We start from the raw sequence: 144,179 nt of genomic DNA, 5'->3' as shown, positions 1-144,179 counted from the left end.
CTGGTCTCAGAGACAGAGAAGGATAGTATAAGCGCCAGCATGGAACTGGTCTCAGAGACAGAGAAGGATAGTATAAGCGCCAGCATGGAACTGGTCTCAGAGACAGAGAAGGATAGTATAAGCGCCAGCATGGAACTGGTCTCAGAGACAGAGAAGGATAGTATAAGCGCCAGCATGGAACTGGTCTCAGAGACAGAGAAGGATAGTATAAGCGCCAGCATGGAACTGGTCTCAGAGACAGAGAAGGATAGTATAAGCGCCAGCATGGAACTGGTCTCAGAGACAGAGAAGGATAGTATAAGCGCCAGCATGGAACTGGTCTCAGAGACAGAGAAGGATAGTATAAGTGCCAGCATGGAACTGGTCTCAGAGACAGAGAAGGATAGTATAAGCGCCAGCATGGAACTGGTCTCAGAGACAGAGAAGGATAGTATAAGCGCTGGCATGGAACTGGTCTCAGAGACAGAGAAGGATAGTATAAGCGCCAGCATGGAACTGGCCTCAGAGACAGAGAAGGATAGTATAAGCGCTAGCATGGAACTGGTCTCAGAGACAGAGAAGGATAGTATAAACGCCAGCATGGAACTGGCCTCAGAGACAGAGAAGGATAGTATAAGCGCTAGCATGGAACTGGCCTCAGAGACAGAGAAGGATAGTATAAGCGCTGGCATGGAACTGGTCTCAGAGACAGAGAAGGATAGTATAAGCGCCAGCATGGAACTGGTCTCAGAGACAGAGAAGGATAGTATAAGCGCCAGCATGGAACTGGTCTCAGAGACAGAGAAGGATAGTATAAGCGCCAGCATGGAACTGGTCTCAGAGACAGAGAAGGATAGTATAAGCGCCAGCATGGAACTGGTCTCAGAGACAGAGAAGGATAGTATAAGCGCCAGCATGGAACTGGTCTCAGAGACAGAGAAGGATAGTATAAGCGCCAGCATGGAACTGGTCTCAGAGACAGAGAAGGATAGTATAAGCGCTGGCATGGAACTGGTCTCAGAGACAGAGAAGGATAGTATAAGCGCCGGCATGGAACTGGTCTCAGAGACAGAGAAGGATAGTATAAGCGCCAGCATGGAACTGGTCTCAGAGACAGAGAAGGATAGTATAAGCGCCAGCATGGAACTGGTCTCAGAGACAGAGAAGGATAGTATAAGCGCCAGCATGGAACTGGTCTCAGAGACAGAGAAGGATAGTATAAGCGCTGGCATGGAACTGGTCTCAGAGACAGAGAAGGATAGTATAAGCGCCAGCATGGAACTGGTCTCAGAGACAGAGAAGGATAGTATAAGCGCTGGCATGGAAATTGAAAATGTGGGTGAGCTATAAAACAGTACGGTGGCTAATTCAGATCTGTATGCTAACTGATATCTTATTTTTAAAGGCTTCTCTATTAGAAGGGACTGCTTGTTTACCATGCAGCGTGAACGAGTATGAAAATAAATCATAAATTGTATATGCAACTGGAAGACTATTAAATTGATTAATTAAGTGTGAGAGAGCGAGAGAAAGAGAAAGAGAGAGAAAGAGTGAAAGAAAGAGCGAGAGAGAGAGAGAGAGAAAGAGCGAGAGAGAGAGCGAGAGAAAGAGAGAAAGAGCGAGAGAAAGAAGTGAGAGAGAGAAAGAGCGCGAGAGAGAGAGCGAGAGAAAGAGAGAGAGAGAGAGAGAGAGAGAGAGAGAGAGAGAGAGAGAGAGAGAGAGAGAGAGAGAGAGAGAGAGAGAGAGAGAGAGAGAGAGTGAGAGTGAGAGAGAGAAAGATTGAGAGAAAGAGCGAGAAAGCGAGAGAGAAAGAGAGAAAGAGGGAGAGAGAGAAAGAGCGCGAGAGAGAGCTAGAGAAAGAGCGAGAGAGAAAGAGCGAGAGCGAGAGAGAAAGAGCGAGAGAGAAAGATCGAGAGAGAAAGAGAGATAGAGAGCGAGAGAAAGAACGAGAGAGAAAGAGCAAGAGAGAGAGAGAGCGAGAGAAAGAGCGAGAGAAAGAGCGACAGAGAGAGAGAGAGAGAGAGAGAGAGAGAGAGAGAGAGAGAGAGAGAGAGCGCAAGGGAGTATGACTCAAACACATACATAAACACACACACAAACATGAGGAATGAGCTTCTGGTTTCTGTCCAGTCTCACAGAGTAGAGCAGAGGAGAGGAGAGGAGAGGCAGCTGAAACAAAGCAAGACCGCTGACACAGGTAAGTTTGACCCTCTTTCGTATTATAATGATTTGCGTCAACTTGTGTATAGCTGACCTCAGATCTTTACTCCTGCTGGTAACAAAAACTAACTATTAAACAGTCCAAATATCACACAGCACTCCCTCGGGAGATGAATATATTAATGCCTTTGCTATCAAGACCTGTCTTGCCAGATTTCACAAGCCATTAATAGGTGATGTGCTCTGAAGCTCATTAATAATGACTCGGTCCCAGACTGACCTCTGACCTCTGTGCCAGACTGAGCCCTGTGAATGTCTTTTCAACTGACTCAGCCACTCGTAGCCTGCAATTTACTGGGAACACAATGACACAGGGGTCACCAAATCTCCTGGTGAAAACTGGGAATGAGGAAGTGAGTATACGATTGTTTACACAGTGATACCTGACAGATCTGTTTGTGTTTCTACTTCAACAACTGTTGGTTAAATGCAGAATTAGATAGGATGAGGCTAAAACAGAAACCAACACATCCGGTTACCAGGCAAACTGATCCCTATAATGTGTTCATGATATGTTATATAATATAGATGATAGAGCAGGAAATAGAGAAAAGCTGAACAGTCTCTGTATACACATTTGTGACCACATGCACATTCACTCTCTTGGGTGTTGTTGTGTAAACGCTAGAGTGTCCTGCTCCTGTGTGGCAGCTGTGTGTTGTGTTAGCATTAGCGTTAGCATTAGCCATTAGCACAATGTTCAGAAGGTTTCCTCCATTAGAGCTAAGGTGTGTCGGGCCAACAGAGACGTGACGAGGGCACGCTGTATTGAGCCTGCTCTGGGAGTGTGTGTGTGTGTGTGTATTTGAGATTCTTCAAAGTAGCCTCCCCTTGCCTTGATGGTGCATTCCAGGTGACTACCTAGTAAAAACAAAGAAAAACCCTTGAATGAGTAGGTGTGTCCAAACTTTTGACTGGTACTGTAAATATACACTGCTCAAAAAAGTAAAGGGAACACTTAAACAACACAATGTAACTCCAAGTCAATCACACTTCTGTGAAATCAAACTGTCCACTTAGGAAGCAACACTTGATTGACAATAAATTTCACATGCTGTTGTGCAAATGGAATAGACAACAGGTGGAAATTATAGGCAATTAGCAAGACACCCCCAATAAAGGAGTGGTTCTGCAGGTGGTGACCACAGACCACTTCTCAGTTAATATATATGCCATTTAGCAGACGCTTTTATCCAAAGCGACTTACAGTCATGTGTGCATACATTCTACGTATGGGTGGTCCCGGGGATCGAACCCACTACCCTGGCGTTACAAGCGCCATGCTCTACCAACTGAGCTACAGAAGGACCACAGTTCATATGCTTCCTGGCTGATGTTTTGGTCACTTTTGAATGCTGACGGTGCTTTCACTCTAGTGGTAGCATGAGACGGAGCCTACAACCCACACAAGTGGCTCAGGTAGTGCAGCTCATCCAGGATGGAAAAATCAATGCGAGCTGTGGCAAGAAGGTTTGCTGTGTCTGTCAGCGTAGTGTCCAGAGCATGGAGGCACTACCAGGAGACAGGCCAGTACATCAGGAGATGTGGAGTAGGCCGTATGAGGGCAACAACCCAGCAGCAGGACCGCTACCTCCGCCTTTGTGCAAGGAGGAGCAGGAGGAGCACTGCCAGAGCCCTGCAAAATGACCTCCAGCAGGCCACAAATGTGCATGTGTCTGCTCAAACGGTCAGAAACAGACTCCATGAGGGTGGTATGACCGGTTTGGCGGTGGGTGAGTCATGGTGTAGGGTGATATTTCTTTGGGGGGCCGCACAGCCCTCCATGTGCTCGCCAGAGGTAGCCTGACTGCCATTAGGTACTGAGATGAGATCCTCAGAACCCTTGTGAGACCATATGCTGGTGCGGTTGGCCCTGGGTTCCTCCTAATGCAAGACAATGCTAAACTTCATGTGGCTGGAGTGTGTCAGCAGTTCCTGCAAGAGGAAGGCATTGATGCTATGGACTGGTCCGCCCGTTTCCCAGACCTGAATCCAATTGAGCACATCTGGGACATCATGTCTCTCTCCATCCACCAACGCCACGTTGCACCACAGACTGTCCAGGAGTTGACGGATGCTTTAGTCCAGGTCTGGGAGGAGATCCCTCAGGAGACCATCCGCCACCTCATCAGGAGCAGGCACAGGCGTTGTAGGGAGGTCATACAGGCACACGGAGGCCACACACACTACTGAGCCTCATTTTGACTTGTTTTAAGGACATCACATCAAAGTTACATCAGACTGTAGTGTGGTTTTCCACTTTCATTTTGAGTGTGACTCCAAATCCAGACCTCCATGGGTTGATACATTTGATTTCCATTGATCATTTTTGTGTGATTTTGTTGTCAGCACATTCAACTATGTAAAGAAAGAAGTATTTAATAAGAATATTTCATTCATTCAGATCTAGGATTTGTTATTTTAGTGTTCCCTTAATTTTTTTGGGCAGTGTACATACAGTCGGGCAAAAAAGTATTTAGTCAGCCACCAATTGTGCATGTTCTCCCACTTAAAAAGGATGAGAGAGGCCTGTAATTGTCATCATAGGTACACTTCAACCATGACAGACAAAATGAGAAAAAAAATCCAGAATATCATGGGCCAAAATACCAGCAACAGCGTGTGAAAACCTTGTAAAGACTTGTGACCAAAGGGTATATAACAACGTATTGAGATAAACTTTTGTTAATGACCAAATACTTATTTTCCACCATAATTTGCAAATAAATTCATAAAAAATCCTACAATGTGATTTTCTGGATTTTTATTTCTCATTTTGTTTGTCATGGTTGATGTGTACCTATGACCTATGAAAATTACAGGCCTCTCTGATCTGTTTAAGTGGGAGAACCTGCACAATTGGTGGCTGACTAAATACTTTGCCCCACTGTGTATATATATATAGATATACATGTTTGTTCTTTTGATGTGTAGATGGGCATTCAAGTTACTCCTGAAGTGTTTGGTTGTCCATATTTGCAGAATTTGGAAGGAAAACAATCTCTCTAATTTGTCTATCAATATAAGAATGTGACCGTATGTCTCAGTTTGGAAACCTTTTAAGCCCAAACACATAGAAAACTACCTCTGGCTCTGGATCAGAATGTTTATTTATCCATTTCTTTACTTCTACATCTACAAATTGGAGTATGATGTAGTATTCTAAACCGAACGCTGTTACATTGAACTGGTTGAATATTAACAGCAGTCATCCAATATGCTGTGATAGAAATAAGGTCATGCTCATGAAAACAAATTGCCAACCTCATCTTAAATGGCACCGATCCCTGGTTAAGACACAGCTGTTTGATGAGACTAACAAAAATGTGTAATTGGTATTCAAGCATCTCCCCAATCATACTGTCTAGGCACTGCATGAAATAGTCTCAAACTGCTTGGCTGGACTCCAAATTGTTATGCTACAACCTTTTGTGATTAATTGTTCACTTTCCTTTGCTACTGATGAAAATTCATCCAGTTCTTTCACCTCTGACTTCTCAAAACCCATCCAGTCCATTCACCTCTGACCTCTCAAAAAACCCACCCAGTCCATTCACCTCTGACCTCTCAAAACCCATCCAGTCCTTTAATCTCTCAAAACCCACCCAGTCCTTTCATCTCTCAAAACCCACCCAGTCCTTTCACCTCTGACCTCTCAAAACCCATCCAGTCCTTTCATCTCTGACCTCTCAAAACCCATCCAGTCCTTTCACCTCTGACCTCTCAAAACCCATCCAGTCTTTTCATCTCTCAAAACCCATCCAGTCCTTTCACCTCTGACCTCTCAAAACCCATCCAGTCCTTTCACCTCTGACCTCTCAAAACCCAACCAGTCCTTTCACCTCTGACCTCTCAAAACCCCTTCAGTCCTTTCATCTCTCAAAACCCACCCAGTCCTTTTACCTCTGACTTCACAAAACCCATCTGGTCATTTCATCTCTCAAAACCCATCCAGTCCTTTCACCTCTGACCCCTCAAAACCCATCCAGTCCTTTCACCTCTGACCCCTCAAAACCCATTCAGTCCTTTCACCTCTGACCTCTCAAAACCCATCCAGTCCTTTCATCTCTCAAAACCCATCCAGTCCTTTCACCCCTGAACTCTCAAAACCCATCCAGTCCTTTCATCTCTCAAAACCCATCCAGTCCTTTCACCCCTGAACTCTCAAAACCCATCCAGTCTTTTCATCTCTGACCTCTCAAAAACCCATCCAGTCTTTTCATCTCTGGTCTCTCAAAAGCCTATCCAGTCCTTTCATCTCTCAAACCCCATCCAGTCCTTTCACCTCTCAAAACCCATCCAGTCGTTTCACCCCTGAACTCTCAAAACCCATCCAGTCCTTTCATCTCTCAAAACCCATCCAGTCCTTTCACCCCTGAACTCTCAAAACCCATCCAGTCTTTTCATCTCTGACCTCTCAAAAACCCATCCAGTCTTTTCATCTCTGGTCTCTCAAAAGCCTATCCAGTCCTTTCATCTCTCAAACCCCATCAGTCCTTTCACCCCTGAACTCTCAAAACCCATCCAGTCCTTTCATCTCTCAAAACCCATCCAGTCCTTTCACCCCTGAACTCTCAAAACCCATCCAGTCCTTTCATCTCTCAAAACCCATCCAGTCCTTTCACCCCTGAACTCTCAAAACCCATCCAGTCTTTTCATCTCTGACCTCTCAAAAACCCATCCAGTCTTTTCATCTCTGGTCTCTCAAAAGCCTATCCAGTCCTTTCATCTCTCAAAACCCATCCAGTCCTTTCATCTTTCAAAACCCATCCAGTCCTTTCATCTCTGAAACACAAAGAGAAACGTGAACACCCATAGTTCCTCAAATACACAAACAGACACACAAACAGAACAAAAATACACAAACAGACACACACACCCCTCTGTGTGTGTGTGTGTGTGTGTGTGTGTGTGTGTGTGTGTGTGTGTGTGTGTGTGTGTGTGTGTGTGTGTGTGTGTGTGTGTGTGTGTGTGTGTGTGTGTGTGTGTGTGTGTGTGTGTGTGTGTGTGTGTGTGTGTTCGGTAGAGAGATATGTGTTCACGATGACACGGTCTACAGGGAGGAGGTCAGTGACCTGCCAGGACAACAACCTCTCCTTCAATGTCAGTAAGACCAGGGAGCTGATCGGGGACTACAGGAAACGGCACCATCCGTGGCTGCAGTGGAGCAGGTCTATAGCTTCAAGTTCCTGTGTCCAAATCACTAAGGACTTAAAATGGTCCACACACATACAAACAGTTGCATGGGCATGGGCCCTCACATCTTCAGAAAGTTCTACATCTGCACCATTGAGAGCATCCTGCCTGACTGGTTGCATCTCTGCCTGGTATGGCAACTGCTCTGCCTTCGATCGCATGCGCTACAGAGGGTAGGGCGTACGGCCCAGTACATCACTGGGGCTGAGCTCACAGCCATCCAGGATCTCTACAGCAGGCGGTGTCAGAGGAAGCCCCTAAAAAATTAGAAAGACTCCAGCCAACCAAGTTACAGACTGCTATCTCTGCTACTGCACAGCAAGCGGTACCAGAGCAACAAGGCTGCTTATGTCATGTCTGCTCCTGCTCCTGCCCTCCGGCGTAAGACATGGCCAGAGTATTAACCACCTGTCCTGGGACACATCATTACGGACACACGTAGACATAGACAAGAACCCACACCAGAAAGTTGGAAAAAGCGCTGCCTAAATATGATCCCCAATCAGAGACAACGATAAACAGCTGTCTCTAATTGGGAACCACATTAGGCCAACATAGACATACAAAAACCCCTAGATATACAAAAACCCATGACATACAAAAACTAGAGTACCCACCCTAGTCACACCCTGACCCAACCAAAACATATAGAAAAACAGAGATATCTAAGGTCAGGGTGTGACACACATACTACACTGACACTCCAACACACACACACATGGACACATTCCTTCATACTCTTCACATACACTGTTGCTCTTTGTATTATCTATCATAGTCACTTTACCCCTACCTACATGTACATATTACCTGAACTAACCCGTAACCCTGCACATTGACTCAGTACCAGTACCCATTGTACATAGCCTCGTTATTGTTATTTTATTGTGTTACTATTTTTCCTTTCGTTTATTTAGCACATTTTTCTTACTTACTTTTTAAAAACTCTGCACTGTTGGTTAATTAAGGGCTCGTAAGTACGCATTTCACAGTAAGACCTGTATTTGGTAAATGTGAGAAATGAAATGTGATTTTGATTTGAACACGTTGAATTGACGTCTGTGCCCAGTAGGCAACATTTCCTTTGATTTGCTTTATATTTTCTGATAGTGGAAGTAACTGCACTTGTAAGTATCGTGGTAAAGTTTCTCCTTGCAGTATACAGGTCATGGTACATGGCGCTGTCTAACTTTCTGTTTCTCTGTGTGTTCAGATTCATTTTTGAGTGATATGGAAGATTAGTGTGGACCAGCCACCAACAGAGGGAGCTGTTCTACAGCCCATCATCAAACTGACTGGACCAGCCACCAACAGAGGGAGCTGTTCTACAGCCCATCATCAAACTGACTGGACCAGTCACCAACAGAGGGAGCTGTTCTACAGCCCATCATCAAACTGACTGGACCAGTCACCAACAGAGGGAGCTGTTCTACAGCCCATCATCAAACTGACTGGACCAGTCACCAACAGAGGGAGCTGTTCTACAGCCCATCATCAAACTGACTGGACCAGTCACCAATCTCCTCATCGCTCCTTCAATCAGAGGATCTGTAATTATGAACTGACCCCTCCATCCTGACAACATATACACTCCAATAGATGTGAAATATGCCCAAACATACTCAGGAAAATAGCTCAAACACAAAGATCAATGTCCATCACGCACATTGGTATGGATATAGACACACCCAGATAAGTATTATCCGAAGGAGACTGGACTGAGTTGTTGTTGTAGGGCAGTGGTTGGGGTTGAGACTGGGTGTAAGTGAGGGGTTAGGGTTGAGACTGGGTGTAAGTGAGGGGTTGAGACTGGGTGTAAGTGAGGGGTTGAGACTGGGTGTAAGTGAGGGGTTGGGACTGGGTGTAAGTGAGGGGTTGGGGTTGAGACTGGGTGTAAGTGAGGGGTTGGGACTGGGTGTAAGTGAGGGGTTGGGGTTGAGACTGGGTGTAAGTGAGGGGTTGGGACTGGATGTAAATGAGGGGTTGAGACTGGGTGTAAGTGAGGGGTTGAGACTGGGTGTAAGTGAGGGGTTGGGACCAGGTGTAAGTGAGGGGTTGGGGTTGGGACTGGGTGTAAGTGAGGGGTTGGGACTGGGTGTAAATGAGGGGTTGAGACTGGGTGTAAGTGAGGGGTTGGGACTGGCTGTAAGTGTGGGGTTGAGACTGGGTGTAAGTGAGGGGTTGGGTCTGGGTGTAATTGAGGGGTTGGGGTTGAGACTGGGTGTAGGGCAGGGGTTAGGGTTGAGACCGGGTGTAGGGCAGGGGTTAGGGTTGAGACTGGGTGTAGGGCAGGGGTTAGGGTTGAGACTGGGTGTAGGCAGGGGTTAGGGTAGGGACTGGGTGTAGGGCAGGGGTTAGGGTTGAGACCGGGTGTAGGGGTTAGGGTTGAGACTGGGTGTAGGGCAGGGGTTAGGGTTGAGACTGGGTGTAGGGGTTAGGGTAGGGACTGGGACTTCATTAAGGATGCTGTCAGTGGTGATATTAGGTGTGACCCTGTCCCTGCTCATTCTGCTGACGGTGTTTGGTAATGTCCTGGTATGTCTGGCCGTCTGCGCCACACGACGTCTCCGCTGCCTCACCAACTGCTTCATCATTTCCCTCGCCATCACTGACCTGCTGCTTGGCATGCTGGTCCTGCCCTTCTCCGCCCTCCTCCAGCTCAGCGATTGGCCGCTGGGGCCAACCCTCTGCAACATCTACATCTCATTGGATGTTATGTTATGCACTGCCTCTATCCTCACCCTATTGGCCATCAGCGTGGACCGATACCTGGCCGTGACCGCACCCCTTAGATACTCGTCGCTGGTGTTGCCGAGGGGGGTAGCCATAACAATGGCTTCGGTGTGGGCGGTGTCGCTGGGGGTGTCGTTCCTACCGATCCACCTGGGCTGGAACACTGTGGACGGCAGTGTGCAGAACCGCGGCCCGGGGGAGGAGAGGGAGTGTAAGTTTGAGCTGAACCCTTGGTACGTTGCGGTGGACGCCTCCTTAACCTTTTACCTTCCCCTGCTGATCATGTGCTGGAACTACCTCCGCATACTCCGCATCGCCCGGGCCCAGGCCAGACGCATCATCCATGCACGACCCAACCTCAACAACAACAACGCCTCGTCACCCCCTCGTCAACTCACCTCAGTAACAGTGATGGCTCTACGGGAACACAAAGCCACAGTGACCCTAGCAGCAGTTATCGGAGCGTTCATAGTGTGCTGGTTCCCCTACTTCACCCTGTTTACTATCATGGGTCTGAGGATGCAGGACTACCCAGCAGCCTACCCTGTGGTGCTGTGGCTGGGGTACATCAACTCAGCTCTGAACCCATTGCTCTACGCTGCCTTCAACAGAGACTTTAGGTCCGCCTACGCCCGCCTGCTGCACTGTGGTAACTATGGATATGGCAGGGGGAGGGGCGGGCCAGCGTCGCCCCACAACAGGACCACGACGGGTAGAAGGAACAAGGAGAAAGACAACACACACGGTGACGGAACATACACAATCACTGATAACAACTTCAAAATATTGTGTTTTCTTGTGTCTAGCGAGTTAGGTCAATGGTGAGCCTGTGTGCACAGAATAGCCAACTCTGGTCTTCTGGTCTTGTGTCCCTCTCAGGTGCGGGGGAGGTAGGTGAGGGGGGGGTGTCACTCTGCTGCGTGAACACACCTCTTCCTGTAGGGCGGGGCCAGGTGAGACCGGTGTGATGATGATGATGGTACAGGAAGTCAGAACAACCATACCTTCCACTCAGCACAGCACAGGGGTGTCTGCCGCCAACGAGTGAGCAAAAACAAGTACAGATAAAAATAAATCACATGTCTAATTATCTGTAGCCTATTATAAAACTGTTGATAGCCTGTGTCATTCTATATCCTGTGTGTCAGATGGCGCTGACCCTGTGTCTATCTGTGATGAGGATTCAGTGTCCTACCTGTCCTGAAAGCTGAGCCCAGGACCAGCCAACTTAACTCTGACTCCCAGCCCAGGGGATCAATCACAGACAGGTAAGACATCTAAAAACGATGAATGAGTTCATAAACGTTTCATAACATTGATAACATTCTCTATGTTCTCCCCCAGGACACTGGGAGTCGTCTGAAATATCACGGACAATCTGCAACAAGGAATCCCGGGGACCTTTAACCGCAGAACTAGAATGAGACTATTTCTATCCCATCAACCAATAAGCAGTGACTGGGGAAGCCCACAAGTCACTTTGTTCTGGAACACTGATACCTGGAAAGTAATGTCATTGACAGACAGACAGACGGACGGACGGACGGACGGACGGACGGACGGACGGACGGACGGACGGACGGACGGACGGACGGACGGACGGACGGACGGACGGACGGACGGACGGACGGACGGACGGACGGACGGACGGACGGACGGACGGACGGACAGACGGACGGACGGACAGACAGACAGACAGACAGACAGACAGACAGACAGACAGACAGACAGACAGACAGACAGACAGACAGACAGACAGACAGACAGACAGACAGACAGACAGACAGACAGACAGACAGACAGACAGACAGACAGACAGACAGACAGACAGACAGACAGACAGACAGACAGACAGACAGACAGACAGACAGACAGACAGAGAGACTAAAACACTTGTGTCAGACTGGTGGTGAAATCTAAGCTCTGGTGTTATTCACCTGAGCCTGACTGTGATCTTCCAATGAAGCAGATAGTTATGCCCTCTAGTGATGGAATATAGTAATACAACCTGACAAGAAGACTAGACTCAGCAATTATCTCATAAAACAATCAGTGTTCTGAGAGAAAATGATTTCAAATATGTGAAAGTGTTTAATCTGTATGAGGAACTGTTTAACTGTGCAGCTATATGTGTCATATACTAGGTATTTTGAATTTGAGTACACAGTATGTACATGCAGCCTACTGGACTAAAACATGCATGGGATCTGATATTTGTCACATCTAACCACAGTGCCATCTAAGTTGTTGTAAGGTTTTGAAGGAAGGCCACCTACGACCAGGGATGGTACTGAAAGCTGCTGGTGGAGTGGTAGAATAAATAGCATTTACCAGTAGTCATGGATTACAACAATATCATGCCATTTATTTTCTCCAGGAGCTCTCTCATGGTAGCCGTGGGAACGTTGCCCAGGGACACTTCAACTGCCAATAAATAAGCAGCAAAGAGCTGGCACTTCTTCTCCTCTGGTATAATTGCAGTCACACAAATGTAATGTGCCTTCCGCCACCTACTGGAGAAAAAGTGTTGACTTCACACAAAATACAAAAATAGACACTGTACATCAATACTATTCCGCTGTATCCGTCACAGTCCAAATCACATACACAGAATCAGAGGCCTGACAGGGCGGTACTTTCATCCACAGGATTCCATGTATTTCCTCTGCCGTCAAATCCCTCACATAACAAAAAAATCCCCATAGAAATCTGTCAGTTTGGACGCATCTCAATCTACCACATCAGCCGATGTCACACTTCTGTATCTGCGGTGAAAGGCGACAGAGCTCGAGAGCGCCGTTTGTCAGACCATGAGACATCCCAAACATCGGTCTTCTCACCAAATTGTCTGCAGCATCCAAACGGTTCGTCCTCACAAGACTTGTCTGAAGGTCCCGGTACCAGTTGAAAAAATGTAAGGAAGTATATATGGAGACTGTTTAGTGGCAAATATAAATGGTTGAAGTACATTTACGGATCTTTCTTGTATCTCTCAGAAAAAGGACAGACACTTCAGAACAAACTTCCTTTTCATTTTTGGTGGGGGTCTATCTGTTGTTGGATGAAGTTTGTTATTCAATGTGTTTGTAATAGCAGAAAGGCTCAATATTTTTTTCATGAATAATATATGTATTTTTAATACTTCAAGTGGTTTTAAAATCCTAAATCAAATAGCTAAATGATCCTTGGTATGACCTTAAAACAATTCCATATAGCTTAGTAGAACCACTCCATCCACTATATAGGTCAGTCGGTATAAACCGACCACTCCATCCACTATATAGGTCAGTCGGTATAAACCGACCACTCCATCTACTATATAGGTCAGTCGGTATACACCGACCACTCCATCTACTATATAGGTCAGTCGGTATAAACCGACCACTCCATCTACTATATAGGTCAGTCGGTATAAACCGACCACTCCATCTACTATATAGGTCAGTCGGTATAAACCGACCACTCCATCTACTATATAGGTCAGTCGGTATAAACCGACCACTCCATCTACTATATAGGTCAGTCGGTATAAACCGACCACTCCATCCACTATATAGGTCAGTCGGTATACACCGACGACTCCATCTACATCTAGAGTTGTATCCTTTTCACTCACTTCTAGCGCCACCCCAGAGACAACCCCGTTGACAGACGCCCTGCTTCGAAGATCCACACAGCACACATTCCAATCCGATATCGTTTTGAGGAGCAAAGCACCCTCCCTCTGCTCCACAGAATATGTGCACCTCTCGTTTTTATCACTGATGCAACCTCTTCCAACACATCTAGGATGTTCACAGAGACATCAAACGGATCCCCCAGGTATCTCCTTCCTATGGAACGCCGTTTGGGTCTTTGCGTGTCAAATAAGCTTGTTGACCAATCAGGACCTGAATATGACTGCACGTCACGTAATCATTTAACACGTTCATGATTTTTTTTACGTAGTTATTACACATTGATTACACTATCACTCGTATTTGGTATGTCACAACGATTCCCCGATACGTATGCTATGATGCTGGTAAAGTTTTGTCTCGCGTTCCTGTCGCTGCCGCACGAGCGCAGACACATGTCCCCAAGCGCTGGAAAAATGCTGGTCTTAAAGAAAGCGAGCTAGCTGATGGATGCAAACAATGTTCTTCCCCAAAAACGTAGCAAAATGACATCATCTGTTTCAGTCCTTATCGTTAGCTAGCTAACTATAGAGCTAGGTGTCATCTATAATGACCCTAATTTATAAGACAGTTCTTATTTGATTAATGGTGGTAGGACCCATCTATGTGAAGGTAGCCACAATAAGGATTAGCTACAATAGTGTAATTTGCTGGTTTGCCTTCAAAATAAAAGTCTCAAATTGAAAGTGATGTAAATGAATATATATGGCGGAATTATGTTACAATGGAATATATCATGCTAAACGAGGCTGGCGTGTTGGAATGTGGAGACATGAAATGGGGTATGATGCTATAATATAATTATGTTATTTGACGCATCAAATAGTGTTATTTGACGTGTATATTTTTTGACACGCAAAGACCCAAATGGCGTTCCATACCTTCGGTCCAAAACCCTCACTCTTAAAATAAGAGTCAGAACTTTTATTTACTGGACTTCTTGTTTCCCTTCCTGTTCTCTATCCATTCCTTCCCACTCTCCTCTCCACACGACGCACCATCAGTTTCGAACAGAACATCCGCCTCCGCCGTCTATCCTCCCCCCGACCCTCTCACCAACCCAAGGAGACCTTAAGGAATGTAGGCCTAAAATGAACAGGTAGCTAGTAGGCTAGCAAATATAATTTACCCAAAACAAAATAAACAATTCTTGATTAGAATTAACTAAGTTATATTCAAAATGCAACTGAAATAAATTACACCAACACCCCCGTAATCAAAGATGGTGTGATCAACCGTGGCGAGAACAGCCACTCACTTGCGCATATGAGAATTTACACCGTGTGCTCAAAGAGTGCCACACCTCAACCAGGAAGTATGGCATTGATGGGAAAGAAGGTTAGTGAAAAGCAAACAATTTATATAAAGAAACAAATGCATTTTTTAAAAACATGAATGAATTTAAGTGTTGAATGTATAAATTAATTAGACTGGGCCCTTAGAAATATACAATAACTGAATGTAAGACGAATGTTACAAAACTCATGGAAAGAAAGAGAGCTTGCTTAACCGTTGCCTGTCGGGACAGAAGACTTGTGTGTGTTGTTCCGATAATTTGTCATCTCATTTCTAAACACAGCACAATCTATGGTCTCCATTTCCACAATCCATCCATTGAGTCAACAAAGCACATGACTCATATCTAAAGAACACCCAATGATTATAGAGGAGAGGAGAATGGGTTCTCACCTACAATATGAAGGTCCGTTTGGGAGGGAAAAGGAGAAACCGGGAGAAGAGATTGGAGAAGTTGGAGAAGCGAGGGAGTAGAAGGGTGTTGGAGGGGAGGGGAGGGGAGGGGAGGGAGAAGAGAAGAGATTGGAGAAGTTGGAGAGGCGAGGGAGTAGAAGGGTGTTGGAGGGGAGGGGAGGGGAGAAGAGAGGAGAGGAGAGGAGAGGAGAGGAGAGGAGAGGAGAGGAGAGGAAGAGTAGGAGAGGAGAGGAGAGGAGAGGAGAGGAGAGAGAGGAGAGGAGAGGAGAGGAGAGAAGATAAGGAGTAGGGGAGAGAGATAGGAGAGAGGGGAGGAGAGGAGAGGAGAGGAGAGGAGAGGAGAGGAGAGGAGAGGAGAGGAGAGGAGAGGGTGTTGGAGGGGAGAAGAGAGGAGAGGAGAGGATAGGAGAGGAGAGGAGAGGAGAGGAGAGGAGAGGAGAGAGGAGAGGAGAGGAGAGGAGAGGAGAGGAGAGGAGAGGGTGTTGGAGGGGAGAAGATAAGGAGTAGGGGGGAGGGAGAGGAGAGGAGAGGAGAGGAGAGGAGAGGAGAGGAGAGGAGAGGAGAGGAGAGGAGAGGAGAGAGAAAGGGTGTTGGAGGGGAGAAGATAAGGAGTAGGGGGAGGAGAGGAGAGAGGAGAGGAGGGGGGAAGAAAGGGTGTTGGAGAGGAGAAGAGAGGGTGTAGGAGTGGAGGGAAGAAGAGAGGGAGTAGGAGGGGAGGGGAGAAGAGAGGGTGTAGGAGTGGAGGGAAGAAGAGAGGGAGTAGGAGGGGAGGGGAGAAGAGAGGGTGTTGGAGAGGAGGGGAGAAGAGAGGGTGTTGGAGAGGAGTGGAGAAGAAAGGGATTAGGAGAGGAGGGGAGAAGAGAGGGTGTAGGAGAGGAGGGGAGAAGAGAGTGAGTAGGAGAGGAGGGGAGAAGAGAGGGAGTAGGAGAGGAGGGAGAAGAGAGGGTGTTAGAGAGGAGGGGAGAAGAGAGGGTGTTGGAGAGGAGGGGAGAAGAGAGGGTGTTGGAGAGGAGGGGAGAAGAGAGGGTGTTGGAGAGGAGGGGAGAAGAGAGGGTGTTGGAGGAGGGGAGAAGAAAGGGAGTAGGAGAGGAGGGAGAAGAGAGGGTTTTGGAGAGGAGGGGAGAAGAGAGTGTGTTGGAGGGGAGAAGAGAAGGAGTAGGAGAGGAGAGGAGAGGAGAGGGTGTTGGAGAGGAGGGAGAGAGAGGGTGTTGGGAGAAGAGAGGGTGTTGGAGGGGAGAAGAGAAGGAGTAGGAGAGAGGGGAGAAAGGGTAGGGTGTTGAGGAGGGGAGAAGAGGAAGGGAGAGAGGACAGGAGAGGAGGGGAGAGGAGAGAGGGAGGAGAGGAGAGGAGAGGAGAGGAGAGGAGAGGAGAGGAGAGGAGGAGAGGAGAGGAGAGGAGGAGGAGAGGAGAGGAGAGGAGAGGAGAGGAGAGGAGAGGAGAGGGTGTTGGAGGAGAAGATAAGGAGTAGGAGAGGAGAGGAGAGGAGAGGGAGGAGAGGAGAGGAGAGGAGAGGAGAGGAGAGGAGAGGAGGAGAGGAGAGGAGAGGAGATGAGAGGGTGTTGGAGGGGAGAAGATAAGGAGTAGGGGAGGAGAGGAGAGGAGAGGAGGGGAGAAGAAAGGGTGTTGGAGAGGAGAAGAGAGGGTGTAGGAGTGGAGGGAAGAAGAGAGGGAGTAGGAGGGGAGGGGAGAAGAGAGGGTGTAGGAGTGGAGGGAAGAAGAGAGGGAGTAGGAGGGGAGGGGAGAAGAGAGGGTGTTGGAGAGGAGGGGAGAAGAAAGGGATTAGGAGAGGAGGGGAGAAGAGAGGGTGTAGGAGAGGAGAAGAGAGTGAGTAGGAGAGGAGGGGAGAAGAGAGGGAGTAGGAGAGGAGGGAGAAGAGAGGGTGTTGGAGAGGAGGGGAGAAGAGAGGGTGTTGGAGAGGAGGGGAGAAGAGAGGGTGTTGGAGAGGAGGGGAGAAGAGAGGGTGTTGGAGAGGAGGGGAGAAGAAAGGGAGTAGGAGAGGAGGGAGAAGAGAGGGTGTTGGAGAGGAAGGGAGAAGAGAGGGTGTTGGAGGGGAGAATAGAAGGAGTAGGAGAGGAGAGGAGAGGGTGTTGGAGAGGAGGGGAGAAGAGAGTGTGTTGGAGGGGAGAAGAGAAGGAGTAGGAGAGGAGGGGAGAAGAGAGTGAGTAGGAGAGGAGGGGAGAAGAGAGGGTGTTGGAGAGGAGGGGAGAAGAAAGGGTGTTGGAGGGGAGACGAGAAGGAGTAGGAGAGGAGGGGAGAAGAGAGTGAGTAGGAGAGGAGGGGAGAAGAGAGGGTGTTGGAGAGGAGGGGAGAAGAAAGGGTGTTGGAGGGGAGAAGAGAAGGAGTAGGAGAGGAGAGGAGAGGAGAGGAGAGGAGAGGAGAGGAGAGGAGAGGAGAGGAGAGGAGAGGAGAGGAGAGGAGAGGAGAGGAGAGGGTGTTGGAGGGGAGAAGATAAGGAGTAGGGGAGGAGAGGAGGGGAGAAGAAAGGGTGTTGGAGGGGAGAAGAGAGGGTGTAGGAGTGGAGGGAAGAAGAGAGGGAGTAGGAGGGGAGGGGAGAAGAGAGAGAGAGAGAGAGAAAGAGTGGATGGGGAGGGATGTTACACCCCAGAGGGGCTGGAGTCATAACTCATCTTTTATTAAAAATAATGAAAAAAGTTAATGAGTTAATAAGATCTGGAGAGAGGAGGGGTGGAGAGCATTGGACGAGAGGAGGAGGGGGAAGGGGGAGCAAGAGAATGGAGAGCAGACAAGAGAGAGACACCCATATCAGATCAAAGCAAAATCCCAGTCTACTTGAACAGAGCTATGCTCAATCATGAGGTATCAAAGTCAAAGGAACTGTATAATATTAATAAATGCTATAGATGGAAGGAAAATAGCGTGGAAATCTACAACAACAACAAAAAACAATTGGGCAACAACATATTCAAGAGAAGGTGTAAACTTGGCAGTAGAAAACCTAAACAGTATATTTGACCTCTCAGCAGACAACCTAAGAAAAAAAATGAACAATGACAAGTGGTTTGATGAAGAATGCAACAACCTAAGAAAGAAATTGAGAAACCTATCCAACTAAAATCTTTAAAACAATACACAAATGCACTACCAGTCAAAAGTTTTGGAACACCTACTCATTCAAGGGTTTTTCTTTATTTTTTTACTATTTTCTACATTGTAGAATAGTGAAGACATTAAAACTAGGAAATAACACATGGAATCATGTAGAAACCAAAAAAGTGTGTCTTGACGACAGCTTTGCACACTCATGGCATTCTCTCAACCAGCTTCACGAGGTAGTCACCTGGAATGCATTTCAATTAACAGATGTGCCTTCTTAAAAGTTCATTCATGGAATTTCTTTCCTTCTTAATGCATTTGAGCCAATCAGTTGTGTTGTGACAAGGTAGGGGGTGATATATCTTTGAGTGTCTTCAATGCCATCAAAAGAACATAACATTCGACATATCAATTAGGATCTGGCTTAAAAGACTTGAATCAGTTGTAGAACCCATTTCCCTTTATGGTTGTGAGGTGTGGAGTCCGCTCACCAACCAAGAATTCACAAAATCGGACAAACACTAAATTAAGACTCTGCATGCAGAATTCAGCAAAAATATCCTCAGTGAACACCGTAAAACACCAAATAATGCATGCAGAGCAGAATTAGGGCGATACCCGCTAATTATCAAAATCCAGATAAGAGACGTTAAATTCAACAACCACCTAAAAGGAAGCGATTCCCAAACCTTCCATAACATGGCCATGACCTACAGAGAGATGAACCTGGAGAAGAGCCCCCTAAGCAAGCTGGTCCTGGGGCTCTGTTCACAAACGCAGGAAGGCAACACAATTAGACCCAACCAAATCATGAGAAAACAAAAAGATAATTACTTGACACATTGGAAAGAATTAACAAAAACACGGAGCAAACTAGAATGCTGTTTGGTCCTAAACAGAAGGTACACAGTGGCAGAATACCTGACCACTGACTGACCCAAAATGTAGGAAATCTTTGACTATGTACAGACTCAGCGAGCATAGCCTGGCTATTGAGAAAGGCCACCGAAAGCAGCAGCAAAATGTGTGACCTGTTGACACAAGAAAAGGACAACCAGTGAAGAACAAACACCATTGTAAATACAACACATATTTATGTTAATTTACCCTTTTTACTTTAACTATTTGTACATTGTTACAACACTGTATGTAGACATCATATATTTGTAATGCCTTTATTATTTTTGAACTTTTGTGAGCATAATGTTTACTGTTCATTTTTTATCTATTTCACTTGCTTTGGCAATGTAAACGTATGTTTAACATGCCAATAAAGCCCCTTAAATTGAAATTGAGAGAGAAATATTGAGGGAGAGAGAAAGAGAGAGAGAGAGAGAGAGAGAGAGAGAGAGAGAGAGAGAGAGAGAGAGAGAGAGAGAGAGAGAGAGAGAGAGAGAGAGAGAGAGAGAGAGAGAGAGAGAGGGAGTGAGTGAGTATGTATGTGTAATGTTTACTGTTAATTTTTGTTGCTTTTCACTTTATATATTCACTTTGTATATTATCTACCTCACTTGCTTTGGCAATGTTAACACGTTTCCCATGCCAATAAAGCCCCTTGAATTGAATTGAGAGAGAGAGACAGAGAGAGAGAGAGAGAGAGAGAGAGAGAGAGAGAGAGAGAGAGAGAGAGAGAGAGAGAGAGAGAGAGAGAGAGAGAGAGAGAGAGAGAGAGAGAGAGAGAGAGAGAGAGAGAGAGGGGGGGGGGGGTGGAGTTATGTCGGACAATTCAACGTTGGTGGAACATATACATATGCCAAGCAAACTTCTAAAACATTTATCATTTAGAAAGAGGGAGAGTTTAACTCCCATCAACATCAAGAAGCTCTTTTCTGACAAGCCAAATCCCACAGCTATAGCCTTGTAATTAATGGTAGTTAATAAGCAATTAACAGTGATGAGAGGAAGTACCTTCACAGTGTCTCCTTCCAATAGGGTTCTGCATTGACACTGGATTAAGGGAGGGATACTTTTCGGAGAAGTCTCTGTGTTCCATATTTGTAAATGGACAAATGACAGATTAATTACTATTAAAACATCAGCATCTTAATGAGTTAGAAAACAATTAAGAGGTCGTTAACAGTAGCACAGAACAGCTGGGAACACACACAGACATATAGAGAACACAAGATGTACAAAGAGAGAAAGTTAGAAAGAAAATATTTTTCTACCTCTCCTTCTCCCTCCCTCCATGTTCTTCTCTGTCACAGACTGTCCTCCTTTCCTTTCTTTTGCTCTCTCCCCCTCTCTCCTCCTCCCCTCTCTCCCCCTCCCCTCTCCTCTCTCCCCCCTCTCCCCCTCACTCCTCTCTCCCGCCCTCTCTCCCCTCACTCCTCTCTCCCGCCTCTCTCCCCTCACTCCTCTCTCCCGCCTCTCTCCCGCCCCTCTCCCCTCACTCCTCTCCCGCCCCCTCACTCCTCTCTCCCCCCCTCACTCCTCTCTCCCGCCTCTCTCCCCCTCACTCCTCTCTCCCTTCACTCTCCACCTCTATTTTTTATCTTTCTTTCGCTCCTTTTCTCTCAGAAACATGCTTGCAGGGTGCAGTCCTGTGACAGAATTTAATATGCAACTTTTATGTAAGAAACAATCGCTTGTCTGAGCCCATTCGCACTGCAATGTATCGGTTAGCCGATCTAATGCAATAGAGAGAGGCTGGGCTATTTATCACATCTAAGCCTATATCACCCTCGCTCACTATCTCTCTCCCTTTCTTTTTCTCACACTCTTTCTCTCTATATATACCCCCCTCTTTCCCTCCCTTTCTCTCTATCTATCTTCTACTCTCTCTTCCACTCTTTATTCTCCTCATACATTCCAGTGTGTGATTAAATCACTGGAACGATGCGTTATCACTGTCCAGGGGGCTCTCTCCGTGTTAGTGGGGGATTCTGAATTATATGGCAACACTGGTCATTTCAACCATGTTTACATATATGGCTTTCACTCATTAAAAGCTCAATTTCACTCTAAAATACAAAGAAAACAAGTCTAGTGTCTTTGAAATGGTTCTTTACGTTCCCTCTCCTTTCACACATGTATAGTCTATACACATAGAAGGACACACACAAAACCTTGGCATTAGTATAGCCTGATGAGCCACCTGCAGCAATTAAAAAATGCACATTGCTAAATTGATTACAACAAATCAGCTGGATATGTGGCCATTGTGTAATAGCTGATGGCAATTAATAAGAGATTAGTTGTAATCAGACTTATGATAACATCTCACCCAGAGGGCACTGCTGGAATTAATAACCACACATTCATCTTCACAAACACACACACAGGCACGCACACACACAGGCACGCACACACACAGGCACGCACACACACAGGCACGCACACACACAGGCACGCACACACACAGGCACGCACACACACAGGCACGCACACACACAGGCACGCACACACAGGCACGCACACACACAGGCACGCACACACACAGGCACGCACACACACAGGCACGCACACACAGGCGCACACACAGGCACGCACACACACAGGCGCACACACAGGCACGCACAGGCACACAGGCACGCACACACACAGGCGCACACACACAGGCACGCACACACAGGCACGCACACACAGGCGCACACACACAGGCACGCACACACAGGCACGCACACACAGGCGCACACACAGGCACGCACACACACAGGCACGCACACACACAGGCGCACACACACAGGCACGCACACACAGGCACGCACAGACAGGCACGCACACACACAGGCACGCACACACACAGGCGCACACACACAGGCACGTACACACAGGCGCACACACACAGGCATGCAAACACAGGCGCGCACACACAGGCACGCACACACAGGCGCACACACACAGGCACACACACACAGGCGCACACAAACAGGCACACACACACAGGCACGCACACACAGGCACACACACACAGGCACGCACACACAGACACACAGGCACGCACACACAGGCACACACACACAGGCGCACACACACAGGCACACAGGCACGCACACACAGGCACACACACACAGGCATGCACACACAGGCACACACACAGGTGACAACACACATCTGCTAAGTTATTCATGAAGAACCTGAATGGTGCAGTCCTATCTCTTTCTCTATCTCTCTCTTCCTCTTTCTCTCTCTCTATCTCGCTCTCTTTCTCTAACTCTTTATATCTCCCTCCCTCCCTCCTTCTCTTTCTTAATCTCCCTCTCTCTCTTTCTCTCTCTCCCTTTCTCTCGCTCGCTCTCTCTCTTTCTCTCTTTCTCCCTCTCTCTCAGTTTGTAGCACAATCTGCTGAACTGTGTCAGTCAACTTCCTTTTCACTGCAGTGTGAAGGAAGACAATGTGTTTCAGTGTGTGTTTCAGTGTGTGTACAGTATCAATAGCAGTGTGTGGGTGTGTGTGGGGGGCACAGAGATGGGGAGGAGGCAGCTGGAGACTCACCCTGCCCCTAGGGGTCCTCACACCAATCAGCAGAGTGCACTGAGAATCAATTAACACCAGTGGGAGGGGGCAGAGGGTACACACACATGATCCTGTCCAAGAAAATATCCATCAGAACTCACACGTGTGTGTGTGTGTGTGTGTGTGTGTGTGTGTGTGTGTGTGTGTGTGTGTGTGTGTGTGTGTGTGTGTGTGTGTGTGTGTGTGTGTGTGTGTGTGTGTGTGTGTGTGTGTGTGTGTGTGTGTGTGTGTGTGTGTGTGTGTGTGTGTGTGTGTGTGTGTGTGTGTGTGTGGACAGAGGGGGTACCATAATCACATGGGTGTAAAATGATTATGATGAATGATGTTCACTACAAATACACATAAAGGATATAACCATCCTTCTGCATCCACAGGGAGAGAGAGGTAAACCCCACAGGACCTGGTGAGACTTAAAAACCTACTTACCTCTTTATCTCTCGCTCTCTCTCAACCTAGAAGGGCAGAGGGCAAGGAACTAGAATGGAATGAAAGTTAAAAAGAGGAGAGAAGTGGGTGGTTCAATAAAAATATGATTCTCTCCACTACCTACCCATCTGTTAACCCATTCTGCACACACACACACACACACACACACACACACACACACACACACACACACACACACACACACACACACACACACACACACACACACACACACACACACACACCCTCATCCTTCCTGCCCTGAGGGAGGGTAGGCGGAATGCCCCTGTGCTGGTGTGAGTGACTGGTATTAGTTTCTTCTTCTCTCCCTGATACACACTAATGACTCAGCAGGGACTGACTCTGATAACTAACGGGAAATCAATAGAGAAATAGAGCTCCATGCTCACTAACATCTCACTCACTAACATTCTACCTCTCACTCACTAACATTCTACCTCTCACTCACTAACATTCTACCTCTCACTCACTAACATTCTACCTCTCACTCACTAACATTCTACCTCTCACTCACTAACATTCTACCTCTCACTCACTAACATTCTACCTCTCACTCACTAACATTCTACCTCTCACTCACTAACATTCTACCTCTCACTCACTAACATTCTACCTCTCACTCACTAACATTCTACCTCTCACTCACTAACATTCTACCTCTCACTCACTAACATTCTACCTCTCACTCACACCAGCATGTGTGTAGGCTACACTGCAAATGTATGAATGTTTGTGCATTGTCTCTGTCTTTGTGTGCATTATCTCTGTCTTTGTGTGCATGATCTCTGTCTTTGTGTGCATTGTCTCTGTCTTTGTGTGCATTATCTCTGTCTTTGTGTGCATTGTCTGTCTTTGTGTGCATTATCTCTGTCTTTGTGTGCATTATCTCTGTCTTTGTGTGCATTGTCTCTGTCTTTGTGTGCATTGTCTCTGTCTTTGTGTGCATTGTCTCTGTCTTTGTGTGCATTGTCTCTGTCTTTGTGTGCATTGTCTCTGTCTTTGTGTGCATTGTCTCTGTCTTTGTGTGCATTGTCTCTGTCTTTGTGTGCATTGTCTCTGTCTTTGTGTGCATTGTCTCTGTCTTTGTGTGCATTGTCTCTGTCTTTGTGTGCATTGTCTCTGTCTTTGTGTGCATTGTCTCTGTCTTTGTGTACATTATCTATGTCTTTGTTTGCATTATCGCTGTCTTTGTGTGCATTGTCTCTGTCTTTGTGTGCATTGTCTCTGTCTTTTGTGCATTATCTCTGTCTTTGTGTGCATTGTCTCTGTCTTTGTGTGCATTATCTCTGTCTTTGTGTGCATTGTCTCTGTCTTTGTGTGCATTGTCTCTGTCTTTGTGTGCATTGTCTCTGTCTTTGTGTGCATTGTCTCTGTCTTTGTGTGCATTGTCTCTGTCTTTGTGTGCATTGTCTCTGTCTTTGTGTGCATTGTCTCTGTCTTTGTGTGCATTATCTCTGTCTTTGTGTGCATTGTCTCTGTCTTTGTGTGCATTGTCTCTGTCTTTGTGTGCATTGTCTCTGTCTTTGTGTGCATTATCTCTGTCTTTGTGTGCATTGTCTCTGTCTTTGTGTGCATTGTCTCTGTCTTTGTGTGCATTGTCTCTGTCTTTGTGTGCATTGTCTCTGTCTTTGTGTGCATTATCTCTGTCTTTGTGTGCATTGTCTCTGTCTTTGTGTGCATTTTCTGTCTGTGTGCATTGTCTCTGTCTTTGTGTGCATTGTCTCTGTCTGTGTGCATTGTCTCTGTCTTTGTGTGCATTATCTCTGTCTGTGTGCATTGTCTCTGTCTTTGTGTGCATTATCTCTGTCTTTGTGTGCATTATCTCTGTCTGTGTGCATTGTCTCTGTCTTTGTGTGCATTGTCTGTGTGCATTGTCTCTGTCTGTGTGCATTGTCTCTGTCTTTGTGTGCATTATCTCTGTCTTTGTGTGCATTGTCTCTGTCTGTGTGCATTGTCTCTGTCTGTGTGCATTGTCTCTGTCTTTGTGTGCATTGTCTCTGTCTTTGTGTGCATTGTCTCTGTCTTTGTGTGCATTGTCTCGGTCTTTGTGTGCATTGTCTCTATCTTTGTGTGCATTATCTCTGTCTTTGTGTGCATTGTCTCTGTCTGTGTGCATTGTCTCTGTCTGTGTGCATTGTCTCTATCTTTGTGTGCATTATCTCTGTCTTTGTGTGCATTGTCTCTGTCTTTGTGTGCATTGTCTCTGTCTTTGTGTGCATTGTCTCGGTCTTTGTGTTCATTGTCTCTATCTTTGTGTGCATTATCTCTGTCTTTGTGTGCATTGTCTCTGTCTGTGTGCATTGTCTCTGTCTGTGTGCATTGTCTCTGTCTTTGTGTGCATTGTCTCTGTCTTTGTCTCTGTCTTTGTCTATGTATTTGTGTACTTTCATATGTGTGTGTAAAATGCCATTGTTGCTTGCTCTTTCCCAACAATGGCCAACAATGCAGTAATCAATAGCAGTCTCTGCCTCATTGCAAAAGCAAGCAGGGACGCCTGCTTTCACACAAAGGTTTCAGAACACCTCTATTCACAGACACAACAGGCACACACATCCATCATTTACACACTGTGTTTGTGTGTGTCAGACTGCAGCCTGGGGCAGGACAGGTGGGACTGGTGACTACTCCAGCCTGAGGGGCCAGAAGGCCGGACGAAGCAGGGGACTGGAGTATCTCCTCTGCCAGGGAGGGGAGTACTGCAGCTGGTGGCAGCTGGTGCCTTCCCTCCTCCTTCTCTCCCCCTCCTCCAACATCCCGCAGCCAGGCAACGGGAAGGGGTGAGGAGGTCAAAAGGCAAAAGAATGAGCGGAACTATGACACGCAGGATAATCGGCTTTTATGAAGAGTAGAGAACAGAGAGGGCTGGTAAGGGCTGCTCTGGCACAATGATACTGAGATGAACACTAATGAATTATCACATTAACACAGGACCAGGGGCCTGCAGGTCGCCCCCAGCTCCTCACACACACATACACACACATCAACTCTGACACATCTACACACCCGTTAACACGCTCACTAATTCATTGAATTTGTCATTTATCAGCCAAATGCTTTTTGAAATGTGATGCTTTTTTAAAGCATTGGGCTGTCTGGGTCTAAAGGCTATGAGAGGCTGAGACACAGAAAGACAGACAGAAAGATATTCATTAATGTGTTAAAGCCAATCTTTTACATCTCAATCGGGTTCATCTTTATCTCTCCATCCATCCCTTTAACTCAGGACATTCCTCCCCCTCCTCCTCTCCCTCCCACCATCCATCCCTTTAACTCAGGACATTCCTCCCCCTCCTCCTCCCTCCCACCATCCATCCCTTTAACTCAGGACATTCCTCCCCCCTCCCTCCTCCCACCATCCATCCCTTTAACTCAGGACATTCCTCCCCCTCCTCCTCTCCCTCCCACCATCCATCCCTTTAACTCAGGACATTCCTCCCCCCTCCTCCTCTCCCTCCCACCATCCATCCCTTTAACTCAGGACATTCCTCCCCCTCCTCCTCTCCCTCCCACCATCCATCCCTTTAACTCAGAACATTCCTCCCCCTCCTCCCTCCCTCCCACCATCCATCCCTTTAACTCAGGACATTCCTCCCCCTCCTCCTCTCCCTCCCACCATCCATCCCTTTAACTCAGACATTCCTCCCCCCCTCCTCCTCTCCCTCCCACCATCCATCCCTTTAACTCAGAACATTCCTCCCCCTCCTCCTCTCCCTCCCACCATCCATCCCTTTAACTCAGGACATTCCTCCCCCCTCCTCCTCTCCCTCCCACCATCCATCCCTTTAACTCAGGACATTCCTGCCCCCCTCCTCCTCTCCCTCCCACGTTCATGTAGAGGCAATCATGCATTCAACCATCAGACAGACTAACATGATCCGAATACACACACACACCATACACACACCATGCTCACACACCATGCTCACACACCATACACACACACCTTGTTCACACACCATACACACACACCATACACACCATGCTCACACACCATGCTCAAACAACATGAACATACACCATGCTCAAACAACATGAACACACACCATGAACACACACCCTACACACACACCATGAACACAAACCATACACACACACCATACACACACACACCATGCTCACACACCATGCTCACACACCATATACACACACACCATGAACAAACACCATGAACACAAACCATACACACACACCATACACACACACACCATGCTCACACACCATGCTCACACACCATACACACACACACACCATGCTCACACACCATGAACACACACCATGAACACAAACCATACACACACACCATACACACACACACCATGCTCACACACCATGCTCACACACCATATACACACACTATACACACACACACCATGCACACACACCATGCTCACACACCATATGAACACACACCATACACACACACCATGAACACACACCATGAACACACACCATGAACACACACCATGAACACACACCATGAACACACACCATAAACACACACCATAAACACACACCATGAACACACACCATACACACACACTATTGAACACAAACCATGAACACACACCATACACACACACCATGTGAACACACACATGAACACACACCATGAACACAAATCATACACACACACCATGAACACACACCATGCAAACAAACCACACCCAACACACACCATTGAACACACACCATGAACACACACCATACACACACACCATGAACACACACCATAAACACCATGCACACACACCATACACACACACCATGCTCACACACCATATACACACACCATATACACACACCATACACACACACACCATGAACACACACCATGCTCACACACCATATACACACACCATGCACACACACCATGCTCACACACCATGAACACACACCATGAACACACAACATGAACACACACCATGATCACACACCATGAACACACACCCCATGACACACACACCATGAACACACACCTTGAACACACACCATACACACACACCATATTAACACACACCATGAACACACACCATACACACACACACCATGAACACAAACCATACACACACACCATACACACACCACACCACACACACCATGCTCACACAACATGAACACACACCATGAACAAACACCATGAACACAAACCATGAACACACACATGAAAACAAACCATACACACACACACCCATTAACACACACCATGAACACACACCATACACACACACATACACACACACACACCATGCTCACACAACATGAACACACACCATGAACACAAACCCTACACACACACCATGAACACACAAACCATGCTCACACACCATGCACACACACCACACACACCATACACACACACCATGAACACACACCATGCTCACACACCATGAACACACACCATGAACACACACCATACACACACACCATGAACACACACCATGAACACACACCATGAACACACACCATGAACACACACCATGAACACACACCATGCACACACACTATTAACACACACCATGAACACACACCATACACACACACCATGAACACAAACCATACACACACACCATACACACACACCATGCACACACACCATGAACACACACCATACACACACACCATAACACACACACCATGAACACACACCATGAAAACAAACCATACACACACACCATAAACACACACCATGAACACACACCATACACACACACCATACACACACACCATGCTCACACACCATACACACACACCATGCTCACACACCATATACACACACTATATACACACACCATGAACACACACCATGAACACACACCATGCTCACACACCCTACACACACACCATGCTCACACACCCTACACACACACCATACACACACACCATGAACACACACCATGAACACACACCATGAACACACACCCCACACACACACCATGCTCACACACCTTGCTCACACACCATACACACACACCATACCACACACACCATAGTCCTGTATCCACAGGGGCATAGCTCCCCCACACACCATACACACACACACCATGAACACAAACCATACACACCACCATACACACACACACCATGCTCACCCACCATGCTCATCCACAGGGGCATACACACACACCATGAACAAACACCATGAACACAAACCATAGTCACACACCATACACACACACACCATGCTCACATCCACCATGCTCCCACCATAGTCACACACACCATACACACACACACCATGCTCACACACCATGAACACACAGTCCATGAACACAAACCATACACACTTCCACCATAGTCCATCCACAGGGGCATGCTCACACACCACGCTCACACACCATATACACACACTATACACTGTACACAGGGGCATGAACACACACCATGCTCACACCACATGAACACAGCACCATGAACACACACCATCCACACACACCATGAACACACACCATGAACACACACCATGAACACACACCATGAACACAAAACCATGAACACACACCCTACACACCACTATAGTCCTTAACACACACCATGAACACACACCATACACACACACCATGAACACAAACCATAGTACACATCCACAGGGGCATACACACACACCATGTACACAGGGGCAACATGAACACACACCATGAACACACAGCCCTCCCCCATAGTCCATGAACACACACCATGAAAACAAACCATACACAGGGGCACACCCTTCCCCCATGAACACACACCATACCACACACCATAGTCCACACACAGGGGCATAGCACACACACCATGTCTCTGTATCCACAGGGGCATACACACACACCATGCTCACACACCATATACACACAGTCCTATATACACACAGGCATGAACACATAGTCATGAACACACACCATGCTCCACACCCATACACATCCACAGGGGCATGACCTCACACCCCATACTGTACACAGGGGCATAGCCATATGAACACATACCATGAACACAGGGGCAACATGAACACACACCATGTATCCACACCATAACACACACCCCATAGTCCTGTATGCACACCATGCTTCACACAGTCCTTGCTCACACACCATAGCACTTCACACCATAGTCCTCACACACACCATGCTCATCCACACCATACACACACCCCCCATAGTCCTGTATCCACAGGGGCATAAGCCCTTCCCCCATAGTCCTGTATCCACAGGGGCATAGCCCTTCCCCCATAGTCCTGTATCCACAGGGGCATAGCCCTTCCCCCATAGTCCTGTATCCACAGGGGCATAGCCCTTCCCCCATAGTCCTGTATCCACAGGGGCATAGCCCTTCCCCCATAGTCCTGTATCCACAGGGCATAGCCCTTCCCCCCATAGTCCTGTATCCACAGGGGCATAGCCCTTCCCCCATAGTCCTGTATCCACAGGGGCATAGCCCTTCCCCCCATAGTCCTGTATCCACAGGGGCATAGCCCTTCCCCCATAGTCCTGTATCCACAGGCATAGCCCTTCCCCCATAGTCCTGTATCCACAGGGGCATAGCCCTTCCCCCATAGTCCTGTATCCACAGTGGCATAGCCCTTCCCCCATAGTCCTGTATCCACAGGGGCATAGCCCTTCCCCCATAGTCATGTATCCACAGGGGCATAGCCCTTCCCCCCATAGTCCTGTATCCACAGGGGCATAGCCCTTCCCCCATAGTCCTGTATCCACAGGGGCATAGCCCTTCCCCCCCATAGTCCTGTATCCACAGGGGCATAGCCCTTCCCCCATAGTCCTGTATCCACAGGGGCATAGCCCTTCACAGGGGCATAGCCCCCCCATAGTCCTGTATCCACAGGGGCATAGCCCTTCCCCCATAGTCCTGTATCCACAGGGGCATAGCCCTTCCCCCCATAGTCCTGTATCTACAGGGGCATAGCCCTTCCCCCCCATAGTCCTGTATCCACAGGGGCATAGCCCTTCCCCCCCATAGTCCTGTATCTACAGGGGCATAGCCCTTCCCCCCCATAGTCCTGTATCCACAGGGGCATAGCCCTTCCCCCATAGTCCTGTATCCACAGGGGCATAGCCCTTCCCCCATAGTCCTGTATCCACAGGGGCATAGACCTTCCCCCCATAGTCCTGTATCCACAGGGGCATAGCCCTTCCCCCATAGTCCTGTATCCACAGGGGCATAGCCCTTCGACCCCATAGTCCTGTATCCACAGGGGCATAGCCCTTCCCCCCATAGTCCTGTATGCACAGGGACATAGCCCTTCCCCCATAGTCCTGTATCCACAGGGACATAGCCCTTCCCCCCCTTCCCCACAGGGGCATAGTCCTGTATCCACAGGGGCATAGCCCTTCCCCCCATAGTCCTGTATCTACAGGGGCATAGCCCTTCCCCCATAGTCCTGTATCCACAGGGGCATAGCCCTTCCCCCATAGTCCTGTATCCACAGGGGCATAGCCCTTCCCCCATAGTCCTGTATCCACAGGGGCATAGCCCTTCCCCCCATAGTCCTGTATCCACAGGGGCATAGCCCTTCCCCCATAGTCCTGTATCCACAGGGGCATAGCCCTTCCCCCATAGTCCTGTATCCACAGGGGCATAAGCCCTTCCCCCCTATAGTCCTGTATCCACAGGAACATAGCCCTCCCCCCCATAGTCCTGTATCCACAGGGCATAGCCCTTCCCCCCTGTCCACAGGGCATAGTCCTGTATCCACAGGGACATAGCCCTTCCCCCATAGTCCTGTATCCACAGGGGCATAGCCCTTCGACCCCATAGTCCTGTATCCACAGGGGCATAGCCCTTCCCCCATAGTCCTGTATCCACAGGGGCATAGCCCTTCCCCCATAGTCCTGTATCCACAGGGGCATAGCCCTTCCCCCCATAGTCCTGTATCCACAGGGGCATAGCCCTTCCCCCCATAGTCCTGTATCTACAGGGGCATAGCCCTTCCCCGCCATAGTCCTGTATCCACAGGGGCATAGCCCTTCCCCCCATAGTCCTGTATCCACAGGGACATAGCCCTTCCCCCCATAGTCCTGTATCCACAGGGGCATAGCCCTTCCCCCCCATAGTCCTGTATCCACAGGGGCATAGCCCTTCCCCCCCATAGTCCTGTATCCACAGGGGCATAGCCCTTCCCCCCATAGTCCTGTATCCACAGGGGCATAGCCCTTCCCCCATAGTCCTGTATCCACAGGGACATAGCCCTTCCCCGTCATAGTCCTGTATCCACAGGGACATATCCCTTCCCCCCCATAGTCCTGTATCCACAGGGGCATAGCCCTTCCCCCATAGTCCTGTATCCACAGGGACATAGCCCTTCCCCCCCATAGTCCTGTATCCACAGGGGCATAGCCCTTCCCCCCCATAGTCCTGTATCCACAGGGGCATAGCCCTTCCCCCCCATAGTCCTGTATCCACAGGGACATATCCCTTCCCCCCCATAGTCCTGTATCCACAGGGACATATCCCTTCCACCCCACAGTCCTGTATCCACAGGGGCATAGCCCTTCCACCCCACAGTCCTGTATCCACAGGGGCATAGCCCTTCCACCCCATAGTCCTGTCTCATACTCTAACACAGGCAGGGTTATGCTAGTCCCCAAAGGAGATCCCATTCCCCTCTCTGACCTAGAAACATCCCACTGAGCATGTCAACATGTCAACTCTCCCACTGGTAACACCATGCATTGAGCACGGAAAAGGGAAGACACTATTTCTCTTTTTCATTGTAAACAGATATATATTCTGCCAAGCATTGTAGGCTAATGTGAAATACCTCCTATAAATGTCGTATGACACCAATTTGATTGATTGCTATAGCTGCCTGTTGCCAAATGGCCAGCACCAATACGCATATTAAATACTTTAAATATTTCATGAGAATGGCAGGAAAATAATCGTTATGAGCGGTAGTTTCATTAACAACTCAATTTGCCTGCGAGGCAATCTCTTCCTCTACTGTCGCTTATATTGCAATAAAACAGCTCTCCTCCCTTCCTCCCTCTCCCCATCTCCATCTCTTTCCCTGCATATCATAATAAAACATTAGTACATCCTCTTTAAATGCACTATTACTTACCGCTGTATTTCCATATTCTAACATCACCGGCACTTTAGCGACAATAGAAAAACGCCTCATTCATTATTCAAAAGCAGCCCGTCCCCTTCCTTTAAAAAGACAGAGTGAAGACACGTGCAATAAAAACAGAGCCCGCGGGTGCCACAAGCTTGAACCTTGATTATGCAGTTCAAGTGGTAAGCTAATTTCTCAAATCAATCGTGCACTTTCAGTCTTTGTTCCATTTTCTTTGGACTTTAGGCCTCTCTCTCCAGAGAAGCAGAATGCCAGCTGAATATATTGGCTTTGCAGTTTGCACGAGAATTGACCGTGTCCTAATTGCTCACGGAGGGCCATTTATGAAGATAGCTTTCCAAAGTCAAGTGTCATTACCAAAACTGCTTTCGATTGAAATGTCATTGGTCTATTGTTATATTAGCCTACTTGCCTAATAATTATAAGTGTTACAATTGCTTTAGCCTAATTTAGTATTGGCATCCATTATTTTTTATGTCATTACTTTTATCTAATTGGTGTTAACAGCCCATCTGTAAATAGCCCACCCAACTACCTCATCCCCATATTGTAATTTATTGTTTTGCTCCTTTGCACCCCAGTATCTCTACTTGCACATTCATCTTCTGCACATCTATCACTCCAGTGTTAATGCTCAATTGTATTTATTTCACCACTATGGCCTATTTATTGCCTTTCCTCCTTAATATTACTACATTTGCACACACTGTATATATATATTTTTATTGTGTTATTGACTGTACGTTTGTTTATCCCATGTGTAACTCTGTGTTGTTGTTTGTGTTGCACTGCTTTGCTTTATCTTGGCCAAGTCGCAGTTGTAAATGAGAACGTGTTCTCAACTGGCCTACCTGGTTAAATAAAGGTAAAATAAAAATAAATAAAAGTTAAACTTTTTTTTATTTTATTAAAATGTAAGCGTATATAGCCTTTAAGGGGAGGTAGCCTATAGACTGGTCCCAGGTCAGTTTGTGCTCTTGCACTCTAAAAGAAAAGGTTCCTGGAGAATCCTTTAGGGGTACTTCAAATTGAAACTGTGGGGGAACCCCTATAAATTCTTCAAATAATCTATTTTGATGGATCCTCAAAGAACCTTTTGGGGTTCATTTTTAACCCCCCCATATTATTAATAATAATATGCATAACAATAACAACAATAACACAATATTTAGGTGTCAGTGTTTATTTTGATTTTAGTGGCAAAGCAGAATTTAAAAATCTAAATATGAGGTAAAGTCCCAACAGAGTCCCAAGTCCAATAGGTACTGTATATCCTCTGTGTCACGGTTTTCTAATGGTGAAGGAGAGTCGGACCAAACTGCAGCGTGTCGATTGTGATCCATGTTTATTTAAACAAACGTAAACACGACAAAACACGAACACTACAGAACAATAAACTAAACGAAAACCGAAAACAGCCTATACATGTGTCACCTAACATCAACCAAGGACATCAAGACACTCAGGACAATCACCCACAATACAACCAAAGAATACGGCTGCCTAAATATGGTTCCCAATCAGAGACAACGATAAACACCTGCCTCTGATTGAGAACCACTTCAGACAGCCATAGACTCTCCTAGAACACATACAAAAACCCATGTCACACCCTGGCCTGACCAAATACATAAAGAAAAACACAAAATACTTCGACCAGGGCGTGACACTCTGGCGTATTGATGTTAATGTGTCGACGTTCTCCATATGTCAGGCATATGTGTATAGGTGGCAGGAAAGTCAGGCGCAGGAGAGTCAAACGGAGTGTAAAATGGAGTCTTTTAATAATGTCCTAGTAACATGCTCCTTAACACTAAACAGGAAAAGAACATAAATAAAATATGGGTACGAAGACCCGTCGCGCACCTATACAACAAACAACACTACACTGACAATAAACAATCTCTGACAAAGACATGATGGGAAACAGAAGGTTAAATACACAACAGGTAATGAATGGGATTGAAAACAGGTGTGTGGGAAGACAAGACAAAACCAATGGAAAATGAAAAATGGATCAATGATGGCTAGAAGACCGGTGACGTCGAACGCCGAGCACCGCCCGAACAAGGAGAGGCAACGACTTCGGCAGAAGTCGTGACACCATATCTATGTGCAGTGGCAAGAAAAAGTATGTGAATTACCTGGATTTCTGCATAAATTTTTTATAAAATTTGATCTGATCTTCATCTTAGTCACAACAATAGAAAAACACAGTGTGCTTAAATAAACTAATAACACACTAATTATTGTATTTGTCTTGTCTATATTTAATACATAATTTAAACATTCACAGTGTAGGTTGGAAAAATTATGTGAACTCCTAGGCTAATTACTTTTCCAAAAACTAATTGGAGTCAGGAGTCAGCTAACCTGGAATCTAATCAATGAGATGAGATTGGAGATGTTGGTTAGAGCTGACTTTGTGAGTTTGTTATTCACAAGAAACATTGCCTGATGTGAACCAGGCCTCGAACAAAAGAGACCTCAGAAGAACTAAGATTAAGAATTGCTGACTTGTATGAAGCTGGAAAGGGTTACACAAGTGTCTCTAAAAGCCTTGATGTTCATCAGTCCACGGTAAGACAAATTGTCTATAAATGGAGAAAGTTCAGCACTGTTGCTACTCTCCCTAGGAGTGACCATCCTGCAAAGATAACTGCAAGAGCACAGCGCAGAATGCTCAATGAGTTTAAGAAGAATCCTAGAGTGTCAGCTAAAGACTTACAGAAATCTCTGGAACACGCTAACTTCTCTGTTGAGGAGTCTATGATACGTCAAACACTAAACAAGAATGGTGTTCATGGGAGGACACCACGGAAGAAGCCACTGCGGTCCAAAACAAACATTGCTGCACGTCTGAAATTCGCAAAAGAGCACCTAGATGTTTCACTGCTCTTCTGGCAAAATATTTTATGGACAGATTAAACTAAAGTTAAGTTGTTTTTTAAGGAATACACAACACTATGTGTAGAGAAAAATGGCACAGCACACCGACATCAAAACCTCATCCCACCTGTAAAGTATGGTGGAGGGAGCATCATGGTTTGGGGCTGCTTTGTTGCCTCAGGGCTTAGACAGCTTTCTATCATCGACGGAAAAATGAATTCCCAAATTTATCAAGACATTTTGCAGGAGAATGTAAGGCTATCTGTCTGCCAATTGAAGCTCAACAGAAGTTGAGTGATGCAACAGGACAATGACCTCAAACAGAGAATGGCTTCAACAGAAGAAAAGATGCCTTTTCGTGTGGCCCAGTCAGAGTCTTGACCTCAACCCGATTAAAAATTCCTTGGCATGATCTCAAGTGAGTGGTTCACACCAGACATCCCAAGAATATTGCTGAACTGAAACAGTTTTGTAAAGAGGAATGGTCCAACATTCCTCCTGACCATTGTGCAGGTCTGATCCGCAACTACAGGAAACATTTGGTTGAGGTTATTGCTGCCAAATGAGGGTCAACCAGTTCACATACTTTTTCCACCCTGCACTGTGAATGTTTACACGGTGTGTTCAATAAAGACATGAAAACGTAGAATTGTTTGTGTGTTATTAGTTTTAAGCAGATGGTGTTTGTCTATTGTTGTGAAGATCAGATCAAAGTTTATGACCAATTTTTGCAGGAATCCAGGTCATTCCAAAGGGTTCACATATTTCGTCTTGACACTGTATATATAGCCAGAATGATTTAGCAGTGAATGGTGATCGAACAAGTTTCCTGTTACATTCATCAGAGCTGTCGGGAGGTCTGTGAATCCCAAAAAAATAGTCATAATACAGATGATTAACAAAACGTGCACACAACAGTATTCAAACCTTGATTTTTGTTGTGAATGTGAATGAAACAACTGTTTTGATAATGGTTTTCATACAGATACCTTGTCCATAATGTAGAGGACTATGGGATATTCATTGAAGAGGTAAGGGAGGAGAATGGTACATGTGACCTGCATTACATACCAATACCAATGTACATACCTGTGTATGTCTCCTCGTCTGTATACCTGCAGACACAGTCACAAAAGTGAGCAGTTCAGTCATCTGCACCCAATACAGCCAGCCTTCAACATACTCTTATAGCCTACATATTCTTACCTCTTTGTTGATTGATATCCATTGAATTGTGTCCATTTTCTGTTAAGGATCGGTGTCCCGTCCTCGGGACGGTTGAGCTAACGTAGGCTAATTTGATTAGCATGAGGTTGTAAGAAACAAAAGAAATCCCCAGGACATAGACATATCTGATAGTGGCAGAAATCTTAAATTCTTGTTAATCTAACTGCGCTGTCCAATTTATAGTAGCTACTACGGTGAAAGAATACCATCCTATTGTTAATGGAGAGAGTACAATTATGAACTTGGAAATGTATGAATAAACCAATTGGGCACATTTGAGCAGTCTTGATACAACATTTTGAATAGATATGCAACAGTTCATTGGATCACTCAAAAATATTGCACATACACTGCATACACTACTGCCAACAAGGGCACCCTCATAGACGTCATCCTGACCAACTGGCCCTCCAAATACACCTCCGCTGTCTTCAACCAGGATCTCAGCGATCATTGCCTCATTGCCTGTATCCGCTACGGAGCCGCAGTCAAACGACCACCCCTCATCACTGTCAAATGCTCCCTCAAACACTTCTGTGAGCAGGCCTTTCTAATCGACCTGGAAGGACATTGACCTCATCCCGTCAGTTGAGGATGCCTGGTCATTCTTTAAAAGTAACTTCCTCACCATTTTAGATAAGCATGATCCGTTCAAAAAATGCAGAACTAAGAACAGATACAGCCCTTGGTTCACTCCAGACCTGACTGCCCTCGACCAGCACAAAAACATCCTGTGGCGGACTGCAATAGCATCGAATAGTCCCCGCGATATGCAACTGTTCAAGGAAGTCAGGAACCAATACATGCAGTCAGTCAGGAAAGCTAAGGCCAGCTTCTTCAGGCAGAAGTTTGCATCCTGTAGCTCCAACTCCAAAAGTTCTGGGACACTGTGAAGTCCATGGAGAACAAGAGCACCTCCTCCCAGCTGCCCACTGCACTGAGGCAAGGTAACACGGTCACCACCGATAAATCCATGATTATCGAAAACTTCAACAAGCATTTCTCAACGGCTGGCCATGCCTTCCGCCTGGCTACTCCAACCTCGGCCAACAGCTCCGCCCCCCGCAGCTACTCGCCCACAAGCCTCTCCAGGTTCTCCTTTACCCAAATCCAGATAGCAGATGTTCTGAAAGAGCTGCAAAACCTGGACCCGTACAAATCAGCTGGGCTTGACAATCTGGACCCTCTATTTCTGAAACTATGCGCCGCCATTGTCGCAACCCCTATTACCAGCCTGTTCAACCTCTCTTTCATATCGTCTGAGATCCCCAAGGATTGGAAAGCTGCCGCAGTCATCCCCCTCTTCAAAGGGGGAGACACCCTGGACCCAAACTGTTACAGACCTATATCCATCCTGCCCTGCCTATCTAAGGTCTTCGAAAGCCAAGTCAACAAACAGGTCACTGACCATCTCGAATCCCACTGTACCTTCTCCGCTGTGCAATCTGGTTTCCGAGCCGGTCACGGGTGCACCTCAGCCACTCACGCCGCCAAACTTACCCTAGTAAAACTGACTATCCTACCGATCCTCGACTTCGGCGATGTCATCTACAAAATTGTTTCCAACACTCTACTCAGCAAACTGGAAGCAGTTTATCACAGTGCCATCCGTTTTGTCACTAAAGCACCTTATACCACCCACCACTGCGACTTGTATGCTCTAGTCGGCTGGCCCTCGCTACATATTCCTCGCTACAAGTCCATGCTAGGTAAAGCTCCGCCTTATCTCAGTTCACTTGTCACGATGGCAACACCCATCCGTAGCACGCGCTCCAGCAGGTGTATCTCACTGATCATCCCTAAAGCCAACACCTCATTTGGCCACCTTTCGTTCCAGTTCTCTGCTGCCTGTGACTGGAACGAATTGCAAAAATCGCTGAAGTTGGAGACTTTTATCTCCCTCACCAACTTCAAACATCTGCTATCTGAGCAGCTAACCGATCGCTGCAGCTGTACATAGTCTATCGGTAAATAGCCACCCATTTTTACCTACCTCATCCCCATACTGTTTTTATTTATTTACTTTTCTGCTCTTTTGCACACCAATATCTCTACCTGTACATGACCATCTGATCATTTATCACTCCAGTGTTAATCTGTTAAATTGTAATTATTCGCCTACCTCATGCCTTTTGCACACATTGTATATAGACTCCCCTTTTTCTTTTTTTCTACAGTGTTATTGACTTGTTAATTGTTTACTTCATGTGTAACTCTGTGTTGTCTGTTCACACTGCTATGCTTTATCTTGGCCAGGTCGCAGTTGCAAATGAGAACTTGTTCTCAACTAGCCTACCTGGTTAAATAAAGGTGAAAAAATAAAAAATAAAAATCTAGTGGCCAATGCTTAAATTGAACCTGGGCAGGAATAATTCATTATGGCCTTTCTCTTGCATTTCGAGGATGATGGTACAACAAAAATACAAAGAAACGGGTAGTTTTGTCTTTGTATTATCTTTTACCAGATCTAATGTGCTATATTCTCCCACACTAAATTCACATTTACACAAACTTCAAAGTGTTTCCTTTCAAATCGCATATCCTTGCTTCGGGCCTTGAGCTACATACAGGCAGTATATTTGGGTGTCATTTTAGACAAAAATTTTAAAAAGGGTCAGATCCTTAGAAAGATTTGCACAAATATGAAAAGATAGATGGTGTCACCATAAAACAATATTAATTTATATAATACAAGGGACAAACCTTACCTTAAATTGAGGAGACTTTACATGTTTCAGTTAAGTGCCTTCACCTGCTGTCCTTTCGAATTCAAATCCAAATGTTTCCATTGGGCAGTTAGGTTCCTGCAAGAACCCCCACCAACTAAGGAGGCTACTCGATTAACCCCACCTCCTATTGGGTTCTTGGAATAACCTTTTGGGGGCCATTTCAGTGACAATAACCTGAAGGTCCTTAGATCTTTGAGGATCTTAGAAGAACCCGTGTTGAACCCCTCATTTTTTTGTGTGCCACCTCCATTGCTGTTAATGTCATGCACACTCGTCTGTTTTCGTATAAAATGTATTTGTTTTGTATCCGGTAGCCAATTTATTTGTTCGTCTATTTCTAGTATTTCTAGTATTATTTTAAATGGTTTTAAACCTAGTAGTTCTGTTATCGTATAGACCTATAGTTATTATCGTGGTTGTATCATCCATGTAGTAGGCCTAGCATTCCCCGGATTTAGTGGCTTCATGGTGTGGCATAAACTCGGATAATCTGAGGATTACACCGGCTCATTTACACCCACGAGCCCTGAACCAACGTTCCCCTGTCCCCGTCAACTCAATCCATTTCCAGTGGAGAGAGAGAGCCAGCTATGACACCGTTTCTGCCGTGTTCCCAAATCCACAGTGCATAATATACCCACCCGGCACAGATGTCAGTTCAACTTCGATTTTTTATTTACATTTGGTTGTTTTGTCAATTGACGTCAATTCAAAGTGAAATCAACCAAAAATGTCACCATGTCATTGGATTTAGATGCAAAGTTGGATGAAAAAAATACGGAATTCCTAATGTTGATTACTTTTTTCAAATCTAAGCAGTTTTCCACGTTGATTGATCGTCATCACGTTGCATTTTTTGATTAACATGACGTGAAAACAACGTTGACTAGACCCGTTTTTGCTATGTGTGTAGGACTGCAGATGGTCATATTAGGCTAAATCAAAATGCATGCAATCGAAATATATATATATACATGAACCATATCATGTAATAGAATAAAACGATCAACCACATATAGGTACACAATAAATAGTAATTATGATTTTAATATAAAGTAGCCTGATAACTGCGCAGTAAATATGAAAATATGTACGGGAAATGACAGCTATAACAGTCAATTTCTCCCTCGTGAAAATAGGTAAGCGGTGTGCTCACGATGGTGGGGAAAATATAGCCAATTCTGCCAGTCCATATTTCTGAACAACCACGTCAAATTTTGGTTAGGTCTCTTGATATGCCTACCCCAATTGTTCGTTTATGGAAAACACATGTATTGTAAACAACGTATTAATACGAGTTCATTATTATTCATAAAGGAATTTCCTCAGGATGAATATGAAAACCTTAACGCACATTAAACACATTTTTTAAAGTCATATAGATGGGACAAAAAAAAAACAAGAAAACCTCCGTTATGGACATTTACTCATACAACAAATTCGATCGAGGTTATAATTTTGATTGCGGGAGGTACCTAGCTTATATCGCCTCATCAAAGTAATCATTAAAATAGTAGTATCTATGCCTGTCAAAATTAAAACATATAAGAAACTTGCAACCCAAAATATAGGTTTCAATTATAGCCTAATAGGTAAATGTTTTACCTGTGTTAAGAATATTTGTTTTTTTCGAGAAATAAAATGTACATGTAAATATGTTAAAGAATATGGGCCTATATCAGGTCTATAGAGACGAGGACAGGAACACATCTCAGCAAAGCTCTAGCCAGGGGTACATAAACAGTTAATTGTGTCCGTCTTTTCATTGATTCTGATGGGCAGGAGGTTCCAGCGACCATGCAGACCCTCTACTTCCTCCGTATAGCCCGTGGCCTCGTCAGACAATTCCCTTTTATTATCAATTAATGTGCCACCGTCGGGTTGTACCCTGCACTATCGTCATTTAGTTTAGGCCTTGTAAGGATTTAAAGCATTATGATCACCAGCAGCAGACACGGTTCGGATACAACCTATTGGTTTACTTCAAATGTATGTCTTACACAGAGAAGGAGTAATCTGCCAGTAGCTGTTGACAGACGCCGTAATCAAAACGGAGAACTGATGCCTCGCTTCCTCTATACCTCAAATCAATGGCCCTAACCAAGGCCCACTTCAATCCATGACGAATAGACTCTGGTGTTAATACAGGTCCTCTCGTGTTCCTCGTGGAAAATCAATAAGACGACTGAACTGCCTGCATTCACCACCTTCACTACTCCACAGGTCTGGTGAGAGACGCGCAGCCACCAACATGTGTATTGCGGGATTGACATATCACAGAGAAGAGACGGAGACCAGAGCTAGAGATGATCAACGCCTAAACTGTATCGAAATAGGAAAAGACAATGGGAAGTAAGAAATATGTCATCGTTGCAACTTGTATCTGTTCTTTCTGTTCAATTAATATATTTCATTACAGCCTACTGTATTTTCATGGAGATCGGACAATGACAAGGCTACAAAATGGAGGTTAGAAAACAGGGACTCCGGGCACTTTTTCAAAGCCTGTGGGGCGGCAGGTAGCCTAGTGGTTAGAGTGTTGTGCCAGTTACCGAAAGGTTGCTAGCTCGAATCCCCAAGATGGTAAGGTAAAAATCTATCGTTCTGCCCCTGAACAAGGCTGATAACCCACTGTTCCTAGGCCGCAACTGTAAATAAGAATGTGTTCTTAACTGACTTGCCTGGTTAAATAAAATAAACACTACGTCAAGTGAATTGTCCAAACAGGTCAAATACAAGGTTTAGAAATGTATGTTCTGATATTGCACTAAATTAACTCTGTCGGAAAGCAGTCGAGGTTATGGTGTTAAATTATCCTGCCCCCAAGGGATTGACAGGACCAACCAATAAAAACACAGGAATGGGGTGGGCAGCAAGACCAACATTTTTTGACGCAAGGAAGAGAGCGTCACAGACTTATCCAAACGCACATCAAACTTTCACTGGCGTGCGCGAGGATAATCTGCTTTCCGAAGATTCAGATGGTCTGATTCTGGACGGAGAATGACAATGGAGCCAACCGCAGTTGCTTTTTGGCACAAACTGGCTGTTTAATCTCGTTATTTAATTTCCATCCTGTCCGGCCAGCCCACGGTCTGAGTAAACGGTGGGGATGGAGCGCGCACTCAGCGCCCCAAGCCCTCCTCTCAAAGTGGTCCAGCACGAACCCATCAGTTTCGGCATCGACCAGATACTTAGGAGCGGTGCTGACTCAGAGAGAGGCCGGACCAGCAGTGGAGACGGTTACCTTTTGGGGAACCCGACCGGAGGGAGCGCAGCGTCCGATACCGAGCTGCCCATCTCCCTCTCGGGTATGGTACCACAGATAGAGGATCCTGGTTTGTACGGAGTGAAGCGCAGCCTGGGCAGCAGAGGAGTGATCCGGGTGCCCGCTCACAGACCGTTGACGGTCGAGGGACCGCCGCATGTGGGGAGCGCTGTGCCCGGGTATGGAGGCCTGTGTTTCCCGTTGGTCGGTTATAGGTTCGCCAAGGACAGGTTATCAGGTAACTTTCCGATAAAAAAAATGTTCCCGGTTTCCCGTAATAGCAATTTTCAAAACATCTTGAAAACATCTTATCTTACAATAAACGTGTAATAAGCTTCAAAAAAGTGAAAAGCTAAATAATAACGGTAACGATACGGCAATAAAAACAACAATAATACAGATTATGTGATCAATAAAATAACAAAGCATTTTGATAACAATTAATTCAATCTCCAACCTTTTACGCATTAAAACTTAAGAAAATGTAGGCTTCACCCACTTATGCAATTTTACTGAAATTGTAGCCTATTTCCTTACTTCAATTAATACTTATAGCAACGGAAACCACGTGTAAATATTGAATAGGCCTATACAAATAAAATGTGGACAAAAAACACAATTGCTACAATAATCAAATTATTACACCCAAGAGTTTATACAATCTGATAAAGACATATGAAAACCTTCTCGCGAAGAGTAGTAAGCCGCAGTGTGAATGTCAGGCAATAATGCTATTGATCTCAAATACAGGCCTATTCCATTTGTAATAGCCTGATTCGGCACCCAGAGCCGAACCCAACATGACCGACTTCCTGTATTCACCATGTAATGTCATTGTTGCTCACGCAAGAGGAAGCCTAACTTTAATATCCAGACAGAAATGATGGCTTTATCCCTAGAGAATAAACGATTAAAATCAGGTTAAATATTGAATATTTGCAAATTGCAGATGGATGAGTCGACGTAGGCCCAAACAGAAACGCCCAGTTTTATGCAGGCGCCAAATCAACCAATACAATTCTCTTCTACAATTCTCTTAATGAATATAACAGTTTTCTACTGAGGATTAGACAATACTCCAGAATCTATGAACTGTACAACAACCCAGTTGGAGTCTTTCCTACCACAGAGGACAAAACACCCATCACTCATCCACCGTGTGAACTCATCCTCCAGTCTGCTGTTCTGCTCCCTCCTTCAGCTCTCGTGCCATTCACTGTGACCCGGCGGATAGGTCATCCATACCAGAACCGCACACCACCCAAACGGAAAAAGCCTCGGACATCCTTCTCCCGTGTGCAGATTTGTGAGTTGGAGAAGCGCTTCCACCGGCAGAAGTACCTCGCGAGCGCGGAGCGGGCCACCCTCGCCAAGAGCCTGAAGATGACAGACGCACAGGTCAAGACCTGGTTCCAGAACCGCAGGACCAAGTGGAGGTCAGTTTATCAATTTTACAGTTTACATGTTTAGTCATAAATGTCCATTGAAAATCTCAATGGATGATGTCTTCCTCGTGAGGAGAATGAGCTGGCCAATTAGCAGTCTACTCGTATGACGATGGTATATGCCCACACCATTCAGTTGTTTCGGTATACCCACACCATTCAGTTGTTTCGGTATACCCACACCATTCAGTTGTTTCGGTATACCCACACCATTCAGTTGTTTCGGTATACCCACACCATTCAGTTGTTTCGGTATACCCACAACATTCAGTTGTTTCGTTATACCCACACCATTCAGTTGTTTCGTTATACCCACACCATTCAGTTGTTTCGGTATACCCACACCATTCAGTTGTTTCGGTATACCCACACCATTCACCCACACCATTGTTTCGGTATACCCACACCATTCAGTTGTTTCGGTATACCCACACCATTCAGTTGTTTCGGTATACCCACACCATTCAGTTGTTTCGGTATACCCACACCATTCAGTTGTTTCGTTATACCCACACCATTCAGTTGTTTCGTTATACCCACACCATTCAGTTGTTTCGGTATACCCACACCATTCAGTTGTTTCGGTATACCCACACCATTCAGTTGTTTCGGTATACCCACACCATTCAGTTGTTTCGGTATACCCACACCATTCAGTTGTTTCGTTATACCCACACCATTCAGTTGTTTCGTTATACCCACACCATTCAGTTGTTTCGGTATACCCACACCATTCAGTTGTTTCGGTATACCCACACCATTCAGTTGTTTCGGTATACCCACACCATTCAGTTGTTTCGGTATACCCACACCATTCAGTTGTTTCGGTATACCCACACCATTCAGTTGTTTCGGTATACCCACACCATTCAGTTGTTTCGGTATACCCACACCATTCAGTTGTTTCGGTATACCCACACCATTCAGTTGTTTCGGTATACCCACACCATTCAGTTGTTTCAGTATACCCACACCATTCAGTTGTTTCAGTATACCCACACCATTCAGTTGTTTCGGTATACCCACACCATTCAGTTGTTTCGGTATACCCACACCATTCAGTTGTTTCGGTATACCCACACCATTCAGTTGTTTCGGTATACCCACACCATTCAGTTGTTTCGGTATACCCACACCATTCAGTTGTTTCGGTATACCCACACCATTCAGTTGTTTCGGTATACCCACACCATTCAGTTGTTTCGGTATACCCACGCCATTCAGTTGTTGGAGTAAGCCGACATCATTTCAACACAGAAAAGCTACTGCCTTTAAAAGGTGCTACACATAGGATTTTTGTTGTTGTTGAATTTTTGCATTGTAATATCAGGAAATGTCCGTATTAAATCTGCAGTAATAGTGAAATTAAAGTGTTTCATAGTCACTATCATTTCACTATTAGCAACATATCTATCATGAACATTTTCTGAAATTATACTAAATAAAAATATAAACACAACAGGTAAAGGGTTGGTCCTATTTCATGAACTGAAATAAAAGATCCCAGAAATCCTCACCGTGCCCAAAAATGTTATTTCTTTCAAAAGTTGTGTGCAAATTTGTTTACATCCCTGTTAATGAGCATTTCTCCTTTGCCAAGATAATCCATCCAACTGACAGGTGTGGCATATCAAGAAGCTGATTAAACAGTATGATCATTACACAGATGCACCTTGTGCTGGGGGACAATAAAAGGCCACTAAAATGTGCAGTATTATCACACAAGTTTTGAGGGAGCGTGCAATTGACATGCTGACTGCAGGAATGTCCACCAGAGCTGTTGCCAGGTAATTTAATATACATTTCTCTTCCATAAGCCACCTCCAAAGTAATTTTAGAGAATTTGGCAGTACATCCAAATGGCCTCACAACCACAGACCACATGTAAGCACACCAGCCCAGGACCTCTACATCCGGCTACTTCACCTGCAAGATTGTCTGAGACCTGCCACTCGGACAGCTGATGAAACTGTGGGTTTACACAAGCGAAGAATTTCTGCACAAACTCAGAAATTGTCTCAGGGAAGCTCATCTGCGTGCTCGTTGTTCCCACCAAGGTCTTGACCTGACTGCAGTTTGGCATCATAACCCACTTAAGTGGGCAAATACTCACCTTTGATGGCCACTGGCACGCTGGAGAAGTGTGCTCTTCATGGATGAATCCTGGTTTCAACTATACCTGGCAGATGGCAGACAGCGTGTATGGCGTCGTGTGGGCGAGCGGTTTGTGATTCACAACATTGACATCCGAGTGCCCCATGGTGGTGGTGGGGTTATGGTATGGGCAGGCATAAGCAACGGAAAGCAAACACAATTGCATTTTATTAAAGGTCATTTTAATGCAGAGAAACCGTGACGAGATCCTGAGGCCCGTTGTCGTGCCGTTCACCCGCCGCCATCACCACATGTTTCAGCAGGACATCCTGTTGCAAGGATCTGTACACAATTCCTGGAAGATGAAAATGTCACCGTTTTTCAAAGGCCTGCTGCATACTCACCAGACATGTCACCCATTGGGCATGTTTGGGATGCTCTGGATCCACGTGTACGACAGCGTGTTCCAGTTCCCGCCAATATCCAGCAACTTTGCACAGCCAATGAATAGAGGAGTGGGACAAGATTACACATTCCACAATCAACAGCCTGATCAACTCTATGTGAAGGAGATGTGTCGAGCTGCATGAGCCAAACAGTGGTCACACCAGATACTGACTGGTTTTCTGATCCACGGCCATACTTTTTTCAAGGTATCTGTGACCAACAGATGCATATCTATATTCCCAGTCATGTGAAATCCATAGATTAGGGCCTAATGCATTTATTTCAATTGACTGATTTCCTTATATGAACTGTAACAGTAAAATCTTTGAAATGATTGTGTTTATATTGTTGTTCAGTGTACAATGCAAAAATGTACAAGAAAATCCTATCTGTAACACGTTTAACCAGTGATGTAAAGTACCTACACTACCGTTTCAAAGTTTGGGGTCACTTAGAAATGTCCTTGTTTTTGAGAGAAAAAATAACATCAAATTGATCATAAATACAGTGTAGACATTGTTAATGTTGTAAATGACTATTGTAGCTGGAAATGGAAGATTTTTTATGGAATATCTAATTGATCAATTACATAGGCATACAGAGAACCATTATCAGCAACCATCACTCCTGTGTTCCAATGTTAGCTGATCCAAGTTTATAATTTTAAAAGGCTAATTGATCATTAGAAAACCTGTTTGCAATTATGTGAGCAGTTTGATTGCTTCTTTAATCAGGGCAACAATTTTCAGCTGTGCTAACATAATTGCAAAAGCGTTTTCTAATGATCAATTAGCCTTTTAAACTGATAAACTTGGATTCGCTAACACAACGTGGCATTGGAACACAGGAGTGATGGTTGCTGATAATAGGCCTCTGTTCGCCTATTTAGATAATCCATTAAAAATCAGCCGTTTCCAGCTACAATAGTCATTTACAACATTAACAATGTCTACACTGTATTACTGATCAATTGTGTTATTTTAATGGAACAAAAATGTGCTTTTCGTTCAAAAACAAGGACATTTCTAAGTGACGCCAATCTTTTGAACGGTAGTGTAGTTAAAAATACTTCAAAGGATAATTAAGTAATTTTGGGGGGTATCTGTACATTACTTTACAATTTATACTTTTGACAACTTCATTATTTTAATTCACTGCATTGCTAAAGAATATTATGTACTTTTTACACCATACATTTTCCCTCTTCACTCAAAAAGTACTCGTTACATTTGGAATGCTTAGCAGGAGAAGACAATTGTCTAATTCACACTTTTCAAGAGAACATCCCTGGTCATCCCTACTGCCTCTGATCTGGCGGACTCACTAAACACATGCTTCGTTTGAGAATGATGTCTGATGGTTGCTGCGTGCCCCTGGCTATCCGTAATGAAAACAATGAAAAATGGTGCCGTCTGGTTTGCTTAATATAAGGAATTTGAAATGATTTATACTTTTACTTTTCATACCTAAGTATATTTAAACCCAAATACTCTTTAGACATTTACTCAAGTAGGAATTTACACGGTGACTTTCATTTTTACTTGAGTCATTTTCGATTAATGCATGTTTACTTTTACTCAAGTTTGACAAAGACAAAGACACTTCTGCTCTGGCCCAATTAATCTGGGGACAAGGTTAGTTTTAAACTATAGGCCTGAATTGAGACTGTTGAGACTAATTGTTTTCTAGTAGTGTGAAAGGTGCGACACGGGATTTTGTGGGATTTTTGCAGTGCCTTCAGAAATTATTCACAAAGTGGGGTTAAAATGGATTTAATTGTAATTTTTATCAATGATCTACACACAATACTCTGTCATGTGAAAGTGGAAGAAACATTTCAACATTTGCCAAAAAAGTATGAAAAATAAAAGACTAATATATCTTGATTAGATAAGTATTCAACCCCCATGTTAGAATCACCGTTGGCAGCGATTACAGCTGTGAGTCTTACTGCTTGACTGAGGGACCTTACATCTGCTTGTACTGTATGTGTGGGGTACAGAGATGATGTAGTCATTGAAAAATCACGTTAAACACTATTCCATGCAACTTATTATGTGATTTGTTAAGCAAATGTTTGCTCCTGAACTTATTTAGGCTTGCCATAACAAAGGTGTTGAATATTTATTGACTCAAGACATATCAGCTTTTCATTTTTTATACATTTGTAAAAATGTAAAAAACGTAATTTCACGTTGACATTATGGGGTATTGTGTGTAGGCCAGTGACAAACAAAATCGCAATTTAATCCATTTTAATTTCAGGCTGTAACACAATGAAATGTGGAAAAAGTCAAGGGGTGTGAATACTTTCTGTAGGCACTGTATAATTGCTGATGATTTTAAACTATAGGTCTTGAGTCAATAATTATTCAACCCATTTTTTATGGCAAGCCTAAGTAAGTTCAGGAGTAAACATTTTTATCCAGACTCATTGCAGGTAAGAAAACAAAGGTCCGTGGGCGTGGTGTAGAATTTGGCCGAATTAAGGAGCCAGGGTAGCCAGGCAAGCTGTCAGCATGGCCACTGCTCTTTAAATATGTCACTCATTGCTTCAAGTCACACCCGGCCACACCCACCAAATGGAGCAAATGTACCTCAAAGTCTGCTCAAGAATGCTGAAGAAAGTTTTGGTGAAACATGTCGTTCATTATGCAACATAGCGAACGTTCAATCGAACTGAAAGGCTCGCTGGTAGATCCCTAATTCCTCTGCCCAAAAATGATTGGACTATCCTGTAGGCCTACCAGAATAAGTCAGGAGAAAACAGGATGGTCAAATCAGCCCAAGTGTCACACCTGCTCCCGCTTCCCCTCTCTGGTGCTCGAGGGCGCCAGGCTGCCCTTCATTACGCACACCTGTCACCATCATTACTCGCATCTGCACTCATTAGACTCACCTGGACTCCTTCATGTTTGTTGATTCCCCCTATATATCTGTCTGTTCCTCAGTTGGTTCCCCGTGTCAGCATTATTGCCGTCATGTCATTTCATTGCCCCGTCCAGGATTTGTTCTTGTTTTGTTTGATGTCTGTTGTCCATTAAATGTTCACTCCCTGTACTTGCTTCTTGTCTCCAGCGTCAGTCCTCACACCAAGTCTGTTTGGCCTAGACCTAAAGTTTATCAAGTCATCTGCAATTATACAGTGCCTTCAGAAAAATTAAGCTGTAGGGCTAGATGCCTAAGGAATGTTGAGATGGTATATAAACGTCCACTAGGCTTCCTAAGTTTGACCATTGGTGAATTTCAACATATTAGAAGTATTCTATGTTCATAATTACATTGTAAGCAAGTAGGACTAATCTCTATCTTTCTCTGTTTTAGGAGACAGACAGCAGAGGAGCGGGAGGCTGAGCATCAACAGGCCAATCGGCTGATCCTACAGCTGCAGGCCGACGCCCTCCACAAGTCCTTTAACGAATCAGCAGGTTTCGACCCGCTGTGCTCACATAACTCCTCCTTGTATGCCCTGCAGAACCTCCAGCCCTGGGCCGAGGAGAGGGAGTAGGAGGAACCTGCAGCCCTGGGCCGAGGAGAGGGAGTAGGAGGAACCTGCAGCCCTGGGCCGAGGAGAGGGAGTAGGAGGAACCTGCAGCCCTGGGCCGAGGAGAGGGAGTAGGAGGAACCTGCAGCCCTGGGCCGAGGAGAGGGAGTAGGAGGAACCTGCAACCCTGGGCCGAGGAGAGGGAGTAGGAGGAACCTGCAGCCCTGGGCCGAGGAGAGGGAGTAGGAGGAACCTGCAACCCTGGGCCGAGGAGAGGGAGTAGGAGGAACCTGCAACCCTGAGCCGAGGAGAGGGAGTAGGAGAAACCTGCAACCCTGGGCCGAGGAGAGGGAGTAGGAGGAACCTGCAACCTTGGGCCGAGGAGAGGGAGTAGGAGGAACCTGCAGCCCTGGGCCGAGGAGAGGGAGTAGGAGGAACCTGCAACCCTGGGCCGAGGAGAGGGAGTAGGAGGAACCTGCAACCCTGGGCCGAGGAGAGGGAGTAGGAGGAACCTGCAACCCTGGGCCGAGGAGAGGGAGTAGGAGGAACCTGCAACCCTGGGCCGAGGAGAGGGAGTAGGAGGAACCTGCAACCCTGGGCCGAGGAGAGGGAGTAGGAGGAACCTGCAACCCTGGGCCGAGGAGAGGGAGTAAGTCTCCCGTAACCACTGATCCAGGGTCACATATTTGTCCATCCTTCCCAACTGTTAAGATGAGGAATTGAATGATTTGACCCTAGCTCAGTTGGTAGTGGCAAAGTGGAGATTATGGACAGTGTGTGATGCCCCTTTGAGACTGTGTGGAGACAAGGTGCCGGATAGCCCTAATACTACACCCAACCCCTCATCCTTAGACCTAGATAGGGCTCAATCTATCTACACTAGCCAAGCACCCTTCCAGGTGTTTTGACCCCTATCTGGCCTTATGTTATATCCCACACTGTGGCCGTGTTCGAGAGCGTCAAATCCATGGTGCATTGTGGGTAAATGGTTACTGACTGACTGATCTACATATAAGAATGAGTAGTTATTTATGATGCAAGGTGATTTGTAGATCAGTCAGCACTGTCGGCAGCAACGTGGAACAAGCTCTATGGTTGAAGACAGATTGTAGACTCAAGTGACAGGGAACTGGGGGAAGGACAGGAGGAGCCACGTGTGAGAGGTAGAGGGGTATAGAAGAGAGGGAGGAAGTGGAGTGGTGGAAGAATGATGCATGTAATGTCGCTAAAGTGTGAAACTAAAACATCCTCAAATGTTCCATTTGTGACTCATTTCCTATGAGGATGTGGGTGTAAATGTATCGTCATTTGTACTTGGGATGTAGATATGTAAATACCGATATACACTCTTCATTTGAGAACCCTTCATTTGTTGCCTGTGGTGTTACAGACACGGATGGGAAGCTTCGTTTTACTCAAATAATAACATAGCAAACATCACCATTTTTTCAGAGAAGTTTGTTAAATATCATTTTGCACCACATTTGAATACACTGATGTTTTCTGTGAGATAACTGTGAGGAAAGGGATTTTGTATTTTCTTGTCAGTAAGTCTTCACATTGATTAGGCTATTGTCATCTCTCATGGCTTTATTCCTGTATTCTCAGTGACAAGGTCTCTTTCTCTCTCTCTCTCTCTCTCTCTCTCTGGACACAGTGAGTGGTTGGGTATTGTCTTGAGAGTTGTTACTGTACAGTCGTAATATCCCACGTAAGAATACACTTCAAAATGGGACTTGCAATAACTTCCTACCACTGTATATGTCTATCATAGGCCACATAACATCCAATCCAGGCTCTGTGGGCGGGATGTCGTCTGGCCATGACTTAGATTGACAGACAAAGAGACCAACCACGACACAGATGAAAAGAGCTCATTGCAGACAGAAAGATAGAAGCCAAAAACACTATGACACAAGTCACCACAACACCAAAAACATTGAATAACACTAACACACATTCTGTAGGAGTTCTGCATTTAGCAGGGTTAGGACTGACTTGGTTCAAATGTATTTTTCGTAAGTCAAATACCGATCAGATGAATTTTACAGATGAAAATGTATTGATTGTGTATTTGTTATTTGGTAGTCGATTGAGGATTCAATCCAAGGTATGTGTGTATGCCTTAATCTTTGTGTGTGTTTGTCAGTAGGTACACTAACAGGTGTGATATACACTCTCAGAGAGATCAGTAACCATAACAACATCAACAGAACAAGACAGAGAGGACTAGGGTGAAAGGTTACAGAGTCACAGGAAGTTCAAAAACAGGTACAGGGGTCAGAGGTCAATGGCAAGGGTCATAACCCAGCCCGTTGATGGTCACTGCCATGGTAACATGATGGTGAGACACTGTGCCACACGACTGGTGTGTATAGCTGTTGTTGGGCAGCCGGTGTTGAGTACCTCTCGTAACCATGGTGACAACAAAGTTTGTTTGTGCCTCTTTTTTCCATTAAATGGCGGGCTGCTTTTCCTTCTCACAGCTCAAGCATCTCTTCCAATTCCTCCCGGTCTTTTCTCTCCTTTTCTCTGTGTGGTCTATATGACATTTTTGAAGAGCTGCAGGGACCTCATGATGTTTTCATCCTAAGAAAAGAAAGTATGGAAAAAAGGAGAGCTGATTTAATATCAGGTGGATAAAATGATACCTCTGAACTTGCAGTTCTCATAACCACCACGAGGGGGCAACAAAAACAGAGGAGAAGATAGCAAGGGACAGCAATGTGAACAGCAGAGAGTACAGAAAGCAAGACACCTCACATGCTTGTTTTTTCTGGTTGGGGCAGGGTTTGCGGGGCAAGAGGGAGGAAGGGAGTTTAGTCAACCAAAACCAGCTGCTGTCACAGTGATGCCTATGCTAAGCTAAGGACCCTGGGACTTAACACTTTCTTCTGCAACTGGATCCTGGACTTCCTGACAGGCTGCCCCCAGGTGGTAAGGGTAGGTAACAACACATCCGCAACGCTGATCCTCAACACAGGGGCCCCTCAGGGGTCCATGCTCAGTCCCCTCCTGTACTCCCTGTTCCCTCATGACTGCACTGCCAGGCACGACTCCAACACCATCATTAAGTTTGTCGATGACACAACAGTGATATGCCTGATCACCAACAGCGACGAGACAGCCTTTAGGGAGGAGGTCAGAGACCTGGCCGTGTGGTGCCAGGACAACAACCTCTCCCTCAACGTGATCAAGACAAAGGAGATGATTGTGGACTACAGGAAAAGGAGGACCGAGCACACCCCCAACCTGTAGTGGAGCAGGTTGAGAGCTTCAAGTTCCTTGGTGTCCACATCACCAACAAACTATTATGGTCCAAGCACACCAAGACAGTCGTGAAGAGGGCACGACAAAACCTATTCCCCCTCAGGAGACTGAAATGATTTGTCATGGGTCCTCAGTTCCTCAAACGGTTCGACAGCTGTACCATCGAGAGCATCTGGTTGCATCACTGCCTGGTATGGCAACTGTTTGGCCTCCGACCGCAAGGCACTACAGAGGGTAGTGCGTACGGCCCAGTACATCACTGGGGCCAAGCTTCCTGCCATCCAGGACCTCTATACCAGGCGGTGTCAGAGGAAGGCCCTAAAAATTGTCAGACTCCAGCCACTCTAGTCATAGACTGTTTTCTCTGCTACCGCACGGCAAGTGGTACCAGAGCTCCAAGTCTAGGTCCAAGGGCTTCTAAACAGCTTCTACCCCCAAGCCATAAGACTCCTGAACATCTAATCAAATGACTACCCAGACTATTTGCGTTGCTACTCTCTGTTTATTATCTATGCATAGTCATTTTAACTCTACCTACATGTACATATTACCTCAATTACCCTGACTAACCGGTGCCCCCACACATTGGACTATGTACCGGTACCCCCTGTATGTAGCCTCACTATTGTTATTTTACTGCTGCTGTTTAAATATTTGTTACTTAGATTTTTTTTAATGTTGTTTTTTTGGGGGGGGGTATTTTTTCTTAAAACTGCACTGTTGGTTAAGGGCTTGTAAAGTAAGCATTTCACTGTAAGGTCTACATCTGTTGTGTTAACAAATACAGTTTGATTTCATTTGATTTGATGGGAGAGCCATAGGATTTGACCGAATATTGTGGATTTCTCCCCAACACAGTGACTGGAGTAATTTTTGGGCGACTTTATGACAAGCCGAAAGAGTTTTGAGCATTCTGAGCCCGAACAGTTTCCATGACATTTTCCAGTCTGTGACATCTTCATTCTAAGTCTTTGGTAGACCGACTGAAGAATTAAAAAAGGTGAAGACCTACAGAAGGAACAAATAGAAAATAATATTATACCTCATAAAATAACCCCAAAGTCACTGCTGTGTACTTCTAAACTATAAAACTACACAACAGTGTTTGGAACGATAATTGATTATCTGCCTAGCAGCTACCTTGTTCTAATCTGATTGGTCAGATGTTTGTTGTTGACATAGAGATGGTAGATGGTTGGAAGCAAACCGAAAGTGGCTGAGTTGACTCATGGCTGTGAAGTTGGTCATTTGATCATTGAATTTGATCCATCCAAAACCCTCAAACTACAATAAAAGACAAGAATAAGTGGGTGGAACAATGATGATTGTATAAATGTAGAGAAAGTTGACCTCCTGGCAGGACAGAATGAACTCATCCAGAGTGACAACTCCATCTCTGTTCTTGTCCATCTTCTGGAAGAAGGCATCCACATGTTGTTTGGGAGTGTCTGTCTTCAGGGCAGGGTAGGTGTACTTTCCCATCATGTCATATATCGCACTGACGATGTCTGTCATCTCCTGTAAAACACACACAAAAATACACAAAACCACAGCATATGAAGCAAAATATATGCAATAATATTTGCCTGTCGTTGTTTACCTCTTCAACCTATTGTTGGCCAGGTCGCAGTTGCAAATGAGAACTTGGTCTCAACTAGACTACCTGGTTAAATAAAGATGAAAAAAAGAAATAAAAAAGAAAATATAGGGGCGCTATTTCATTATTGGATAAAAAAAACGTGCCCGTTTTAAGCGCAATATTTTGTCACGAAAAGAAGCTTGACTATGCATATAATTGGCAGCTTTGGAAAGAAAACACTCCGACGTTTCCAAAACTGCAAAGATATTATCTGTGAGTGCCACAGAACGCATGCTACAGGCAAAACCAAGATGAAACCTCAAACAGGAAATGAGCAGAATTTTTGAGGCTCTGTTTTCCATCGTCTCCTTATATGGCTGTGAATGTGCCATGAACGAGCCTAAGCTCTCTGCCGTTCGTCCAAGGTGTCTGCAGCATTGTGACGTATTTGTAGGCATATCATTGGAAGATTGGCCATAAGAGACTACATTTGCCAGGGGTCCGCCCGGTGTCCTTTGTCTAAATTGGTGCGTAATCTTCAGCTGCTAGCATTTTCCCATGGGATTCAGAGGGGAAAGTACACTTCCACAAACAATATATCATCGAAGAGATATGTGAAAAACACGTTGAGGATTGATTCTAAACAACGTTTACCATGTTTCAGTCGATATTATGGAGTTAATTTGGAAAAAAGTTTGGCGTTTTGACGAATGACTTATCGTTTTTTTTTGGTAGCCAAACATGACGCAGAAAACGGACCGATTTCTCCTGCACAAATAATCTTTCAGGAAAACCTGAACATTTGCTATCTAACTGAGTCTCCTCACTGAAAACATCCAAAGTTCTTCAAAGGTAAATGATTTTATTTGAATGGTTTTCTGTTTTTTGTGAAAATGTTGCCTGCTGAATGATAACGCTAAATACTAATGCTAGCTATCAATAGCTATCAATACTGTTACACAAATGCTTGTTTTGCTATGGTTGAGAAGCATATTTTTTTAAAATCTGAGATGACAGTGTTGTTAACAAAAGGCTAGGCTTGAGAGCTAGCATATTGATTTCATTTAATTTGCGATTTTCATGAATAGTTAACGTGGTGTTATGCTAATGAGCTTGCGGATAGATTTACACAATCCTGGATACAGGTTTTTTTAGTAGCTAAACGTGACGCACAAAATGGAGCGATTTCTCCTAAACAAATAATCTTTCAGGAAAAAAGGAACATTTGCTATCTAACTGAGAGTCTCCTCATTGAAAACATCCAAAGTTCTTCAAAGGTAAATTATTTTATTTGAATCCTTTTCTGTTTTTTGTGAAAATGTTGCCTGCTGAATGCTAACGATAAATGCTAATGCTGCTAATGACAGTGTTGTTAACAAACAGCCTAGGCTTGAGAGCTAGCATATTGATTTAATTTCATTTGCGATTTTCATGAATAGTTAACGTTGCGTTATGGTAATGAGCTTGAGGCTGTATTCACGATCCCGGATCCGGGATGGCTCGACGCAAGAAGTTAAATGGTGAAATAACCACACGCAATATTTAAGTACACACACACCTCCTTGTTGATGTAGCCATCTCTGTTGATGTCGTACAGGTTGAACGTCCACGTCAGTTTCTCCCTCACTGAACCCCTCAGCAGGGTGGACAACGCCATGATAAAGCCCTGGAGGAGGGAGAGAGTGACAGAATGAGACGGCGTATCAGGTAGAACAAGAAGACGAAGGATCCAGAATACAAAAAGGGTTAGTCATCTGATTGTGAGAAAGAGAAAGAGAGAGATCGAGAGGAGGAGTAGAGAGACAGTAGAGGAATGTTTACCTCAAACTTGATGGATCCACTGTGTGCTGAGTCAAAGGCGTTGAACAGGTAGTGTGCGTAGGTACTGGCATCTGCAGAGCATTGGAGAGAAGAGATACACTATGTATACAAAGTATGTGGACACCCCTTCAAATGAGTGGATTCTGCTATTTCAGCCACACCAATCACTGACAAGTGTATAAAATTGAGCACACAGCCATGCAATCTCCATAGACAAACATTGGCAGTAGACTGGCCGTACTGAAGAGCACAGTGACTTTCAATGTGGCACCATCATGTAATGCCACCTTTCCAACAAATCAGTTTGTCAAATCTCTGCCCTGCCAGAGCTGCTCCAGTCAACTCTAAGTGCTGTTATTGTGAAGTGTAAATGTCTAGGAGCAACAACGGCTCAGCAGTGAAGTGGTAGGCCACACAAGTTCACAGAACGGGACCGTTGAGTGCTGAAGCGCGTAGCGCATACAAATCGTCTGTCCTCAGTTGCAACACTCACTATTGAGTTCCAAACGGCCTCTGGAAGCAACATCAGCACAATAACTGTTTGTCAGAAGCTTCATGAAATCGAATTCCATGGCCAAGCAACCACACACAAGCCTGAGATCACCATGAGCAATGCCAAGCGTCGGCTGGAGTGCTTTAAAGCTCGCCGCCATTGGACTCAGGAGCAGTGGAAACACATTCTCTGATGAATCCCACTTCACTGACTGGCAGTCCGACAGATGAATCTGGGTTTGGCGGATGCCAGGAGAACCCTACCTGCCCCAATGCAAAGTGCCAACTCTAAAGTTTGGTGGAGGAGGAATAATGGTCTGGGGCTGTTTTTCATGGTTTGGGCTAGGCCCCTTTGCTCCACTTAAGGGAAATCTTAACGCTAGAGAATACTATGACAATCGCCCCGCGGACAAAGCGAGGTTCATACAGAAATTATTTGTCAACATCGGTGTGTAAGAACTTGACTGGCCTGCACAGAGCCCTGACCTCAACCCCATCTAACACCTTTGGAATGAATTGGAATGCTGACTGCGAGCCAGACCTAATCACCGAACATCAGTGCCCGACCTCACCAAGGCTCTTGTGGCTGAATAGAAGCAAGTCCCCGGAGCAATGTTCCAACATCTAGTGGAAAGCCTTCCTAGAAGAGTGGAGGTTGTTATAGCAGCAAAGGGGTGACCAACTCCATTTTAATGCCCATGGTTTTGGAGTGAGATGTTGGACTAGCACGTGTCCACATACTTTTGGTCATGTAATGTATGTGTTACCCTTTATGAAATCATAACACAAATCCACTGCACAACTCAACACCTTTTAAAGGTTATGTACACACACACACAAACTCATTCCCTACCTCCATGGGGAAAGAACTGTGAGTATATCTGTTTGAAGGTGTCCTCATTCACCACCCCACTAGGGCACTCCTACGATGGAGAGAGAGGCAGAGAAAGACAGAGAAAATAGGGAGAAAAGAGAGAGATCAGCCATAGAGAGAGTGGCGGACACTAATTGATGAAGTAATGGAGAAATGGAGTGACACACACAGAGTGACTACATACGTTTTTGAAGCCTCGGTAGAGCACTTGCAGCTCTTGCTTGCTGAAGTTGGTCTGAGCCTCTAGTTTATCCAGCCCTTCTGGCCGATGACACACAATGCTCAACTCAAAATCATCATCTATTTTATCTAGGGAGAGACAGAGCATCAATATCATCTGAAGGAATTTACACAAAATGTTGCATTTTCGTCAGCTATAGAAAGGAGTAATAATGTAGGTAGGGAGAGAGAAGAGAGGACATAATAGCACAGAGAGGAGATGGATCTCAGAGAGAGAGTGAGAGGTCATTGTAGAAATACCTGTGTTCCTCCACCTCAGTCACCTGACCGAGTCACTGTTCAATGATACTGTACACTCTTAGAAAAAAAAGGTGCTATCTAGACTATAAAATGTTTTTCTGGCTGTCCCCATAGGAGAACCCTTTGAAGAACCCCTTTTGGTTCCAGGAAGAACCCTTTTCGGTTACCTGGAACCAAAAAGGGTTCTCCTATGGGGACAGCCGTAGAAGCCTTTTGGAACCCTTTTTTCTAAGAATGAACAGTCGTACAAAACCAGCCTTACACACAGGTAATGGTCGTACACTTTCCCTCCTCTCTCTCAATACTCATGGCATCTTCATTCATATGGAACAGTTTCACGATGCAGAAAATCGGAGAGACCCTTTACGCTCAGCAGTGGTAACATGCCAGGTCACTATCTGGGTTGAAAATCCTGGCTAACCCCCAGCGGTAACTAATCAGCCTTAATGTGGATAACCCCCAATGGTAACTACTCAGGCTCAATGTGGATATACCCGAATGGTAACTACTCAGCCTCAATGTGGATATACCCTAATGGTAACTACTCAGCCTCAACGTGGATAACCCCCAGTGGTAACTACTCAGGCTCAACGTGGATAACCCCCAATGGAAACTACTCAGGCTCAACGTGGATATACCATAATTGTCACTACTCAGGCTCAACGTGGATAACCCCCAATGGTAACTACTCAGCCTCAACGTGGATATACCCTAATGGTAACTACTCAGCCTCAACGTGGATAACCCCCAATGGTAACTACTCAGGCTCAACGTGGATAACCCGAATGGTAACTACTCAGGCTCAACGTGGATAACCCCAATGGTAACTACTCAGGCTCAACGTGGATATACCCGAATGGTAACTACTCAGCCTCAACGTGGAAATCCCCTAATGGTAACTACTCAGCCTCAACGTGGATAACCCCCAATGGTAACTACTCAGCCTCAATGTCGATAACCCCAAGTGGTAACTACTCAGGCTCAACGTGGATAACCCCCAGTGGTAACTACTCAGGCTCAATGTGGATAACCCCCATTGGTAACTACTCAGGCTCAACGTGGATAACCCCCAGTGGTAACTACTCAGGCTCAATGTGGATAACCCCCAGTGGTAACTACTCAGGCTCAACGTGGATAACCCCCAGTGGTAACTACTCAGCCTCAATGTGGATAACCCCCAGTGGTAACTACTCAGGCTCAACGTGGATAACCCCCAGTGGTAACTACTCAGTCTCAATGTGGATAACCCCCATTGGTAACTACTCAGGCTCAACGTGGATAACCCCCAGTGGTAACTACTCAGGCTCAATGTGGATAACCCCCAGTGGTAACTACTCAGGCTCAACGTGGATAACCCCCAGTGGTAACTACTCAGCCTCAACGTGGATAACCCCCAGTGGTAACTACTCAGGCTCAACGTGGATAACCCCCAATGGTAACTACTCAGGCTCAACGTGGATATACCCTAATGGTAACTACTCAGGCTCAACGTGGATAACCCCCAGTGGTAACTACTCAGCCTCAACGTGGATAACCCCCGTTGATAACTACTCAGCCTCAATGTGGATAACCCCCAATGGTAACTACTCACCCTCAACGTGGATAACCCCCGGTGGCAACTACTCCCCCTCAACGTAGATAACCCCCAGTGGTAACTACTCATCCTCAACGTGGATAACCCCCACTCAGGCTCAACGTGGATAACCCTAATGGTAACTACTCAGCCTCAATGTGGATAACCCCCAATGGTAACTACTCAGCCTCAACGTGGATAACCCCCAGTGGTAACTACTCAGGCTCAACGTGGATAACCCCCAGTGGTAACTACTCAGGCTCAACGTGGATATACCCTAATGGTAACTACTCAGCCTCAATGTGGATAACCCCCAATGGTAACTACTCAGGCTCAACGTGGATATACCCGAATGGTAACTACTCAGCCTCAACGTGGAAATACCCTAATGGTAACTACTCAGCCTCAACGTGGATAACCCCCAGTGGTAACTACTCAGGCTCAACGTGGATAACCCCCAATGGTAACTACTCAGCCTCAATGTCGATAACCCCAAGTGGTAACTACTCAGGCTCAACGTGGATAACCCCCAGTGGTAACTACTCAGGCTCAACGTGGATAACCCCCAGTGGTAACTACTCAGGCTCAACGTGGATATACCCTAATGGTAACTACTCAGCCTCAATGCGGATAACCTCCAATGGTAACTACTCAGGCTCAACGTGGATATACCCTAAAGCCTCTGGATAACCCCAATGGTAACTACCAGGCTCAATGTGGATATACCCTAATGGTAACTACTCAGGCTCAACGTGGATAACCCCCAGTGGTAACTACTCAGCCTCAACGTGGATAACCCCCGTTGATAACTACTCAGCCTCAATGTGGATAACCCCCAATGGTAACTACTCAGGCTCAATGTGGATATACCCTAATGGTAACTACTCAGGCTCAACGTGGATAACCCCCAGTGGTAACTACTCATCCTCAACGTGGATAACCCCCAGTGGTAACTACTCCCCCTCAACGTGGATAACCCCCAGTGGTAACTACTCACCCTCAACGTGGATAACCCCCAGTGGTAACTACTCAGCCTCAACGTGGTAACTACTCACCCAATGTGGATAACCCCCAGTGGTAACTACTCACCCTCAACGTGGATAACCCCCAGTGGTAACTACTCAGCCTCAACGTGGATAACCCCCAGTGGTAACTACTCACCCTCAACTGGATAACCCCCAGTGGTAACTACTCACCCTCAACGTGGATAACCCCAGTGGCAACTACTCAGCCTCAACGTGGATAACCCCAATGGTAACTACTCAGCCTCAACGTGGATAACCCCCAGTGGTAACTACTCAGCCTCAACGTGGATAACCCCAGTGGTAACTACTCACCCTCAACGTGGATAACCCCCAGTGGTAACTACTCACCCTCAACGTGGATAACCCCCAGTGGTAACTACTCAGCCTCAACGTGGATAACCCCCGTTGATAACTACTCAGCCTCAATGTGGATAACCCCAATGGTAACTACTCACCATCAACGTAGATAACCCCCAGTGGTAACTACTCATCCTCAACGTGGATAACCCCGGTGGCAACTACTCCCCTCAACCCCCAGTGGTAACTACTCAGGCTCAACGTGGATATACCCTAATGGTAACTACTCAGCCTCAATGTGGATAACCCCCAGTGGTAACTACTCAGGCTCAACGTGGATAACCCCCAGTGGTAACTACTCAGGCTCAACGTGGATAACCCCCAGTGGTAACTACTCAGGCTCAACGTGGATATACCCTAATGGTAACTACTCAGCCTCAATGCGGATAACCTCCAATGGTAACTACTCAGGCTCAACGTGGATATACCCGAATGGTAACTACTCAGCCTCAACGTGGAAATCCCCTAATGGTAACTACTCAGCCTCAACGTGGATAACCCCCAGTGGTAACTACTCAGGCTCAACGTGGATAACCCCCAATGGTAACTACTCAGCCTCAATGTCGATAACCCCAAGTGGTAACTACTCAGGCTCAACGTGGATAACCCCCAGTGGTAACTACTCAGGCTCAATGTGGATAACCCCCAGTGGTAACTACTCAGGCTCAACGTGGATAACCCCCAGTGGTAACTACTCAGGCTCAACGTGGATAACCCCCAATGGTAACTACTCAGGCTCAACGTGGATATACCCTAATGGTAACTACTCAGCCTCAATGTGGATAACCCCCAATGGTAACTACTCAGGCTCAATGTGGATATACCCTAATGGTAACTACTCAGGCTCAACGTGGATAACCCCCAGTGGTAACTACTCAGCCTCAACGTGGATAACCCCCGTTGATAACTACTCAGCCTCAATGTGGATAACCCCCAATGGTAACTACTCAGGCTCAATGTGGATATACCCTAATGGTAACTACTCAGGCTCAACGTGGATAACCCCCAGTGGTAACTACTCATCCTCAACGTGGATAACCCCCAGTGGTAACTACTCCCCCTCAACGTGGATAACCCCCAGTGGTAACTACTCACCCTCAACGTGGATAACCCCCAGTGGTAACTACTCAGCCTCAACGTGGATAACCCCCGTCGGTAACTACTCAGCCTCAATGTGGATAACCCCCAGTGGTAACTACTCACCCTCAACGTGGATAACCCCCAGTGGTAACTACTCAGCCTCAACGTGGATAACCCCCAGTGGTAACTACTCACCCTCAACGTGGATAACCCCCAGTGGTAACTACTCACCCTCAACGTGGATAACCCCCAGTGGTAACTACTCAGCCTCAACGTGGATAACCCCAATGGTAACTACTCAGCCTCAACGTGGATAACCCCCAGTGGTAACTACTCAGCCTCAACGTGGATAACCCCCAGTGGTAACTACTCACCCTCAACGTGGATAACCCCCAGTGGTAACTACTCACCCTCAACGTGGATAACCCCTGGTGGCAACTACTCCCCCTCAACGTGGATAACCCCCAATGGTAACTACTCATTCTCAACGTGGATAACCCCCGTTGGTAACTACTCAGGCTCAACGTGGATAACCCCCAGTGGTAACTACTCAGCCTCAATGTGGATAACCCCCAGTGGTAACTACTCACACTCAAGGTGGTAACCCCCGGTGGCAACTACTCACCCTCAACGTGGATAACCCCCAGTGGTAACTACTCACCCTCAACGTGGATAACCCCTGGTGGCAACTACTCCCCCTCAACGTGGATAACCCCCAATGGTAACTACTCATTCTCAACGTGGATAACCCCGTTGGTAACTACTCAGGCTCAACGTGGATAACCCCCAGTGGTAACTACTCAGCCTCAATGTGGATAACCCCAGTGGTAACTACTCACCCTCAACGTGGATAACCCCTGGTGGCAACTACTCCCCCTCAACGTGGATAACCCCCAATGGTAACTACTCACCCTCAACGTGGATAACCCCTGGAAACTACTCACCCTCAACGTGGATAACCCCCAGTGGTAACGACTCACCCTCAACGTGGATAACCCCCGGTAACTACTCACCCTCAATGTGGATAACCCCCAGTGGTAACTACTCACCCTCAACGTGGATAACCAAGTGGTAACTACTCACCCTCAACGTGGATAACCCCCAGTGGTAACGACTCACCCTCAACGTGGATAACCCCAAGTGGTAACTACTCACCCTCAACGTGGATAACCCCAGTGGTAACTACTCAGCCTCAACGTGGATAACCCCCAGTGGTAACGACTCACCCTCAACGTGGATAACCCCAGTGGTAACTACTCAGGCTCAACGTGGATAACCCCCAGTGGTAACTACTCAGCCTCAATGTGGATAACCCCAGTGGTAACTACTCACACTCAAGGTGGTAACCCCCGGTGGCAACTACTCACCCTCAACGTGGATAACCCCAAGTGGTAACTACTCACCCTCAACGTGGATAACCCCCAGTGGTAACGACTCACCCTCAACGTGGATAACCCCAAGTGGTAACTACTTACCCTCAACGTGGATAACCCCCAGTGGAAACTACTCAGCCTCAATGTGGATAACCCCCAGTGGTAACGACTCACCCTCAACGTGGATAACCCCAAGTGGTAACTACTCACCCTCAACGTGGATAACCCCCAGTGGTAACTACTCACCCTCAACGTGGATAACCCCAAGTGGAAACTACTCAGCCTCAATGTGGATAACCCCAGTGGTAACGACTCACCCTCAACGTGGATAACCCCCAGTGGTAACTACTCAGCCTCAATGTGGATAACCCCAGTGGTAACTACTCAGCCTCAATGTGGATAACCCCAGTGGTAATACTCACCCTCAACGTGGATAACCCCCAGTGGTAACTACTCAGCCTCAATGTGGATAACCCCCAGTGGTAACTACTCACCCTCAATGTGGATAACCCCAATGGTAACTACTCAGCCTCAACGTGGATAACCCCCAGTGGCAACAACTCAGCCTCAACGTGGATAACCCCAATGGTAACTACTCAGCCTCAACGTGGATAACCCCAGTGGTAACTACTCACCCTCAACGTGGATAACCCCCAGTGGTAACTACTCACCCTCAACGTAGATAACCCCTGGTGGCAACTACTCCCCCTCAACGTGGATAACCCCCAATGGTAACTACTCAGGCTCAACATGGATAACCCCCGTTGGTAACTACTCAGGCTCAACGTGGATAACCCCAGTGGTAACTACTCAGCCTCAATGTGGATAACCCCCAGTGGTAACTACTCACACTCAACGTGGATAACCCCAATGGTAACTACTCAGGCTCAACATGGATAACCCCGTTGGTAACTACTCAGGCTCAACGTGGATAACCCCCAGTGGTAACTACTCAGCCTCAATGTGGATAACCCCCAGTGGTAACTACTCACCCTCAACGTGGATAACCCCTGGTGGCAACTACTCCCCCTCAACGTGGATAACCCCCAATGGTAACTACTCAGGCTCAACATGGATAACCCCGTTGGTAACTACTCAGGCTCAACGTGGATAACCCCCAGTGGTAACTACTCAGCCTCAATGTGGATAACCCCCAGTGGTAACTACTCACACTCAACGTGGATAACCCCCAATGGTAACTACTCAGGCTCAACATGGATAACCCCGTTGGTAACTACTCAGGCTCAACGTGGATAACCCCCAGTGGTAACTACTCAGGCTCAACGTGGATAACCCCCAGTGGTAACTACTCAACCTCAACGTGGATAACCCCAGTGGTAACTACTCAGCCTCAACGTGGATAACCCCCAGTGGTAACTACTCACCCTCAACGTGGATAACCCTCAGTGGTAACTACTCAGCCTCAACGTGGATAACCCCCAGTGGTAACTACTCACCCTCAACGTGGATAACCCCAGTGGTAACTACTCACCCTCAACGTGGATAACCCCAGTGGTAACTACTCACCCTCAACGTGGATAACCCCCAGTGGTAACTACTCAGCCTCAACGTGGATAACCCCCAGTGGTAACTACTCACCCTCAATGTGGATAACCCCCAGTGGTAACTACTCACCCTCAACGTGGATAACCCCCAGTGGTAACTACTCACCCTCAACGTGGATAACCCCCAGTGGTAACTACTCACCCTCAACGTGGATAACCCCCAGTGGTAACTACTCAGCCTCAACGTGGATAACCCCCAGTGGTAACTACTCACCCTCAACGTGGATAACCCCCAGTGGTAACTACTCAGCCTCAACGTGGATAACCCCCAGTGGTAACTACTCACCCTCAACGTGGATAACCCCCAGTGGTAACTACTCACCCTCAACGTGGATAACCCCCAGTGGTAACTACTCACCCTCAACGTGGATAACCCCCAGTGGTAACTACTCAGCCTCAATGTGGATAACCCCCAGTGGTAACTACTCACCCTCACCGTGGATTAGTCCATATGGTAACTACTCACCCTCAACGTGGATAACCCCCAGTGGTAACTACTCACCCTCAACGTGGATAACCCCCAGTGGTAACTACTCACCCTCAACGTGGATATACCCTCAATGTGTATAACTCACCCTCACCGTGGATTAGTCCATATGGTAACTACTCACCCTCAATGTGGATAACCCCCAGTGGTAACTACTCAGCCTCAATGTGGATAACCCCCAGTGGTAACTACTCAGCCTCAATGTGGATAACCCCCAGTGGTAACTACTCACCCTCACCGTGGATTAGTCCATATGGTAACTACTCACCCTCAACGTGGATAACCCCCAGTGGTAACTACTCACCCTCAACGTGGATAACCCCCAGTGGTAACTACTCACCCTCAACGTGGATAACCCCCAGTGGTAACTACTCACCCTCAACGTGGATAACCCCCAGTGGTAACTACTCAGCCTCAATGTGGATAACCCCCAGTGGTAACTAACTCACCCTCAACGTGGATAACCCCAGTGGTAACTACTCACCCTCAATGTCGATAACCCCAAGTGGAAACTACTCAGCCTCAATGTGGATAACCCCAGTGGTAACTAATCACCCTCAACGTGGATAACCCCAGTGGTAAGTACTCACCCTCACCGTGGATTAGCCCATATGGTAACTACTCACCCTCAACGTGGATAACCCCCAGTGGTAACTACTCACCCTCAATGTGGATAACCCCCAGTGGTAACTACTCAGCCTCAATGTGGATAACCCCCAGTGGTAACTACTCAGCCTCAATGTGGATAACCCCCAGTGGTAACTACTCAGCCTCAACGTGGATAACCCCCAGTGGTAAGTACTCACCCTCACCGTGGATTAGCCCATATGGTAACTACTCACCCTCAACGTGGATAACCCCCAGTGGTAACTACTCACCCTCAATGTGGATAACCCCCAGTGGTAACTACTCACCCTCACCGTGGATTAGCCCATATGGTAACTACTCACCCTCAATGTGGATAACCCCCAGTGGTAACTACTCACCCTCAACGTGGATAACCCCCAGTGGTAACTACTCACCCTCAACATGGATAACCCCCAGTGGTAACTACTCACCCTCAACGTGGATAACCCCCAGTGGTAACTACTCACCCTCAACGTGGATAACCCCCAGTGGTAACTACTCACCCTCAACGTGGATAACCCCCAGTGGTAACTACTCACCCTCAACGTGGATAACCCCCAGTGGTAACTACTCACCCTCAACGTGGATAACCCCCAGTGGTAACTACTCACCCTCAACGTGGATAACCCCCGCTGGCAACTACTCAGCCTCAATGTGGATAAACCCCAGAACGTGCAGTAGTTTAACCCACACAGATAAGTACTATAATAGTTATAGAATGGAGACTGCTCCACTCATCTTCTCCCTCCTCATTATACATCTCTTTATTTCTCTCTCTCTCTCTCTGTTGATTTTTGTCTCTTTCTTTACCCCTGTACTCCTCTGTCTATTCTTATCTAAACATTCTATAGGACCTGTCCTGCTCTCTGTCTCACTCATTCCCCTTTCTCACTCTGTATCCCCTCTCACGGACTGCATTTACTATCATTCTACCTGCCTCTCTCCTCTTTCTCTCCCCCTGTCCTTCGCTTGATGCAAGTGACTCATTTATCAACACACACGGCCGTGTGTGTGTGTGTGTGTGTGTGTGTGTGTGTGTGTGTGTGTGTGTGTGTGTGTGTGTGTGTGTGTGTGTGTGTGTGTGTGTGTGTGTGTGTGTGTGTGTGTGTGTGTGTGTGTGTGTGTGTGTGTGTGTGTGTGTGTGTGTGTGTGTGTGTGTGTGTGTGAATGAGGGCAGTTTTCACTGTACAGCATAATGTAGCTGTGCTTAACTTGCCTGAAAGTAACTTTATTAAACTATCGTTATATCCGTTCAACAATACACAAGTCATTGTCCCTCATGTAGACCAACCAATAGTTATTATTATTATCAATAAAATACATACGGGCGTCAGCGTAGCCTAGTGGTTAGAGTGTTGGACTAGTAACCGGAAGGTTGCGAGTTCAAACCCCCGAGCTGACAAGGTACAAATCTGTCGTTCTCCCCCTGAACAGACAGTTAACCCACTGTTCCCAGGCCATCATTGAAAATAAGAATGTGTTCTTAACTGACTTGCCTGGTTAAATAAAGGTAAAAAAAAAAAAAAAAAAAAAACATGCCACTATGAATCTTGTCAAATCTACTTGTAGTAATCACAATCTTCCAGTAGAGGGAGACAGATAGTTTTGGTCATTGTCAACATCTTGTATTCTCTTATATTGTCCTTATGGTGTTGTTTCCATAACCTCACTGACCATGAGAAAGCAAACACTCCTGGAGTCATATCACCATTTTATTATTGAGTATATAATCCAGACTCTTTCTCTATTTTTCTCTCCCTTATCCTCTCTCTTCCCTCTCTCACCTCTCTCCCCTCTATCCCTTTCCCCCCTCTCCCCCCTCTGCCTCTCCTGTTCTCTTCCCTCTGCCCCCCCCTCTCTCCTGTTCTCTTCCCTCTATCCCTTTCCCCCCTCCCTCTCCCCCCTCTGCCCCTCCTGTTCTCTTCCCTCTGTCCCTTCCCCCCACCCTCTCCTGTTCTCTTCCCTCTGTCCCTTTCCCCCTCTCCCCCATCCCCCTCTCCCCCTCCCTCTCCTGTTCTCTTCCCTCTATCCCTTTCCCCCCTCCCTCTCCCCCCTCTGCCCCTCCTGTTCTCTTCCCTCTATCCCTTTCCCCCACCCTCTCCTGTTCTCTTCCCTCTATCCCTTTCCCCCCTCTCCCACCTCTCCCTCTCCTGTTCTCTTCCCTCTGTCCCTTTCCCCCTCTCCCCCTCCCTCTCCCACCTCTCCCTCTCCTGTTCTCTTCCCTCTATCCCTTTCCCCCCACCCTCTCCTGTTCTCTTCCCTCTGTCCCTTTCCCCCCACCCTCTCCTGTTCTCTTCCCTCTGTTCCTTTCCCCCCACCCTCCCCTGTTCTCTTCCCTCTATCCCTTTCCCTCCTCTCCCCGATCCCCCTCTCCCCCTCCCTCTCCCACCTCTCCCTCTCCTGTTCTCTTCCCTCTATCCCTTTCCCCCCTCTCCCCCATCCCCCTCTCCCCCTCCCTCTCCCACCTCTCCCTCTCCTGTTCTCTTCCCTCTCTCTCTCGTTCTACTCAAACTGATCCCTGCAATCCTTCCATATGAGACTCTCGTTTGCATAATCTGAGTTAGCCTAATCTGTTTTGTCCCCCAGCGACCAGCTGCCTCTCATTGGCCACTTATCAGTGAGGAACGCTCTCTATGAAGCAGAACCACTATTCTGACATCACAACACTGAACAGGTATATGGATCACACACACCCATATTACACACTATTACACACACACCAATAGATTTACACAGCATTCCACCCACTCACAGCCAGTGGAGATAAGATACTGCATTCTAAATTCCATTTGACTAAAGCAACTTTGCGACTTCAGGACAGGGTGACACAAATTGACATACTGTAACTAAACCTTCACTTTGCATGCCTTCGGGTCACCCTTCACTCACACCAATAAATCACTGGGAAATGTTAAGCAGTGTTACTGCTAATGTACATAATCACTGGGAAATGTTAAGCAGTGTTACTGCTAATGTACATAATCACTGGGAAATGTTAAGCAGTGTTACTGCTAATGTACATAATCACTGGGAAATGTTAAGCAGTGTTACTGCTAATGTACATAATCACTGGGAAATGTTAAGCAGTGTTACTGCTAATGTACATAATCACTGGGAAATGTTAAGCAGTGTTACTGCTAATGTACATAATCACTGGGAAATGTTAAGCAGTGTTACTGCTAATGTACATAATCATTGGCCTTTTGAAGGGCTCTAAGTCCAACACTGACAGACAGTGACATCTCACATATTCTTAGGAAGTGCAAAAGAAACACATCCATTATTAAAAAGAGGCAGACACTGGCCGACACAAATTCAATGACTCAGAAAAGCAGACCCACACACACCATCGCACTAAATATTACGCTCATATCATGACACAGTCCGTGTGAAATGCATAGAGTGCCGTTTGTCTGCTCATCCCCATGGACAAGAAGAGTCTGCTATCAACACACGATGAAAAAAAAAACACTGTAGTAGATAGTCAACTGAGGCTGTCGTCACAGGATGTCTTGGTTAATAGGCACTCTCACAACCTGCAATACTCTGTATGAGCGTTGGTGAGAGGAGGAATATTAGAGAGGATGGGAGGGAGGGAAGGAAAGGAGGATGAGAGCAAAACCAGGGATGTGCAAGGGTTGGGTTGAGAGTGAGGAGAAAGATGTAGATCATGAATCAGAGTGTGTGGGAGAAAAGAACGAATAAATGATCAAACCAGAAAGAAATGTGGAATGAGGAGGAGGGGGGAGCAAAAAGAGAGAGGGAGGAGTGGAATTGGGGACAAGACGGAGAGGATGACAGAAAGAGAGAGGGGGAGAGAGAGACAGAAAGAGACAGAGGGAGATATGGAGAGAGAGCGGGAGAGAGAGAGAAAGAGAGAGGGAGACAGGAGGAGACAGAGCGAGAAATGGAGAGAGCTAGAGAGAGAGCGGGAGATATGGAGAGAGAGAGAGGGGGAGAGAGAGAGAAAGAGAGAGGGGGAGAGAGAGAGAGAGACAGAGGGAGATATGGAGAGAGAGAGAGCGGGAGAGAGAGAGAGAGAGAGAGAGAGAGAGAGAGAGAGACAGAGAGAGACAGAGGGAGATATGGAGAGAGAGAGAGAAAGAGAGAGGGAGACAGGAGGAGACAGAGCGAGATATAGAGAGAGAGAGCGGGAGAGAGAGAAAGAGAGACAGAGGGAGATGTGGAGAGAGAGATACGGAGAGAGATATGACAGAGAAAGGAAGACGAGAAAGGGTTTGGGAGACAGGAAGGCAGTAAAAGACAGGAAGGGACAGAAGAAATGAGCAAGAGAGAGAGGGAGAGTGGCAGGAAGCAAGAAGAGTAAGACAGCATTGCTGCAGGGAGCCCGAGTAAGGGATGGAAGGATGGGGGCGGAGGAGAAGGAATGACACATTCACCAGAGAGAAAAAGCCATCAAAAGCTTCTGTCGGAGCTGGCTGTCATCAGCCCCATGTCACTAAGACCCTGTCAGACTGTTACAGAGAAGAGACACACACACACTGTCACAGAGATAACATGCATCAGAAAACATCAGAGATGGAAAGACCCAGATAGGATAACACACCTCCGGAGCACAGCTCTAATAAGGTCAAGCTAGGATACTATATTTAACAAGGAACTATAACTGTAATCTGACGTTACCACTAGCCCTACTCTCTTAGAAAAAAGGTGTTATCTAAAAGGGTTCTTCAGCTGCCCCAATAGGAGAATCCTTTGAAGAACTCATTTCGGTTCCTATATATACAATTGAATTCAGAAGTTCACATACACTTAGGTTGGAGTCATTAAAACGCGTTTTCAACCACTCCACAAATTTCTTGTTAATTAACAAACTATTGTTTTGGCAAGTCGCTTAGGACATCTACTTTGTGCATGACACAAGTCATTTTTCCAACAATTGTTTACAGACAGATTATTTCACTTATAATTCAATGCATCACAATTCCAAAGGGTCAGAAGTTTACATACACTAAGATGAATGTGCCTTTAAACGGCTTGGAAAATTCCAGACACTGATGTCATGTCTTTAGAAGCTTCTGATAGGCTAATTGACATCATTTGAGTCAATTGGAGGTGTACATGTGGATGTATTTCAAGGCCTACCTACAAACTCAGTGCCTCTTTGCTTGACATCATGGGAAAATCAAAAGAAATCAGCCAAGACCTCCACAAGTCTGGTTCATCCTTGGGAGCAAATTCCCAATGCCAGAAGGTACCACGTTTATCTGTGCAATCAACAGTACGCAAGTATAAACACAATGGGACCACGCAGCTGTCATACCGCTCAGGAAGGAGACGCGTTCGGTCTCCTAGAGATGAACGTACTCTGGTGCGAAAAGTGCAAATCAATCCCAGAACAACAGCAAAGGACCTTGTGAAGATGGAGGAAACAGGTACAAAGGTATCTATATCCATATTAAAATGAGTATTATATCGACATAACCTGAAAGGCCGCTCAGCAAGGAAGAAGCCACTGCTCCAAAACCGCCATAAAAAAAGCCAAACTATGGCTTGCAACTGCACATGGGGACAAAGATCGTACTTTTTGGAGAAATGTCCTCTGGTCTGACGAAACAAAAATAGAACTGTTTGACCATAATGACCATCGTTATGTTTGGAGGAAAAAGGAGGAGGCGTGCAAGCCGAAGCACGGGGGTGGCAGCATCATGTTGTGGGGGTGCTTTGCTGCAGGAGGGACCGGTGCACTTCACAAAATAGATGACTTCATGAGGAAAGAAAATGATGTGGATATATTGAAGCAACATCTCAAGACATCAGTCAGGAAGTTAAAGCTTGGTCGCAAATGGGTCTTCCAAATGGACAATGACCCCAAGAAAACTTCCAAAGTTGTGGCAAAATGGCTTAAAGACAACGAAGTCAAGGTATTGGAGTGGTCATCACAAAGCCCTGACCTCAATCCTATAGAAGATTTGTGGGCAGAACTGAAAAAGTGTGTGCAACAAGGAGGCCTACAAACCTGATTCAGTTACACCAGTTCTGTCAGGAGGAATGGGCCAAAATTCACCCAACTTATTGTGGGAAGGCGAGCCAAAACTTTTGACCCAAGTTAAACAATGTAAAGGCAATGCTACCAAATACTAATTGAGTGTATGTAAACTTCTGACCCACTGGGAATGTGATGCAAGAAATAAAAGCTTAAATAAATCATTCTCTCTACTATTATTCTGACATTTCACATTCTTAAAAAAAAGTGGTGATCCTAACTGACCTAAAACAAGGACGTTTTTATTAATGTCAGGAATTGTGAAATGTCAGGAATTGTGAAAAACTGAGTTTAAATGAATTTGGCTGTGTATGCAAATTTCCGACCTCAACTGTATATACTGTATATAAAATACATTTTTTTAAAGGAGAACCCTTTTTGGTTCCAGGTATAACCCTTTCCACAAAGGGTTCTTCATGGAACCCAAAATAATTTTACCTGGAACCAAAAAAGGTTCTACCTGGAACCTTTTTTTCTAAAAGTGTAGCATACATTGTTGATATGACAAGATAGATATGTAAGGAACAAGACAGATATTCAAAATGTTTGTTTTTGTCCATCATCAATCTACACACAATACCCCATAATGACAAAGGAAAAACAGGATTGTAGAAATGTTTGAAAATGCATAAGTTAAATCAACTGAAATATCACATTTACATCTATATCTGTCTTGTTCCTTTCTCAAAGCTGTAACGTAACAAAATGTGGAAAGTGTCAAGGGGTCTGAATAGTTTCTGAATGCACTGTACGTAAGAAACAAGACAGATATGGAAGGAACGAGACAGATATGAAAGGAACGAGACAGATAAGGAAGGAACGAGACAGATATGGAAGGAACGAGACAGATATGGAAGGAACGAGACAGATAAGGAAGGAACGAGACAGATAAGGAAGGAACGAGACAGATAAGGAAGGAACGAGACAGATAAGGAAGGAACGAGACAGATAAGGAAGGAACGAGACAGATAAGGAAGGAACGAGACAGATAAGGAAGGAACCAGACAGATATGGAAGGAACGAGACAGATATGGAAGGAACGAGACAGATAAGGAAGGAACGAGACAGATATGGAAGGAACGAGACAGATATGGAAGGAACGAGACAGATATGGAAGGAACGAGACAGATAAGGAAGGAACGAGACAGATATGGAAGGAACGAGACAGATAAGGAAGGAACGAGACAGATATGGAAGGAACGAGACAGATATGGAAGGAACGAGACAGATATGGAAGGAACGAGACAGATAAGGAAGGAACGAGACAGATAAGGAAGGAACGAGACAGATAAGGAAGGAACGAGACAGATATGGAAGGAACGAGACAGATAAGGAAGGAACGAGACAGATAAGGAAGGAACGAGACAGATAAGGAAGGAGACAGAACGAGACAGATAAGGAAGGAACGAGACAGATATGGAAGAACGAGACAGATAAGGAACGAGACAGATAAGGAAGGAACGAGACAGATAAGGAAGGAACGAGACAGATATGGAAGGAACGAGACAGATATGGAAAGGAACGAGACAGATATGGAAGGAACGAGACAGATATGGAAGGAACGAGACAGATATGGAAGGAACGAGACAGATAAGGAAGGAACGAGACAGATATGGAAGAAACGAGACAGATATGGAAGAAACGAGACAGATAAGGAACGAGACAGATAAGGAAGGAACGAGACAGATATGGAAGAAACGAGACAGATATGGAAGAAACGAGACAGATAAGGAACGAGACAGATAAGGAAGGAACGAGACAGATAAGGAAGGAACGAGACAGATATGGAAGGAGCGAGACAGATATGGAAGGAGCGAGACAGATATGGAAGGAACGAGACAGATATGGAAGGAACGAGACAGATAAGGAAGGAACGAGACAGATAAGGAAGGAACGAGACAGATATGGAAGGAACGAGACAGATGTGGAAGGAACGAGACAGATATGGAAGGAACGAGACAGATAAGGAAGGAACGAGACAGATAAGGAAGGAACGAGACAGATAAGGAAGGAACGAGACAGATAAGGAAGGAACGAGACAGATATGGAAGGAACGAGACAGATAAGGAAGGAACGAGACAGATAAGGAAGGAACGAGACAGATAAGGAAGGAACGAGACAGATGTGGAAGGAACGAGACAGATGTGGAAGGAACGAGACAGATATGGAAGGAACGAGACAGATATGGAAGGAACGAGACAGATAAGGAAGGAACGAGACAGATAAGGAAGGAACGAGACAGATATGGAAGGAACGAGACAGATAAGGAAGGAACGAGACAGATAAGGAAGGAACGAGACAGATAAGGAAGGAACGAGACAGATATGGAAGGAACGAGACAGATATGGAAGGAACGAGACAGATATGGAAGGAACGAGACAGATAAGGAAGGAACGAGACAGATAAGGAAGGAACGAGACAGATAAGGAAGGAACGAGACAGATAAGGAAGGAACGAGACAGATAAGGAACGAGACAGATAAGGAAGGAACGAGACAGATAAGGAAGGAACGAGACAGATAAGGAAGGAACGAGACAGATAAGGAAGGAACGAGACAGATAAGGAACGAGACAGATAAGGAAGGAACGAGACAGATAAGGAAGGAACGAGACAGATATGGAAGGAACGAGACAGATAAGGAAGGAACGAGACAGATATGGAAGGAACGAGACAGATAAGGAAGGAACCAGACAGATAAGGAACGAGACAGATAAGGAAGGAACGAGACAGATATGGAAGAAACGAGACAGATATGGAAGGAACGAGACAGATAAGGAACGAGACAGATAAGGAAGGAACGAGACAGATAAGGAAGGAACGAGACAGATATGGAAGGAACGAGACAGATAAGGAAGGAACGAGACAGATATGGAAGGAACGAGACAGATAAGGAAGGAACGAGACAGATATGGAAGGAACGAGACAGATATGGAAGGAACGAGACAGATAAGGAAGGAACGAGACAGATAAGGAAGGAACGAGACAGATAAGGAAGGAACGAGACAGATATGGAAGGAACGAGACAGATATGGAAGGAACGAGACAGATAAGGAAGGAACGAGACAGATAAGGAAGGAACGAGACAGATAAGGAAGGAACGAGACAGATATGGAAGGAACGAGACAGATATGGAAGGAACGAGACAGATATGGAAGGAACGAGACAGATAAGGAAGGAACGAGACAGATAAGGAACGAGACAGATAAGGAAGGAACGAGACAGATAAGGAAGGAATGAGACAGATATGGAAGGAACGAGACAGATATGGAAGGAACGAGACAGATATGGAAGGAACGAGACAGATAAGGAAGGAACGAGACAGATAAGGAAGGAACGAGACAGATATGGAAGGAACGAGACAGATAAGGAAGGAACGAGACAGATAAGGAACGAGACAGATAAGGAAGAAACAAGACAGATATGTAATGAAAGGGACACATATGGAAGGAACGAGACAGATAAGGAAGGAACGAGACAGATATGGAAGGAACGAGACAGATAAGGAAGGAACGAGACAGATAAGGAAGGAACGAGACAGATAAGGAAGGAACGAGACAGATAAGGAAGGAACGAGACAGATATGGAAGGAACGAGACAGATAAGGAAGGAACGAGACAGATAAGGAAGGAACGAGACAGATATGGAAGGAACGAGACAGATAAGGAAGGAACGAGACAGATAAGGAAGGAACGAGACAGATAAGGAAGGAACGAGACAGATAAGGAAGGAACGAGACAGATAAGGAAGGAACGAGACAGATATGGAAGGAACGAGACAGATATGGAAGGAACGAGACAGATATGGAAGGAACGAGACAGATATGGAAGGAACGAGACAGATAAGGAAGGAACGAGACAGATAAGGAAGGAACGAGACAGATAAGGAAGGAACGAGACAGATAAGGAAGGAACGAGACAGATAAGGAAGGAACCAGACAGATATGGAAGGAGGAGACGAACGAGACAGATAAGGAAGGAACGAGACAGATAAGGAAGGAACGAGACAGATATGGAAGGAACGAGACAGATAAGGAAGGAACGAGACAGATAAGGAAGGAACGAGACAGATAAGGAAGGAACGAGACAGATATGGAAGCAACGAGGCGGATAAGGAAGGAATGAGACAGATAAAGGAAGATATAGAAACGAGACAGATATAGAAGGAACGAGACAGATATGGAAGGAACGAGACAGATATGGAAGGAACGAGACAGATAAGGAAGGAACGAGACAGATAAGGAAGGAACGAGACAGATAAGGAAGGAAACGAGACAGATATGGAAGGAGACAGATGACAGAACGAGACAGGAAGGAACGAGACAGATATGGAAGGAACGAGACAGATAAGGAAGGAAAGACAGATAAGGAAGGAACGAGACAGATAAGGAAAGGAATATGGAAGACAGATAAGGAAGGAACGAGACAGATAAGGAAGGAACGAGACAGATAAGGAAGGAACGAGACAGATAAGGAAGGAACGAGACAGATAAGGAAGGAACGAGACAGATAAGGAAGGAGAGACAGATGTGGAAGGAACGAGACAGATGTGGAAGGAACGAGACGAGACAGATGGAAGGAACGAGACAGATAAGGAAGGAACGAGACAGATAAGGAAGGAACGAGACAGATAAGGAAGGAACGAGACAGATATGGAAGGAACGAGACAGATAAGGAAGGAACGAGACAGATAAGGAAGGAACGAGACAGATATGGAAGGAACGAGACAGATAAGGAAGGAACGAGACAGATAAGGAAGGAACGAGACAGATATGGAAGGAACGAGACAGATATGGAAGGAACGAGACAGATAAGGAAGGAACGAGACAGATAAGGAAGGAACAAGACAGTTAATGCAATGCAAACTATATTTAATAATTTATATTTAATGTCTTCATTATGTCAATATTTCATGATATAAAACATGATATGTTATCTATTGTGATTTATATTACAATATGGAAATAGCCCATGGAAAAATAATCAAAAGAGCAATATGCAAAATTGTGCAAATATGCAATAAGCATGGATAACTTTGAACCACCAATCTCATATCATCTCACTGACCCCAAAAACTGATATATTGTGTTGCCATGCCAACCGTGCTTCCAAGGGAACAGGCAAGACGGAAGAGAGTGTGTGAGCAGAGTGACAAATACCTTGTGTATGTTTCCCCTCCACTGATGTCTGCACATACACTTATGTACACACACACACACACACACACACACACACACACCTCCTCTCAAGCAAACACATGCACATAGACATTACCTTACGCTAGAGCATGTATATATCCTCTATGTCCTGATGACACTACCCTTCTCTCTAGAGTTATCACCCACACATTACCTCAGGTGTTACCTCTCTCTCTCTCACACACACATTACCTCAGGTGTTACCTCTCTCTCCCACCCACACATTACCTCAGGTGTTACCTCTCTCTCTCACACACATTACCTCAGGTGTTACCTCTCTCTCTCTCTCACACACACATTACCTCAGGTGTTACCTCTCTCTCTCTCACCCACACATTACCTCAGGTGTTACCTCTCTCTCTCTCACCCACACATTACCTCAGGTGTTACCTCTCTCTCTCTCTCTCTCTCTCTCTCTCTCACACCCACACAAATTACCTCAGGTGTTACCTCTCTCTCTCACCCTCACATTACCTCAGGTGTTTTCTCTCTCACCCACACATTACCTCAGGCGTTACCTCTCTCTCTCTCTCTCTCCCACACATTACCTCAGGTGTTACCTCTCTCTCTCTCATCCACACATTACCTCAGGCGTTACCTCTCTCTCTGTCTCTCTCTCTCCCACACATTACCTCAGGTGTTACCTCTCTCTCTCTCATCCACACATTACCTCAGGTGTTACCTCTCGCTCTCTCTCACCCACACAGTACCTCAGGTGTTACCTCTCTCTCTCACCCACACATTACCTCAGGTGTTACCTCTCTCTCTCTCTCTCTCTCTCTCTCTCTCTCTCTCTCTCTCTCTCACCCACACAAATTACCTCAGGTGTTACCTCTCTCACACCCACACATTACCTCAGGTGTTACCTCTCTCACCCACACATTACCTCAGGTGTTACCTCTCTTTCTCTCATCCACACATTACCTCAGGTGTTACCTCTCTCTCTCACCCACACATTACCTCAGGTGTTAACATTCTCTCTCACCCACACATTACCTCAGGTGTAACCTCTCTCTCACCCACACATTACCTCAGGTGTTACCTCTCTCTCACCCACACATTACCTCAGGTGTTACCTCTCTCTCTCTCACACACATTACCTCAGGTGTTACCTCTCTCTCTCTCACACACATTACCTCAGGTGTTACCTCTCTCTCTCACACACATTACCTCAGGTGTTACCTCTCTCTCTCTCTCACACACATTACCTCAAGTGTTACCTCTCTCTCTCTCACACACATTACCTCAGGTGTTACCTCTCTCTCTCTCACACACATTACCTCAGGTGTTACCTCTCGCACACACACACATTATCTCAGTTGTTACCTCTCGCTCACACACACATTCAACTGATGCTTCCATAGAATAGTGACTTCATGATAATAATAATTATTATTATTATTATTATTATTATGTGTGTGTATGACATTGTATTGGTTGCATGTGTTGTTGATAGGTGTAGGTTGTGTTGTTTTCATAAATGTGTGTATGTGAGTGCTAACATCCTTTTTAAGTAAGTGTGTGTGTGTGTGTGTGTGTGTGTGTGTGTGTGTGTGTGTGTGTGTGTGTGTGTGTGTGTGTGTGTGTGTGTGTGTGTGTGTGTGTGTGTGTGTGTGTGTGTGTGTGTGTGTGTGTGTGTGTGTGTGTGTGTGTGTGTGTGTGTGTGTGTGTCTCACCTCTGGATGGCCTCCTCCTCTCCCCCTTGGTCCTCTCCCCCATGGTTAACGTGCCCACCACAGCGCCCATGTTGTCAGAGGTCTGTAACGTGTCTGACAGTTAGCTCTCACACTGCCTCTCTCACTCTCTCCCTCTCTCTGTCCCTCTTTCCACTCATCCTGTCATCTGACTCGGAATGGTTTACCTCAACGACGCCCCGCTATCTTTCTTTCGTTCTTTTACTCTCTCGATCTATGTGGAGCCTCGAAGTTCCTCTCCCTCTGCTTCTCCCTCTCCTCTCTCCCCCTTCTCTCCTATCTCTCCCCCTCCCTTGTTTCTCACCTTCTCTCTCTCCCTATCTCTCCTCTCTCCCTATCTCTCCATCTCTCTCTCTCACATCTCTCCTTCTCTCTCCCTCTCGCCTTCTCTCTCCCTCTCCTCTTCCCTCTCCCTCTCCTCTTCTCTCTCCCTCTCTCTCCCTCTCCTCTTCTCTTCTCTTCTCTCTCCCTCTCCTCTTCTCTCTCCCTCTCCTCTTCTCTCTCCCTCTCCTCTTCTCTCTATATCTCCCTATATCTCTCTCTCCCCTTCTCTCTCTATCGCCCTATATCTCCCTCTCGCCTTCTCTCTGACTCTCTCCCTCACTCCTTCTCTCTCACTATCTCTCCATAACTCTCCTTCTCTCTCCTTCTCTTTCCCTCTCTCTCTTACCCTCTCTCCCTGGCTCTCCCTCTCTACCCCCATCTCTCCTTCTCTCTCCTTCTCTTTCCCTCTCTCTTACCCTCTCCCCCTGGCTCTCCCTCTCTACCCCCATCTCTCATTCTCTCTCCTTCTCTTTCCCTCTCTCTTACCCTCTCTCCCTGGCTCTCCCTCTCTCCCTCCCTCTCTCCCTCTCTCCCTCTCTCCCTCCTCTCCCTCTCCTTCTCTCCCTCTCCTTCTCTCTCCCTCCTTCTCTCTCCTCTCCTTCTCTCCTTCTCTCCCTCTCCTTCTCTCTCCCTCCTTCTCTCTCCTCTCCCATTCTCTCTCTCTATCACCCTATATCTCCCTCTCGCCTTCTTTCTCTCTCTCTCCCCCTCTCTATCCTTCTCCCTCATTGTCCTTCTCTCCCCTCTCCCCCCTCCCTCTCCGTTTCTCTCCTTCTCTCTCCCTCTTCCATTCTCTCGCCCTCTCTCCCTATCTCTCTCCTCTCGCCTCTCTCCTCTCTCCTCTCTCCTCTCTCCCTAGCTCTCCTTCTCTCTCACTATCTCTCCCTCTCTCCTTCTTTCTCACTCTCCCTCCTTCTCTCCACCCATCTCCTCTCTCTCTCACTCTCGCTCCCCCTCTCTCCTTCTCGCTCCCCCTCTCTCCTTCTCACTCCCCCTCTCTCCTTCTCTCTCTCCCTCTCTCTCTCTTTCTCTCCTTATTTCTCCCTCTCCCTCCCTCCTCTCTCTCTCTCTCTTTCCTCTCTCCCCCTCCTCTCTCTCTCTCTCCCTCATTCTCGCTCCCTCATTCTCCTTTTCGCTCCCTCTCTCTTTCTATCCTTTTCCCCTCTCTCTCTCTCTCTCTCTCTCTTTCACCCTCCTCTCCCTCCTCTCCCCCTCTCTCCCTATTTCATTCTCTCCCCCTCTCTTGCTCTCAGGCTCTCCCCTCCTCTCCCTCTCTCTCCTTTTTTTCTCTCACTCTCTTTCCTTCTCTCTCGCTGTCTCTTCTCTCTCCCCTCCCTCTCCATTTCTCTCCTCCCCCCCCTCTCTCTCTCCCTCTCTCTCCCTTTCTCTCTCTCTCTCTCTCTCTCTCTCTCTCTCTCTCTCTCTCTCTCTCTCTCTCTCTCTCTCTCTCTCTCTCTCTCTCTCTCTCTCTCTCTCTCTCTCTCTCTCTCTCTCTCTCTCTCTCTCTCTCTCTCTCTCTCTCTCTCTCTCTCTCTCACTCTCCTTCTCTCTCGCTGTCTCTTCTCTCTCGCTCTCTCCCTCTCCTTCTCTCCCTCTCTCTCCTTCTCTCCCTCTCTCTCACTATCTCTCCTTCTCTCATTCTCTCGCTCTCCTTTTCTCCCGTTCTCTCCTCTCTCCGTCTCTCCTTCTCCTTGTTGCTGTGTTCCTCCCACCTCCAGAACACTGAAACGCCTGAATCATTGATTCAGAGTCAGTAAAACAGTAAGAGGTTGATTCAATGAATCATAGATCATATGACTCAATGACTCATAGTACTGTTACAGTACTGTTACACCATTCCATCCCCCTGAGAATAAAAATGTAATTTAAACACACACACACACAGATACACACGCCCCTCCATAAAACAATTATTCATATATTTGAACTAAAGTGATTACAGACATAATCATACTGTTACACAGATACACAGACACCTTTACACACATCTTCTCCTCCCCTCTTCACCTCCCACACACAGCAACCATCCCACTGATCACCCACTACATACATCATCCATCCCACTGATCACCCACTACATACATCATCCCATCCCACTTATCACCCACTACACACAGCAACCATCCCACTGATCACCCACTACATACACCATCCATCCCACTGATCACCCACTACATACATCATCCATCCCACTGATCACCCACTACATACATCATCCATCCCATGGATCACCCACTACATACATCATCCATCCTACTGATCACCCACTACATACATTATCCATCCTACTCATCACCCACTAAATACATCATCCATCCCACTGATCACCCACTACATACATCATCCATCCCACTGATCACCCACTACATACATCATCCATCCCACGGATCACCCACTACATACATCATCCATCCCACTAATCACCCACTACATACATCATCCCATCCCACTGATCACCCACTACATACATTATCCATCCCACTGATCACCCACTACATACATCATCCATCCTACTGATCACCCACTACATACATCATCCATCCTACTGATCCCCCACTACATACATCATCCATCCCACTGATCACCCACTACATACATCATCCATCCCACTGATCACCCACTACATACATCATCCATCCCACTGATCACCCACTACATACATCATCCATCCCACTGATCACCCACTACATATATCATCCATCCCACTGATCACCCACTACATACATCATCCATCTATAAAAACACACCAGGATAGAGAAGAAGATGGAGACAGAAAAGAGGTAGGAGGGTGGGGATGGGGGGAGAAAGGAGGAGATAAAGAGTGTGGGGGGTGGGGGGAGAGAAAGGGGGAGAGAAGCAGTGTGGGGATGGGGGAGAAAAGGGAGAGAAGGAGGTGTGGGGATGGGGGAAGAAAGGGGAGAGAAGGAGTGTGGGGATGGGGGGAGAAAGATGTGGGGATCGGGGAGAGAAGGAGAAAGGGGAGAGAAGGAGTGTGGGGATGGGGGAGAAAGGGGGAGAGAAGGAGTGTGGGGATGGGGAGAAAAGGGGAGAGAAGGAGTGGGGTGGGGATGGGGAGAGAAGGAGGGGAGATGGGGAAGGAGTGTGGAGATGGGGGAAGGGGGAGAAAAGGAGTGTGGAGTTGGGGGAGAAAGTGGGAGAGAAGAGTGTGGAGATGGGGGAAGGGGAGAGAAGGAGTGTGGAGTTGGGGGAGGAAGGGGGAGAGAAGGAGCGTGGAGATGGGGGGGGAGAAGGAGTGTGGGGATGGGAGAGAGAAAGGGGGAGCGAAGGAGTGTGGGGAAGGGGAGAGAAGGAGTGGGGGAAGGGGGAGAAAAGGGGGAGAGAAGGAGTGTGGAGATGGGGAGAAAGGGGAGAGAAGGAGTGTGGAGATGAGGGGTAGAAAGAGGGAGAGAAGGAGTGTGGAGATGGGGGAGAAAGTGGGAGAGAAGGAGTGTGGGGATGGGGGTAGAAAGGGGAGAGAAGGAGTGTGGAGATGGGGGAAGGGGAGAGAAGGAGTGTGGAGATGGGGGAGAAAGGGGAGAGAATGAGTGTGGGGATGGGGGTAGAAAGGGGGAAAGAAAGAGTGTGGAGATGGGGGGGAAAGGGAGAGAGAAGGAGTGTGGGGATGCGGGAGAGAAGGAGTGTGGGGATGGGGAAGAGAAGGAGTGTGGGGGTGGGGGGAGAGAAAGGGGAGAAGGGTGTGGAGATGGGGGAGAAAGGGGGAGAGAAGGAGTGTGGGGATGGGAGAAAGGGGGAGAGAAGGAGTATGGGGATGGGGGGAGAAAGGAGAGAGAAGGAGTGTGGGGATGGGGGAGAGAAAGGGGGAGAGAAGGAGTGTGGGGATGGGGGGAGTAAGGGGGAGAGAAAGAGTGTGGGGGTGGGGGGAGAAAGGGGGAGAAGGAGTGTGGGGATCGGGGAGAGAAGGAGTGTGGGGATGGGGGATAAAGGGGGAGAGAAGGAGTGTGGGGATGGGGGAGAGAAAGGGGAGAGAAGGAGTGTGGAGATGGGGGGAGAAAGGGGGAGCGAAGGAGTGTGGAGATGGGAGATTGGGGGAGAGGGGTGTGGGGATGGGGGAAGAGAAGGAGTGTGGGGAAATGGGTGGGAGAAAGGGGAGAGAAGGAGTGTGGAGATGGGGGGAGAGAAAAGGAGAGAAGGAGTGTGGGGATGGGGGGAGAAAGAGTGTGGGGATCGGGGAGAGAAGGAGTGTGGGGATGGGGAGAAATGGGGAGAGAAGGAGTGTGGGGATGGGGGAGAGAAAGGGGAGAGAAGGAGTGTGGGGATGGGGGTAGAAGGGGGAGAGAAGGAGTGTGGAGATGGGGGGGAAGGGGAGAGAAGGAGTGTGAAATGGGGGGGAAGGGGAGAAGGAGTGTGGAGTTGGGGGGAGAAAGGGGGGAGAGGGAGTGTGGAGATGGGGAGAAGGAGTGTGGGGATGGGGAGAGAGAAAAGGGGAAGAAGGAGTGTGGGGAAGGGGGGAGAAATGGGGAATGGGGGGAGAAAGGGGAGAGAATGAGTGTGGGGAAATGGGGGAGAAAAGGGGAGAGAAGGAGTGGGGATGGGGGGAGAAAGGAGAGAAGGAGTGTTGGGATGGGGGAAAGGGGAGAGAAGGAGTGTGGGGATTGGGGGGAGAAAGGGGGAGAGAAGGAGTGTGGAGATGGGGGGAGAAAGGGGGAGAGAAGGAGTGTGGAGATGGGGGGAGAAAGGGGAGAGAAGGAGTGTGGGGATGGGGAGAGAAAGGGGAGAAAAGAGGTGGGGATGGGGGAAAAGGGGGAGAAGGAGTGTGGGGATGGGGGAGAAAGGGGAGAGAGAAGAAGTGTGGGGATGGGGGTAGAAAGGGGGAGAGAAGAGTGTGGAGATGGGGGAGAGAAGGAGTGTGGAGATGGGGGAAGGGGAGAGAAGGAGTGTGGTGGGGGAGAGGGGGAGAGAAGGAGTGTGGAGATGGGGGGAAAAGGAGAGAAGGAGTGTGGAGTTGAGGGAGAAAGGGGAGAGAAGGAGTGTGGAGATGGGGGAGAGAAGGTGTGGAGATGGGGGAGAAGGAGTGTGGGGATGGGAGAAGAAAGGGGGAGCGAAGGAGTGTGGGGAAGGGGGAGAGAAGGAGTGTGGGGAAGGGGAGAGAAAGGGGGTTTGAAGGAGTGTGGAGATGGGGGAGAAAGGGGAGAGACGGAGTGTGGAGATGGGGAGAGAAAGGGGGAGAGAAGGAGTGTTGGGATGGGGTAGAAAAGGGGAGAGAAGGAGTGTGGAGATGGGGGAGAGAAGGAGTGTGGAGATGGGGGGGGGGGGAGAGAAGGAGTGTGGAGTTGGGGGAGAAAGGGGAGAGAAGGAGTTTGGAGATGGGGGAGAAAGAGTGTGGGGATGGGAGAGAGAAAGGGGAGAGAAGGAGTGTGGGAAGGGGAGAGAAAGGGGGAGAGAAGGAGTGTGGAGATGGGGGAGAAAGGGGAGAGAAGGAGTGTGGAGATGAGGGGTAGAAAAAGGGAGGAGAGAAGGAGTGTTGGGATGGGGGGAAAGGGGAGAGAGAAGGAGTGTGGGGATTGGGGGAGAGAAAGGAGAGAAGGAGTGTGGAGATGGGGGGAGAAAAGGGGAGAGAAGGAGTGTGGAGATGGGGGGAGAAAAGGGGGAGAGAGAAGGAGTGTGGGGATGGGGGAGAGAAAGGGGGAGAGAAGGAGTGTGGGGATGGGGGAGAGAAAGGGGGAGAGAAAGAGTGTGGGGATGGGGGGAGAAAGGGGGAGAAGGAGTGTGGGGATGGGGGAGAAAGGGGAGAGAAGGAGTGTGGGGATGGGGAAGAGAAGGAGTGTGGGGGTGGGGGGGAAAGAGGGAGAGAAGGAGTGTGGGGATGGGGAGAAAGGGGAAGGTGTTGGGATGGGGAGGGAAGGAGTGTGTGGGGATGGGGAGAGAAAGGGGGAGAAAAGGAGTGTGGGGTGGGGAGAAAGGGGGAGAGAAGGAGTGTGGAGATGGGGAGAAAGGGGGGAGAGAAAGGAGTGTTGGGATGGGGGAAAAGGGGAGAGAAGGAGTGTAGGGATTAGGGGGGGAGAAAAGGGGGAGAGAAGTAGTGTGGAGATGGGGGAGAAAGGGAGAGAGAAGGAGTGTGGAGATGGGGGAGAAAGGGGAGAAGGAGTGTGTGGGGATGGGGGGGAGAGAAAGGGGAGAGAAAGAGTGTGGGGATGGGGAGAAAGGGGGAGAAGGAGTGTGGGGATGGGGGAAAAGGGGAGGAGAGAAGGAGTGTGGGGATGGGGGAGAGAAAGGGGGGAGAAGGAGTGTGGAGATGGGGGAGAAGGAGTGTGGGGATGGGAGAGAAAGGGGAGAGAAGGAGTGTGGAGTGGGGAAGGGGGAGAGAAGGAGTGTGGGGAAGGGGAGAGAAAGGGGAGAGAAGGAGTGTGGAGATGGGGGAGAAAGGGGGAGAGAAGGAGTGTGGAGATGAGGGGTAGAAAAGGGAGAGAAGGAGTGTGGAGATGGGGGAGAAAGTGGAGAGAAGGAGTGTGGGGATGGGGGTAGAAAGGGGCGAGAAGAGTGTGGAGATGGGGGGGAAGGGGAGAGAAGGAGTGTGGAGATGGGGGAGAAAGGGGGAGAGAAAGAGTGTGGGGATGGGGGTAGAAAGGGGGAAAGAAAGAGTGTGGAGATGGGGGAAAGGGGAGAGAAGGAGTGGGGATGGGGGAGAGAAGGAGTGTGGGGATGGGGAAGAGAAGGAGTGTGGGGGTGGGGGAGAGAGAGAAGGAGTGTGGGGATGGGGGAGAAAAGGGGGGAGAGAAGGAGTGTTGGGATGGGGAGAGAGAAGGAGTGTGGGGATGGGGGAGAAAGGGAGAGAAGGAGTGTGGGATGGGGGGAGAAAGGGGAGAGAAGGAGTGTGGAGATGGGGGGAGAAAGGGGGAGAGAAGGAGTGTTGGGATGGGGAAAAGGGGAGAGAAGGAGTGTGGGGAAGGGGGAGAGAAAAGGGGGGAGAAGGAGTGTGGGGATAGGGGAGAGAGGGGGAGCGAAGAGTGTGGGGAAGGGGGAGAGAAGGAGTGTGGGGAATGGGAGGGGGAGAAAGGGGAGAGAAGGAGTGTGGAGATGGGGGGAGAAAGGGGGAGAGAAGGAGTGTGGAGATGAGGGGTAGAAAAGAGGGAGAGAAGGAGTGTTGGGATGGGGGAATGGGGGAGAGAAAGGAGGTGGGGATTGGGGGAGAGAAAGGGGGAGAGAAGGAGTGTGGAGATGGGGGAGAAAGGGGAGAGAAGGAGTGTGGGATGGGGGGGAAAAGGGGAGAGAAGGAGTGTGGGGATTGGGAGAGAAAGGGGAGAGAGAAGGAGGGGAGATGGGGGGAGAAAGGGGGAGAGAAGGAGTGTGGAGATGGGGGAGAAAGGGGGAGAGAAGGAGTGTGGAGATGGGGGAGAAGGAGTGTGGGGATGGGAGAAAGGGGTAGAAAGAGTGGGGAAAGGGGAGAGAAGGAGTATGGGGAAGGGGAGAGAAAGGGGGAGAGAAGGAGTGTGGAGATGGGGGGAGAAAGGGGGAGAGAAGGAGTGTGGGGATGGGGGGTAGAAAGGGGGAGAGAAGGAGTGTGGAGATGGGGGGGAGAAAGGGGGAGAGAAGGAGTGTGGGGATGGGGGTAGAAAGGGGAGAGAAGGAGTGTGGAGATGGGGGGAAGGGGGAGAGAAAGAGTGTGGAGATGGGGGGGGGAAAGGGGGAGAGAAGGAGTGTGGGGATGGGGGTAGAAAGGGGAAAGAAAGAGTGTGGAGATGGGGGAGAAAGGGGGAGAGAAGGAGTGTGGGGATGGGGGAGAGAAGGAGTGTGGGGATGGGGAAGAGAAGAGTGGGGGGGTGGGGGGGAGAGAAAGGGGGAAAGAAAGGAGTGTGGGGATCGGGGGAGAAAAGGGGAGAGAAGGAGTGTTGGGATTGGGGAAAGGGGAGAGAAGGAGTGTGGGGATGGGGGAGAGAAAGGGGGAGAGAAGGAGTGTGGAGATGGGGGAGAAAGGGAGAAGGAGTGTGGAGATGGGGGAGAAAGGGGAGAGAAGGAGTGTTGGGATGGGAGAAAGGGGGAGAGAAGCAGTGTGGGGATTGGGGGAGGGGAAAGGGGGAGAGAAGGAGTGTGGGGATGGGGGAGAAAGGGAGAGAAGGAGTGTTGGGATGGGGGAGAAAGGGGGAGAAGGAGTGTGGGGATGGGGAGAGGGGGAGAAAGTGTGGGGATGGGGGAGAAGGGGGAGAAGGAGTGTGGGGATGGGGGGAGAAAGGGGAGAGAAGGAGTGTGGGGATGGGGGAGAAAGAATTAATAGGGGAGAAGGAGTGTGGGGATCGGGGGAGAGAAGGAGTGTGGGGATGGGGGATAGAGGAGAGAAGGAGTGTGGGGATGGGGGAGAGAAAGGGGGGGAGAGAAGGAGTGTGGAGATGGGGGGGGAGAAAGGGGAGCGAAGGAGTGTGGAGTTGGGAGATGGGGGGAGAAGGAGTGTGGGGATGGGGGAAGAGAAAGGGGGAGCGAAGGAGTGTGGGGAAGGGGAGAGAATGAGTGTGGGTAAGGGGGAGAGAAGGAGTGTGGGGAAGGGGGAGAGAAGGAGTGTGGGGATGGGGGAGAGAAGGAGTGTGGGGAATGGGGGAGAAAGGGGGAGAGAAGGAGTGTGGGAATGGGGGGGAGAAAAGGGGGAGAGAAGGAGTGTGGGGATGGGGGGGAGAAAGGGGGAGAGAAGGAGTGTTGGGATGGGGTAGAAAGGGGGAGAGAAGGAGTGTTGGGATGGGGGAAAGGGGGAGAGAAGGAGTGTGGGGATGGGGTGGGAGAAAGGGGGGAGAAGGAGTGTGCGGATCGGGATAGAAGGAGTGTGGGGATGCGGGAGAAAGGGGGAGAGAAGGAGTGTGGGGATGGGGGAGAGAAAGGGGGAGAGAAGGAGTGTGGGGAAGGGGGAGAGAAGGAGTGTGGGGAAGGGGGAGAGAAGGAGTGTGGGGAAGGGGGAGAGAAGAAGTGTGGGGAAGGGGGAGCGAAGGAGTGTGGGGAAGGGGGAGAGAAGGAGTGTGGGGAATGGGGGGGAAAACAGAAGAACAGAATGGAAAATGGAAGAGAAAGAGGAAGAGAAGGCGTGAGGGGGTAAAGACAGAGATTGAGGATAATGACAGAGCTGTTATGTGCTGAAGAACCCCCTGAAAAATCTGAATTGAAAAATACATATACATTTTTTTAAATAAAATTAAAATAACCTTTTTTCTCTCTCACAAAAGTAGTGCACTGCGGCCATTACTAGTCCTGTATTAGCGGACTGATATAGCCGACTGTAGCACAGGCCCCAAAAAATATATTCTGGATGGAGAAATGGAGAGAGGGAGAGGTGGAACAAAGATCCTCACACAGTGTCCTGTGAGCTATACTTGCCAAGGCCATTAGTCAAGAAGCAAATTTAACCAACGAACATCATTATAGTAGAAAATGGTACAATACACTGAACACTATGTGTGAATATACACAACTTTCCACGTTAATGAAATACACTGACTCTGAGGTCTTAAAAACAACATGTATGCATAGCCTGAGTATGACAGTTCTGGTGAGCCAAGGCTCTTTTATGACTAATACATCAGGAGTCTAATTGAGTTAATCCACAGAATGAGACTAAAGAATGTTAGTTGTTAAATGGTATAACAATGACCATACATAGGAATATAAACTGAGTATACAGAACATTAGGAACACCTTCCTAATATTGAGTTGCACCCCCCTTTACTCTCAGAACAGCCTCAACTCGTCAGGGCATGGACTCAACACGGTGTCGAACGAGTTCCACAGGGATGAAATAAAAATATTCACCACAAAGGTGCTGCACTGCACCTTTACTAAAAATATGGCAGCACCCCCACCCAAACATATCTTCCCACGGCTATGACCATAACCTTTTAGAGTTAACGCCTAACCTTAATAATTCAGAGTTAACGCCTAACCTTAATAATTCAGAGTTAACGCCTAACCTTAAATAATTTAGAGTTAACGCCTAACCTTAATAATTTAGAGTTAACGCCTAAACTTAATAATTTAGAGTTAACGCCTAAACTTAATAATTCAGAGTTAACGCCTAACCTTAACAATTCAGAGTTAACGCCTAACCTTAACAATTCAGAGTTAACGCCTAACCTTAACAATTCAGAGTTAACGCCTAACCTTAACAATTCAGAGTTAACGCCTAACCTTAACAATTCAGAGTTAATGCCTAACCTTAACAATTCAGAGTTAATGCCTAAACTTAATAATTCAGAGAGAGCGAGAGCGAGAGCGAGAGCGAGAGGATCAAATGTGAATTAAGAAACATATAGAGAACTGGAAAGGAGGGATGACATGAAAAGAGAGATAGAGGGACAGAAGGGGACATCTTGATGACAATGAAGAAGTCAGTCAGACCAAATAGCCTTTGAAAAGCAACTCAGACTTCAGACACACATGTCTCCTTAGACAAAATATTATGCCTCTCTTTCGCTCACAGGCAGTTCCTAAAAACTCTGGAAACGCATAGTGTAGACAGAGGTATGTGGACACCCCTTCAAATTAGTGGATTCGGCTATTTCAGCCACACCCATTGCTGACAGATGTATAAAATCAAGCACACAGCCATGCAATCTCCATAGACAAACATTGGCAGTAGAATGGCCTAACTGAAGAGGTCAGTGACTTTCAACGTGGCACCGTCATGGGATGCCACTTTTCCAACAAGTCAGTTTGTCAAATTTCTGCCCTGCTAGAGCTGCCCAGGTCAACTATAAGTGCCGTTATTGTGAATTGGAAACATCTAGGAGTAATAACGGCTCAGCCGTGAAGTGGTAGGCCACACAAGCTCACAGAACGGGACTGCCGAGTGCTGAAGTGCGTAAAAAAATATCTGTCCTCGGATGCAACACTCACTACCGAGTTCCAAACTATCTCTGGAAGCAACGTCAGCACAAGAACTGTTTGTCGGGAGCTTCATGAAATGGGTTTCCATGGTCGAGCAACAACACACAAGCCTAAGATTACCATGCGCAATGCCAACTGTCAGCTGGTGTGGTGTAAAGCTCGCCGCAATTGGATTCTGGAGCAGTGGAAACGTGTTCTCTGGAGTAATGATGTACGCTTCACCATCTGGCAGTTTGGGGAATGAATCTGGGATTGGCGGATGCCAGGAGAACGCTATCTGCCCCAATGCATAGTGCCAACTGTAAAGTTTGGTGGAGGAAGAATAATGGTCTTCGTTTTTTTTTCATGGTTCGGGCTTGGCCCCCTAGTTCCAGTGAAGGGAACTCTTAATGCTAGAGAATTCAATGACATTCTAGACAATTCTATGCTTCAGTTTGGGGAAGGCCCTTTCCTAGTTCAGCATGACAATGCCCCCGTGCACAAAGTGAGGTCCATACAGAAATTATTTGTTGACATCGGTGTGGAAGAACATGACTGGCCTGCACAGAGCCCTGATCTCAACCCCATCTAACACCTTTGCGATGAATTGGAACACCGACTGCGAGCCAGACCTAATCGTCCAACATCAGTGCCCGACCTCACTAATGGTGGCAAATTCCCACAGCAATGTTCCAACATCTAGTGGAAAGTTTTCCCAGAAGATGGGAGGTTGTTATAGCAGCAAAGTGGGGACCAACTCCATATTAATCCCCATGATTCTGGAATGAGATGTTCGACGAGCATATGTCCACATAGTTTTGGTCATGTAGTGTATCTTTATCAAGATAGACTTTGTGAGCCTTGAGATATAAACATATCTCTTCACAAAATCAATTGCACATGAATGTCCATTCCTTTCCTCCACAGTCCTCAGATATGGATCTCCATCTGTGTAGATATTAGAAACATTCACACGTCATATTTATTCTGCATCAAATCCTTTCCTTCACCGTCTTAAAAATTCCTCAGACATCCGGTATTTATCAGGATAGACTTCACAAGCCTTGAGTCATGAATATGTCTCTTCAGAATACCAATTTCACATCCTCCACAGTCTTGCTGCATAGCTGTATATCTCTGTCTCAGACCCATCTCAGACCTTGCTTTCCCAATGAGCACAAGACACAACTAAAACATATTTTCAAAGCCATCTTTTTGACACATTTTGCTCACTGGGTTATCTATATCAGTACACAGTATTAACGATGAACCTTCCTTCAGATGATTCAGGATCCCAGTCCTATTGATGGGTCACCAACACTCAGACTGAGACAGAGAAGGTGACAGAGGGAATAGACCTGCCAAACTCTCTGACACGCCTTGCTATTATTCTCATCATACTGGAAATGGTTTGTCTCTGCTCCTGGTGTTGTCTGTGACAGACTGGGTTGATGTGATGTCCGTGCTCCTGGTGCTGTCTTTGACAGACTGGGTTGATGTGATGTCTCTGCTCCTGGTGTTGTCTGTGACAGACTGGGTTGATGTGATGTCTCTGCTCCTGGTGTTGTCTGTGACAGACTGGGTTGATGTGATGTCTCTGCTCCTGGTGCTGTCTGTGACAGACTGGGTTGATGTGATGTCTCTGCTCCTGGTGCTGTCTGTGACAGACTGGGTTGATGTGATGTCTCTGCTCCTGGTGCTGTCTGTGACAGACTGGGTTGATGTGATGTCTCTGCTCCTGGTGCTGTCTGTGACAGACTGGGTTGATGTGATGTCTCTGCTCCTGGTGCTGTCTGTGACAGACTGGGTTGATGTGATGTCTCTGCTCCTGGTGCTGTCTGTGACAGACTGGGTTGATGTGATGTCTCTGCTCCTGGTGCTGTCTGTGTCAGACTGGGTTGATGTGATGATGTCTCTGCTCCTGGTGCTGTCTGTGTCAGACTGGGTTGATGTGATGTCTCTGCTCCTGGTGCTGTCTGTGACAGACTGGGTTGATGTGATGTCTCTGCTCCTGGTGCTGTCTGTGACAGACTGGGTTGATGTGATGTCTCTGCTCCTGGTGTTATCTGTGACAGACTTAGTTAATGTGATGTCTCTGCTCCTGGTGCTGTCTTTGACAGACTGGGTTGATGTGATGTCTCTGCTCCTGGTGCTGTCTTTGACAGACTGGGTTGATGTGATGTCCGTGCTCCTGGTGCTGTCTTTGACAGACTGGGTTGATGTGATGTCTCTGCTCCTGGTGTTGTCTGTGACAGACTGGGTTGATGTGATGTCTCTGCTCCTGGTGCTGTCTTTGACAGACTGGGTTGATGTGATGTCTCTGCTCCTGGTGTTGTCTGTGACAGACTGGGTTGATGTGATGTCTCTGCTCCTGGTGCTGTCTGTGACAGACTGGGTTGATGTGATGTCTCTGCTCCTGGTGCTGTCTGTGACAGACTGGGTTGATGTGATGTCTCTGCTCCTGGTGCTGTCTTTGACAGACTGGGTTGATGTGATGTCTCTGCTCCTGGTGCTGTCTTTGACAGACTGGGTTGATGTGATGTCTCTGCTCCTGGTGCTGTCTTTGACAGACTGGGTGCTCGGTTCAGAACAGATTCTTCTTCTGATTAGTTTATAGGTTGGGAGTACTGTGGGAGTGGGAGCAGGGATGTAAGCAGTTTTGACAGTAAATCTATGGTCGGCCGGTGCCGTTTAAGATAAGGGAAGATGATAATTGTTTTTGTCAGCATGGCCTGACAAAATGTCAGCATAGTGGATGACTGTCATTCATATTCCATTCACCCAGTTCAATGTAACATTGATAGGTTTAGACTACTACATGATACTAGCATTTTCCCTATCCCCATCATGAAGGTTGCTACAACCTAGCCTATGAATGAAGGTTTAGAAAGTAGGTGCACACAGGCCGAGAGAAACATTTGCGGTGACAGAAGACATGTCTTTCAACAGAATTGACGGAATGAATACAGCCTTGATTACACTCTTCTTAGTAATTCTGTCTGGAGATTTAGGATGTTTGAATGTCCCTAATCTCCTCAGCTACATTCCTGGCGGTCAGACATATTCAGCCCCTCTCCAATGAGATTTGAATAGAAAGTGTTTCTTTACCATTAAACACCAACGCGTTTCAGCACACCAGCTTTAATCAGGGCGCCTTTCACATGACTGAATAGGCTTCTCACATGACTCACTCAGGCTCCTCAGGGATTGGATATGAAATGAAAAAAGACTGGAAACTCTGTGGAGGATAGTGAACTTATGCTTGTCTACAACTCAGCAAACCACACACATCAAGCAATTTATACTGAACAAAAATATATACACAACATTAATTTATTTTTTTATTCGTTATTTTACCAGGTAAGTTGACTGAGAACACGTTCTCATTTACAGCAACGACCTGGGGAATAGTTACAGGGGAGAGGAGGGGGATGAATGAGTCAATTGTAAACTGGGGATGATTAGGATGATTAGGAATTTATCAGGACACCGGGGTTAACACCCCTACTCTTACGATAAGTGCCATGGGATTGCTAGTGACCTCAGAGAGTCAGGACACCCGTTTAACGTCCCATCCGAAAGACGGCACCCTACACAGGGTAGTGTCCCCAATCACTGCCCTGGGGCATTGGGGTATTTTTAGACCAGAGGAAAGAGTGCCTCCTACTGGACCTCCAACACCACTTCCAGCAGCATCTGGTCTCCCATCCAGGGACAGACCAGGACCAACATGCAATCATTTAAAAGATTTTACTGAGTTACAGTTTAAATAAGGAAATCAGTCCTTTGAAATACATTTGTTAGGCCCTAATCTATGGATTTCACATGACTGGGAATACAGATATACATCTGTTGGTCACAGATACCTGAACAAAAAGGTAGGGGAGTGGATCAGAAAACCAGTCATTATCTGGTGTGACTGTGGCTTGTGGAATGTTGTCCCACTCCTCTTCAATGGCTGTGCAGAATTGCTGTATATTAGCGGGGCTGGAACACGCTGTCGATCCAGAGCATCCCAAACATGCTCCATGGGTGAGATGTCTGGTGAGTATGCATGCCATGGAAGAACTGGGACATTTTCAGCTTCTAGGAATTGTGTACAGATCCTTGCGTCATGGGACTGTCCGTTATCATGCTGAAACATGAGATGATGGCAGTGGATGAATGGCACGACAATGGGCCTCGGGATCTCGTCACGGTATCTCTGTGCATTCAAATTGCCATTGATGAAATTCAATTGTGTTCATTATTCGTTATGCTCTCTCTAATTCTCTCTTTCTTTCACTCTCTCGGAGGACCTGAGCCCTAGGACCATGCCCCAGGACTACCTGACATGATGACTCCTTGCTGTCCCCAGTCCACCTGGCCGTGCTGCTGCTCCAGTTTCAACTGTTATTATTTGACCATGCTGGTCATTTATGAACATTTTAACATCTTGGCCATGTTCTGTTATAATCTCCACCCGGCACAGCCAGAAGAGGACTGGCCACCCCACATAGCCTGGTTCCTCTCTAGGTTTCTTCCTAGGTTTTGGCCTTTCTGGGGAGTTTTTCCTAGCCACCGTGCTTCTACACCTGCATTGCTTGCTGTTTGGGGTTTTAGGCTGGGTTTCTGTACAGCACTTTGAGATATCTGCTGATGTACGAAGGGCTATATAAATACATTTGATTTGATTTGATTGTCTGTAGCTTATGCCTGCCCATACCATAACCCCACCGCCACCATGGGGCACTCTGTTCAAAACATTGACATCCGCAAACCACTCGGCCACACAACACCATACACGTGGCCTGCGGTTGTGAGGCCAGTTGGAACGTACTGCACAGTTCTCAAAAATGACATTGGAGGTGGCTTATGGTAGAGAAATTAACTTTCAATTCTCTGGTGGACATTCCTGCAGTCAGCATGCCAATTGCACGCTCCCTCAAAACTTGAGACATCTGTGGCATTGTGTTGTGTGACAAAACTGTTATTTCCCCCAGAATAAGGTGCACCTGTGTAATGATCATGCTGCTTAATCAGCTTCTTGATATGCCACACCCGTCAGGTGGGTGGATTATTTTAGCAAAGGATAAATGCTCAAAAACATGGATGTAAACAAATCTGCTTTTTGTGCGTTTGGAACATTTCTGGGATCTTTTATTTCAGCTCATGAAACATGGGACCAACACTTTACATGCTGCATTGATATTTTTGTTCAGTGAAAATACGGTACACAGACAGCGGAAAATGCATGCGCACACGTGAATACACACATGCACAGAAAAACATGCGCTTGCATGCACACACAGCAGCACACTCACATACACAGTGCTGTGGGCAGTGGATTATCACCACTGGGTGGAGCCATGTGACTAATAAAGCTCTTTGGCAGTTCTAACACAGTGCTGTGGGCAGTGGATTACCACCACTGGGTGGAGCCATGTGACTAATAAAGCTCTTTGGCAGTTCTAACACAGTGCTGTGGGCAGTGGATTATCACGCCGGGATGGAGCCATGTGACTAATAAAGCTCTTTGGCAGTTCTAACACAGTGCTGTGGGCAGTGGATTATCACCCCTGGATGGAGCCATGTGACTAATAAAGCTCTTTGGCAGTTCTAACTGATCCTTGTGGTGTCTGTTGATGTGAGGGTATGATGGGGGTTACTGATGAAGCTGGAGGAGCAGAGAGGAGCGGAGAAGAGAGGAGAGGAGCGGAGCGGTGAGGAGAGGAGAAGAGCGGAGATGAGCGGAGTGGAGAGGAGAGGAGAGGAGCGGTGAGGAGAGGAGAGGATAGGAGCAGAGAGGAGAGGAGCGGAGAGGAGCGGTGAGGAGAGGAGAGGAGTGGAGCGGAGCGGAGAAGAGCGGAGAGGAGAGAAGATGAGCGGAGTGGAGAGGAGAGGAGCGGAGAGGAGCAGAGAGGAGAGGAGCGGAGAGGAGCAGAGAGGAGAGGAGCGGAGCGGAGAGGAGCGGAGAGGAGCGGAGCGGAGAGGAGCGGAGAGAAGAGGAGCGGAGAGGAGAGAAGAGGAGCGGAGCGGAGAGGAGCAGAGAGGAGCGGAGCGGAGAAGAGCGGAGAGGAGCAGAGAGGAGCGGAGCGGAGAAAAGCAGAGAGGAGCGGAGCAGAGAAGAGCAGAGAGGAGCGGAGAGGAGCGGAGAAGAGCAGAGAGGAGAGGAGCGGAGAAGAGCAGAGAGGAGAGGAGCGGAGAAGAGCAGAGGAGAGGAGCGGAGAAGAGCAGAGAGGAGCGGAGAGGAGAGAAGAGGAGAGGAGCAGAGAGGAGAGGAGTGGAGAGGAGCGGAGAGGAGAGAAGAGAAGAGGAGCGAAGAGGAGAGGAGGGGAGCGGAGAAGAGCAGAGAGCAGCGGAGAAGAGCGGAGAGGAGAGAAGAGGAGCGGAGCGAAGAGGAGAGGAGGGGAGCAGAGAGGAGCGGAGGGGAGCAGAGAGGAGCAGAGAGGTGCGGAGAGGAGAGGAGCAGAGAGGAGAGGCGCAGAGAGGAGCAGAGCGGAGAGGAGCAGAGCGGTGTGGAGAGGAGAGGAGCAGAGAGGAGAGGCGCAGAGAGGAGCAGAGCGGAGAGGAGAGGAGCAGAGAGGAGCGGAGAAGAGCAGAGAGGAGAGAAGAGGAACAGAGGAGAGGAGCAGAGAGGAGCGGAGAGGAGAGAAGAGGAGCGGAGCGGAGAGGAGCAGAGAGGAGCGGAGCGGAGAAGAGCGGAGAGGAGCAGAGAGGAGAGAAGAGGAGCGGAGAGGAGCACAGAGGAGCGGAGCGGAGAAAAGCAGAGAGGAGCGGAGCAGAGAAGAGCAGAGAGGAGAGGAGCGGAGAAGAGCAGAGGAGAGGAGCGGAGAAGAGCAGAGGAGAGGAGCGGAAAAGAGCAGAGAGGAGCGGAGAAGAGCAGAGAGGAGCGGAGAAGAGCAGAGAGGAGCGGAGAAGAGCAGAGAGGAGCGGAGAAGAGCAGAGAGGAGCGGAGAAGAGCGGAGAGGAGAGAAGAGGAGAGGAGCAGAGAAGAGAGGAGCGGAGAGGAGAGAAGAGAAGAGGAGCGAAGAGGAGAGGAGGGGAGCGGAGAAGAGCAGAGAGCAGCGGAGAAGAGCGGAGAGGAGAGAAGAGGAGCGGAGCGAAGAGGAGAGGAGCGGAGGGGAGCAGAGAGGAGCGGAGAGGAGCAGAGAGGAGCAGAAGGGTGCGGAGAGGAGAGGAGCAGAGAGGAGAGGCGCAGAGAGGAGCAGAGAGGAGAGGAGCAGAGAGGAGCAGAGCGGTGCGGAGAGGAGAGGAGCAGAGAGGAGAGGCACAGAGAGAAGAGGAGCGGAGAGGAGAGGATGGGAGATGTGCTCTTCTAATGCTGCTGATGTATCCTCTTTAGCCTGTGGCTGAGGGAGATATTAACCCAAAGACACACTCACTATACACACACACTAACCTAGACTAGATAGCCCCACACTCACAGAACAAGATTAGCCCAACACATGTTTCAAAGCCAGCGATGAGCTTAGTGTAGCATGCAGTGTGGATGGCCCTATCAGACCTGATAACGACAGATAGAGGAAGATTGCATATAGAGTGAGAAGTGGTGTGAGAGAACAGGGAAGAGAAATAGTTTGACAGAGAGAGCAAACTAGAAAGCTATTTGGCCCTAAACAGAGAGCAGAATACCTGGCCACTGTGACTGACCCAAACTTAAGGAAAGCTTTGACTACGTATAGACTCAGTGAGCATAGCCTTGCTATTGAGAAAAGCCGCCGTAGGCAGACATGGCTCTCAAGAGAAGACAGGCTATGTGCACACTGCCCACAAAATGAGGTGGAAACTGAGCTGCACTTCATAACCTCCTGCCAAATGTATGACCATATTAGAGATACATATTTCCCTCAGATAACACAGATCCACAAAGAATCGAAAACAAATCCCGTTTTGATAAAACTCCCATATCTACTGGGTGAAATACCACAGTGTGCCATCACAGCAGCAAGATGTGTGACCTGTTGTCACAAGAAAAGGACAACCAGTGAAGAACAAACACCATTGTAAATACAACCCATATTTATGCATATTTATTTTCCCTTTTTACTTTAACTATTTGTACATTGTTACAAAACTGTGTATATATATATATATATATATATATATATATATATATATATGAAATGTCTTTATTCTTTTGGAACTTTTGTCAGTGTAATATTTACTGTTAATTTTGTATTGTTTATTTCACTTCTGTTTTTATCTATTTCACTTGCTTTGGCAATGTTAACTTATGTTTCCCATGTCAATAAAGCCCCTTGAATTGAATTGAGAGAGAGACAGGGGGGAGATTAGTGATGGGTTTCTTGTTGCTATGTTTTTGTTGTTACGCGGAATCATTCCTATTGGAAGTAGTGTGTTGTGAGGTGACAGAAGATCACTGCATCATGTTCCCTGAGGCTCTTCAGAAGAAGCCATCTGTTATTATTCCCAGAGCTAGGACCTCATGCTTTACTGACTAAGATCAAAACCTTTCAAGAGACCTCTGTTAACCTTCTCTCCCTACATCTACCTCTGTTAACCTCCTATCTCTACATCTACCTCTGTTAACCTCCTCTCCCTACATCTACCTCTGTTAACCACCTCTCTCTACATCTACCTCTGTTAACCTCCTCTCCCTACATCTACCTCTGTTAACCTCCTCTCTCTACGTCTACCTCTGTTAACCTCCTCTCTCTACATCTACCTCTGTTAACCTCCTCTCCCTACATCTACCTCTGTTAACCTCCTATCTCTACATCTACCTCTGTTAACCTCCTCTCCCTACATCTACCTCTGTTAACCTCCTCTCTCTACATCTACCTCTGTTAACCTCCTCTCCCTACATCTACCTCTGTTAACCTCCTCTCTCTACATCTACCTCTGTTAACCACCTCTCCCTACATCTACCTCTGTTAACCTCCTATCTCTACATCTACCTCTGTTAACCTCCTCTCCCTACATCTACCTCTGTTAACCTCCTCTCCCTACATCTACCTCTGTTAACCTCCTCTCCCTACATCTACCTCTGTTAACCTCCTCTCCCTACATCTACCTCTGTTAACCTCCTCTCCCTACATCTACCTCTGTTAACCTCCTCTCCCTACATCTACCTCTGTTAACCTCCTCTCCCTACATCTACCTCTGTTAACCTCCTCTCCCTACATCTACCTCTGTTAACCTCCTCTCCCTACATCTACCTCTGTTAACCTCCTCTCCCTACATCTACCTCTGTTAACCTCCTCTCCCTACATCTACCTCTGTTAACCTCCTCTCTCTACATCTACCTCTGTTAACCTTCTCTCCTACATCTACCTCTGTTAACCTCCTCTCCCTACATCTACCTCTGTTAACCTCCTCTCCCTACATCTACCTCTGTTAACCTCCTCTCTCTACCTCTGTTAACCTCCTCCCTCTACCTCTGTTAACCTCCTCTCCCTACATCTACCTCTGTTAACCTCCTCTCCCTACATCTACCTCTGTTAATCTCCTCTCTCTACATCTACCTCTGTTAACCTCCTCTCCCTACATCTACCTCTGTTAACTACCTCTCCCTACATCTACCTCTTAATCTCCTCTGTCTACCTCTGTTAATCTCCTCTCCCTACATCTACCTCTTAATCTCCTCTCCCTACATCTACCTCTGTTAACCACCTCTCCTACATCTACCTCTGTTAACCTCCTCTCCCTACATCTACCTCTGTTAACCTCCTCTCCCTACATCTACCTCTGTTAACCTCCTCTCCCTACATCTACCTCTGTTAACCTCCTCTCCCTACATCTACCTCTGTTAACCTCCTCTGTCTACCTCTGTTAATCTCCTCTCTCTACATCTACCTCTTAATCTCCTCTCCCTACATCGACCTCTGTTAACCACCTCTCCCTACAACTACCTCTGTTATCTCCTCTGTCTACCTCTGTGAACCTCCTCTCTCTACGTCTACCTCTGTTAATCTCCTCTCCCTACATCTACCTCTGTTAACCACCTCTCCCTACAACTACCTCTGTTATCTCCTCTGTCTACCTCTGTGAACCTCCTCTCTCTACGTCTACCTCTGTTAATCTCCTCTCCCTACATCTACCTCTGTTAACCTCCTCTCTCTACATCTACCTCTGTTAACCTCCTCTCCCTACATCTACCTCTGTTAACCTCCTCTCCCTACATCTACCTCTGTTAACCTCATCTCCCTACATCTACCTCTGTTAACCTCCTCTCCCTACATCTACCTCTGTTAACCTCCTCTCCCTACATCTACCTCTGTTAACCTCCTCTCTCTACCTCTGTTAACCTCCTCCCTCTACCTCTGTTAACCTCCTCCCTCTACCTCTGTTAACCTCCTCCCTCTACCTCTGTTAACCTCCTCTCCCTACATCTACCTCTGTTAACCTCCTCCCTCTACCTCTGTTAACCTCCTCCCTCTACCTCTGTTAACCTCCTCCCTCTACCCCTGTTAACCTCCTCTCCCTACATCTACCTCTGTTAACCTCCTCTGTCTACCTCTGTTAATCTCCTCTCTCTACATCTACCTCTGTTAACCTTCTCTCCCTACATCTACCTCTGTTAACCTCCTCTCCCTACATCTACCTCTGTTAACCTCCTCTCCCTACATCTACCTCTGTTAACCTCCTCTGTCTACCTCTGTTAATCTCCTCTCTCTACATCTACCTCTTAATCTCCTCTCCCTACATCGACCTCTGTTAACCACCTCTCCCTACAACTACCTCTTAATCTCCTCTCCCTACATCTACCTCTGTTAACCTCCTCTCCCTACATCTACCTCTGTTAACCTCCTCTCCCTACATCTACCTCTTAATCTCCTCTCCCTACATCTACCTCTGTTAACCACATCTCCCTACATCTATCTCTTAATCTCCTCTCCCTACATCTACCTCTGTTAACCTCCTCTCCCTACATCTACCTCTGTTAACCTCCTCTCCCTACATCTACCTCTGTTAACCTCCTCTGTCTACCTCTGTTAATCTCCTCTCTCTACATCTACCTCTGTTAACCTCCTCTCCCTACATCTACCTCTGTTAACCACCTCTCCCTACAACTACCTCTGTTATCTCCTCTGTCTACCTCTGTGAACCTCCTCTCTCTACGTCTACCTCTGTTAACCTCCTCTCCCTACATCTACCTCTGTTAACCTCCTCTCCCTACAACTACCTCTGTTAACCACCTCTCCCTACAACTACCTCTGTTATCTCCTCTGTCTACCTCTGTTTACCTCCTCTCTCTACATCTAGCTCTGTTAACCTCCTCTTCCTACATCTACCTCTGTTAACCTCCTCTCTCTACATCTACCTCTTAATCTCCTCTCCCTACATCGACCTCTGTTAACCACCTCTCCCTACAACTACCTCTGTTATCTCCTCTGTCTACCTCTGTGAACCTCCTCTCTCTACGTCTACCTCTGTTAATCTCCTCTCCCTACATCTACCTCTGTTAACCTCCTCTCCCTACATCTACCTCTGTTAATCTCCTCTCCCTACATCTACCTCTGTTAACCACCTCTCCCTACAACTACCTCTGTTATCTCCTCTGTCTACCTCTGTGAACCTCCTCTCTCTATGTCTACCTCTGTTAACCTCCTCTCCCTACAACTACCTCTGTTATCTCCTCTGTCTACCTCTGTGAACCTCCTCTCTCTATGTCTACCTCTGTTAACCTCCTCTCCCTACATCTACCTCTGTTAACTACCTCTCCCTACATCTACCTCTTAATCTCCTCTGTCTACCTCTGTTAATCTCCTCTCCCTACATCTACCTCTTAATCCCCTCTCCCTACATCTACCTCTGTTAACCACCTCTCCCTACATCTACCTCTGTTAACCACCTCTCCCTACATCTACCTCTGTTAACCTCCTCTGTCTACCTCTGTTAACCACCTCTCCCTACATCTACCTCTGTTAACCACCTCTCCCTACATCTACCTCTGTTAACCTCCTCTCCCTACATCTACCTCTGTTAACCACATCTCCCTACATCTACCTCTTAATCTCCTCTCCCTACATATACCTCTGTTAACCTCCTCTCCCTACATCTACCTCTGTTAACCTCCTCTCCCTACATCTACCTCTGTTAACCTCCTCTCCCTACATCTACCTCTGTTAACCTCCTCTCCCTACATCTACCTCTGTTAACCTCCTCTCTCTACATCTACCTCTGTTAACCTCCTCCCTCTACCTCTGTTAACCTCCTCCCTCTACCTCTGTTAACCTCCTCCCTCTACCTCTGTTAACCTCCTCCCTCTACCCCTGTTAACCTCCTCTCCCTACATCTACCTCTGTTAACCTCCTCTGTCTACCTCTGTTAATCTCCTCTCTCTACATCTACCTCTGTTAACCTCCTCTTCCTACATCTACCTCTGTTAACCTCCTCTCCCTACATCTACCTCTGTTAACCTCCTCTCCCTACATCTACCTCTGTTAACCTCCTCTCCCTACATCTACCTCTGTTAACCTCCTCTCCCTACATCTACCTCTGTTAACCTCCTCTGTCTACCTCTGTTAACCTCCTCTCTCTACATCTACCTCTGTTAACCTCCTTTTCCTACATCTACCTCTGTTAACCTCCTCTCCCTACAACTACCTCTGTTAACCTTCTCTCCCTACATCTACCTCTGTTAACCTCCTCTCCCTACAACTACCTCTGTTATCTCCTCTGTCTACCTCTGTGAACCTCCCTCTCTATGTCTACCTCTGTTAACCTCCTCTCTCTACATCTACCTTTGTTAACCTCCTCTTCCTACATCTACCTCTTTTAACCTTCTCTCCCTATATCTACCTCTGTTAACCTCCTCTCCCTACATCTACCTCTGTTAACCTCCTCTGTCTACCTCTATTAACCACCTCTCCCTACATCTACCTCTGTTAACCACCTCTCCCTACATCTACCTCTGTTAACCTCCTCTCCCTACATCTACCTCTTAATCTCCTCTCCCTACATCTACCTCTGTTAACCACATCTCCCTACATCTACCTCTTAATCTCCTCTCCCTACATATACCTCTGTGAACCTCCTCTCCCTACATCTACCTCTGTGAACCTCCTCTCCCTACATCTACCTCTGTTAACCACATCTCCCTACATCTACCTCTGTTAACCACATCTCCCTACATCTACCTCTTAATCTCCTCTCCCTACATCTACCTCTGTGAACCCTCTCCCTACATCTACCTCTGTTAACCCTCCTCTCTCTACCTCTGTTAACCTCCTCTCTCTACCTCTGTTAACCTCCTCCCTCTACCTCTGTTAACCTCCTCCCTCTACCTCTGTTAACCTCCTCCCCTCTACCTCTGTTAACCTCCTCTCCCTACATCTACCTCTGCTCCTCTGTCTACCTCAGTTAATCTCCTCTCTCTACATCTACCTCTGTTAACCTCCTCTCCCTACACATCTACCTCTGTTAACCTCCTCTCCCTACATCTACCTCTTAATCTCCTCCCTACATCTACCTCTGTTAACCACCTCTCCCTACATCTACCTCTGTTAACCACCTCTCCCTACATCTACCTCTGTTAACCTCCTCTGTCTACCTCTGTTAACCACCTCTCCCTACATCTACCTCTGTTAACCACCTCTCCCTACATCTACCTCTGTTAACCTCCTCTCCCTACATCTACCTCTTAATCTCCTCTCCCTACATCTACCTCTGTTAACCACATCTCCCTACATCTACCTCTTAATCTCCTCTCCCTACATCTACCTCTGTGAACCTCCTCTCCCTACATCTACCTCTGTTAACCACATCTCCCTACATCTACCTATGTTAACCACCTCTCCCTACATCTACCTCTTAATCTCCTCTCCTACATCTACCTCTGTTAACCACATCTCCCTACATCTACCTGTTAACCTTCTCTCCCTACATCTACCTCTGTTAACCTCCTCTCCCTACATCTACATCTTAACCACTCTCCCTACATCTACCTCTGTTAACCACATCTCCCTACATCTACCTCTTAATCTCCTCTCCCTACATCTACCTCTGTGAACCTCCTCTCCCTACATCTACCTCTGTTAACCACATCTCCCTACATCTACCTCTGTTAACCACCTCTCCCTACATCTACCTCTTAATCTCCTCTCCCTACATCTACCTCTGTTAACCTCCTCTCCCTACATCTACCTCTGTTAACCACCTCTCCCTACAACTACCTCTGTTATCTCCTCTGTCTACCTCTGTTAACCTCCTCTCTCTACATCTAGCTCTGTTAACCTCCATCTTCCTACATCTACCTCTGTTAACCTCCTCTCCCTACATCTACCTCTTAACCTTCTCTCCCTACATCTACCTCTTAATCTCCTCTCCCTATATCTACCTCTGTTAACCACCTCTCCCTACAACTACCTCTGTTATCTCCTCTGTCTACCTCTGTTAACCTCCTCTCTCTACATCTACCTCTGTTAACCTCCTCTGTCTACCTCTGTTAATCTCCTCTCTCTACATCTACCTCTTAATCTCCTCTCCCTACATCTACCTCTGTTAACCACCTCTCCCTACAACTACCTCTGTTATCTCCTCTGTCTACCTCTGTTAACCTCCTTTTCCTACATCTACCTCTGTTAACCTCCTCTCCCTACAACTACCTCTGTTATCTCCTCTGTCTACCTCTGTGAACCTCCTCTCTCTACGTCTACCTCTGTTAACCTCCTCTCCCTACATCTACCTCTGTTAACCTCCTCTCCCTACAACTACCTCTGTTAACCACCTCTCCCTACAACTACCTCTGTTATCTCCTCTGTCTACCTCTGTGAACCTCCTCTCTCTACGTCTACCTCTGTTAACTTCCTCTCCCTACATCTACCTCTGTTAACCTCCTCTCTCTACATCTACCTCTGTTAACCTCCTCTCCCTACATCTACCTCTGTTAACCTCCTCTCCCTACATCTACCTCTGTTAACCTCCTCTGTCTACCTCTGTTAACCTCCTCCCTCTACCTCTGTTAACCTCCTCCCTCTACCTCTGTTAACCTCCTCCCTCTACCTCTGTTAACCTCCTCTGTCTACCTCATCTACCTACCTCTGTTAACCTCCTCTCTCTACCTCTGTTAACCTCCTCTCTCTACCTCTGTTAACCTCCTCTCTCTACCTCTGTTAACCTCCTCTCTCTACCTCTGTTAACCTCCTCCCTCTACCTCTGTTAACCTCCTCTCTCTACCTCTGTTAACCTCCTCCCTCTACCTCTGTTAACCTCCTCTCTCTACCTCTGTTAACCTCCTCTCTCTACCTCTGTTAACCTCCTCCCTCTACCTCTGTTAACCTCCTCCCTCTACCTCTGTTAACCTCCTCCCTCTACCTCTGTTAACCTCCTCCCTCTACCTCTGTTAACCTCCTCCCTCTACCTCTGTTAACCTCCTCCCTCTACCTCTGTTAACCTCCTCCCTCTACCTCTGTTAACCTCTTCTCTTCTGTTTTTTGGTAGGTTTCCAAACTACATTCCTTCCATCTCTAGCATTTCTTAATATTACTCAGTTCCTTTGGCTTTGATGCCTCATGATTGAGTATTGCTCTGTTCAAGTAGACTGTGATTTTGCTGTGGTCTGATAGGGGTGTCAGTGGGCTGACTGTGAACGCTCTGAGAGACTCTGGGTAGAGGTCAGTGATAAAGTAGTCTACAGTACTACTGCCAAGAGATGAACTATAGGTGTACCTACCATAGGACTCTCCTCGAAGCCTAACATTGACCAGGTACATACCCAGCGCCTGACAGGGCTGCAGGACTTGTGACCGTTTTTGTTGGTTATGTTGTCATAGTTGTGCCGAGGGGGGCATATGGGGGAGGGAATGCTGTCACCTCCAGGTAGGTGTTTGTCCCCCTGTGTGCTGCGCGTGTCAGGTTCTTGTCCAGTTCTGGCATTTAGGTCACAACAGACTAGTACATGTCCCTGGGCCTGGAAATGATTGACTTCCCCCTCCAGGATGGAGAAGCTGTCTTCATGAAAGTGGGGGGGATATAGGTAGCACACAGGAATACTTTTTCTCTGTTAAGATCATTTCCTTTAGAATTTCTAGCCATGTGTCAAATGTTCCTGTTTTGATTAATTTAATGGAATGAGTTAGGTCTATACCAAATTAGCATAACCCCTGAGTCCCTTCCCTGTTTCACACCTGGTAGTTTGGTGGATGGGACTACCAGCTCTCTGTAACCTAAAGGGCAACCAGTGGGTCCTTTTCCTCTATACCAGGTTTCTTGTAGGATGACAATGTCTGTATTTCTTTGATGAAGTCCAGGTTCCTGCCCTTTAGGCCAAAGGCAGATGACCTCAGGACTTGGATATTCCAGGATGAGATAGTGAATGCTTTGTGTTCCATAAAGTGTCCAATGTTGTTGGTCATGTGGTTTGGCCTCAGACCAGTAAGTGTGAGCAGAGCCTGCTGAGTATCTGGTACATGCCATTGGCTTGGGATAGTTTAAGAGTGGGGGTTGGGACTGTTTGCCTGCTCATGGCCTGGGCATATGTGTGACTTCCATGTTGAGGCCCTCTTTGCTGGGGTGGGGTGCATGGGATGGGCAAGAGGGGCATAGGTCTGATCTGAGGGGGCCTACATGGGGTGTGGGCACGGTTGACTTGGGAGGGTGTTGATTGGTTGGGCTGGGGTTGTGTATGTGGGTGGTGGTGTTGTGATCTAGATATATAGTTCCTCTCAGTGTGGGTCCTCTATGTGTAAGTCCCGGTTCCAACCTGTCAGATGGCCAGCAGAGGGACTGAAGGCTCCCCAAAGCCCTGGCGGTTCCTGCTTGTCCCTGAGTACATCTCAAATGGCACCCTATTCTCTACATAGTGCACTAATAAATATGGGGCTCTGGTGAACAGAAATAGAGCACTATATATAAATAGTGTGCCTTGGGACGCAGCCCCTGCCTCTGTTGAGCTAGATCCTGGAGGTTGAAGCTTCTGCAGGGATACACCTTGTTTTTATCACATATTCTTTTTCTTAGGAGCTTGTAGCTCTGCTTTCTGCTATTGTAATTCTGTTCAAATTGTACCAGATCCAGCATGTCCTGATTAAATACAGGAATAGATCGTGGATGAACAGTTTATAGTAATGGATAATGCTCCTGTAAAACCCGTTTCTGTTGGTTTAGTATTTTTAGCTCTATGTATGGGAGTCCTATGCTTTCAAGTTCTGTGTCCAATGGTGAGTGACAATCTGTAGTCAGCAGACACGCCACAGCCAATGGCTGACGGATTACAGTGATTACCTGAACACAACATAAGGGGCTAGAAAGATGCCCCTTAAGACCAACAGACAGACACACACACACACACACACACACACACACACAAACACAATTTCCTGTCCTTGTAAGACACTGGCAGACAGAACGCAGGTTTTGTTTTAATGAGCAGAAGCAGAGACGTGGAGGCTAGTGAATACCATCACCTTTTATAGACATTATCCTAACCCTCTCTATTTACCTTAGCAGTGTGCTGTCTACACACGCACACGCACACACACGTACACACTCACACACACGCGCACGTACGCACACACACGCACACGCACGCACACGCACACACACACACACGCACGCGCGCACGCGCGCACACACACACACACACGCACGCACGCGCGCGCACACACACACACGGATACACACAATGTGTACAGAAAACAGGAGAAGTTGACTCTATGGTATAGTGCTAGTAGTGCTAGTGCTGAAACCAAGTTGGTTATCCTCCCTGTGACTTTGCTCTGCTCTGGTGTCCAATATACATTTGTTTACAAGTAATCATATTCACTCACAGACTGCAGCCTACAAGTCTACAAGTAATCATATTCACTCACAGACTGCAGCCTACAAGTCTACAAGTAATCATATTCACTCACAGACTGCAGCCTACAAGTAATCATATTCACTCACAGACTGTAGTCTACAAGTAATCATATTCACTCACAGACTGTAGTCTACAAGTAATCATATTCACTCACAGACTGTAGTCTACAAGTAATCATATTCACTCACAGACTGCAGCCTACAAGTAATCATATTCACTCACAGACTGCAGCCTACAAGTAATCATATTCACTCACAGACTGTAGTCTACAAGTAATCATATTCACTCACAGACTGTAGTCTACAAGTAATCATATTCACTCACAGACTGCAGCCTACAAGTAATCATATTCACTCACAGACTGTAGTCTACAAGTAATCATATTCACTCACAGACTGTAGTCTACAAGTAATCATATTCACTCACAGACTGCAGCCTACAAGTAATCATATTCACTCACAGACTGCAGCCTACAAGTAATCATATTCACTCACAGACTGCAGCCTACAAGTAATCATATTCACTCACAGACTGCAGCCTACAAGTAATCATATTCACTCACAGACTGCAGCCTACAAGTAATCATATTCACTCACAGACTGCAGCCTACAAGTAATCATATTCACTCACAGACTGTATTCTACATGTAAATGTAATCACATATGCATAAACTGATAAATCATGCATTGACACTGACACTAATGGATGCTAGTCCATATGCAGTACATGCAGACACATATGTGCATAATTTAGCCTTTACATACACTGAATGTACAAAACATTAAGAACACCTTCCTAATATGGAGTTTCATCCCCTTTTCACCCTCAGAATAGACTCAACTCATGCGGTCATGGACTCTACAAGGTGCTGAACGCGTTCCACAGGGATGCTGGTCCATGTTGACTTCATTGCTTCCCACAGTTGTGTCAAGTTGGCTGGATGTCCTTTTAGTGGTGGACCATTCTTGATACACACAGGCAACTGTTGAGCAGGGAAAAAACAGCAGCTTTGCAGTTCTTGACACAACCCTGTGTGCCTGGCACCAACTACCATACCCAATTCAAAGGCATTTCAATCTTTTGTCTTGCCCATTCACCCTCTGAATGGCACACATACACAATCCATGTCTCAATGCTTAAACATCCTTCTTTAACCTGTCTCCTCCCCTTCATCCACACTGATTGAAGTGGATTTAACAAGTGACATCAATAAGGGATCATAGCTTTCACCTGGATTCACCTGGTCAGTCTATGTCACAGAAAGAGCAGGTGTTCATAATGTTTTGTTCACTCAGCGTATATAACAGTCTCCCACACACAGACATACAGTACTAACCCTGTAACACACAGTAAACTGAATCAGTCTCCCACTCTGAGAATAAACGATGGAGGTCTTACCTTTCCGATAGGTCCGATCCTGCTTATTGCTCTGCATGGAAAAGGTCCCCATGACGAGCCCCATGTTTACAGTCACACAAAGAGTCTGTGTCTGCGATTGATTGAGTGTGTGTACGTGTGTGTGCGTGCATGTGTGTGTCTTGTGCGCCTGTTGTTGTTAAGTTATGAATGTGAGGCTACTCCGTGTGCAAGCCAGTGGCATTCCTCTTCTGTCTGACTCCTACGCAGTTGTAATGTCGGTGTGCGAGTGTGTGTGTGTGTGTGCGAGAGTGTGTGTATGCGTGAGAGAGACCACATGCACTACGGCGCTACCTTTGTCTGTATGGCAACACTGACACCCCTGGGTTTACATTAATCTATCTATCTCTCTGTCTCTCTCTCTCTCTATATCCCTTTCTATCTTTCTGTTAATATCTCTCTTTCACAGCCATCTTGTCATTCTATTCATTCTGTTACTCCCCCTCTTTTCCCCTCTCTCCGTCTCTTTGTCTCGTGTGGAGAGGGGATCACACTGTTGCTTACGGAACAGGAAGGAAGCAGACACAATCTCACAGAGGAAAGCTGTAAGCTGGGAGGAGAGAGGAAAGGGGGATGCAGACAATCTCACAGAGGAAAGCTGAAAGCTGGGAGGAGAGAGGAAAGGGGGATGCAGACAATCTCACAGAGGAAAGCTGTAAGCTGGGAGGAGAGAGGAAAGGGGGATGCAGACAATCTCACAGAGGAAAGCTGAAAGCTGGGAGGAGAGAGGAAAGGGGGATGCAGACAATCTCACAGAGGAAAGCTGAAAGCTGGGAGGAGAGAGGAAAGGGGGATGCAGACACAATCTCACAGAGGAAAGCTGTAAGCTGGGAGGAGAGAGGAAAGGGGGATGCAGACAATCTCAGAGAGGAAAGCTGAAAGCTGGGAGGAGAGAGGAAAGGGGGATGCAGACAATCTCACAGAGGAAAGCTGAAAGCTGGGAGGAGAGAGGAAAGGGGGATGCAGACAATCTCACAGAGGAAAGCTGTAAGCTGGGAGGAGAGAGGAAAGGGGGATGCAGACAATCTCAGAGAGGAAAGCTGAAAGCTGGGAGGAGAGAGGAAAGGGGGATGCAGAGGGAAAGAAAGAGAAAGATTCAGCTTGATGAAAATGAGCGTGATGAAGAGGATTTGACAGTGGATAATGCAAAAAGCAGGGGAGTGAGAAACAGAGAGAGATGAGGTGAGAAAGGGGAAGGGCTCTGCTCCGCCTCTATTGCTATTCTGCAGACACACTGCCTGCCTGTGTTGACTGGATTTTGCATTATCTCACACACTACTGGCTTGGTGAGTCTGTGTGTTTGTGTGTGTGTACATGTTTTCCTACCTTATCAGGACCACAATTTCCTAACAATTCACCAGAGTGTGTGTGTGTGTCTGTGTGTGTACTGTGTGGATGTGTTTAAATATGGGACCACTAGTGTCCTCCCACCCACACCACCCCAAGGGACCACTAGTGTCCTCCCACCCACATCACCCCATTGGACCACTAGTGTCCTCCCATCACCCCATTGGACCACTAGTGTCCTCCCACCCACATCACCCCATTGGACCACTAGTGTCCTCCCACCACATCACCCCATTGAACCACTAGTGTCCTCCCACCACATCACCCCAAGGGACCACTATTGTCCTCCCATCACATCACCCCATTGGACCACTAGTGTCCTCCCACCACATCACCCCATTGGACCACTAGTGTCCTCCCACCACATCACCCCATTGGACCACTAGTGTCCTCCCACCACATCACCCCATTGGACCACTAGTGTCCTCCCATCACATCACCCCATTGGACCACACCCACATCACCCCATTGGACCACTAGTGTCCTCCCACCCACATCACCCCATTGGACCACTAGTGTCCTCCCACCCACATCACCCCATTGGACCACTAGTGTCCTCCCACCCACATCACCCCATTGGACCACTAGTGTCCTCCCACCCACATCACCCCATTGGACCACTAGTGTCCTCCCACCCACATCACCCCATTGGACCACTAGTGTCCTCCCACCACATCACCCCATTGGACCACTAGTGTCCTCCCACCCACATCACCCCATTGGACCACTAGTGTCCTCCCATCACATCACCCCATTGGACCACTAGTGTCCTCCCATCACATCACCCCATGGGTGTCCTCCCATCACATCACCCCATGGGACAACTAGTGCTCTCCCAGCCACCATTGGGCCTCCCTAGTGACATCGTCAGGGCTGCTATGGTATGATCATAGCTGTGGGAAGTATGAATCTCTGATCATAGCCGTGGGAAGTATGAATCTCTGATCATAGCCGTGGGAAGTATGAATCTCTGATCATAACCGTGGGAAGTATGAATCTCTGATCATAGCCGTGGGAAGTATGAATCTCTGATCATAGCCGTGGGAAGTATGAATCTCTGATCATAGCTGTGGGAAGTATGAATCTCTGATCATAGCTGTGGGAAGTATGAATCTCTGATCATAGCTGTGGGAAGTATGAATCTCTGATCATAGCTGTGGGAAGTATGAATCTCTGATCATAGCTGTGGGAAGTATGAATCTCTGATCATAGCTGTGGGAAGTATGAATCTCTGATCATAGCTGTGGGAAGTATGAATCTCTGATTATAGCTGTGGGAAGTATGAATCTCTGATCATAGCTGTGGGAAGTATTAATCTCTGATCATAGCTGTGGGAAGTATGAATCTCTGATCATAGCTGTGGGAAGTATGAATCTCTGATCATAGCTGTGGGAAGTATGAATCTCTGATCATAGCTGTGGGAAGTATGAATCTCTGATCATAGCTGTGGGAAGTATGAATCTCTGATCATAGCTGTGGGAAGTATGGGGTGCTGATGGTGCTGCGGCAACCCCCTGAAAAATCACAATGTAAAACAATTCCACTTCTATGGAAAGATGAGATTCTCACAAACACGATGGTGTTCTCCGTTTTGGCCTCGCAAGACTCGTCTGAAGTTACTCGGTACCAGTTGGAAAGACGAATAGAAGTGTATATATAGAGACTGTTAAATGCCCAAAATAAGAGGTTCAAATGTAAAAAACGTTGTTTTTTTGAAACTATTATCCTGATCTTTCTTATATCTCTCAGATATAGGACAGACACTTCAGGACAAAACTTCCTTTTGATTTTTTGTTTTGGGGGGCTGTCTGGTGTTCCATGTAGTATATCTAATTTTTATAAAAATGCTAATCTAATAATTGTTGTATATTTTCTTATATACTTCAAGGATCTTAAAATACAAAATAAAATAGAAAAATGGTCATTGGTATGAAAATCTTAAAATAATTCCATATAGCTTGGTAGAACCCCCTCCCCCGGTTTAGACAGGGATTAGACTCTAATGGGTTAAAGGAGAGTTCCTCAGTGAGACCAAGCATAAAATGACAGTAATACAGTCATTAGGGCAGCACTCTCATTAAACACACTGCTCCCTCAGCACAGGTAGTCAATCAGGACAGGGAGGGAGGGAGGGAGGGAGGGAGGGAGGGAGGGAGGGAGGGAGGGAGGGAGGGAGGGAGGGAGGGAGGGAGAAACTTGTGTATAATGAAACATGACATTTTCTTCTCTCTCCCTCTGCCCTCCTGGCTCAGTGAAAGTGATATGACAGCATTTTTAGATCTATCCTTATACAGAGGTGCAGCACACCCACATACTGTCTGTCGCTGTCTCCGTCTCCCTGGAATGCACAGGAGGGGAGTGAGGAATACAAAACAGTATGTCTGATCAGACAGTGCCAGGCAGGGCAGCAACAACCCTGAAGAGACATCACACCACCAGCCATTCACCACCAGCCATTCAGCACCAGCCATTCAGTACCAGCAGCACCAGCCCTTCAGCACCAGCCCTTCAGCACCAGCCATTCAAAACCAGCCATTCAAAACCAGCCATTCAGCACCAGCCATTCAGCACCAGCCATTCAGCACCAGCCATTCAGCACCAGCCATTCAACACCAGCCATTCAACACCAGCAATTCAGTACCAGCCATTCAGCACCAGCCATTCAGCACCAGCCATTCAGCACCAGCCATTCAGCACCAGCCATTCAGCACCAGCTCCAACACACATCAGACATCAGGGTCAGCACTAAGCTTTTAAACACACTGAAATGGAGAGACAAAGCAGTGTGTTGCTGTGTGTTGCTCTCTCTGTTGCTTCCTGGCACTAAAATAGCAAACAGGAACAAAATCAAGTGGTCTTGTCCCCATGCTATTCGGTATACCTGAACATGTCGAAAGCAGAGAAGCAATATGCATGTTTTGTGTTCCTAATTGAGGACCGATAAAAACCAGTTTAGCACAGTGAAACACTAAGCCACTGTAGGGTAAGTGGAGAGCGGAGTCTGATGAATCTGGATGGTGTAGTGTCTGTCACTGGGATGATGGAAACACCAACAGCAAGGTTGACAAATGACCAGAACATTCACATATACTGTACTAGTTCCTTTCTGTCATGTTTTACCACAGAGGCCCAAGAGTTACACCGCAATCTCTTTCTAGGCAAGAAGACCAGACAAAACAGTGGCTAACCTCTGATAAGGAGACAGGCCAACCTTAGATGGAGATGAGGACAGTGAGAGAGGGAGAGAGAAAGAGACGAGAAAGAGAGAGAGTCCAAACTGAGACAGTGACTTTGTGCGTTTGGACGTTGGAGATCCTCCATGGAACACGGTGACTGAAAAATGAATGGAAGTATAAATGGAGACGGTTAAGTGCCAAAAATAAGAGGTAAAAATACATTATCCTGGTATTTCTTATATCGCTCAGATATAGGACAGACACTTCAGAAAAGTGTTAGATTTGCATTTTTATTTGCAGTACTGCTATTAGCCCATACAAACACATTGAATAACAGATTCACTACATGGAACAACAGATGGAAAGAAATGGAAAAAATAAAATGGAAAGGAAGTTTGTTCTGAAGTGTCAGTACTACAGACACAGTGTTCAATAGAGGAACTTCAAAGCCCAAATACACAAAGTGGGCTGTTGCCGTGACCGTATTACTACCATACCAGCGGTCACGAGTCTCCAAGCTCTGATGCTGCTGCTGGTCATTAGTAGCATTCCACACTTGCTCACTGCCTGGTACTCAGCACTCTATTGTCCCTCTAATCACTGTGACATCAATGCAAATGTATTCAAATATCGAATCAAACACTTCATGAGCTCATGTTGCGCAACATTTCTATAGGCGATGCACTTGCACGAGAAAATAGTGATGGCCACTAATAAAAAGATGAGGATCCCATCAGCTTTCTATAGGCTTTAATATACAGGTTTTTATTTCTCAACTTTCCTAATATTAATCACATTGCCTATACTTACAATAGGGGTATCGCCTACCTGGCTAGCATGAAAATAAACCACGGGGATAAGTGTCCTCCATTACCTATGTAAGTATATAGATGACATGTATTTCTCCCACTGCCACTTGGTCTATTCTAAATCAAAACAAATGTCACACATATATTATTTAGTATATGTAAAGACAATATTAAATCAAGAAAAGCTGATCCACCCCCTAAAATAATTATATAATAATATTAAAATATTTTTTTTTTAAACATTTAAAAATATATATATAAATAAATCAAGAAAAGTCTGATGGCTGACAATACTGTCACAGTCGCACACCTCATGTAGCCTAGCCCATAGGCCTATATGTTTTAATAAGGTTTGTATTACAACTAAAGTGGCCAAATAACTTCTTAAAATGAAGCACATTAATCCACTTTACAAGGGGTGTTGAGCCTAACTGGCATATATAAGCAGTGTGTGAGTTTCATGTTTGGGGAAGATAATTTTCACCATTAAAAATGCACCTTTATAATTGAGGTCACTTTTGATAATGGTGTTTTCCGCGAATGGAACATTTGTGCTTATAGCCTACTGCCATGTGCACCTTGCTATGCTTTTAATGTGATGAAATATCCCAATAGTTTATCAACATTTTAAGCTAAATGTTCTGATCTGTTGCGTGAGCCACATTACATAAAAACGTTTTTTGGATATTAGTGGTTGTATTAATTTGGGATCAATCGCATCCCACAACTGTCCCAGACTATGTTTGGAATATTTACTTCTCACACAGAATCGGTGGACTTTTGTACTATGGGGGATAGTAGATTGACATAGGCTAGTACTTTTGCTGTTTGTTAGGCCTACTCATCTTGTTGGCTGACGAAAAGTACATGTGGACAGTTCTTCCAATATCTTCTATATGTACCTAGGAATTGGATAAGGACTCGCGCAGTTGCATCCCTGATGTGTCTGTCTTAACCTGTAGCCTGTGAGAAGACTGAGAGAAGCTTTGAATTGGCAGTACACTCAGTGAGAAGAGCACAATGCAGCACTCTACAAACATCTGTTAAGTGTGGCAGTTCTGCCACATAGTTCCACCATGTCACAGTCCAGTCCTGGAGTCAGAACAAAGCAAACACAGGGTCCCCTTGCAGGCAGGCAGTCATTTTTCATCTGGGATTAAATATTTACTGTTCCATATACACCATATGAGTGTTTTACACACACTAGTTTCTTCCTCCCTCTCTTTGTCTCCACATTGAATACAACAGCACAGCCACCTCTCCTTGACTTTATGGAAGGGCAGAGGCAGTTGAATGATGGAATTATTCTGGATTTTTATTAGGCACTCTTGAAGAACACCTAAAGCAGAGGACCAAGGAGTGAGTAGGGACCTTGTGAAATTGTATCAATCGGAGTCAATAATGGTTTGGCTGCAATTCTTAGAAACAACGATGTAAAACACTTAAGTAAAAATAATGTACTACTTAAGTCGTTTTTTGGGGATATATGTAGATTACAAGTTATATTTTTGACAACTTATACTTTTACTTCACTAGATTACTAAAGGAAATCATGTCATTTTTACTCCTTACATTTTCTCTGACACCCAAAAGTACTCATTATATTTTGAATGCTTAGCAGGACAGGAAAATTGTCCAATTCATGCACTTCTCAAGAGAAAATCTCTGGTCATCCCTACTGCCTCTGATCTGGTGGACTCTCTAAACAGAGAACATCTCTGGTCATCCCTACTGCCTCTGATCTGGCGGACTCACTAAACAGAGAACATCTCTGGTCATCCCTACTGCCTCTGATCTGGTGGACTCACTAAACAGAGAACATCTCTGGTCATCCCTACTGCCTCTGATCTGGCGGACTCACTAAACAGAGAACATCTCTGGTCATCCCTACTGCCTCTGATCTGGCGGACTCACTAAACACATGCTTAGTTTGTAAAAGAAGCCTTAGTGTTGGAGTGTGCCACTAGTTTGAAGTGATTTATACTTTTACTTTTCATACTTAAGTATATTTTAGCAATTACATTTACATTTGATACTCATGTATATTTACTTGAGTAATTTCTATTAAGGTATCTTTACTTTGACTCAGGTATGACAATTGGGTACTTTTTCCACAGCTGGTTTGAACATGTGTGTGCATGTGCACGTGCATGTGTGTTTGTGTGTGGGGGGTTATGGCACAGGGTTGCATCCATGGCCCATAGGTAAGGTTTGAATGGATTGGATTATTTCTGTTTAGACCAATTTGGCAAACTGCTTCGAATAAATTGTCCATCAACATTAAAGAGTATGACTTCTTCTATTTTATCAGTATGAATCAGTGGACTATCATGAATCAGAATTGGACTTCTATCGCCATCTGCTGTTCACTAGAGGGACAGTTGAGACTAGGGTTGAATGGTGGGAAAACCGGTTAACGAGATTTCCTGCCCCAGAAAAACACTCCCTTTTCCTGGGATAAATAACTGTGTTTTAAAACAGCCTATCACTGTGACTGCCGAAAACTTCAGAACTAACGTGACTACAAATACAAAGTCGGCAATGTCTTTGCAATTGTTAGAAACGAGCAAAGGAGCATTCCTCTGCTGGCTTGCTTCTGAAGCCATGCAGGGTTGATCCTGGTCAGTCCCTGGATGGGACACCAGGTGGTGGTGGAGGGCCAGTAGGAGGCACCCGTTCCTGGTCAGTCCCTGGATGGGACACCAGGTGGTGGTGGAGGGCCAGTAGGAGGCACCCGTTCCTGGTCAGTTCCTGGATAGGACACCAGGTGGTGGTGGAGGGCCAGTAGGAGGCACCCGTTCCTGGTCAGTCCCTGGATGGGACACCAGGTGGTGGTGGAGGGCCAGTAGGAGGCACCCGTTCCTGGTCAGTCCCTGGATGGGACACCAGGTGGTGGTGGAGGGCCAGTAGGAGGCACCCGTTCCTGGTCAGTCCCTGGATGGGACACCAAGTGGTGGTGGAGGGCCAGTTGGAGGCACCCGTTCCTGGTCAGTCCCTGGATGGGACACCAGGTGGTGGTGGAGGGCCAGTTGGAGGCACCCGTTCCTGGTCAGTCCCTGGATGGGACACCAGGTGGTGGTGGAGGGCCAGTAGGAGGCACCCATTCCTGGTCAGTCCCTGGATGGGACACCAGGTGGTGGTGGAGGGCCAGTAGGAGGCACCCGTTCCTGGTCAGTCCCTGGATGGGACACCAGGTGGTGGTGGAGGGCCAGTAGGAGGCACCCGTTCCTGGTCAGTCCCTGGATGGGACACCAGGTGGTGGTGGAGGGCCAGTAGGAGGCACCCGTTCCTGGTCAGTCCCTGGATGGGACACCAGGTGGTGGTGGAGGGCCAGTAGGAGGCACCCGTTCCTGGTCAGTCCCTGGATGGGACACCAGGTGGTGGTGGAGGGCCAGTAGGAGGCACCCGTTCCTGGTCAGTCCCTGGATGGGACACCAGGTGGTGGTGGAGGGCCAGTAGGAGGCACCCGTTCCTGGTCAGTCCCTGGATGGGACACCAGGTGGTGGTGGAGGGCCAGTAGGAGGCACCCGTTCCTGGTCAGTCCCTGGATGGGACACCAGGTGGTGGTGGAGGGCCAGTAGGAGGCACCCGTTCCTCTGTTCTAAAAATAAAGATCCCATGACACTTATTGTAAGAGTAGGGCTGTTAACCCTGATGTCCTGGCTAAATTCCTAATCTGCCCCTCATACCATCATGGCCACCTAATCATCCCCAGCTTACAATTTGCTCATTAATCTCCTGTAACCATTCCCCTGGTTGTTGCTGTAAATGAGCATGTTCTCAGTCAACTTACCTGGTAAAATTAATATAAATGTGGCTCAAAAGAAAACTGAGATGACCACAATAAAAGACATGTACAGGCTACATATACCTGTTCAAATAAATGTGATGTTAATTGAGTTGTATTCAGCTTTTTTTATACACTACTGTCTGTAACATGTGTGCAAATTAATCTTGGTTTAGTGAATTATTATAGGGTGAGAATTAGAAAAAGTTCCTCAATACAATATTTGTAGCCATAGGTGATATATCAATACTGATCCTTCGTCAGTATTGTGGAAAAATTCTAATGTTGAGGTAAGTTTTGAAAGGGAAAACGCTGATCTGAGAGCAGTGCTGCCTGCCTTTCTTTCGATCCTATCAGTGTTGTTGACACATGCCTCATAACGCACTTATAGAGCGTTCTCTCTGAGTCGTGTTTTGGGGAATGCCTACGTCTTGGCCTGAAAGGGTTTTGATGGATGAACAAGTTGTGGGCATGTCAAGGCTTGGCCCCTCACTGGTCAATCAGAATCAAATCAAATGTTATTTGTCACATGCACCGAATACAACAGGTAGACCTTACAGTGAAATGCTTACTTACAAGCCCTTAACCAACAATGCAGTTTTAAGTAAAAATAGATGAGTAAAAATAAGAAATAAAAGTAACAAATCATTAAAGAGCAGCAGTAAAATAACAATAGCGAGGCTACATACAGGGGGTACCGAAAAATATTCAATGTGCGAGGGGGCACCTGTTAGTTGAGGTAATTGAGGCGATATGTACATGTAGTGTTATTAAAGTGACTATGCATAGATAATAAACAGAGAATAGCAGCAGCGTAAAAGAGAGAGGGGGGGAGGGGGGCAATGCAAATAGTCTGGGTAGCCATTTGATCAGCTGTTCTGGAGTCTTATGGCTTCGGGGTAGAAGCTGTTAAGAAGCATGTTGGACCTAGACTTGGCGCTCCGGTACCGCTTGCCGTGCGGTAGCTGAGAGAACAGTCTATGACTAGGGTGGCTGGAGTCTTTAGGGCCTTCCTCTGACACCGCCTGGTGTAGAGCCAGGTGCTCAGATGGGAGTCTTTAGGTCCTTCCTCTGACACCGCCTGGTGTAGAGCCAGGTGCTCAGATGGGAGGCGTAGAAATATTCCAGAGTCAAAATTCATGACATAACCGACTGAATTACCACTAAAACCAGCTTTTGGTTGGTCTTAAATATCCCTACCAGCGCTGCCTGAAATTAGCCCTTTGGATCATGTGTTTAAGGACACGACTCAAATATTTCCATCCCTCCCATCAGAGCACCTACGTGCTGATGTTAGACAGGTAAATTATGGGTAAATTGACACTAGCGCCACCTTAAAGCCAGCCGAAAACAGAGCCCATTGAGTGCGTCTGAAAGTGGGTGTTGCAAAAGAAGTGGGTGGATCACATCAATGGGTGGATCAACAGCAATGGGTGTAACATCAATGGGTGGATCAACAGCGATGGGTGTAACATCAATGGGTGTAACATCAATGGGTGGATCAACAGCGATGGGTGTAACATCAGCACTCCATTATTAGTTAGACCGGCCATAGCCAGGTGCACCGCAGGTCAGCTTAATGTTTACATAGCAGGTTAAGAGAACTCATGTAGCAGGTTAAGAGAACTCATGTAGCAGGTTAAGAGAACTCATGTAGCAGGTTAAGAGAACTCATGTAGCAGGTTAAGAGAACTCATGTAGCAGGTTAAGAGAACTCATGTAGCAGGTTAAGAGAACTCATGTAGCAGGTTAAGAGAACTCATGTAGCAGGTTAAGAGAACTCATGTAGCAGGTTAAGAGAACTCATGTAGCAGGTTAAGAGAACTCATGTAGCAGGTTAAGAGAACTAATGTAACAGGTTAAGAGAACTCATGTAGCAGGTTAAGAGAACTAATGTAACAGGTTAAGAGAACTAATGTAGCAGGTTAAGAGAACTAATGTAACAGGTTAAGAGAACTCATGTAGCAGGTTAAGAGAACTAATGTAACAGGTTAAGAGAACTCATGTAGCAGGTTAAGAGAACTAATGTAACAGGTTAAGAGAACTCATGTAGCAGGTTAAGAGAACTCATGTAGCAGGTGTCATGACGTTGTATTAGTTAATGTGACGGCTGTTGTTCATCGAATTATTAATTGTTTCTAATTGCGTGATTATCTGAATCAAGCAATTATTAACTCATTAACCTGGGGCACCATGGGAAAACTAGTTATTGAGTTTCTATTTCCCAAATTAACTCAAAGAATATCAGAATATCGATTTTACAACAGCCACTAATTAACCAGTTACCTCTACCAATCTCGTTCTGAACGTCGTATAGCCCGTGAATCTGCACGGACCCGGGTCTCACCAATGAGTTCGTACCCCACCAATCTTAGTTGAATATTTATTTACTAAAAAGCTAAAATGATGATAGAAGATACACATAGACAAAACACATTATAGGCTATTGATTAGAACTTAGTATAACAGGCCAACACACTATGGCATGTGTTACCCAAAATGGGGATTTCAAAGAGAGAGAAAAAGAGAAAGTACACGAGAGAAATATACATTTGGGTGAATTTGTCAGCTATGCTTATTCTAACCCTAGCCTTGCCCCAAACTGCCACTCTTATGGGTCAGAATATAATGACGTAATTACGTGGGGATGATCTCCGAGGATTCTCTGCGTGGACTGTTCAGGGGACCGTTCAGCTGCTCGATGACGCACTACTCCGGCGCACCTCTCTGATCGTCCTCCCGATGTCAGTGTCCTTTTGGCTTAGGAGTCTGTTCACTCACCCTTGCTATGGAAGGGGTCTTCTGAGGACAGACAGCTCTGTAAGCTCAGAGCTCACAGCATAGAAATGAAACCTCTTAGATACCACGATTCGCTGGGATTGAATGCTAAGGGGGTCCGGCTTGAATTCACCCGCTTAGACACAGCTACTCATTCATATCTTGGGTAGAAAAAGATTTCTTTGTCTTCAAACTTGTGTTGCGTTCGGGGTCGTTGACTTTTTAGACCTTGGCTGCAGCTTGGGTCACGTAGTCTTGTCTGTAAATTCTATACTCACAGGTTTTATACCCTTGGGTCAGAAGTGGGCTTAACCACCTTTAGGGCACTTCTCTGGGCGTACCAGGAATTTGTCTGTGGCCTGAGATTTACCAGGGGCATGAGGGGTCATAAAACCCCCACATCTTCAGACCCCTAGATCTCTCCTCCTCTTTTGGGGTTGAGAGATAATCTGTAAGGTTGTGGTCTCCTGTAACCTGACCTGACCTGATCAGGACAGGTTAAGAGAACTCATGTAACAGGTTAAGAGAACTAATGTAACAGGTTAGGATAATTAATGTAGCAGGTTAAGAGAACTAATGTAGCAGGTTAGGAGATCTCATGTAGCAGGTTAGGAGAACTAATGTAGCAGGTTAGGAGAACTCATGTAGCAGGTTAGGAGAACTCATGTAGCAGGTTAGGAGAACTCATGTAGCAGGTTAGGAGATCTCATGTAGCAGGTTAGGAGAACTCATGTAGCAGGTTAGGAGAACTCATGTAGCAGGTTAGGAGATCTCATGTAGAAGGTTAGGAGAACTCATGTAGCAGGTTAGGAGATCTCATGTAGAAGGTTAGGAGAACTCATGTAGCAGGTTAGGAGAACTCATGTAGAAGGTTAGGAGAACTCATGTAGCAGGTTAGGAGAACTCATGTAGCAGGTTAGGAGAACTCATGTAGCAGGTTAGGAGAACTCATGTAGCAGGTTAGGAGATCTCATGTAGCAGGTTAGGAGAACTCATGTAGCAGGTTAGGAGAACTCATGTAGCAGGTTAGGAGAACTCATGTAGCAGGTTAGGAGAACTCATGTAGCAGGTTAGGAGATCTCATGTAGAAGGTTAGGAGAACTCATGTAGCAGGTTAGGAGATCTCATGTAGAAGGTTAGGAGAACTCATGTAGCAGGTTAGGAGATCTCATGTAGAAGGTTAGGAGAATTAACGTGTCAGGTTTAGATGAATTAGCGTAGCAGGTTAGGAGGACTAACGTAGGTAGCCGGTTAAGAGAATTAACACAGTAGGTTAAGAGAATGGTTAGGGGAAAAAGTTAGGGTTGTGCTCAGCTAAAATGCTACAGTTGTCAACACTCGACTTGCATGCAGCCCAATCAGCTACGCAAAACAGTCTTGAGTGGCAACAAATTTTCCCAATTAGCTGATCCGTTTTCCTTACACCCACTTCTGTCGATCCTTCCCCTTCTGTTGACACCCCCACTTTCAGACAGTTACATACGACCGGCCCTGAACGTTAAAGCGCATCTCTTGCAGTACGGTTTTGGAAACATAAGGAACATCTCACTGGACACACACTGGTTGAATCAACATTGTTTCCACGTCATTTCAATGAAATGACGTTGAACCAACGTGGAATAGACGTTTAATTGACGTCTCTGCCCAGTGGGGAATCTTTCATATCAGCGAGAAAAAAAAAGGTTAAATTACTCAACACCTTTATAGGTACAAGGTTCCCAAACAGCCATTTCTCCATGTTACAGTGCCTGTTTACGGAAAACAGAAGCGACTACCTGTGTTAATTAGCTATCTGCGTCTCCGAACACCTGTGTGGTTAGGTGGGCTGTGTGCGGGGAAACGGCACCTGAATGGCAGCTCTAGTCGCGGGTCGGGAGAAGGTTGGGTGGGCTGTGTGAGGGGAAACGGCACCTGAATGGCAGCTCTAGTCGCGGGTCGGGAGAAGGTTGGGTGGGCTGTGTGTGGGGAAACGGCACCTGAATGGCAGCTCTAGTCGCGGGTCGGGAGAAGGTTGGGTGGGCTGTGTGCGGGGAAACGGCACCTGAATGGCAGCTCTAGTCGCGGTTCGGGAGAAGGTTGGGTGGGCTGTGTGAGGGGAAACGGCACCTGAATGGCAGCTCTAGTCGCGGGTCGGGAGAAGGTTGGGTGGGCTGTGTGCGGGGAAACGGCACCTGAATGGCAGCTCTAGTCGCGGGTCGGGAGAAGGTTGGGTGGGCTGTGTGAGGGGAAACGGCACCTGAATGGCAGCTCTAGTCGCGGGTCGGGAGAAGGTTGGGTGGGCTGTGTGAGGGGAAACGGCACCTGAATGGCAGCTCTAGTCGCGGGTCGGGAGAAGGTTGGGTGGGCTGTGTGAGGGGAAACGGCACCTGAATGGCAGCTCTAGTCACGGGTCGGGAGAAGGTTGGGTGGGCTGTGTGTGGGGAAACGGCACCTGAATGGAAAGCAGACGCCACAAACGCGTTGTCACTGAGAAATACTGTCGGCTGCAACTGTGTTAAAACAGTCTACAGTAAGTGTATATTTAGCATATGTACATATTTTGGTGTGATATGAAAGCAGAGGTCCCCCACAAGTTATTCCTTATTTATCCACATACGTCGCAGGTGCAGGACTTTTATTTTGACATGAGGTAAACAGGGAGGGAGTTGGTCAACAACAGACCCACGTTTGGAAAGTCTGTTTGATCCTTGACGTTTTGTCTCAAATCCCCCCGTCATAATGACCAACCGTCCTGCCCACCTGCACTGTAAGTTGAAATAGAATTACTATTACAAATAATATAAAGCACTTTGCAGGTGCCTTTATCCAAAACGACTTGTTAGTGACAGAATACTCTACATATATTTTAGTCGTTAATAATTTCCAGTTTGAAACTATGGGAGATGATTGAGAGAGAGTGTCAATTCGTTTGAGGCGAGAAGTGTCCTCCTCGGCTTGATAGCCTCCTCTTGCAAAGGATATTGAAGCGTATTCTGTGTGGAAGAGTTTTGAAATCGGCCACACCCCCTTTGAATCAGCTGTTGTTTACTCAGAGGAGAAAAGCATGCAAACATTTAAAAACGATATGATACTTATCCTTTTCTTTATAACATGTCTGGCACAACTAACTAAATTCGTTTTTATCCCTTTACACATTTATTAGGATCCACCTCTGTAAATGTCATTTGCCTGATGGCACATGAGTGGAGAAGAGAGGCGATAGGAGTCGAGCAGAACCAATTGAGATTCTCCCAATGACTGTAAGCAATGTTGAGTTTGAACTTCAGCCCAATAGCAAACCAAAGAGGTCCTCTAGTGCAGTGGTTCCCAAACTGTGGGGCGTGCCCCCTAAAGGAACAGTCCGGCGTTAAACTTACTCTTAAAATTTGTAATAGTAGCATGCACCAATTTCTAAATTGGGTAGTGCCCCATCAGTTCCTCTTGTCATGTCAGTCATTGCATACCGTAGAGAGCTATTTATAAACTTTCAGAAATGTCCATATCAACTAGCCCATGTAAGCTAACGTTTTTCTATTTCAGTTTTTTAGCCCATAGATATTGTTGTCATTTTTTTTGTCACTCAAATATCATAGGAATACACACTAGACATATCAAAATGTATACAATTGCAAGAAAATGTGCTTTAAAAATGCAACATTTTCTTTGCAACCCATGACAGAATGTGTACAATTGCACGAAGATTTGCTTTAAAACTGGAACATTTGACAAAATGTGTAGAATTGCAGGAAATAAGCTTTAAAACTGCAAAATTCTCTCCACCAACAAGAGGGGTCTGAACAGTTTGTTTCATGAACAGTGCTTGTGCACATAGAAATAGACGTGGCGTGTGCACAGGGGGACGCGGGATACCCACCAAAACTGGAAGTGGGGCCCAGGTGAAAAACTTTGGGAATCCCTGCTCCAGTGGGCATGAAAGGAACGGTCAGAGCTACACTGCTACCAGCAGAGGTCAGTGTTACTCTGTCAGTGACTCTTCTGTGAGCCAAAGCCCAGACAGACAGGATTCACTGCTTTCTCTCCACCATTTTAACTGAAATTGGAAGCAATGGGCACTTTCTACCCAAGCATAAAACTCTAATTGGAAAGCAATGTGCAGTAAAAACAAAGTCGAATCAATACATTCTGAAAATATTCAGACCCCTTGAATTTTCCACATTTTGTTACATTACAGCCTTATTCTAAAATGTATTAAATTGTTTTCCCCCTCATCAATCTACACACAATACCCCATATTGACAAAGCAAAAACAGGTCAAAACTTTGTTTTGCACATTTAAAAAACAGAAATACCTTATTTACATAAGTATTCAGACCCTTTGCTATGAGACTCAAAATTGAGCTCAGGTGCATCCTGTTTCCATTGATCATCTTTGAGATGTTTCAACAACTTGATTGGAGTGCACCTGTGGTAAATTCAATTGATTGGACATGATTTGGAAAGGCACACACCTGTCTATATAAGGTCCCACAGTTAGAGCAAAAACCAAACCATGAGGGCGAAGGGATTGTCCTTAGAGCTCCGAGACAGGATTGTGTCGAGAAACAGATCTGGGGAAGGGCACCAAAAAATGTCTGTAGCATTGAAGTTCCTCAAGAACACAGTGGCCTACATCATTCTTACATGGAAGACGTTTGGAACCACCAAGACTCTTCCTAGAGCTGGCCACCCAGCCAAACTGAGCAATTGGGGGAGAAGTGACTTGGTCAGGGAGGTGACCAAGAACCCGGTGGTCACTCTGACAGAGCTCCAGAGTTCCTCTATGGAGATGGGAGAACCTTTCAGATGGACAACCATCTCTGCAACACTCCACCAATCAGCTCTTTATGGTAGAGAGGCCAGATGGAAGCCACTCCTCAGTAAAAGATACATGACAGCCCACTTGGAGTTTTCCAAAAGGCACCTAAAGACTCTCAGACCATGAGAAACAAGATTCTCTGGTCTGATGAAACCAAGATTGAATTATTTGGCCTGAATGCCAAGCATCATGCTGTGCGAATGGTTTTCAGCAGCAGGGACTGGGAAACTAGTCAGGAATGAGGGAAAGATGAACGGAGCAAAGAACAGAGAGATCCTTGATGAAAACCTGCTCCATAGCGCTCAGGATGTAAGGGGTGTGTAACTGGTGGCAGAGAAGTCAGACGCAGGAGAGCAGAACTGGGTAATAACCGGAGCAGTTTACTATACATATATATAACCACCGGCATCCAGAATAATAAAGAACGGGTACAAAACCCGACGCCCACCAGACAACAATGTGCACAAGCACTTACAACAAACAATACCACACAAAGACATGGGGGGAACAGAGGGTTAAATACACAACACGTAACAAGGGAATGAAAACCAGGTGTGTGGGAAAACAAGACAAAACAAATGGAAAATTAAAAATGGATCGGCGATGGCTAGAAGACCCGGTGACGTCGACCGCCGAACACCGCCCGAACAAGGAGAGGAAGCAACTTCGGTAGAAGTCGTGGCACAGGACCTCAGACTGGGGTAAAGGTTCACCTTCCAACGACCCTAAGCACACAGCCAAGACAATGCAGGAGTGGCTTCAGGACAAGTATCTGAATGTCCTTGAGTGGCCCAGCCAGAGCCCGGACTTGAACCCGATCGAACATCTCTAGAGAACTGCAAATAGCTGTGCAGCAACTTTCCCCATCCAACCTGACATAGCTTGAGAGGATCTGCAGAGAAGAATGGGAGAAACTCCCCAAATACAGCTGTGCCAAGCTTGTAGCATCCTACTCAAGAAGACTCTAGGCTGTAATTGCTGCCGGAGGTGCTTCATCAAAGTACTGAGTAAAGGGTCTGAATACTTATGTAATATGTGATATTTCAGTTTTACATTTTGTATACCTTTGCACATTAAAAAAAAATGTTTTTTCTTTGTCATTGGGGTATTGTGTGTAGATTGATGAGGGGGAAAAACAATTGAATCCATTTTAGAATAAGGTTGTAATCTTACAAACGTGGAAAAAGTCAAGGGATCTGAATACTTTCCGAATGCACTGTACCTACAAAGATAAAACGTTCAGATTCTAATGGCTGTGTGTGTTTGTATCTTGACAATAGCCTTTATGACCATTGTGTAATCTGATGTTCTTAGATGTAGCTCTCGTTCCCTGTGGAGAACTGAGAACCTGAGACCCCCAGACCCAGAGACTCCGAGACTCCGAGACCCAGGGACACTGAGACCCAGGGACACTGAGACCCAGGGACACTGAGGGCCAGGGACACTGAGAGCCAGGGACACAGACTCTGAGACCCTGAGACCATTAGACTCTGAGACCCTGAGACACAGACACTGAGACACTGAGACACTGAAACACTGAAACACTGAGACCCTGAAACACAGAGACCCTGAGACACTGAAACACAGAGACCCTGAGACACTGAAACACAGAGACCCTGAGACACTGAAACACAGAGACCCTGAGACACTGAGACACAGAGACTCTGAAACATTGAGACTCTGAGACCCGGAGACACTGAAACTCTGAGACCCAGGGACACTGAGACTCTAGACCCTGAGACACAGACACAGAGACGCTGAGACCCTGAAACACTGAGACCCTGAGACTCTGATACCCTGAGACACTGAGACACTGAGACCCTGAGACTCTGAAACACTGAGACCCTGAGACTCTGAGACACTGAGACACTGAGACCCTGAGACTCTGAAACACTGAGACCCTGAGACTTTGAGACACTGAGACTCAGACTCTGAGACAGCCCAGTGAGATTGTGTGTGTGTGTATTTGATGTTATGCAGACCCCTGATGTTATGCAGATCTCTTATATTTTCCTCTTCATTTCCTCGTGTGTGTGTGTGTGTGTGTGTGTGTGTGTGTGTGTGTGTGTGTGTGTGTGTGTGTGTGTGTGTGTGTGTGTGTGTGTGTGTGTGTGTGTGTGTGTGTGTGCCTGTGTGTGCTTTCAGCTTTTAAGGAGCCATTCGTTATGCAACATAACCTCTGCAGGACCCCCTAATAGAGCCCTGGACAGGCATGAATTTTAACACTTACCCGTTGCCCTCAATTTTCAGGCCCTACCCTACCCAGACCAGATTGCTTCTGCCAAATTTAAAGCCCTACCCTACCCAGACCTGATTGCTTCTGCCAAATTTAAGGCCCTACCCTACCCAGACCCGATTGCTTCTGCCAAATTTAAGGGCCTACCCTACCCAGACCCGATTGCTTCTGCCAAATTTAAGGCCCTGCCCGAAACCAGAAATCATAAATAACTTCCTCCGTTAGTAAATCAATTAGCCGGTCCTCTCTGCTCATTGGCGGCTCGGAGTCTGCGAGTAGCCATGGCAATGGATCCGCTTGGGCTGCTCTGCTCAATGACGAGACACGAGAGAACAGTTAGCTGTTAGCTACGTCTGTCACTCTAAACTCTATACATGATTATTTTCTATGAAAGAATCCCTCCAGTTGTATATTTGACGAGATTGATGCACTTGACACCTTGTTATGATCTTAGTCAGATATGACTGTGTTGTGCAGAAGAGCACGAGTAAATGGCTCAGCTTCAAAATGTTAGTGATTAAATTAGTGATACCCGAGCCCTGCCCGTATCCTAGTTATTGATGAAAAACCAGGCACTACCCCGTAGTATAATGTCGGGGCCCCTCGGGCTTGGGTCTGGTGGCAGGGCTCTATCCCCAAACAACATCACCCGTTTACCCCCTCCACAGAGCCGGCTCTAACACTAGTGTGTCAATAGTCAATAGCAGTATGCCTGCGCGTGTGTGTTGGTTTGTGTGCGTACGCTGTATATCCTCCAGTCTCATAATGTACTGTACTGTACTGTACTCTACTGTATTTGAGATTCAGCTCATTTTGTTTAATCCTGCCCTGCTTTCCTCCAGCAATAGAGGCAATATAATGAAATCATGAATCACACACACACACACACACACACACACACACACACACACACACACACACACACACTAGAAAGCAATGAATCACAACAGTAAAGCTTTTCCTTCTATATTGAGAGTTTTTCCCTGTTTTTCCCAGCCACTGCGTTGCCACACATAACTGTTATTACACACATTTATCACACTGTCAAACACATTCTGCTCTCTATCAAGTTTATCACTCCTCTATTACCACACCCTCCCACCCTCCCTGCCTCCCTCCCTCCCTGCATCACTCCCTCCCTCGCTGCCACCCCCCTCCCTCCCTACATCCCTCCCTGCCTCCCCCCCTGCCTCCCTGCCTCTCCATCCCTGCATCCATCCCTGTCCCCCCTGCCTGCATCCCTTCCTCCCTCCCTGCATCCTTCCCTCCCTTCCTGCCTCCATCCTTCCCTCCCTGCCTACATCCCTCCCTCTCTCTCCCTCCCTCCCTGCCTCCATCCTTCCCTCCCTGCCTACATCCCTCCCTCTCTCTCTCCCTGCCTGCCTGCCTCCATCCTTCCCTCCCTGCCTACATCCCTCCCTCTCTCTCTCCCTGCCTGCCTGCCTCCATCCTTCCCTCCCTGCCTACATCCCTGCCTGCCTCCATCCTTCCCTCCCTGCCTGCCTCCATCCTTCCCTCCCTGCCTACATCCCTCCCTCCCTCTCTCTCTCCCTGCCTACCTGCCTCCCTCTAAAGTCAGATAGTGACACACACAGAGAGCGAGAGAGTGAGAGAGAGAGAGAGAGAGAAAGGGAGATACATTGTGTTGGACACTTAGGGCTAGCCTTGTAACTTACGTGTTGGTTCAATAGTTTAGATGGAGCTTTAGATGAGTATCCAAGCAAACTCTATAAAACTGATACACAAGCACAATGTCATGTACCGAAGGGGTGAGGTTCCTACAACGCATACAACTCCACAACAGATAGTCAAACTCAGAGAGAGCAAATCTAACCCTATAGCTACGTACTCCTATACAGTTCACACTCATTCTTCTTTATACTGTATAAACAGTATATTCACACGCCCATGCTCAAATTTGTCCTTGAATGCATACACTCACACACCGCCCAGTGACGTACCTTTGTTGAGAGTCCCTGTGACTAGTTTGTACAGGGACAGGACACATTTCACTAATCCCTGTTTACAGCGCTTAGCACAGCCTGCCATCCTGACTCCAAGCTGGGCCAAAGCAGGCCAAGACGGACCCAAGGGTGCCAATGTGGTCTGGAGCTGGAGGTGCAATCTATGGCACTAGCCTGAGTCAGATGTCTAAGGAGTTGAGAAGATATGTTGTATTAAAGGAGGACCACTCCTGAATCTCTCTTCCTGGGCTGAAAAAAAACTGTGATCTCACCCTCTGTTTCCCAATGTCTCCCTCCCTCCATCGTGTACTCCTCCTCTTTCCCCCTAAATATGTCAAATTCTCTGTCTCAAAGAGAACGAGGGAGGGAGAGAGAGAATGCGAGGGAGGGAGAGAGCGAGGGAGAAAGCGAGAGAGCGAGAGAGAGAGCGAGGGGGAGAGAGCGAGAGAGAGAGCGAGGGAGAGAGAGAGAGAGAGAGAGCGAGAGCGAGTACGAGAGAGCGAGAGCGAGGGAGAGAGAGAGCGAGGGAGAGAGAGAGCGAGGGAGAGAGAGAGCGAGGGAGAGAGAGAGCGAGGGAGAGAGCGAGGGAGAGTCAGAATTATCACAGATTAAAAAACTGACACCATTGGTAAGCGATAAAATCCAACTTTTGACAATCATACATCTTTTCTCCCCAAATGACTCCAAACTTCAAGAGGAAACCTTGAATAGACAGTCCAGTGTGCTCTGAGTGTCTGATAATATCCTGCTTAATTTTAGTCCTCTTTCTTCCATGGTCTCTTTCACCCTTTCTCTCTTCCTCTGAATTAACACAGTGGCAATCCACCTATCCCACCACTACTGGTGGGCAGCTCCCAACAATGCAGGGCAACGCAGACATACTGTTCAATCCTTTTGCTTTCTCTCCTCCCTCTTCCTCTACCCCTCACACACACAACCCCCTACACTGTGCTCACATATGTTCTGCCTCTGTATAATTCCAGTCCATTATCACACTAACAACCATGAAGTCAAGGGATGGATGTTCTCCAATCTGTACTTAAGCAACAAATATCATATATACTCAGTCTAAAATCTCACTTCACCTTCAATCGGTCAGCCAATTATAATAGGGTCAAATTAAGCCTGCTCTCACAAGAGATCAGGGACCTTAAAGTGTAGGCTCAGTAGCTCTTCTTCCTAAACTAACACACTTCAGCTATATGTGTGAGAGAGAGAGAGAGAGAACAGCGTTCGAGAGCATAGGAGAAAGGATGGAGCAGTAATCTTGTAACATGGAGAGCTTCCATGCCTGTACTATTGAAGCTTCATTATTAATCCCCAGAGGAAAATGATCTCAACACAGCTGAGTCATTAGTCATACAACATTAAAAAAAAATAGGAATAGCAGGTGAATGAATATTGAGTGAGGAAATGTGCTCAGGATAGTAGAAGCACCAATGCCGGTGGGGCTGTATAATGTGTCCAATGCTCCATAAACCACCGTAGTTTATATACACTCAGGCTCGATATCTGCTTATACACAGAACGAGCCCTGACTGTACACTAAAACGAGTTTACTACCTCTGTGACTATCCTGGAGGAGAGGAGAGGAGAGGAGAGAGAATGGGGGAGAAGAGGAGGCGAGAAAATTTGCCTCCTCTTCTTGGTTGAAAAAGGTCATGGTTAGGGTCAGACTGATACAACAGAACAACATGAGAAAGATTGGAACATGAGATGAAAAGGAGAGGTGAACATTTAAGGAGAGATCTCATAAGGTATCAGTTAAAGAGGAGGGGAAAAGACCAGAAAGTGGAGGAGAACAGATGAGTGGAGGAGGACAGATGAGTGGAAGAGAACAGATGAGGGAGGAGAACAGATGAGTGGAAGAGAACAGATGAGGGAGGAGAACAGATGAGTGGAAGAGAACATATGAGGGAGGAGAACAGATGAGGGAGGATAACAGATGAGTTGAGGAGAACAGATGAGTGGAAGAGAACAGATGAGTGGAGGAGAACAGATGAGTGGAGGAGAACAGATGAGTGAGGAGAACAGATGAGTGGAAGAGAACAGATGAGGGAGGAGAACAGATGAGGGAGGAGAACAGATGAGAGAGGATAACAGATGAGGGAGGAGAACAGATGAGTGGAAGAGAACAGATGAGTTGAGGAGAACAGATGAGTGAGGAGAACAGATGAGTGAGGAGAACAGATGAGTGGAAGAGAACAGATGAGGGAGGAGAACAGAACAGATGCATGGAGGAGAACAGATGAGTGGAGGAGAACAGATGAGTGGGGGAGAACAGATGAGTTGATGAGAACAGATGAGTGGAGGAGAAAAGATGAGTTGAGGAGAACAGATGAGGTCGGAGAACAGATGAGGTCGGAGAACAGATGAGGAGGAGAACAGATGAGGGAGGAGAACAGATGAGTGAGGATAACAGATGAGGGAGGATAACAGATGAGGAGGATAACAGATGAGTGAGGAGAACAGATGAGGGAGGAGAACAGATGAGGGAGGAGAACAGTTGAGGGAGGAGAACAGTTGAGTGGAGGAGAACAGATGAGGGAGGAGAACAGATGAGTGGAGGAGAACAGATGAGGAGGAGACCAGATGAGTGGAAGAGAACAGATGAGGAGGAGAACAGATGAGTGAGGAGAACAGATGAGGGAGGATAACAGATGAGGGAGGATAACAGATGAGGGAGGAGAACAGATGAGGGAGGAGAACAGATGAGGGAGGAGAACAGATGAGTGAGGAGAACAGATGAGTGAGGAGAACAGATGAGGGAGGAGAACAGATGAGGGAGGAGAACAGATGAGTGGAGGAGAACAGATGAGTGGAGGAGAACAGATGAGGGGAGGAGAACAGATGAGGGAGGAGAACAGATGAGGGAGGAGAACAGATGAGGGAGGAGAACAGATGAGAGAGGATAACAGATGAGGGAGGAGAACAGATGAGTGGAAGAGAACAGATGAGTTGAGGAGAACAGATGAGTGAGGAGAACAGATGAGTGAGGAGAACAGATGAGTGGAAGAGAACAGATGAGGGAGGAGAACAGAACAGATGCATGGAGGAGAACAGATGAGTGGAGGAGAACAGATGAGTGGGGAGAACAGATGAGTTGATGAGAACAGATGAGTGGAGGAGAACAGATGAGTGAGGAGAACAGATGAGTGAGGAGAACAGATGAGTGGAAGAGAACAGATGAGGGAGGAGAACAGAACAGATGCATGGAGGAGAACAGATGAGTGGAGGAGAACAGATGAGTGGGGAGAACAGATGAGTTGATGAGAACAGATGAGTGGAGGAGAAAAGATGAGTTGAGGAGAACAGATGAGGGAGGAGAACAGATGAGGTCGGAGAACAGATGAGGGAGGAGAACAGATGAGGGAGGAGAACAGATGAGTGAGGATAACAGATGAGGGAGGATAACAGATGAGGGAGGATAACAGATGAGGGAGGATAACAGATGAGTGAGGAGAACAGATGAGGGAGGAGAACAGATGAGGAGGAGAACAGTTGAGGGAGGAGAACAGTTGAGTGGAGGAGAACAGATGAGGGAGGAGAACAGATGAGTGGAGGAGAACAGATGAGGGAGGAGACCAGATGAGTGGAAGAGAACAGATGAGGGAGGAGAACAGATGAGTGAGGAGAACAGATGAGGGAGGATAACAGATGAGGGAGGATAACAGATGAGGGAGGAGAACAGATGAGGGAGGAGAACAGATGAGGGAGGAGAACAGATGAGTGAGGAGAACAGATGAGTGAGGAGAACAGATGAGGGAGGAGAACAGATGAGTGGAGGAGAACAGATGAGTGGAGGAGAACAGATGAGTGGAGGAGAACAGATGAGGGAGGAGAACAGATGAGGGGAGGAGAACAGATGAGGGAGGAGAACAGATGAGGGAGGAGAACAGATGAGTGGAGGAGAACAGATGAGGGGAGGAGAACAGATGAGGGGAAGAGAACAGATGAGGGAGGAGAACAGATGAGGGGAGGAGAAAAGATGAGGGGAGGAGAACAGATGAGTGGAGGAGAACAGATGAGTGGAGGAGAACAGATGAGTGGAGGAGAACAGATGAGGGAGGAGAACAGATGAGGGAGGAGAACAGATGAGGGAGGAGAACAGATGAGGGAGGAGAACAGATGAGTGGAGGAGAACAGATGAGGGAGGAGAACAGAACAGATGCGTGGAGGAGAACAGATGAGTGGAGGAGAACAGATGAGTGGAGGAGAACAGATGAGTTGAGGAGAACAGATGAGGGAGGAGAACAGAACAGATGAGTGGAGGAGAACAGATGAGTGGAGGAGAACAGATGAGTGGAGGAGAACAGATGAGGGAGGATAACAGATGAGGGAGGATAACAAATGAGGGAGGATAACAGATGAGTGGAAGAGAACAGATGAGGGAGGAGAACAGATGAGGGAGGAGAACAGATGAGTGGAAGAGAACAGATGAGGGAGGAGAACAGATGAGTGGAAGAGAACAGATGAGGGAGGAGAACAGATGGAGGAGAACAGATGAGTGGAGGAGAACAGATGAGTGGAGGAGAACAGATGAGTTGAGGAGAACAGATGAGGAGGAGAACAGAACAGATGTGTGGAGGAGAACAGATGAGTGGAGGAGAACAGATGAGTGGAGGAGAACAGATGAGTTGAGGAGAACAGATGAGGAGGAGAACAGATGGAGGATAACAGATGAGGAGGATAACAGATGAGGGAGGATAACAGATGAGTGGAGGAGAACAGATGAGGAGGAGAACAGATGAGGGAGGAGAACAGATGAGGGAGGAGAACAGACGAGTGGAGGAAAACAGACGAGTGGAGGAAAACAGATGAGTGGAGGAGAACAGATGAGTGGAGGAGAACAGATGAGTGGAAGAGAACAGATGAGTGGAAGAGAACAGATGAGGGGAGGAGAACAGATGAGGGAGGAGAACAGATGAGGGAGAACAGATGAGTGGAAGAGAACAGATGAGGGAGGAGAACAGATGGAGGATAACAGATGAGGGAGGATAACAGATGAGGGAGGATAACAGATGAGTGGAGGAGAACAGATGAGGGAGGAGAACAGATGAGGGAGGAGAACAGATGAGTGGAGGAGAACAGATGAGTGGAGGAGAACAGATGAGGGAGGAGAACAGATGAGTGGAGGAGAACAGATGAGTGGAGGAGAACAGATGAGGGAGGAGACCAGATGAGTGGAAGAGAACAGATGAGGGAGGAGAACAGATGAGGGGAGGAGAACAGATGTGGGGAGGAGAACAGATGTGGGAGGAGAACAGATGAGTGGAAGAGAACAGATGAGGGAGGAGAACAGATGAGGGGAGGAGAAAAGATGAGGGGAGGAGAACAGATGAGTGGAGGAGAACAGATGAGGGGAGGAGAACAGATGAGTGGAGGAGAACAGATGAGTGGAGGAGAACAGATGAGTGGAGGAGAACAGATGAGTGGAAGAGAACAGATGAGGGGAGGAGAACAGATGAGGGAGGAGAACAGATGAGGGAGGAGAACAGATGAGTGGAAGAGAACAGATGAGGGAGGAGAACAGATGGAGGATAACAGATGAGGGAGGATAACAGATGAGGGAGGATAACAGATGAGTGGAGGAAAACAGATGAGGGAGGAGAACAGATGAGGGAGGAGAACAGACGAGTGGAGGAAAACAGATGAGTGGAGGAGAACAGATGAGGGAGGAGAACAGATGAGTGGAGGAGAACAGATGAGTGGAGGAGAACAGATGAGGGAGGAGAACAGATGAGTGGAAGAGAACAGATGAGGAGGAGAACAGATGGAGGATAACAGATGAGGAGGATAACAGATGAGGGAGGATAACAGATGAGGGAGGATAACAGATGAGTGGAGGAGAACAGATGAGGGAGGAGAACAGATGAGGGAGGAAAACAGATGAGTGGAGGAGAACAGATGAGTGGAGGAGAACAGATGAGTGGAGGAGAACAGATGAGTGGAGGAGAACAGATGAGTGGAGGAGAACAGATGAGTGGAAGAGAACAGATGAGTGGAAGAGAACAGACGAGTGGAAGAGAACAGACGAGTGGAGGAAAACAGATGAGTGGAGGAGAACAGATGAGGGAGGAGAACAGATGAGTGGAGGAGAACAGATGAGTGGAGGAGAACAGATGAGTGGAGGAGAACAGATGAGGGAGGAGAACAGATGAGGGAGGAGAACAGATGAGTGGAAGAGAACAGATGAGGGAGGAGAACAGATGAGTGGAAGAGAACAGATGAGGGAGGAGAACAGATGAGTGGAAGAGAACAGATGAGGGAGGAGAACAGATGAGGGAGGAGAACAGATGAGTGGAAGAGAACAGATGAGGGAGGAGAACAGATGGGGGAGGAGAACAGATGAGGGGAAGAGAACAGATGAGGGAGGAGAACAGATGAGGGAGGAGAACAGATGAGTGGAAGAGAACAGATGAGGGAGGAGAACAGATGAGTGGACTAGAGAAAGGGGGAGGAGTTGTTTACATACAGCTTCTCTGTTTGTGGTTATTAACTGTAGAAATTGTTGAGGGTGAATTTGCATAAAATGCATAAACATTTTCTATTACATCCTTAATTGATATTCATTCATATGATTAAGGATACATTTACATACCAATTCAAGAAATATACGTGTTTTTAAACATTTTGTTTAATATTATAATAATAATAATAAATATATGCATAGGCCATTTAGCAGTCGCTTTTATCCAAAGCAACTTGTAATCATGCGTGCATTCATTTTTATACATGGGTGGTCCTGGAAATCAAACTGAGGGGGTGGAAGAGAGGATGTGGAACAGGTGCTGAGGGGGTGGAAGAGGTGCTGAGGGGGTGGAACAGGTGCTGAGGGGGTGGAACAGGTGCTGAGGGGTGGAAGAGGTGCTGAGGGGGTGGAAGAGGTGCTGAGGGGTGAGGGGGTGGAAGAGGTGCTGAGGGGGTGAAAAGAGGTGCTGGGGGGTGAAACAGGTGCTGAGGGGGTGAAACAGGTGCTGAGGGGGTGAAACAGGTGCTGAGGGGGTGAGGGGTGGAAGAGGTGCTGGGGGTGAAACAGGTGCTGAGGGGGTGAAACAGGTGCTGAGGGGGTGAAACAGGTGCTGAGGGGGTGGAAGAGGTGCTGAGGGGGTGAAAGAGGTGCTGGGGGGTGAAAGAGGTGCTGGGGGGTGAAACAGGTGCTGAGGGGTGAAACAGGTGCTGAGGGGTGGAAGAGGTGCTGAGGGGGTGGAAGAGGTGCTGAGGGGGTGGAACAGGTGCTGAATGGGTGGAACAGGTGCTGAGGGGGTGAAACAGGTGCTGAGGGGGTGAAACAGGTGCTGAGGGGGTGAGGGGTGGAAGAGGTGCTGGGGGTGAAACAGGTGCTGAGGGGGTGAAACAGGTGCTGAGGGGGTGAAACAGGTGCTGAGGGGGTGGAAGAGGTGCTGAGGGGGTGAAAGAGGTGCTGGGGGGTGAAAGAGGTGCTGGGGGTGAAACAGGTGCTGAGGGGGTGGAACAGGTGCTGAAGGGGTGGAACAGGTGCTGAGGGGGTGAAACAGGTGCTGAGGGGGTGGAACAGGTGCTGAGGGGGTGGAAGAGGTGCTGAGGACGAGAGGCGGGAAATTGGCAAAGGAATGGTTTGAAGGGGATGGATAAAAACAAAAAGGAGAACAGATAAGTTGGGGGAATGGGTAAGATAAAGATAGGAGAGGGAGGCGAAAAGGGAGAGGAATAGAGAGAGGGAGAGTGGGATCGTTAAACTATATATGGGCGGGAAGGGAATAGAAGGAAAGAGAGAGGGAGAGAGAGAAGAGATTGCTTTGAATGCAGTTGATCTGTTTGAGCAGAATCACACACAGCTGTAAGCTCCGATAGCATCCTGCCTCTAAATATAACACACGCCAAGATCGACAGTTAAGACTAGAACAAAACAGAGAGAGGGGGGGGGGGGGACCAAGAAATGTCACTGCAAACACAAAAAAAATACAAAAGAAGCCCATCACGACAGAAAAGCTTATTTACATACTCAGACACATATGGTATCGCACGCACACACACGCACACATGCACACACACACAGACAGAAATTGGCACAAAAAGAAATGATTGCTTGACTGAAAACAACATCAGAAAACCAATTAGCCTTTGATGCCCTACATGGAATCATGTTTATTAACAGTTTTTGTCCAAAAAACTGAAAAAACAACTTCCATCCAGCTGGGTGGCCCAGACATGCTGCAGGGGGAAGCACATTGTGGGAGCTGGACTGTGGGGTGTGAGCAGCGAGCTCTGCCTGAAGGGTTAGAACTGGAGCTCCAGACACCCAGTCTCCATATCCCCCTTGGGACACATCACTGTGGGTTTGATGGGGTGACAGGGTCCCTGTGGGACCTCCACAATTACTCCTTTTCTCGTACACCTCCCTCTCCTCCTTATCCCTCTCTTCTTCCCCTCCTGGGGGCACCCTGCTGACAGCTGTCTGTCTGCAATGCTACACACACACACACACACACACAAATTGACAAAGATATGCTCTCGTTCATACAAACATATTTTCCAACATGTGCAGATATACACACACACGCTGTGAGGAAGGTTCCGGAGGGGCCTGTCTGCGTTATACAGCATGTCCCAGAATCCCTACTGGGGCAGGGGCCCAGATGTTGCCGTCACTGACAAGCAGACACACACACACACACACACACACACGTGTCTTCAGAAAGCATTAATACCCCTGGACTTACTCAATATTTTGTTGCATTGCAGGCGGAATTCAAAATCGATTCAATTGACACGATACCCCATAATGAAAGTGAAAACATGTTGGAAAGCAGACAACCAGGTTTTCCTCTGGTTTTTCTGTACTTAGGTCTATTGCGTTTATTTTCATCCAAAAAAACTCCCTAATCCTTGCCGATGTCAAGCATACCCATAACATGATGCAGCCACCATCATGCTTGAACATATGAAGAGTGGGAGTCAGTGATGTGTTGGATTTGCCCCAAACATTACACTTTGTATTCAGGACATAAAGTTCATTTCTTTGCCAAATTGTCTGCAGTTTTACATTCGTTCCATATTGCAAACAGGATGCATGTTTTGGAATATTTTTATTCTGTAAAGGCTTCCTTCTTTTCACTCTGTCATTTAGGTTAGTATTGTGGAGTAACTACAATGTCGTTGATCCATCCTCAGTTTTCTCCCATCACAGCCGTTAAACTCTAACTGTTTTAAAGTGACCATTGGTCTCATGGTGAATTCCCTGAGTGGTTTCCTTCCTCTCCGGCAACTGAGTTAGGAAGGACGCCTGTATCTTTGTAGTGACTGGGTGTATTGATACACCCTCCAAAGTGTAATTGATAAGTATACCATACTCAACCGGATATTCAATGTCTGTTCGTTTTTACCCATATACCAATAGGTGCACTTCTTTGCGAGGCATTGGTAAACCTCAACTTGGTGGGTGAGTCTGTGTTTGAAATTCACTGCTCGGCTGAGGGACCTTAAAGATACTTGTATGTGTGGGGTACAGCGATGAGGTAGTCATTCAAAAATCATGTTAAACACTATTATTGCTCACAGATTTCATCAATGCAATTTATTCTGTGACATGTCTAGGCCAGTGACACACAATCTCAAATGAATCACTCTCAAATGAATCACTCTCAAATGAATCAATCTCAAATGAATCAATGTTATATTCAGTCTGTTACAACAACATTTTGAAAAGTCAAGGGCTGTGAATACTTTCTGAAGGCACTGGACATAAAAACACACGCACAAGGTTTTTCAAGAGTAGTGAAGCATACACAACTCACTTCATCCAGATCGCCACCAAATTCTCCTCCTCATCTCTCTCTGCCATCCTGTGACATTAACAAGCATGTCTTCATTAATCAGCCTTCTTTAAATCCAGTCGAGGAGGGTTCTACACTGCTCTGTTGTCCCGGGTGTGTTTTATAAGGACAACATGACGACCCTGAGGTTTTCACTACGGGAGTCTCCATACAGGGAGTAAACAGCCTGTAAACACCCTTCAAACACACCCTGTGCTCGGAGTGTGGGATGTCTGTGTCACTAGTGTCTCCAGGATCTGGGGTTTCTCCAGGCTACAACAGTGGAGTGCACAGCTCTACATACAGCTGCACTAGTCTTGAACTGAGCTCATTAGGTATTTCTAAGTTATCCTCTATAGCAGTGCTTCCCAAACGTTTTATAGTCCCGTACCCCTTCAAACATTCAACCTCCAGCTGCGTACCCCCTCTAGCACCAGGGTCAGTGTACTCTTAAATGTTGTTTTTTGCCATCATTGTAATGCTGCCACATACACACTATACATTTATTAAACATAAGAGTGAGTGTGAGTTTTTGTCACAACCCGGCTCGTGGGAAGAGACAATGAGCTCTTAAAGGACCAGGGCACAAATAATTATATAATAATAATCAATAATTTTGCTCTTTATTTAGCCATCTTACATATAAAACCTTATTTGATCATCAAAAATGGTGAATAACTCACCACAGGTTAAGGAGAAGGGTGTGAATAACTCACCACAGGTTAAGGAGAAGGGTGTGAATAACTCACCACAGGTTAAGGAGAAGGGTGTGAATAACTCACCACAGGTTAAGGAGAAGGGTGTGAATAACTCACCACAGGTTAAGGAGAAGGGTGTGAATAACTCACCACAGGTTAAGGAGAAGGGTGTGAATAACTCACCACAGGTTAAGGAGAAGGGTGTGAATAACTCACCACAGGTTAAGGAGAAGGGTGTGAATAACTCACCACAGGTTAATGAGAAGGGTGTGAATAACTCACCACAGGTTAAGGAGAAGGGTGTGAATAACTCACCACAGGTTAAGGAGAAGGGTGTGAATAACTCACCACAGGTTAAGGAGAAGGGTGTGAATAACTCACCACAGGTTAAGGAGAAGGGTGTGAATAACTCACCACAGGTTAAGGAGAAGGGTGTGAATAACTCACCACAGGTTAAGGAGAAGGGTGTGAATAACTCACCACAGGTTAAGGAGAAGGGTGTGAATAACTCACCACAGGTTAAGGAGAAGGGTGTGAATAACTCACCACAGGTTAAGGAGAAGGGTGTGCTTGAAAGGATGCACATAACTCTGCAATGTTGGTTTGTATTGGAGAGAGTCTCACTTAAATCATTTCCCCCACACAGTCTGTGCCTGCATTTAGTTTTCATGCTAGTGAGGGCCGAGAATCCACTCTCACATAGGTACGTGGTTGCAAAGGGCATCGATGTCTTAACAGCATGATTTGCCAAGGCAAGAAACTCTGAGCGCAGCCCTATCCAGAAATCTAGCAGTGGCTTCTGATTAAATTACATTTTCACAGAATCGCTTGCTGCAAGGCTCTATTGAGGCTCTCTTGTTCAGATATTGGTAAGTGTATAACGAATCCAGTTTGTGTCATCCGTTTCGGGAAAGCACCTGCGTAATTGCGAACCCAGCTCACTCAGGTGCTTCGCTATATCACATTTGACATTGTCCGTAGCTGAAGTTCATTTGCAGACAAAAAAATCATACAATGATGGAAATACCTGTGTGTTGACCTTATTACTGCAGACAGAGAAGAGCTCCAACTTCTTAATCATAACCTCAATTTTGTCCTGCACATTGAATATAGTTGCAGAGAGTCCCTGTAATCCTAGATTCAGATCATTCAGGCTAGGAAAAACATCCCCCAGACAGGCCAGTCGTGTGAGAAACTCATCATCATGCAAGCGGTCAGACAAGTGAAAATAATGGTAGGTAAAGAAAACTTCAAGCTCGTCTTTCAATAAAAAAGTGTCAATACTTTGCCCCTTGATAACCAGCGCACTTCTGTATGTTGTAAAAGCGTTACATGGTCGCTGCCTATATCATTGCATAATGCAGAAAATACACGAGAGTTCAGGAGCCTTGCCTTAACCAAGTTAACCATTTTCACTGTAGTGTCCAAAATGTCCTTCAAGCTGTCAGGCCTTCCCATGGCAGCAAGAGCCTCTCGGTAGATGCTGCAGTGAACCCAAGTGGCATCGGGATCATCTGCTTGCATGCACGTCATGGCTTTTGCACCATCAGTACAGATACCAACACATCTTGACCACCAAAGTCCATTTGATGTCACAAAGCTGTCCAGAACTTTACAAATAGGATGTCTTCCTTAATTGACCCCAAATAAACGTAACAGACATACACCAGGAGCTGTGTCAGGCCTGTTGACTCATCCAGCTGTAACACATATAATTCATTGGCTTGTATGCGAAGCAGTAGTTGTTTCAAAACATCTCCTGCCATGTCACTGATGTGTCGTGAAACAGTGTTGCTTGAAGAAGGCATTGTCTGTATAGTTTTTTTGGCCTTTTTCCCCAGCGTTGTCCCAGCCATATCCGCGGCAGCAGGAAGAATTAAGTCCTCCACAA

General features: G+C 46.7%; 4 protein-coding genes and 1 long non-coding RNA gene across 8 annotated transcripts; 3 read left to right on the top strand and 2 right to left on the bottom strand.

Annotated features, from left to right (window-relative positions):
- The first annotated feature begins 9,783 nt into the window (after nt 1-9,783).
- hrh2a (histamine receptor H2a) lies at nt 9,784-13,226 on the top strand. 3 transcript variants are annotated; one of them, XM_035761102.2, is made up of 4 exons: nt 9,784-10,777; nt 11,008-11,172; nt 11,277-11,396; nt 11,473-13,226. In XM_035761102.2, exons 1-2 carry the CDS (start codon nt 9,859-9,861, stop codon nt 11,094-11,096), a joined length of 1,008 nt encoding a protein of 335 aa, XP_035616995.1. In that variant the 5' UTR covers nt 9,784-9,858; the 3' UTR covers nt 11,097-11,172; nt 11,277-11,396; nt 11,473-13,226. The 3 variants fall into 3 exon arrangements, with proteins under 3 accessions (XP_035616995.1, XP_052344174.1, XP_052344173.1); XM_052488214.1 differs by having other exon boundaries at nt 11,248-11,396; XM_052488213.1 differs by having other exon boundaries at nt 9,784-11,186.
- Nucleotides 13,227-43,354: 30,128 nt separating this feature from the next.
- On the top strand, nt 43,355-53,623 carry LOC118374638 (T-cell leukemia homeobox protein 3-like). The gene is made up of 3 exons (XM_035761098.2): nt 43,355-43,891; nt 44,855-45,089; nt 50,964-53,623. The coding sequence occupies exons 1-3, from the start codon at nt 43,498-43,500 to the stop codon at nt 51,145-51,147; spliced, it is 813 nt and encodes a 270-aa protein (XP_035616991.1). The 5' UTR covers nt 43,355-43,497; the 3' UTR covers nt 51,148-53,623.
- On the bottom strand, nt 53,176-112,023 carry LOC118374632 (Kv channel-interacting protein 1-like). 2 transcript variants are annotated; one of them, XM_052488211.1, is made up of 8 exons: nt 110,887-112,023; nt 80,604-80,685; nt 59,344-59,468; nt 59,139-59,208; nt 57,794-57,864; nt 57,531-57,638; nt 55,744-55,911; nt 53,176-53,712 (listed from the first exon to the last, which is right to left on the bottom strand). In XM_052488211.1, the coding sequence occupies exons 2-8, from the start codon at nt 80,671-80,673 to the stop codon at nt 53,665-53,667; spliced, it is 660 nt and encodes a 219-aa protein (XP_052344171.1). In that variant the 5' UTR covers nt 80,674-80,685; nt 110,887-112,023; the 3' UTR covers nt 53,176-53,664. The 2 variants fall into 2 exon arrangements, with proteins under 2 accessions (XP_052344171.1, XP_052344172.1); XM_052488212.1 differs by lacking the exon at nt 80,604-80,685 and having other exon boundaries at nt 110,887-112,003.
- LOC127913977 (uncharacterized) lies at nt 101,706-104,339 on the bottom strand. Its single transcript, XR_008087484.1, has 3 exons — nt 104,305-104,339; nt 102,961-102,989; nt 101,706-101,824 (listed from the first exon to the last, which is right to left on the bottom strand). It is a non-coding gene; the product is annotated as an uncharacterized LOC127913977 (long non-coding RNA).
- A 30,203-nt stretch (nt 112,024-142,226) lies between the features above and the next one.
- On the top strand, nt 142,227-143,474 carry LOC127913749 (burkholderia TALE-like protein 2). The gene is made up of 2 exons (XM_052486980.1): nt 142,227-142,542; nt 142,576-143,474. The coding sequence occupies exons 1-2, from the start codon at nt 142,258-142,260 to the stop codon at nt 143,029-143,031; spliced, it is 741 nt and encodes a 246-aa protein (XP_052342940.1). The 5' UTR covers nt 142,227-142,257; the 3' UTR covers nt 143,032-143,474.
- Nucleotides 143,475-144,179: the final 705 nt, after the last annotated feature.

This window comes from Oncorhynchus keta, chromosome 30, assembly GCF_023373465.1.
Source record: "Oncorhynchus keta strain PuntledgeMale-10-30-2019 chromosome 30, Oket_V2, whole genome shotgun sequence".
Lineage (NCBI taxonomy): Eukaryota > Metazoa > Chordata > Actinopteri > Salmoniformes > Salmonidae > Oncorhynchus > Oncorhynchus keta.
The sequence above is the reverse complement of the archived record's forward strand: the minus strand, read 5'-3'. Positions and strand labels throughout refer to the sequence as shown.

What these genes read in the sequence shown, in the direction of transcription:
- LOC118374632 (XM_052488211.1), bottom strand. Translation starts at nt 80,673, where the DNA reads ATGGGCGCTGTGGTGGGCACGTTAACCATGGGGGAGAGGACCAAGGGG. An exon ending in TCTACCGAGGCTTCAAAAAC is followed by an intron (nt 59,209 to 59,343) that starts GTATGTAGTCAC and finishes TCTCCATCGTAG; the next exon opens with GAGTGCCCTAGTGGGGTGGT. An exon ending in TCATTCTGTCCTGCCAGGAG is followed by an intron (nt 53,713 to 55,743) that starts GTCAACTTTCTC and finishes TTCTTTTCTTAG; the next exon opens with GATGAAAACATCATGAGGTC.
- LOC127913749 (XM_052486980.1), top strand. Translation starts at nt 142,258, where the DNA reads ATGGTGAATAACTCACCACAGGTTAAGGAGAAGGGTGTGAATAACTCA. An exon ending in GTGTGAATAACTCACCACAG is followed by an intron (nt 142,543 to 142,575) that starts GTTAATGAGAAG and finishes AACTCACCACAG; the next exon opens with GTTAAGGAGAAGGGTGTGAA.
- LOC118374638 (XM_035761098.2), top strand. Translation starts at nt 43,498, where the DNA reads ATGGAGCGCGCACTCAGCGCCCCAAGCCCTCCTCTCAAAGTGGTCCAG. An exon ending in CGCCAAGGACAGGTTATCAG is followed by an intron (nt 43,892 to 44,854) that starts GTAACTTTCCGA and finishes TCCCTCCTTCAG; the next exon opens with CTCTCGTGCCATTCACTGTG. An exon ending in AACCGCAGGACCAAGTGGAG is followed by an intron (nt 45,090 to 50,963) that starts GTCAGTTTATCA and finishes TCTCTGTTTTAG; the next exon opens with GAGACAGACAGCAGAGGAGC.
- hrh2a (XM_052488213.1), top strand. Translation starts at nt 9,859, where the DNA reads ATGCTGTCAGTGGTGATATTAGGTGTGACCCTGTCCCTGCTCATTCTG.